Raw genomic sequence first — 112,658 nt, 5'->3', positions numbered from 1 at the left:
CCAGACAATGAGAATGCTTTTAATAATCACTCCCAGAGGTTTGCTGAAGCTACACATATAGTCATAAGGATGGTGGCTGGAATGGAGGTGAGGCTGCCTCTAATTATGCATCCTGTAAAGCAGTGTTTCAAAACTTTTATATCAGAATCACCTGAAAGACTTAATAAAACAGTTTGTGTATGTGTGTGGGATGAGGGAATCCCAAGAGTTTCTCATTCAGGAGGTCTTAGGTCTTGCATTTCTAACAAGTTCCCAGTGGATGCTGTTGCTGAAGGTCTAGGGACCACAGCTGGACAAGCACTGCTTCAAGGTGCCAGGTTTACAGAACTTAATGCGGTTCTCTCACAGACCCCTTACCAACACCTTCATCAGTGGCAGCCCGTAGCTCCTGCATCTCCTCTGTGAAAGCCGGAGGGCAGCTCAGGTCACTTTGCCTGGGAGTGTGTGCCAAGTGATATGATGCTCTCTGTGGCATCACAGTCCAGCTTGCCCTTCTCCTCCAGGTCCCCCATCTACCTTTCCTGCTCCTTCCCAAAGAACCTTGTCTTCAAGAGTTGATTGTCCTGGTGAAAAGGCAGCCTCCTCAGGGTGGGACCCAGATGTGCCTGGGATTCTCTGTTTCTTATTATGGTCTTCATTAACCAGATGGGCAGAATTGTCTTCAGGATGCTACTATTGTCAATGACAGACAATATTGTCAATACCACTCCTGTGGAAGTTGGATGGAAGGTGATGATGCTGTTCCACTGGACATGAGGGGATTCTCAGCTGAGGGCTGTGTGGAGCCTGGGAGGTTCGGGATGAAGGGGACAGGGCCTGCCGCTTGACGACTTAGTTGATGTTTCTTACAGTCTGAAAGACGTGCCTCTGGTGGGTTGTGTCTGGAGATTCTACTTCTTCCAACTACAGTTCCTTGTTCTGTTGCCAAGTTGCTCATGAGCAACAGGTTCAGCAAGGGCTGAAGTGTTTGACATGGTCTATTTGGGAGGTTTTTATTTTTGCTGGGGTCGTATGAAGAATCACCAGGCACTCTACACTCCACATGCTTGTCCTCCAGCTGCATAATTCATAGCTCGCTTGCCGCTGGGCACCTTCAGAAGCCCTTAGAGGCTCGATGAATTTTACAGTAGCAAATTACAAAGGGACTAATGCCAGAAAATATTTTAAGTGGAAGGCCCTTCCAGTCCACAAACCCAAATTCTTTCCTTTCTGATAAAAATGAGATGGCTCTTAAAACTGGCTGAATTTCTGGATTTTGGAGGATAATTATGATTTTGCAGGCCTGAAAGGATTTGTCCGTAGAAACTAAAGCCCTTCTGCTGGGCTGTTATACTAGGACTAGCCCAGCAGTGCACAGTGCCACCTAGTGGTTAGCCTGCATCCGAAAGGTCTTTGTGAAAATCGTGAGACAGCAGGCAGGGGGCTGGACCACACGCAGATAAAAACCCCTGCAGAATGATCTATGATGGCAGTTTTTAACCTTTCTAATCTTATGGCACACACAAACTAATTACTAAATTCTTCAGCACACCAAAATATATATGTTTTGCCAATCTGACAAAAAGTAGGTGTAATTTTGATTGATTCACAATAATAATAATAATAACAACAGTAATTATCCTTTTTGCTCCAAAGTGACTTAAAAAAATCAGGTGCCTATATTTGTATATAAGGATTTCTGGTGCCAAGGATTAACCAATCAAACAAACCTTATTATGCGACTTGACCAATAAGATACAACTCTATTATATGACCTATATATTTATGATTCAAGACACAGCATTCACACTGGATGGCTAGTGTATCGACTGTTGTCACTTTTTTAATTTGACAATCTAAGGGAAAAGAGGTTGTTTCCCCTGACTAAATAGTCAAGTATTGCATGTCTTAAAAATTCTTGTGGCACACCAGTGTGCCGTGGCACACTGGTTGAAAACCACTGATCTATAATAAAGGCCAGTGGTAATTGCTGCACATTTACACCCTCTCTTTTTCTTGAGATCTTGCCTCTCCTAGCTTACAGTTTCCTTTTCTGAACAGGAAGAACAACCAGGTGAACCTGAGGTTCCCTTTCTGTATTGTGTTTCTTTATATGGATCAAAATCCCCTCCTAAAGCTTCTTTGGATACTTCCTGTTTCTCTACCTGCAAGGAAAGAAGAAAATATACAAAAGACTTTGTTTGGAAATGAGGATTTTGCTCTTAGTTAACTAATGCTGTTGGAGAGTTCATCTGGCTGAAGAGTAAGTAGCACATGGACTGCATAATGATGCTTTAAAACAAGCAGTGTGTTTAGGAAACAATATGAGAACATTAATTTTTTTTCCTGCTAATTTCCTCCCCTGAATTGTGAAAACTGTCTTACAGAATACTGAGAAAGTGGAAGGCAGAGCATCGCTTCTGTCATCCAGCACTGTGAGCAGAGTTCCACGTGCTACAGCCTCTGATCCGTGTTGTTTCACGCCTCAGCCAGGTGTTATCTTCTGCAGCTGATGATAAAATATCATTTGCTTGGAAATACAGTCAATCAAGCAAAAGAAGTAAGGCATGAAAGTGCAATTGACCAATCGATTACTTAAAATGGTCCCTCTGTTAGAGTGACCAAGAGTGCCCATTACTCAACAGCATTAGACAGTACCAATATTTTACATTTTTGCCCATATCATGGGCAGTAATGATGACTAGTTGTTTGAGTGTGCATTTCTTGTGTGCATTTTTGCCTTTCTCTCCTCTCCCTCCTTCTCCTTTGGGCAAAGGAGACTTTGTTCTTCTATTCTGAGCTCATCTCAAGGCTGGAGAGCCTGTTAAGAGAAAGAGAGAGAGAGAGAGTGTGTGTGTTTACGGGAAGAACCCTCACCTCAGCTAGGTCTTTGGCAGGGCTTGGTCAGCCCACAGAGTTAAGCTGGATCATCCCAGAGGGTGGAAGACATAGAGCCCTTCTTTAAGGGGATTCCCAGACGCTGGTGGGTTAGAGGGGGGTGACTGTATCTTGGGAGGGGACTGTGGTAGAATGTAAAAAATGGTCATCAATGTATCACATTCTGTATGGCAGCCTTTGGCAATTGACTTGGCTGCTCCTCCTTTCAAGAAGTAGAGTACTTCCCTGAGCCGTGAATCTAGGCTGGGCTCGTGACTTGCTTTGCCCAAAAGAATGCAAAGGAAGTAAAGTGCCGGGACTCTCGTAGTTTCTGCTTTTGCTTCGAGATCCCAGCTGCTCTGTAAACAGGACTATGCCATCCTGCTAGAAATAGAGAATCCAGATGTCTCGACTGATAATTGCAAGAGGCCTTTTTGGATCTTCAAGCTCAGCCACAGTTGACTGTAGCCACAGGAGTGAGCCCAGAGTTTACCATGAGGTACAGAGATGATGTGGCCTCACTTAACTCTGCCCAAATTCCTGGCCCACAGGAGCAGGAGCAGGAGCAGGAGCAGGAGCAGGAGCAGGAGCAGGAGCAGGAGCAGGAGCAGGAGCAGGAGCAATACAGTGGTTGTTCTAAGCCATTACCTATTGGGGTGGTTTGTTTTGCAGCAATTGATAACTGATATGGTAGCCATGTGGCTGCTTGGGCACCCCAGCTTGGTGAACCACAGTAAGGTTAGCTGGCAGGGAATGACATCACCAATGGAGCGGCCCATTCTTGAACAGACCACAGTTGTGTGGACTAGGAGACACGGTACAAGCAGGGAAATGTCTTTGGTGGTGCCTATAAGATCCCTGGGCTCTTGGGGGGAATAGAGGACCTCCCAAAATGATTGAGGGTGAATTTCTATCAACCACAGGAGAGACTGAGGGATTGAATTAGCTTAATTTGACTTAAAAAATGAAGAAATGTAACATTTCTTGCACCTAAGTGTTAAGAAGCAAATCCAAGCACTCTTATGTGAACCTGTTTATACGTAGATTGTTTACATTGAACATGCTCTTTAATTTCTTCCCTTTGCTACTAAACATGGGGAAGTATTTTTTAAGCAGCACTCGCTCCCAAACAGAAGAAACCTATTTAGTCACAGTTCAGTTTCTTCATCTCATTGTTACATGAAGGTTTTGCTTTGTTTTAGGGGTTGTGTGTGTGTACAGTGAGAACGTATATTGAAACTGAAACTTACAACAGCAAACCAGGTCAGGGGAGAGAGGAGGCGCTGGGGAGAACTGTGGTGTTTTCCTTTCCCATCCCCGATTCACTGTGCTTCTGATCTCTGAACACTGAAGCATGGACAGTGGGCTGGCGATTAAGAGGAAACTCATGATAAATTTGCCAGAGTCTTTCCGATTCACTCAATATTCTAACAGAAGGGCAAGAAGAAGCCAGGGAAAGGCAAAAAACAAAACCCAAACAAACAAGCGAACAACAGTCTCCAGAAAGCGGCTGAATTTGGGATAATCAGGAGGCTGACTTCGGGTCATACAGATAAAGGTGGAAGATACGATAAAGAACTGAAAACAGCTACCATATGGGACTAGGAGACTGCAACGGAAAGTTTTACAATGTAATTTGTATTTATTTATTCATCTTTTCCTAGGGAAATGCCATCCATACTCTTCTGATTAGAACAGTGTTATAGAAAGTTTTAGCATCTGGTATGTCTTGTCTCTACTCAGAAATTTTTTCATGAATTTCTTAACCATTCTCTCTCTCACTTCTCAGACTTTGATTCTTCCTTATAGATTTTAAATGTTTTTATTTCATATTACCTGGCACACCATCCACTCAAGCCAGTGAAGGGCGGTACAGCAAGCTCAGAAATAAATCTAGGTGTATATCCTAAGCTCACATGACAATGTTGTTACTTTATTTCAGTGGACATGGCTGGCGTAATTGGCTCTTCATCTGGAAAAAAATAAAGCAGGATGCCCTACTGCATGCTCTATATAAAAATAAACTAAAACGGGACCAAAAGATGCAAAAATTAGAAAAAAGAAAACTTCTGAAGATAGTGTAGGGAAACTATTTGTCAAACTTTGGAGGTAAAGTTTGAGATCATCTTAAGCAAAGAAGAATCCCAAACCATAAACATGGAAAAATAAACTTTAGACAAGAGTCAATAGACAGTGATGACCTGAGGAAATCATTTCCACACAGATTAGAGACCAAGGATTAATATCCTCGGTGTTTGACAAGTTCTTGGCAATTGATAGGGAAAAGACACTCACCCAATAGAAAAAGGGGTAAAGGGTACTGAGGCTGGATTTCCTGGCTGTTCCCCAGGCCCATTCTCGGCCCTCCGCCTGCATCTGTGCCCTGGGAGGTTGGGTAGCATCACCCAGGATTCTTGCTAGAGGGCTTGCCCATTGGCTTTGGCAAATGGGAAGAACCAGCAGGAGGCTGGAGGGCTGAAGGAGAGAAAGTTTGGGATGTTTCCATCTCAACAGCTCCCACAGGACAGCTCTTTTTCCAATGGGTTAGTATTCATTGGGTGTCACTAGTTCCCTATCTTGTCCCTTTAGCCCTGGGGAGGCAGAAACAGCTTTCTCCTGTTTCATCTCTGGCTGCCTCACCAGCTTCTCACCTTTTATTTACTCCCTCAGTCCTGCCCCAGCTCTGGAAGTAGGGCCTTCTTTACAATCCCTTCATTTGAACCATCTAGGATGAATTCTGTTTCCTGCTGAAATCCTAATGGATACAGATGTGAACCATCAATACACAGAAGAGGAAATGCAAATCATCAATGAAGATAACAATACCCTCAACCTCACTTATACCCAGGGAAATTCAAATTTAAGTAACAATGAGGTAGAATTTCTCACCCATTCACATGGGCAGAAAATAAGAGCATTAATGATAATATGGGGAAATGGGGTCTCTCATTCATTGCTGGTGAATGTGTAACATTATTATAGCCTTTTGGAAAAGTAATTTGGCAATACATATACAAATTAAAAATGTACATATCCCCCCGGCCGGTGTGGCTCAGCAGTTGAGTGAGCATTGACTTATGATCCCAGAGATCACAGTTCGATTCCGGTCAGGGCACCTGCCCGGGTTGTGGGCTGGATCCCCAGTAGGGGGCGTGCAGGAGGCAGCAGATCAGTGACTCATCATTAATGTTTCTATCTCTCTCTCTCCCTCTCCCTTCTTCTCTCTGAAATCAATAAAGATATATATTTTTTAAAATGCACATATCCCTTGACTCATTTTGGGCAATTCATCCTACAGAAACAAAAGCTCTAGGAAGCAGGAATCTATGAACAAGAGTGTTTATTGAAGAAAGTTTATGGGTAAAGAAAGATGAACGTAACCTGAATATCCACCGATACAGGAATAGTTGAATACATTATAGGTATATGATGAGATATTAAGCACTTATTAAACCTTATTGGCTCTATATTTGACTTGGAGGGACATTATGAAATAAGGAAATGGAAAAGCATTGCGTATAGTCTGTGTGGCAGAGATTGCTAAACGTCCCCCAAGATCCATACTCCCACTTTTCCTTCCTTTTTTCCGGAAGGACCTCCAAATTTTAACCAGTCACATGACTAGCTAGCTAAAGACTATTTCCAAGTCTCCTTTGCAATTAGCTGTTTGTATGGCTCTAAATTATGGCCAAGGGGGAGACGATTAGAAGTAATCTGTGCATCTTTGAGATTCTGTTCTTACAGGAAAGGAAGGCCCTCCATGCCCCCACCCTTTCCCCTTCTTATTGACTGGAGTATAGGCATGGTGTGAACCACTGTGGAAAAGGTGGTTGAGGGAACCCCAAGGATGGTGGAGCTGCAAGGTGATCTCAGAGAACAGAACCACCTCATCAGTTTTGGGCCACTTGACTCGGGACTGTTATGCAAGAGAGAGGTAAACTTCCAGCTTGTTTAAGCCCATTACAGGAGTAGAATCTGAATCCTAATTCAGAACAATTTTATTTTTGTAACAGAAATAGTGAAACTGTTGCCTGTATGTGTATGTGGAGCTTAGAGAGAAATACGGAAATGTAAAGACCAATCTGTTCACCTTGGTTACCCAGCAGGTGGGTTGGAATGGAATTGCAAGTAATGACCTCTGTGTCCATTGAAGGACATAATATTCTTTCAACTGTGTTCTAGGCAGGCCTTTTATGTGCAAGGAGACTCACTCAAGTTAAGTCAAGTGAAGGGAAATTGAGAATAAGAGTACAGGAAGGCTGCAGAGAATATAAAAACAGGAACCCAAATACAGCTGGGCTCAAGTGAACTGGGAAGCAGTCAGGAACCATGGCTGGTTTCTGCTTCCCTCTGTGGTCTTGTCCACCCTTCTCCCTTCTGTACACCTGCTGTTTGACCCATGGTCCACAAATAGTTGTGCCTTGACTATGTCTTCATTAGTGGTTCTCAAAGTGTGGTCCCCTGAGCCACTAGCATCAAAATGGTCTGGGAGCTTGTTAGAAATGCAGATTCTTGGGTCCCATCCCAGACTTATCAAATCAAAAACTCTGGTGGGGCCTAGCAATTTATATATATATATATATATGTTTTTGTTGATTTTAGAGAGAGAGAAAGGAAGAGGGGGAGAGAGAGAGAGAAACATCAACATGAGAGAGAAACATTAATTAGCTGCCTCCTACATGCATGCTCCCTACTGGGGAACAAGCCCACAACTGGGGCATGTACCCGACAAGGAATGTAACCGGTCCCTTTCAGAGCACAGGACCATGCTCAACCCAACTGATCCACACCAGCTAGGGCACTATCTATATTTTAACAATCTGTATTTTACATGATTTTCATGCACATTAAAGTTATTCCAGTTCTAATACCTACACTCAATTGGCAACAGGTATTGCTTAGTTTAAGAGAGAGAGAGATTCTAATAGGCTCAGATTATCTCTTTTTTAGCAGGTCACACAAATGATAGGCGCCTGGCAGGCTGATGGATTGGGTGAGGTGCCCATCCCTATTCTAACTAGTCTTTGCCAAGGGCTAGACTCACAATTTAACTCTTTCCCTGTTACTGAACATTTAAAAAAGCACCATTTTTCTTTTGCCATTATAAATGTTACTATAATGAATGGCGACACACACATACACACACTCACAGATCTAGAAGAATGCACAACTTCATGGTCTTCTATCATTTCCCACTGCTATTAGTGCCATGAGATTGTACCAGTGCACTAGCATCAAATATTATTTTAAAAATTATGATTAAATTATTTTTGCTTTTTGGCTAATTTAGCAGCATCACTTTAAAAATAAAAAAATAGAGTATGTATTACCTTTTCTTACAAGAAGGAGGGGGAATATGTGGCAAGAGTCGAATAGGCTTGAAGGGTCAGTTTCAGAGAGACACTGCCTGTGTTGTGAGAGGCAAATTTGGGGGAAGCCCAAAAGTAAAGAAAGAGAGGGGTTCATGGAGCGGTGCTGAGCGGGGACAACGGCACAGGTCTTGGGAAGAACACAGGGAAGGGTTGGGAGTCGGGAAAGCTGTGAGTGCTGGGAGATGTCTCCCCACCAGAGCCGCCTAAAAGGGCTGCTTAACAACGTCTGAAGGAACCATGAGACCTGGTAGCTGAGAGGTTATGAAGTCCATTCGAGTATGCTTTCTAGATTTATAACTTGCTTACTTAACAAAAGAAGAAGACTTAGAGGTAGTGTGTTTTTACATGTTTGCTAACATTTTTCCCCTCCTAGAAAAGATATGTGACATGAAGGCCGGGGGGGGGGGGGGAGAATAAATGGAAGATAACTTTAACCTTGTGTAGCTCATGAGCTTATTGGTTTGAGCATTAATTTAGCTCTACACAAGTGGGAGAAGGGGAAACCAGGTCTATTTGCTGAAGCAAGTAAAGGTCCAGAATCCAAGGCAACCGTGTAGGTTAATCTCGCAGTGCCGGCATTCAGAATGCAGTTGCTTTAATTTGCATTTCTGTGATTACTAGCAATTATGAGCCTTTTTATATATGTCTGTTTACTATTCATTCCCCAGTGCAAATTGTCTGGTCATTTTCTTTATCTATTTACCAATGGGTTCTTTTTTCTTTTCTTCTCATATCTAGAATGAGACCTTTCTATTAATCCTCTGTCTTTTTTTAATAAATATTTTAATTTGATGGTATTTTATTTTAATTTTGTTTGTCAAGGTGTACAAATAAAAGAATTATGTTTTTGAATGTCTAGCTTTATATTTTTCTATTGAATATAGAGTTGAGAAAGTTACCAATCCTCTGCAGACCTGGTAAATACTCTATTCTCATTTCCTTTTTATTATATTTAATATGATTTTATTTTGAGCACTTCAATCAGTCTGGAGTATCTTTTTGCAATATGTTGTAAGATATGGATCTATTTTAATTTCCTCCCCAAATTACTGTCTAATTATTCCAACACCATTCATCAAAGAAAGTGTCTTCAACCCAGAGTTTTTAAAAGCTTACAATATCATATAATGAGCTTATATTTAGCTGAGCCTATTTCTGGATTCTCCATTTTTTCACTGCTGTACATTGCTTTTCTTTTTGTGTTCCCTCCTGCTTTTGTTAGATCACCCATCCATTTATAAGAGTAATTATCCAGGGCACAGAGTCCTATTACAATAGTTTGGGTATTTTGGTGGCAAATCTCTAATATATAACAAATATATATAGTAATATATACATCTAACATACAAAATCACTATTTTTTTATTAGTATAAAAGTAATACATGCTCTTTGTAAAGTTTCTCTTTTTTAAAAACTGATTTCAGAGAGAGGAAGAGCGAGGGAGAGACAGAGAGAAACATTAATGATTAGAGTCACTGATCAGCTGGCTCCTATATGCCCCCTGCTGGGGATCCAGCCTGCAATCTGGGCCTGGGCCCTGACCGGGAATCCAACCTCGATCTCCTGGATCTTAGGTTGATGCTCAACGGCTGAGCCACGCCGGCTGGGCCTTTGTAAAGTTTTTATTAACAGTTTATTGAGATATAATTCACACTGCATACAGTTGATCCATTTAAAATGTACAGTTCACTGGCTTACTGTATTCACAGATAAGTGCATTTATCACCACCGTCAATTCTCATTACCCCCCACCCCCTTAAAAAAACACCTCATATTCCTTAGATTTCACTCCCCACTAGCCTTATTTCCCCAACTCTGGGCAACCACTAATCCACTTTATGTCATAAAATTATCTTTTCTGGACTTTTTATATAAATGGAATCATATAATATGTGACTGGCTTCTTTCACTTAGCGTAATGTTTCCAAAGATCATCTATGTTGTAGCACATATCAATATCTCATTTCCTTTTATTGCCAAAAAAATTCCATCATATGGATATACCACATTTTATTTATTTACTTATCAGTTCATGGACATTTGGGTTATTTCCACTTTTTTTTGGTTGTTATGAATAATGCTGCTATGAACATTTGTGTACAGTTTTTGTGTGGATACATCTTTTATTTATCTTGAGTATATACCTAAAAGTAGAGTTGCTGGATCATATTACAAAGTTTTAAAAATATAGAATCATGTAAAAGAAAAGTCACTTATAATGTCCCCACCTTCCCCCACACCCCACGTGAACCAAGTACCTTAATATTTGGTAGTATGTCATTTTTTGGTAGTATGGGTAGCATGCCCATACATAACTCCTTTTCTTCTTTGTTTTACTATTATTATTTTCTTTTCTTCTTTTAAAAATATGTTTTTATTGACTTCAGAGAGAGAAAGGGAGAAAGAGAGAGAGATAGAAACATCAATGATGAGAGAGAATCCTCAATCAGCTGCCTCCTACTGGGGATTGAACTGGCAACCTGGGCATGTGCCCTGACTAGGAATTAAACCATGACCTCCTGGTTCATGGGTCAATGCTCAACCACTGAGCAACACCATCCGGGCTCTTTCCTTTTTAAATTTTTCTTTCTTCCCCTGCTTCTTTAACAAAAATGGGGAAAATCTCAGAACAATCATGTCCCAGGGCAAAGCCTTCCCTGCTGACCATCCATTATTGTGGTCTAATCTCCTTTGATGAGAGGTTTGGCCCAGGGAACACCAGCCCCTCTCTGCACCTCTGTAGGAAATGACCACATGAAGTGAAGTCATTACATGTAGCCGAAGAGACATTCCCGGGCAATGCTTAGTCTTCATCACCACCTTCCACCCCATCCTTCCTAGTGGGGTTAGGGTGGGGAGTGAGGCTTGCAAAACAAAGTTGATATTTATCAAGGAAAATAAAATCATTGCATGTTTCATCCCCATCAATCAGACCTTTTACAGTTATCCTATAAATGCTACCATGGGAATCTGTTACCAACTCTAATGCATTTTAGTTGGCTTTCCTAAATTCTAAGAATACAATGGTATCTCTGACAATCAGCTTCTATTTTTTCTTTCCTCTATTTTCCTTCAATTACTTTGCTTGTTGCACTAGAATGGTTCTCAATTCCATCAGATTTATAACAAAAGTTATGTAACAGCACCTTTACTAATTTGAAATGAAATTCATAGGTAAGATAAACTACTTAGTCTCATAGTTTATAACCATCAGTATTATATCGTAATGTAATGTAAGGAGAGCTAAAAGAAAAGTATTTTATAATAAGGAAGCATTATTTCAATATGTAAATGCTTGGGACACAAATATACTAACAGCCATAATGAAGTTGTCAGAGGCTTCTATCCATGGACATTAACAAGGGGAATGTGACAACTACCAATGTAGACTAATATAGGCGTGTTGTATAGGCTATTCGAGTCTCTACAGGGCTGCTACAGGTAAGATTTTTCTAAATAGTTGACAACTCTTGGTAAAGTTTGGGGAAACAAAGTACTTACAATATTTCTTTAAATTATGTCATTGTTTTATTTCTGGAAAATTTTCAGTATATATTAAATTTTTGCCTCAAAATGCCTTGCGTTTATATGTAAAACAGAGTAGGACATTAGAAAGTTGTGTGGGAAGTGGGGCAATTCTTCCATTACTGGAACTGATCCTTGGATTGCAAACATCTATTATCTTTGGTCCCTATACAATGTTTGCCATTATTATATTCTTGATCACTGTGATAACCAAAGAAGCTTCCACATCCTGCCAGCATGTTCTCTAACATGTATGTATATGTGTCTCTTCTGGGATGTATATACTTCCTTTGCTGAGTTCCAGTGATGACTCTAGAATGAGCCTCCAGTACAATGGTACTTGTAATTGAAACGCTTGTTTTACTATTACATAGGATGTCCACTCTTGGTTTCTGATGGGTAATCTTTATCAGGTCAAGAAAGTTTTCTATTACTAGTTTCTATTCATTTTCTTGTTTGTTTCAGAAATGTGAGTCTTAACATTTATTTAATTCCTCCTTAGGACCTATTGAGATGATCTTGGGGTTATACATTTTTATTAATAGAATGATTTATATTAACAGCTTTTCTAATATTTGTCACATGGTTTTAATGTAAATTACAATAAGTTAAAAAGGTGAAAAGTTTAAACTCCCTGGTTTCACTTCCTTCTCACATTTTTCTTTAATATTCTTACCTACATGTTTTATTTTTTAATCAACTTTTTTGAGGAATATATTGCATACAATGAAATCCGTTTATTTAAAGTACACATTTCAATGAATTTTTTCTATTTTTTTCTTTTCTTTTTGTTTAAAATATTACAGATGTCCTTTTTTCTCCCAATGACCCATTCCACCCCATCCCATCCCCCTCCCCAGTCCCTCTCCTCACCATTGTCAGTGTCCTTGGGGTACACATTTCAATGAATTTTGACTAACTTGTATACCCATGAAATCGCCACCATAGTTTAGACACAGAATATTTTCACCAGTCCTCTTTATGCCCTTTTGTAGTCAGCCCCTCTCCCCCACCTTTTAGCCCAAGCAACTCTGGATCTGCTTTCTGTCACTATAGGCTAAATTGAATTTCTTAGAGTTTCATATAAATGGAATCAAATAGTATGTACTCTGTGCCTGACATCTTTCATTCAGCATATTTTTGAAATTCATTCATGTTTTGTGCGTATCAATCATTTATTTCTTTTTACTTCTGATTAGTATTCCATTAAAAGAAGGTATCACACTTTTTCACCTGATGAACATTTGGTTTGTTTCCAGCTTGAGCTATTATGAACAGAGCTGCTATGAACAATCATGTTGAAGTTATTGTGTGAATGTGGGCTTTTTCATTTATCTAGTTGTGGAATGGCTGGCTCATATGGTATTTAATTAACTTTATAAGAGACTGACAAACCATTTTTCAAAATCATTTGAAATGGTACAGTCCCACTGATAATATTGATTAAAGCCTAATTCTTGCTTTTAAGTAGTTCTCCATCCCCAAGATCAACCCTGGTTTACCTTTCCCCAATCTACCTCTTGCCTTTCTATGGATGAGTGGAGGCCTAAGTTTGAGGGAGGAAGAAGGGAAGGGCAGGAAGGTGTGAGGCTGCCACCCGAGTATGCCAAGTATACCCCCTATGGGGGCATCACCTGGGCAGGGCAATAGCACCCATCTTTTTAGACTATGGGTCAATGCTCCCAAATTCTCACCTCGGGATTTGATTCAGCAAGTGCTGAACAAAGAAAAAGACTAAAAGACCATGGAAAGGGGAAGTGATGGAAAGGGCTCATTGCCATGGAGTGAATGACCTTTGTGCATGCTTTTTGTAGGATGGGAATCCTCAGCCACTTTCTGTTTTCATTATTTGTTAGAGAAATGTGCCTTGGGACTTATCATGATCCTTCCCTCAGCCCTTCACCATAATCCTAGCCAAAGAGGAACCAGAAGTTCTGCTGTCAAAAGGGGAAGACAAGGTGACTGTCCCCAGACAGTAAAAATTTACATGAAATTAATTTGAAGTGAACACAGTCCCATACAGCCGGACTCCCTCTGTCTACAGGATTTGGGTCTCCCTGCTGTTAGACAAGTAGGCCACGGCAGTTGGGTGCCATTATATCATCGAAGTTTTCATGAGGCATCTGTGGGCAACTCTGGGTCCTGTCTTGCTGTCATCCCAGTGTTGCCGAGGAGGACTCCAGCATGTGCCGCCGAGCTCCTGCGGAAGGACTTGTCCAGATGCAGGAAGTGGTATCTGGGAGTGCGGACAGTCCTCAGCTGTCATCTCCTGCAGAGATGGCCTCAGCTGCAGAGAGCTTCCTTGCCTGGGGACATGGCCTTCCCCAGCTGGCATGTAAAACAAAGAGGGTGTAAAGGTCCAGGCCTGTGAGACCAACATGGCACAGGGCAATTCTGAGGGTTCATTTAACTCTGGAGCTCTGACGGGCTTGGCCAAGGCTGTGTAAGCATCTTGACTTCTCCCTCTGCGCACTCCTGCTCCTGCCCTCCCTCCCACGGATGCTGCTTCCAAGAGCACTTCCTAGTAAGCATTCTGCATATGAAAGTCTGTCTCAGAGTCTGCTTTTGGGCGTACACAGCTGAGACTACGATTTAGGAAAAGAAAGCAGGCTATGAATTTGCATGAGACTATTTGTGTAACGAATGAATATATACTTCCAAATGCATAGAAAATTTGTGGAACTGTACAGAAGACACTGTTAACAATAGCTGCCTCCAAAGGACTAGGACTTTTGGGGAGGCAGGGGGTGTTGTTTTATACTCTTTACCATAAGTAGGAATTACTTTTTCTTTTATAATTTACAAAAACCTCTAATCTTAAGGAGAGATCAGATCACAATATAAATAGTTGTCATAGGTACTATTTGTGGAACAAGTCATGCCAGTACTTAAGCATGCATTCTCTAATCCTCACAGCAACGCAGAGAGGTGGGCGTTGTCATAATCATTCCATTTTACAGATGAGGAAGCTGAGCTTCAGAGGTTCCAAATGACTGGTCCACTAGTATCTGTCACCAAGCAGTGGATCTGGAATAGACTCAGGCTCTGGCTCCAAAGTTCAGGCTCTTTCTGAGCTCAGTCAGGGTGCATGTTTTTGTCAGCTCAAATGACACTCTGTTCTGAGTGGAAAGTGTGGTATGGTGCAAGAACAACCACCTGGAAGTTGTGACCAAGCTTCTGATCCTGTTTCTGTCATTAGTGACCTCTGAGTCATTTATTATCTTTGCGCTGCGCTTGTCTCATGTACAAAAATCTGAAAGGCAGTCGGGGTAGAGGCAAGATCCAAAGGCTGTGGGGTTTGACAGAGCTGGATCTGCTAGTTACACTGTGACTTTTAACAAGTTACTTAACTTCTCTGAACCCCAGTTTTCTTTTCTCTGAAGTAGAGAAAATGGACTGTAAGACTCAGGGTTGTTCTGAGAGTTAAATGAGACAATGTAACACCTTTAGAAACTCAAGAAATAATGCCTTCTTCCTTGGGATGTAAGCTTTGGTCTTTGGGGTAAAGAAAAGCTGTTCATAGTTTTAGCATAAGTAGCAACACTCATTTTATGGAAGAAAATATATTTAATATATGTGAAAGGACTGGTTTGGGATTCTTTTATGGATCAGCAGAAGAAAGAAACCATTTTTTTCAAGATCATTGTTTAACCTCCATGAAATCCATCGTGATTTAGGAGGGGGTTGGGCTATACTGGATGAAAGTGGGACAGCAAGCAATTCTACCAGTGAAACGATAAAAATATCAATCCATAGACGTGGGAAGAGTGGTGCTATAGTGGAGTCAATGGTGGCTCCCCAAAAGGTATGTTCATGTCTTGACCCTGGAACCTGTGAAAGTGACCTCATTTGGAAAAAGGGTCTTTGCAGAAGTAATGTCAGAATGAGATTATCCTGGATTATCTTTATAAAACACCCAGAGGAGAGACATGTGAAGAAGAGGACAGGCCATGTAAAGACAGGGACAGAAGTTTGGTTTATGAAGCTAACTAGCAATGCCTGGAATCACCAGAGGCTGGAAGAGGCAAGGAAGGATTCTCCCCCAGGCCTTCAAAGGGAGCAGGGCTCTGCCAGTACTTTCATTCAGACACTGCCCACATCTCGATTTCAGACTTTGGGCCTTCTGAACTGTGAAAAAATAAATTTCTGTTATTTTAAGCCACCACATTTGTGATAATTTGTCATAGCAGCCACAGGAAACTAATACAAGTGCCATGAGACAATTTTAGTGGCAACTCTGGGAAAAGAATGAAAATGAAAAGACATCAAAAAAGGACCCATTGATGAACTATTTAGCATCAGGCAATGGAAATACAGACTTCACGTAGATGAATGCTAATCTTCTGAAAGAAAGTCACACAAAAGGGGAAGTAGGTCAGTAGAACCAATAGGAGTTAAGGGTAGGGAACAAAAGAGGACATGTTGCGTGAAGTGAGAGACACTTGCCATTTCAGATCTTGCACCAATAATGATAAAATGAATTCATCAAATGCTGAGAAATAGGGCAGGGACAGAGAGAGAATGAACATGTTTCTGTTAGAGTAACAAAAAATAAAAAAATATAAAGGAGTTAGTCAAGAGGCAGAAAGGCCTTCCTTTTTTTAAATTAAATTTATTGGGTGACACTGGTTAACAAAAGTATACAGGTTTCAGGTGCACAATTCCACAACCCATCATCTGTACCCTGTAGTGTGTTCACCATCCCAAGTCAAGTCTCTGCCCATCACCATTTATCCCCCTTTATGTTCCTTCTCCTCCCGCATTCCCCCTCCCCACCGGCAATCACCACACTGTGGTCCATGTCCATGAGTTTTTTCTCTTTTTTCTTTCTCTTTTTTTTCTATATCCCTCCACTCCTCTACACCCCAGAAAGGGTTTCCTTTCAAGGAGTCAAAGAATTTTGGGATGTGCTGTCCTCTCAGAGTAAAAGGTTTGAGAGGGACAACTGGCAGGCCTCTACTGACGGCTCCCATGGAGAAATGAAATGCAGCCAAAGAAGAGATGTGAAAACAATGGAAATGTCCAACACCAGAGGACTGGCTAAGGGACAGCACAGTCACATAATAGGACGTAATGCAATTACTAAAGACAAAGCTGTATGTTAATATTCACTGAAATATTCACTCGAAAGACATTCAGGACGCATTAGTAAGTGCAGAAGCAAGAGATAAAACAGTAGGTACAATATGATCCCTTTCCTCATGTCTAAAATGGAGGTGAAGGTAATAGTACCTACCGTGTGGGTGTCATAAGAATTAATTAATATATGCAAAGTGCTTAGTGGACCCTAAAGCATGTAGATGCCACACAGCATCATCACTACTATCATCATCACTGCTCTTAAGCATTCAGGTCCACAGTTTTGACTCCTAGGAGTCAGATGTGCTTTGGAATTCAGAATTTTTCAGATTTTACAAAGGCGTATAATTATGGAAATCCCTCCGTGTCTGAGGTAGCAATTCACAATCAAGCCCCTTAAAATCTCTACAGCGAAACACGAATGTTTCCACTAAGAGGAATAACTAAAGACTTTATCAGTTTGGCTCAGGTTGTGCTGCCAAATAAATTTGCTGCAAACTTAGAAAACAAAAGCAAAAACATAACAACCTTGTGCTTCCGGAGGCTTTTACCCTCTGGACTTGCGGAAGGGAGCCTGTGGCCTTGTGTTCCGCATGGTCATCGGGAAGGCCTAAAAGCCTTGCGCTGTGGCAGAGTGAGTGCAGCCCGAATGAGATTACAGCTAGTTTTTACGTCTGCCTTTTGACTTGGTTATATTTTAATTTTTCTGCAATAAGTATTCATTAATTTTTGTGTCTATAGTTTTCTGAATTTTAATCTATTCAGATAAATTTAACAACATAGGGGGAATGTTGCATTGCTCCAAGGACCTCAAAAGGATCTTTGCACCATGGTCACACTTCTCATTTTTGCCCTAAAGAAAATATTTTTGGGGGTAGAAGGGAACAATGAAGGAGATGGGGTAGGTTTTTCAAGTCCTTTTCTTGTGTTTTTAAGCCAGCTCCAACCAACAGTCAATATCCAGGAAGATCAAGCCCTCTAGAAACTTAATGAGGGCTCACCCTGCCTATTCTTTCCTGATACGTATCTATTAGTTTTATATTAAAAAGTAAAGCAACAATAACAACATCAAAATGGAAAAGAAATAATAAGATTGTGGGGGAAAGTGAGGGAAGCCTGTGTGGACGGCATCAGTGGAACGAAGGAGAAAGGAACAGGTGAGGCAGAGTTTGCTTCTGACCCCCAGCGCCTGCCCGGTGAGGAAGGGAGCGGGATGGGGTTCAGGGGAAGAAGGAGGCAGGCAGAGGGACAGCGAGTGAGAAGCAGAGAAGGGTTGACTGTTTCAGGAGCCAGGAAAGAGCTGTCCTCCAGCAAAGCTGTGGTCAAGTGAAGATGTGAGAGGCGGCTGCCGAGGCTGACTTTGCAGCTCAGGCGGAGGCGCAGGGCCCCAAAGGGGAAGTGTCCATGTCGAAAGGCCAGCAGACGCCCTGCTGAGTGAAACCAGGGGCCCTTTCCTGCTCAGTTCCTTGGGTGCTTGAACAATTTGAGGGGGGAATTTACAAATTCAGGAGGAAATTTCAATGTACGTATGTTTAATTTTCTAGGGGCTGAGAATTTCTTGAATGAAAAACTAGTCATATTAAAAAAGATATGTATATGATTTAAAATAATATATATTATTTCTGCACATTATATGATATTATATTATAATATTGGATTGGCTGATTGTCGAGGGACTTCTGCAGAAGGTTGGTCAGACCTAGATAGGAAAGTGGCCCTAAGCCAATGGCAATCACAGAAGAGGGTGGCAAGGATTTGCAGAAAATCTAAAGAGAAATAAAACTTTTAACTGGTAAGTCATGGTGTGGACTTCAAGGAGATTGAAGGGTAGAAAGTGCCAGATGAGGAGGGCATTTTGTATCCACAAAACTAATGACTCCAAGCTAGTTGACCTAAGCCCTGGTCTCAAAACCCATGCCCGAAAGCTAGTAGAGAGAGGCAAAGAAGCAAAGAGTCTCAGAAGAAGACCCTCCTTCCAGAGAAAGCTCCAGGAGGCAATAGCCCTTTCATAGCTCAAGGAGGACACCCATCTCCCACCCTCCCAAGCAAAGTCTGCAGACCGAACAGGAGAGGAAGCTCATATTTCTTACCCAGTTTATTTAGATATATTCCCTTCCAGGCTCTTTTTCAGTGGATAGATTGATCAATAATATACTTATAATTAGATACATTTATGAATAATAATAGTTAATTATTCATAATAATTTAATAATATATGAATAATGGTTAACTATAGGTTTATTTACTAGGTCTGTATATAAACTGTATATTTATTTAATATATCAATATTTCAGAGTGTTAAGAAAGAAACCCTATTACCTCGAAGCTCTCTCATCACTAAAAGTAAACAAACACTGTCGTTTTCTCAAATTCTGCCTCTTTTGTCCCTCTGTTCCTGACCTTTGGGCATCTATGCATTTATTTGGCCAACATTTTCTGAGCACCTATGATGTGCCAGGTAGTGGGGGTCCAATGGTGCACAAGACACGGTCTGGGCCCCTGGGAGCTCTCTGTATCATAGGGGAGACAGGCAATAGACTCCACCACAGAGTGATGCAAGCTGGAATAGCAAGGAGTGGGGAAGGGGAAATGAGGAGAGGAGATAAGCTGGGGAAGCTGCCCAGAGAGAGGCTCGCTGTCCTGAGTCTTGAGGAAGGGAGGGAGGGAGGCAGTCCCAGTATAGAAGCAAAATGTTCAGAGGTATGAAGTGTAAAAGTGACACAGCAAGGCCCACTCACGGGAACTATAAATATGTTTCCAGCAGAGAGTGGTTGTTGGCGGGGAAGGAGGAGCAGAGAGAGATGCTGAGGAAGAGTAGGAAAGTAGCTTTGGGTGGACGGTGGTTGGGTGACGGTGCCCTACACCAAGATGGAGACTATCAGGACTGGTTTATAGATTTTAGTTTTGGAAATGCTGAGTTTTAAATATCTAGCCAGTAGCTGGAGATATATCTCTGGAACTTATGTGAGAAAAACTGAACTTTATAGTACATATAATTATATACGGTACATAATACTTGATAAGGATGATATATGACTATGTTACTGGTTTACGTATTTACTATATTTTTTATTGTTATTTTTCTACTTATAGAAAAAGATTTTTTGCAAAACAGTATGCCATTTGTGGACCACATCTCTTGATTGTATCATTTTCTCTTGAGCTTTAACTTTGTGTTGTTTTGTACAGTAACATGCTGTACAGATTTGTAGCCTAGGAGCAATAAGCTATACCCTATAGCCTAGGTGTGTAGTGGGTTATACCATCTAGGTTTGTGTATGTGCACTCTATAATGCCTACCTAAGAGCATGTCTTTGCTGTTAAGCAGCAAATGACTGTAATACAAGAAGAACCTAATAAAGAGTCCAGAAACAAATTCAAATGAGGACTTAATATAAATAAAAATAACATTTCATTTAGAAGGGAAAGATGAATTGCTTAATATATAGTGCTGGCAGAACTGACTATCCATCTGGAAGAAAACATGGTTACACTTCTACCCTACATCATATGCAAAAATAAATGCCATTTGGGTTAAAGTCTAAATATGAAATATAAAAATATTAGGTACAAAAGTAAGGAACAATTTATAAAAGTATAAAGTAAAGAAGAACTTCTGAAGCAAAAGATAAAACCTAGATACCCTAAGGGTCACCACCTAAACATAATATGAACATATTTTTGTAGAGCAAAAGATACTATAAACACAGTCAAAAGACAAATGATACACTAAATACTTAAAATGCAGATGACAAAGGATAAATGTTGCTAATGTACCATAGCTCCCACAAACCAATTTTATAAAAGACAAACCAATTAGGATTTGACAAAGCATATCAACAGGCATTTCCAGAAAAAAAGTATAAATCATCAGCAATATGAAAAGATTCTCAATCTCAGTGGTATTCAAGAACATACAAATTAGAACAATAAAGAGTGTAGCATTTTGATCTATTAGATTGGCAAAAATAAAAAAGACTAGTGAGACTATCAATATGGGTGTGAAATATGAATTTATACAGCCCCTCTGGAAAGTATTCTAACATTACATATTTAAGTAAAGGGTTGGGGGAAGAGTAAATGGTTCTAAATGGTGGAAAATTTCTTATATTTTATGAGGAGCAGTAAAACATTAACTCTAAGTAGACTCTAACAAAGTAAGAATATATATTTTAATCCCTAGAACAACCACTAAAACGTAACTCAAAAAGGTATGGCTAAATAGCCAATAAATAAATTAAAATGGAATTCTTAAACATATCCAACTAATGCAAGTGGTCAGGAGAGGAGGAAGGGAAGAGAAACAAAACAAAACAAAACAAAAAAAACCCCAGAGGGTACAAACAACAAATAAATAGTGAAATGGTAGAATTAAACTTGAGCATATTAATAATCACAATAAATGTAAATAGACTAAATACTCCAATTGAAAGGAAGAGATTGTTGTAATTGATAAAGAGAAAGATCTAACTATGTGCTGTCTACCTCGGAGACATAGGTGAAGTATTAAGATACAGATAGATTGAAAGTAAATAAATGGAAAGTTATGTCATGTAAACAGTAAGCACAACAATAATAAAATGGCTGATCAGATAAAGTAAATGTCAAGACAAAGAGACTTACCATAAATAAAATGACAAAATTATTTACAGAGTATTTACCAGAGATAAAAGGCTCATCAGAAAGACATAACAATCTGTGTATAGGCCTAGTAATGCCTAACAACAGAGATTTAAAAACATGAAAGAAAAATGGACAGAATTAAAAGGAGAATTAGAAAATTCTACATTCACAGTTGGAGATTTGTAGATGCATCTCTCAGCAACTGAACTACTTAGCAGTATACCCAACAACTGTAGAATACATATTCTTTTCAAATGCATATTGCACATTCACCAAGATAGATCATAACTGGAACACAAAACAAATCTCAATAAATTTAAAATCTTGCAGAATCTGCATTCTGATCATAATGGAAATCAATAACAAGGTATTTTTAAAAAACAGATATTTGAAGATTAACCCACTTTTAAATAACTCAGGGCTCAAAGAGGAATTAACAGAGTACATTAGAAAATATTTTGAACTAAATTATAATAATAATGCAACATACCAAAATTTGGGAGATGCAGCTAAAGCATCCAATTGGGGAAAAGTTAGAGTTTTAAATGTTTATATTAGAAAAGATGAAAGGAATAAAATCAATCACCAAAGTTTCAACCTTAGGCAGCTAGACAAGAGCAAAGTGAACCCAAAGTACATAGAAGGAAGGAAATAATAAAGAGTCCAAACCAACAAAGTAAAAACAAACAATAGAAAAAATAAAACCAAAAGCAATTTCTTTGGAGAGTTCAATAAAGTTGACAAACATCTACCTAGAACTAGAGACAGAGATGCAAAATTCCTTCATAAAATATTGGTAAATTGGCAAAATATAAAAGGATGAAAAATCATGCTAAGTTGGTCTTATCCTATACATTTCCAAGTTTGGTTTAACCCTCTGGGAGGGTTAAATTGGTCTGTAATTTTCTTATTTGTAATGTGGTAGATTCATGGGAAAGAACTTCAAAGTTAAAGCATCAGATCAAGGAAAGAATTTTCTAAAGTTGATGTTTTTTACTGCTGGGGAGAAAAATAGGTGTTCAGATATAGCTAAAAAACACCAGAGTAGGGATCAGGACCATAATTCTAATCCCGGTCCTGCCCCCAACTCAATGTATGACGTCAGGTAAGTCACTTTGCCCCTCTTGGCCTTAGTTTCCACACGTGTCCACCAACGACCTCTTAGAGTCTTTTCCAACTTTAACATTCTGAGAGTCTATGAAACCAAGTCCTAAAACTTTTTATCACAGCTGCCTAGACTTTCTGCTTCAGCACCTCAGAAGGCAGAAGTAGAAATTGTGCAAGATATGCTTTCATGCACGAATGAAGGCACCATCTGCACGCAACTTGAGGTGCCAAGGACTCAGTGGTGACCCCCCCACTTGAAAGCACACACGTGTCCTCAGGAAGTACTTTTAATTAACTCTCTGAAGTCACCCAATATGCCACTGTACAATGGACAGGCCATGGGCTTTGAGCTCAGACCGAGCTGGGTTTGAATCCTAGTTCCATTGCTGGCTGAATGACCCTGGAAAAATGATCTAACCTCTCTGAGTCTCAGTTTCTTCACCTGTGCAGTGATGATAATACCTATGACTCCGAATTATTGTAAGGATTAACTGAGATACCCTAAGAAAGTTCATAGATCATGGTCGGTGCTCAATAAATGTCAGCTTCCATTCTCATATCAGTAAGAAATTATGTTTGGCTACATATAGCAAAACACACATAATTATGGCTGAGACAAGACAGAGATGTATTTATTTCTCTTTCATGTAAAAGAGTTCAGAGGTGGGAGACCTGATGCTTGTTTGGGGGCTTGTGGTCAGTAGGGAATCAGACTGCCCATCTTTCCGCTCCACTATCTTTAGTGTGTGGCTTTCATTCAGTCACCACATAATCTAAGAGGGCTATTGGATCTCCAGCCATTTTATTCATACTCTAGGCAGGAACAGAGAGAGAGAGAGAGAAAGGGACTGTTCCAGCAAAGAGAGATAAGGTATGTTCCAGCAGAGTTAAGCATCCTATAAAGAACTTTTCTGGATGCCCCAGTCAATGACTTCCATTTACATCTTATCAGCCTCCTCTAAGTTGCAAGAGAGGTTGAGCCGGGTACATTGCTGCCTCCCAATAAAATTGGAATTTTGTTACTCAGAAACACAGGGACAATAGATATTGGATGTGCAACCAGTAATCTCTGCGGCACTCCTTTTTCTTGTTACTAAGGTTACATTTGGATTAAGGAATCATGGAACTAGAACAGGACAGCTGAGTGACTTCTGAGTCACAGTGTATGACAAGAGAGGCAGCTGTTGTGTAACAAATGGGTTTGAATTAAAAATCTAGCTTTGGCTTCACATATCCTCTGGTGAGGATTACAGAAGAAAAAGGAAAAAAAAACACATTAAAAAAATCTAGCTTTGACTTCATAACCAAGTGCCCTTGGGTCCCGTGGGTTAGTTTCCCAGAGCCACGACTTATCTGTGAAAGGGGGTGATAAAGTGCTTACCTCACAGGTTTGACGTGAAGATTCAAGAAAGCTGAATAAGCGACAGCACTGAGTGGAGTTGGCCACATAGTGGATGTCCAACATTTGTTTTTCTGAACTTGGTCCAGGGCCTGGAAATGGGCACTGTCTTTGCCCAACACAGTCTTAGGCAGGGCCCTTGGGCTGTGCAGAACCTTCGTGGGAAGTGGCCCTTTTGGTGAGTAGGGAAGGAGACCTCACTTTTGCAAGAGGGTTAGGCTTCATCTGCAAAGCTGCTTGTTCCCAAAAAGCTACAAATGCCCCCAAATAGCCTGTACTGAGTTTTAATGATTCAGTGGGTTGGGCTGAAATTGCTCTGAGCAGATAGAAAGGGCACCGGTCTTTTTAAATCCAGGGTGTTTCCAAGGCAAAACCAGGCCCCTAGTACCCTGGAACTCCTTTTCTCTCCCCCAGCTGTGATGGGCCACCAGCCTGTCGTCTTCACATCCTGTCTATATGAATGTATGGATTCTCCTTGATCTCCTGATCAGAGCAAGGAACAAGGCCCTCAGATGAAGGTTGTGGGACCTTGGCCAGGTCACTTAACCTGCATATCGGTGTCTTTATCTGTAAAAAGAGCTGGTTGAACTCAATGATTTAAAAACAAACAACTAATGTTTGAACATCTACTGTGTGCTGGCTCCTGTGCTAGGCACTGGACATGCAGTGGTGAGAGAGACATAGCCCTGCCCTCAATATGCTGATGGGACACTGAAGGAAGGTGGGCAGAGGTGGGGATGCTGGGGAGCTCCTAGGGAGGGCCCTTTCCTCATGTTCATGCTTCATGAATGAAAGGTACTTCTGGCAGAGCAGAGGGAACTCAGAGGTGACAGAGAGCGATTGCCCCACCCACCTGCAATGGGAGGTGATGCCAGCGCAGGCCAGTGGTGACTTGTGTGGCTCTTCAGATCACAACAGGGCCTGCTTCAAGTATTTTCCACCTACTCTAGTAGGCAGAAGCAAGAACTCTGGGGCCAGACTATCTGGGTTTAAAACTCAGACCTGCAATTTACTAGCTGTGTGCCTTTGGGCAAATTATTTAATTTTTATATCTGCAAAGTGGGTATACTATTAGTACCTCCCTCATAGGATAGTTAAGAGAATTAAGATGAATTAAGAACATCCACTATGGCATGCTCCTCTACCTCCACATTTTGCCCTAGCAAGTGAGGTCTTGAAAGCCAGATAAAAGGCTCTGGTCCCCAGGCCTGAGAGATTATAAAATAACATCTTGAAGACATATGAAGCAGGGATTTCTTCCCCCTTCCTCACCACTCTCTTCCTTAGAGGACATGTGTTCATCTCTCTGGCCCTTCTTGTTTGCCAAGCCAACAAAACTGTTGGGCAGCAACCAAGTCCAGGTTCTCCATCCTGCCTAGAACCCATCCTTGGACCATTTGGTGCTGGAGGGAATGAGTGCAGAGCCTGCCCCAAGAGCCAGTGTGCAGGGGCAGAGCAGGACCCTTCAGAGGGGCAGCCATTGTCTCCTCCATGTTCTGCAAACCATCAAATGGAGCTGCAGAAACAAAGACCACTTCCCACAACCCAACCCCACCTGTTCTGCAAAAAAATTGGGTGGAATTGCCAGTGTCAGGGACTAGTTATGTCATCTCCCCAAGGGAAGATTGGCTTCTGAGTTCCCTCCTGGTCAAATTCCAGAGGTCAGTGTGGTGCAGCAGTGGGAGTGTTCAGAGCTTGGACAGGTGATTCAGCACCCAGGACCTTACCCGCAACTAGCACACACCCTTTAACAGTTGTAACAAGTATTTGCGTACAATTAATAGAAGTATGCTTTTGGTTCAGAGTTGTCCAGACTCTCTTAGTTAGGAAGCAGAAAAGGGCCTTCACTCCCTAACATCTGGAGCTGAAAGGAGGGTCATGCATTTCGATAGTGGCGTGGGGTACGTGTGATCAGGGGAGATGACCTCAGATAGATGAATACACCCTTAGTAGAAATGACTCTGGGAAGGAATGCAGACCAGCCAGGTCCACAGGCTCTTGAAGAGAGTGAGGGAGGGTGCAGGAGAGGGTAGAGTCTGGAAGACGGCTGCTCGAGCAAGGTTCTCCAAATAGGGCACTGCACAGAGCCCAGGTATTTCTGAGTTGGAATACCCTCTGCACAAATGAGGAAACAGAGGATTTTTGCCCAAGGTCCCAAAGTGGGCTTGGAGAGAAATTAGAAAGCTGAGATAAGAATTTGGGGTCCCTATCTTTCTGTGCAGATCTCTGTCCCTGTCCTGGCTGCTTTCCTCACCACTCACTCCCTCTCTTCATCGTCCAGCAGTCCAGGTTCTGCTGTTCTAGGTTGGACTCTCAGATGTTACTGGTGACCACAGTGACCTGTTATTTTTATATCCAATCTCATTCTTCCCGGCCCCTCACAGTGACCCACCCTGCTGGTGACTTTCTCCTCAAAGGCCTCCTTCCTCGGCTCCCTGGGTTTCCTGGTCTGCCTCTCATCCACCCCCCTGGCTACTCTGCTACCTTTGCACACTCTTCTTTCTTTGGGCCCTGAGCACAGCCCTTCCCCATGGCTCTGCCCTTGAGACCAGGTTCCAGCTCCCTATTCCCTCTCCCCACCCACTCATGCAGCTTTAATTCCAAGGGTGACATCCCAGCCAGGCCCTAGGCCCCATCTCTCAGTGCCTGAAAAGTCCCTCTATCCTTCTGTCTCAAACCTAAGGATTCTCTGGTCATACTAATTCATTCTCTCATTCAAATACCTTCCGAGCATATTCTCTGTGTCAGAGCTGGCACCAAGTGTTAGAGGTTCTACGGTGAAAAAGGCAGGCTTGGATCCTGCCTCCAAGGGGCTTAGGGTTGAATGGAGGAGACACAAATTTAAATATGTAATTGCACAGAAATATCTATGTAATTTTTACTAAAGAACAGTACAGGGCTGTGACAGTGCATGATGTGTGTGTGTGTGTGTGTGTGTGTCTGTCTGTCTGTCTAACCTGATCTGGAGGGTAGAGAAGTCCTGAACACAGGGGATAGGTAGGTGTAAGCTGTAGTGAGTAGCAAGCTCATCTCCTCTTTTGAAATTCCAGGCCTGTGGAAGGCAGAGTAATGCCCTCCTCCCAATTCTGAAGATGTCCATGTCCTAACCCCTAGAACCTATGAGTATGTTATATTACATGACAAAAGAGAATTAAGGTTATAGATGGCATTAAAATTGCTAGTCAGCTGGCCTTAAAATAAGGAGAATTTCCTGAATCCTCTGGGTGGGATCAATGTAATCGCTAGAATCCTTAAAAGTGGAAGAGGGAGGCAGAGGAGAGAGTCAAAGAGACATCTGATGTCCCAGAAGCAGGGGCAGAGAGATGTTACGTTGCTGGCTCTGAAGCTGGAGGAGGCCATGAGCCAATGCTTGTAGCCTCTAGAAGCTGAAAAAGACAAGGAAGTGGATTCTCTTTGGAGCCTCCAGAAAGGTCTCCAACCCTGCAGACCCTTGCTTTTAGCGCAGTGCCATTCATGTTGGGCTTCTGAAACACAGAACAGTAAGATAATAAATTTGTGTTCTTTTAGGCCACTACGTTTGCGGTAATGTGTTATGGCAGCAACAGAAAACAAATTCTCGGCCTCAACCTTGGCATTCCCATTCCTAAATCCATTTCATTTTCCCCCACTTGGCCTAACCCTATCTTTTCCTCATCGCTGCTCTCTGGGTCCATCCTCTGGACCCTACATTGTTGAGGATCCAAGCGGACAGACCAATTCCAGGAGCGGGCAAAGGGGGGAGGACAGGAGGCTGGCAGGTGAGGGCAGGAGGTAAGGGGCAGCTCTAGCGCTGGACTCAGGCCCCGAAGGAACCTCGGGAGCGTCTTCTCTCCGCGGGAGTCTGAGCAAGACACAGTATTTGGCTAGTTTCTTCCGCTCTAACATGAAGACAGGGACGGGTGCAACCTCAAGCTACGTGTTTCATGCATTCATCATATGAGATGATCATTAATGTTCACGTGCCGTCAGGAGGCCAGGTCCAAGGAGTTACTGACAGGTCACTGGCGGGCAGTCAAGGGCAACGCCACGCACCCAGGGCCAGGTGCCTCTTCCCCTCCCTGCCCCTCCTCTTTCCCGCAGGGGCAGCGGCTCCGGAAGAAAGCCCCGGGGCGCGGGGAGCTGGCTCGGCCAGCTGCGCTCCCAACCCTCCCCAGCCCTCCCGCCCCCGCCCGGCCGCGGGGTCGGCAGGCAGGCCCACCTTCCTCCTCCCGCCCCCTCCACCCCAGGCTGTCTTCTGGCGGAGCTGCGACCGGGAGGGTTTCACGCGCCCTGGGCGCACGTGGCGCGAAGCCCCCAGCCTCTCCGCTGCCCTAGCGACGGGGGCAGCCGAGGCCGCGCGGCGACCCCCTGGAGGCGGACGGGGGCTCTCACTTCCCCTCCGCAACCGCCGGGCGGGCGCAGGTGCGGCGGGCCGAGCCCCGCAGGCGCGGGCGGGGCGAGCCTGTGGACCCGCCCCCGCGGGGAGTCCAGGCCGCCCGAGGGAGGAAGCGGCAGAGCCGCGGCTGGTGCCGAGCCGAGCCGAGCCGAGCCGGCGCCCCCTCCGGCCCCGCGCCCAGGGACGCCGCCGGCCAGGCTCGGGCGCCAGCCCCGGGCACGAGCGCGGGCCCACGCACGCAGCAGGCCGGGCATGCGAGCTGCGCCCCGCGGCATGGCAGCCTCAGGTGCGTAGGCAGGCGGCCGGCCACTCCGGGAGCCCCCCGCCGGCGCGCCCCTCCTCTCTCCCGCGCTCGCCCGCGCCCCGCACTTCTCGGAGCGCCGTCCCGCTCCCACTCTGTCCGGCCTCTTCGGTGCGGGAATCTGTGTTCTTTCTGTTCTTTTCCCCAGTTCTCTGTCGCATTCTTCGCACCCCGACTTTCCAGCTTTCCCCTTCCCAGCCAGCTGCGCGATTCCCCGCAGGTCCTGCCTGACCCTCTTCTGTCCCCGTCTTCTGAGTCCTTAAACCCTCCGTCACTAGCCCTCGGAGCTTCGGACTGTGGTTCCCCCTGTTCTTCCAACTCCGCGAACCTGGAGTCCCCAGTTGAACGCAGGCAGAAAGGCAACTTGTCTGCGCCGGCGAAACGCTCCTAGCACCGATAGGGGGCGCTCAGACAGTCCTAAGCTGGCACGGGGAGATTTGACGTGGCCCTTGGGCCACCTTCCTGAGCTGATTTCCTCTACTCATCCTCGGCTTTGTTCTTCCTCTGGAATTTCGATAGGAATCTAGGAATACCATTCCTTTAGCTTTAACTTTTCCTATGCCCTTTGCAGAACTTTGGAGCTTGGGGGAGAGGTGGAGGCCATTGGGTATCTATCCATCCATTCATCAGGAGGCTGATTAATCTTTGGGTTTCCTTTTTGGTTCATGGGGTGTGTACATTTGGCAAGTCACTCACTGACTGAGATTTAGGATGAACCATATAATAATGATGATAGTAGAGACAGCTAATGAGCACTTACTAAGCACGTTGAGGGGGAACGTGCACCTAAATATGTTCTCAGTGTTGCCCAGGACAGCCTGGTCTCTGCTCTTGAGGAATTTATCTTCTTGGGAAGAAAAGTGTCAGTAAAGAAAGAATTACTAGATGAGAATATTACAGTTGCCATGTTTGCAAATGTGTTTACTTGTGTTTTCCCTGCCCATCTTATGATGTTTTAGTAGCGATAACATGTGAAAACAGGATGTAAAAGCCCCTTGAAAAATAAAATCTAGTTGGCCGGGAGAAAGTACTGTTCTTGGAGGATGTGGACAGATGCTAGACCCCCTGAGGTCCAGCATTCTAATGGCATTTTGGAAGCAGGGGTAGAAAAGGCCAATGGTGACAGTTCTTTTAGATTTGTTGATATAGGCTTCCTATTTAAGGGGAGTGGAAAGGTAGCTAGCCTTAGCCTTCTGGCTCCACAGCAGGGCTCTGAAGGTTAGAGGGAGCTGTATTGTGAAAAGAAACTCCTGGTAATAGTAGGTTCATAGTCCACACATTCCATTTGAAACTTGAAGCAGAGTTATCCAGAGGGAATTCATTCATACAACAAATACTTATTGCATGCCCGCTGTTTGTAGACACTGTTCTAGGTGTCAGGTATATATTCAGTAAACGAAACTGACATAAGCGATGTCCCCATGCAGTTTATGGAGTAGTGGGGGAAAGCAAGTGATGTATTTAATAAGGAAAATACTCGATATGAGAAGTGCATGGAAAAACTAAATAGAGAGGGGAAAGGGGGGTTAGAGTTATAATTTTAAATGAACAGCCAAATTAGGCCTCATGGAGAAAGGGACATTTGAGCAAAGACCTGAAGTGTGTGTGTCTGGGGACATTTGGGGGAAGAGTGCTCCAGGTAGAAAACAGTAAATGGGTGTATGTGGTACATTTAAGGAGCAGGTGGTCAGAGTAGATGGGTGACTGGGGAGAAGTAGGAGATGGGGTGAGTGAAGTTCCCATCCCCTTCTGTGGCTGGCAGCAGGCCCTGGGCTGCTAGGCCCGGGGAACAGAAATGGGGCGGGGTGGGGCGGGGCGGGGGTTGGGCAGAAGAGGCCCAGGAAGCCTTCCTCTGGTGTCCTGTGTGCACCATTCAGGTGAGTGTGGCTGAGGGGCTAGAGAGTCTGCTCCCATTCAGACGAGAGCCCAAACCCAGTGGCCAGACTGGGGGCTGATGGCCCCTGCAGTGGCTTCCCAAGGCGTCTGTAATGGTTAGAAGTGTCAGCATCCTCTGCGGTGAGACACCACTCCAGGTGCTGCAAATAGAAGTTGGGTGTCTAGGCCCCTGGGGCTGCCTGAGGTCTGGAGATACAGTGACCCATGGTGGCAGGTCCCAGTGGTGAGAGTATCTCTTGCCAAGATGCTGTAGACTCTGGAGTCATCCAGGCCACCTCCATGTGGTCTTCTTCCTCTCCCCTCCTTGTTCTCCTTCCTCTCCCCTTTTTCCTCTCCTTCTCCTTCCTCTCCCCTCCTTCTTCTCCCCCTCCTTCTTTTATAGCTTTATTGAGATATAATTCACATATAATACAATCACCATTTGAAGTGTACAGTTCAGTGGTTTTTAGTATCTTCACACATATGTACAACTATCACCACAGTCAATTTCATCACCTCAAAAAGAAACTTCCTCTGTTTCAGCTCTCACCCCCTTATTCCCTCCTCTCCACCCCTAAGTTCTACTTTCTGTCTCCGCAGATTTCCCTACTCTGGACATATAAATGGGATCATGTAGTATGTAGTCTTTTGTGGCTGGCTTCTTTCATGTAGCAGAGCAATTCAAGGTTCACCCAGTACCAGGCATCATCAGTACCTCGTTTCTTTATGGCTGAACTATGTAGTCTCCTTAAATTCCCTTCTAGTGAAGGGTAATCATTAGTCTTTTGTTTTTGAAAGTCATATTTTTTTTGTTGAAATCAAGAAAAATCATGGCTCCCAGTCCTTGAAAGAACTTGAGAAGCAAAATAAAATGGAGTGGAATCCTCCTATCCTGGAATATTCTCTAGGCCTTTGATAGCATCTCTTGTATTTGCACATGAGACAGAGGAGAGGGAGGCCATAAGTAGCTTTGTCAAGTGGCCAAGTATGGTTGGTAAAGATGGCTGGTGAAGACTTAGAATTGTTTTCTCTATGTGTCAGCCTCACACCTTTGAAGAAAGCTCTCATTCCTCTTCCTGCCCCCGCTCTCCAAGGCTTCTCTCATCTCCAGATCCTTCTACCATCCTTGTACTTACAGGAAAATAAGGCTTGAAGGGACCTTTAATTTTTCATGATTTTAACTTCCATCTGATCCTTGAGGTCCTTGGTACTCCTAACAAGTCTCTAAACTTGAAATCTTCAGAGTCTGGAAACTCCTCACATGAACTGTTTCCAGATCTCTCCCCATCCTGATCACCTTCCCTGTCACAGCCCTTTTCAGTATGGTGCAGATTCAGACATGGGGCTCGAGGACAGCTGAGTCGTACAGATTAAAGAAATGGTCTGGGCTGGGTAGTTTGAGAAGCACTTCCTCTTTGTTTCTTCTCAGGTGGATTCTGAATCTTTCAAAGGAACCTCTCTTTCAGTCACCATGTTTCTTACCATCACTGTCACTCCCTGCTTTACTGTTACCCCTTCCTTTTTCCTTCTATAGCCAACCCGTTCTTTCAGCTCTAGAGAGACCCTTCCTCTTTTCAGTCTAGCATTTATGAACTCCATGTTGGTTCATACATTTCATTTCTTTTAATAGAAACCAACCAAAAGTGAAAGAATTGATTGGGCACATGACTTACGGTTCAAGAAAGGGAATTATTCTTGAAGAAAGAGGTGCTCCCTATAGGAGAGAGTTGCTAACGAAGCATTTGTCCTTTGTCATTGCTTAGCATGTTATGGAGGGACTTAAACTTTCACTTTGGACTTCTTTTTTTTCACAACTTCCCCAGCTTTCAGTTTCAGCAGCAGAGCAAAATCCAGAAGGATGATAGATTTCGTTGTCCTCATTTACATTGAGACAAAATTTGCTTAGATTTAGTATATTGGTCTGAAGTCACACTACAAGGTGGTGACCAAAGAGGTTGTGATATTAACTGGTCTGAGGCAGTAACCACTTCCTTCTCAAGTACTTTTGCTCAAAAGGGGGGGTCAAATTTAACACTAGCACCCCTGGAATGAGATGTTTTAAATATTTTTTCCATATAGAAGCGGCTAATCCCATAAGTGCTTTTTATTTCAATTGTATATTTAAAGTTTTATTTTAGACATTTTAGATTTATAGAAAAACAGTGAAGACAGAGAGTTGCCAGGTACTCCACACTCAGTTCCCACTGTTGTTAACGTTGAAACTTTCCTTGATGACTAGAGGTCCTTAATGATCAACAGGTTCTGTGATGTCTGTTAACAGGGAAGCAGGGAGTGGTGAGGCAGGACCCAGGGGGAACTAAGTCCTTACTCCCTCAGTGGCCTAGAACTGGTCAATCTTAAAAATGCTGTTTTGCTTTTGGGTCAGTGTCTCCTCATAAAAGTGGCATAAATGGCTCATCACCACATAGGGCAGTGTATTCACTGCTTTCCTGCTAAGTCAATCAGTGCTCCAAGAGCCACACTGCCTTTTTTTGAAAAAATTGATTTGAGAGAGAGAGAAACATCGATTTGTTGTTCTACTTATTTATGCATTCATTGGTTGTTTCTTGTATGTGCTCTGACTGGGGATCGAACTCGCAACCTTGGCGTATCCGGATGATGCTTTAGGCCCACACTGTCTTCTAAAGGGTACTTCTTACACTCTAGGAAATCTCTTCGTCCCTTTTCTTCACTTCCTTGCTATCACTTGTCAACCCATCGAGGACATTGCCAGTGGCTTCTTCATCCCTCCTTAACCCCTTTAGTCCTGGCTCTGTGACTAATTACTGAATGTGAATTTAAGCAATTCCCTTCATCTTCACAACTGAAGTTTATTATTTTTTTAATTCATAAATGAGACATTTTGGGCAAGTGATCCCTCTAAGCCCCCCCCCTTTTATCCTCACCTGAGGAAATGCGGGTTTTTTTTTTAGGGAGAGGGACAGAGATAGACAGAGACAGAGACAGAGACACAGATCCGTTACCTCTCTTGTATGCGTCCCAACTGGGGACTGAACCTGAAACCTTTTGGTGCATGGTACGATGCTCCAACCAGCTGAGTCACACCGGCCAGGGCCCTCAAAGCCCTTTTAAACTTAATATTTCTCTGAGGTTTTTTTATTCTGTTTCTGGCATTTATGCTTTATTAGAGAAAGAAGAAAGCCTGTGTCACAGACCAGGTGTGGTGAGGGACACCTTACACAATAGGGGTATTGTGTAGGTCAAAGCATTAATTCAACCATGGTTACTGTTCACATTAAGGCACTGCTTATAATAATGTGAGGGTAATGACACCAGGTACCAATTATTGAGGGTTTATTACATGCCAAACACTATGTGTAGCACTTTACATGAACTACTAAATTAATTCTCACTGATAAATATTGTCGTTATATTTCCATTTGCAGACAAGTAAATGGAGGTTTAGAATATTGAAGTAACTTGCCCAAGGTTGCACAGTTAATACTTTGCAGAGCCAAGACACTAACTCTGGCCGCCTGATTTCAGACCTGTGCTTGTCACCGCTGTATTTGGGCAATAGCCAGGTGGGCCAAACTGTCTGAACTCAAATTCTAACTCTGCTACTGGGGATCTTGGGTAAGTTACTTAACCTGCCATCCCTGTTTTATCATCTTTAAAATGGGGCTAATCGTGGCACCTACCTTAGAAGGTCGCTATGGTGATTAAATGACTTTACTAGGCGGTGTGCTTGGAAGAGCATCTGGAGGTAGTGAGCTCTATATAAATGTTTGCTGTTATCATCATCATCATCTTCATCTATATTGTACCAGCCATGGGGGGCAAGGCTGTGCTAGCAGAAGCAACAATAGCTAGTGCAAATATCTGAAGTGGCACTGTATGTTTGGGCAAAGACAGGGAGTCTGGTATATTTGTACCACCAACTGTAAGTGGGGAAAGAGGCCCGGCAGGTATGCTGGAGGCAGGCCGTGAAGGACTGTGGGTGCCCGGCTCCTGCCCGGATGGTGCATCTGGCAGGCCATGGGAGCCTTCAAAGGAGTAGGCGTGTTAACATACGTCTGTGCTTCGTTCTTGCTCAGGGGTGTTCCGAGGGTGTGACATTCTCCTCATCTACAGCCCGGACGCTGAGGAATGGTGCCAGTACCTCCAGGACCTCTTCCTGTCCAGTCGGCAGGTCCGCAGCCAGAAGACGCTGACTTACCGGCTGGGCCCCCAGGCCTCGTTCTCGGCCGAGGACCTGACCTTCTTCCTGAGCACGCGCTGCATCGTGGTGCTGCTGTCCGCAGAGCTGGTGCAGCACCTCAGCCGGCCGGCGCAGCGGCCCCTGCTGCAGAGGGCCTTCCACCCCCCGCACCGCATGGTCCGGCTGCTCTGCGGGGTGCAGGACAGCAAGGACTTCCTGGACTTCTTCCCAGACTGGGCGCACTGGCAGGAGCTCACCTGTGACGACGAGCCCGAGACGTACGTGGCGGCTGTGAGGAAGGCCATTTCCGAAGGTAAGGGGCTCTTCTGAAGTAAAGGTGAGCAGGCCCTAGAAAAGTGACCAACTTTCCCCCGGCCGGGTGGCTCGGTCGGTTGGAGCATTGTCCTGTACACTGAAAACGTTGCGGTTTGATTCCTGGTAGGGTATGTACAGGAGGCAGCAGATCAGTGTTTCTCTCTCTCTCCCTCTCCCTCTCCTTCTCTCTCTCTCTCTCTCAAATCAATAAAACATGTCCTCAGGTGAGGATTTAAAAAAAAAGACTAACCCAGGCCCTTAGGCATTCCGGGTGAGACATTGTCACATCGACACTAGTCATTTATATTACAAAATGAACCTGGACCTCGCTATAGTAAAAGCCCCAGTTATATTTATTGGTGTAAAGCAGCCTATTCCTGGGATGGGACAGGATAGGTCTTGTGAACTGCAGGAGAGGAAAACACCACTTTCCTTGCTGTCCTGCACCCCGCAGAGCAGGGTTTTGTGTTAGGACGAAAGGCTTTCTAGAATTTTCTACACCTTGAAAGGTGCAGGACATAGGTTTCAGCGTAGTAGAGGGCAGTGGGGGTGTGAGGAACAAGACTGCCAACTGTCCTGCTTGCAAACCATTTCCATTTTACCATCACATGACTGTAAGCTTTTTGGTGAAAAGGTGTCACTTTTGGATCACATATTTATAGAGAAACACCCCTCTATTTCCCGCCAGCCTAGCTTCTGATTTTTGCCATTTCTCCTTTTAAAGAGGAAAAATTCCGATCCTCTCTGCCAGGGCTAATGCCTTTAGTGGCCGCAGGAAGTATGACATACACGCTGATGAACAGTAACGGAAGATGTGCTCTTGGATGCGTACATGTCACAGCTTTTCTTCCTCTTTCTGTTTTCTGTTTTTGCTTCACTGTGGGCCATGAGTAGGCTATGTGTTTTCTTCTGTTCTCTTGCCATTTAAGATCTTATATACCTGGTGCCAGCAAAGAAGCCTGGAAAATTACGGAGTGATGTAACTATGTTCAATTATCCCTGGTGGCACTTGGGCATTAATCTGGTTCATTCACCCCTGTCTCATGTAATGAACAGAGTCAAGAATTCACAAATGTTTAGTCACCTTAAAAAGCTACTATAGCTTCCTAGATGCCTTTATATAAGAAATAGGCTGCTTTAAACCAATGAATACGAGCAGGTCATGGAATACAGTGGGATCCCAGCTCCTTTTGTAATATAAATGACTAGTGTTAGTCTAAAGATCTCACCTGCCATGCTTGGGACCCAGATTAGTAATTTTTCCCGTGTTTGCTTCTTTTTCCTTCAGAAGGACACGATGATAGAAAAAGTGCACAATTTATACTTGCTTGGCCGCACTTCATTACATTGAGGGAGTTGTGATCTGCCTGAATTTACAAAGAGCTGAGACACAACTGGTTGTTTCTGTGGATTAGTTTATGTCACTGCAACGGTTCATTATGATCTTGTGGGCTGGCCACTGGGACCCACCCACCAGTCATTCAGAGCTCCATGGATGAATTGTCACTGTACTGGCACCTCGTGCTGTGTGCTCTAACAGATTTTTCTTTAAAACATTACAGTGGTATTATTTTTAAAAAGAGATGGCAAAAGGGATTTTTAAAATATTGTTTGGAGTGTTCACTTTGGCAGCACATATACTAAAATATTGTTTGGATGTATCCCATGTTTAGATGCCTGGATAAATGGATCGCCTAAGATACATTTTTACTAACAAGTCTGGCTTGAGCCTTTAGGTCTGCTATGAGCCTTTAGTTTCAAGTGCTTCAGAAAGAATGAAGTGTTTCACAGTGGTGTTTCTGTTCTGAGAGCGAATAGCCTTTCATCAGAAAGATTATTTTAATGGGAGATTAAAATAAGCTGCTTAGTGGAAAATCGCTGCAGGTCAGAATCAGTGGATACGTAGGAACGAATGGAATCCTAGGAAAGAGAGGAGGAGGGAGGATGGCTCATGGCTTCAGTACAGCTTTCTTGTCTGGTATTAGATCTGTGAATTTGGGGGCTTGAGCTCTCTGTGTGTAACAGGATGGCTTGGATTTGCTTTTGGGGTATCCATAGCCATTGCCCTCGGTCGGCCCAGTTATGTGTTATAGCTCTGATTTTTATGCTAGACAAGCTTTCTGAACAAGCTTAAAACTCAGAGTCTGGCAGTGTAGCAAAAAGACCTTTGAACTGCAGTAGGGACACTCCATTGCCTGACTCTGCTGCTAACTAGGTGCCCAGTATTGGGCAAGCCACTTAGCTTCTTTGGGTTTCACTTTCCTTCTCTGTAAGAGGCGGAATTAGACTTGAGCTAAGACACTTTCCAGGGCTAGTAGTCTACAACTCTCCTGGGCCAGCCAGAGATTCTCAAATATTTTCTAAGCACCACCTTCTTGCCCTATTTCGTACCTGCTTTGACTCCCAGGAAGCTTCAGGCTAAAAGAATATTTAAGGACAGTACTATCCTGACACTGGGTGTCTGGTATAATTGTGTCCTTGGTTACATTCTCTATAACTTGTGATAGTTTATTTCAGTGCTCCTCTTGTACCCATGAGGTTTTCCTAAGTTAATTAAAAAAAAAGGAAAAAATAAAAATTTTATACACCCCATTATTATAAGCTGCCCCAGGCCTATGAGAAAGAAATACATGAAACTAGTTTCTTTGACTTTGCACATGTTTTAAAAAAAACTCCCAGTGGGAAATATCATGAAAACTTGATAATGGGAATAAACTAATGGTGGGGACAATAATCATGGGGTTACTGATTGTAGGGCTTTTGAAAGCTATGGGGAGACAAATTTCAGGAAAACTTAGAATCAGTTAGAGCATGCAAAGATGGAGTGGGTGGGCTTTGGAGGTGGTGAAGCTCCCAGAATATTTATATATTTTTTCTTAACTTTGAGATACTTTGTGAAAAAACATGACTATTTAATAAGATACTCACTGGGACCATTTAAAATTTAAAATAAGGCTTCAAGATCAAAAGCTTTAGAGAGTAGAGCTGGTAATGGAGGTAATTATTCCAGAAACTTAGGTTAAATATAGTTATAGGTCATCGATTATACTTTCTCTTGCTGCTGTGTTATCTAAATAAGTGTTTCTCAAACTCGACTGTGTTCAGGAGGCCCTGAGGATCTTGAACTATGTATATTCTGACTCTGTAGGTCTGGGTGGGGCCCAAGATTCTGCATTTCTAACGAACAACCAGGTGATGCTGCTGCTGCTGGGCAGGGGTCCACAATGAACAAGCGTCTAAGCCACCCTTCCTTTGTGAGGTCAGTGGTCACGTACCTGTGTTGTGCATGGACCTTTTTCTCACTTTTTTGAAAATGGAGGTACCATCCCATCAGGGTGACTCTTGGACACCCATCAGTTTTGGTATAAAATTAGGCCAGTGTTGGTGCTTAGGCCCACAGATTTCAGTGTAGAGCTCCTGGGTTCTCTTCCTGTGCCCCTACTCGCAGATTCCATGGGTTGGCTCTGGCAACTTTTAATCTCTTAGCTTTCCAGATGTAAGTAAGTGGTCCTGATATTGGAGTGGGGGTATACATTCAGGGGGTATACATTCATCATGATCCTTACAGCCTCTTCATTTAATAGGCCTGTAGATCATAACTACTATTTCACTAACAAATGTTTTAGAGGTTTTATTTTCCACCGCCCCCCTCCAAATTTATCAGCTACCTTAAAATTGAGCAGATGTTTTAATTAGAGACTTCTGTGTGTTGGAGCAGACAGTTTATTTCTCGAGATCTTCATCTGTGAAACGGTGGGTTGGACCAGATGATTTGGAAGGTTGCTTCCAGCCCCCAGTGCTATAATATATCATTATAACTTTCTTAAGCAATACCCAGAAGCTTTCATTGATCTGTAGGGACATATATCCAGTGCGTAGAAGACTGTGCTATTGTTCTGAAATTTTTTGACTTGTTGGGTGATTGTTTTAAAAGAAGGAAGTGAGAAAAACCCAGTTACAGCACAGAAATTATTTCCTCTTTACTGGAACTCTATTCTTTGCTGCAAATTGCACTGGAATACAAAAATAGATTCTGTTAGCCTTTGTGGGAAAGGACTTGGTGGGTGATATTGAGTTTTATTTCAAAAGTTCTCATTGTGTGTGTGCGCGCGCACATCTATGTCTATGTTTATGTTTGTGTATGTTGAGGGGAAGGGAAGCACTAAACTTAATTCTTTTAATATTATTCAGTATTACACTAAAGACCTTGTCTGCTTCTTTATATGAATTATTTTCTCTTTGCCTCCCCCATCCTTCCTCATACCCTTTGTGCTTCAGAAATTCTGATGCTACCCCAAATCATAATGCATTTTGCCTTATGTTTCTATGGGGAAAATTTAGAGGAATATGCCCATATCTGGCCTTCCTCTATTGATATTAATGTTCTAATCTGAATGTTAAACTGGAGTTTAAAAGAAAAACAATTGAGATATTTAAAAATGCTTTTAGGCAATCCATGGATTCCAAAATCTTTCCCTAAATTTAAAAAGGAACATTTTTTTTCTGAAATAAAGTCATATATGTTCATCATAATGTTTTAAAAAAGAAAAAGATACCTTTAGGTTATTTCCGTTTTTTTCTTTTATAAATAATGTTGCAGTAAATCCTCATGCAGCTTTGTGCCTAAATCTTTGTGAATCTGTGTTGATTTCCTTCCAACCATATTTCTGTAGCCTCCCAGACACAGGATTGCCCACCTGCTCTGTGCATCTCCCCACCCTCCCCATATGACCTGAATCCATGGCCCCCCTTCCTACGGTTTTTTGTTGTTGCAGTTTACTTCATTTTTCCTTTCCCTTTATGCCTAAGTCAATTATGCACATTTACTGTATTTCTTGCATAGATTCTCATATGGAGAACAGCCCTGCACCCATCTTTCCCTTCACAGAGATAGCTACTAATGAGTTAAATGCTCTTATGATAGTTACTATGAGTAATACATTGAGCACTGCATGTGCATTTATTCCCCCCACAACCCCGGATGGGCAGATGGTTTTACCACCATTCCACAGAAGAGGAAACTGAGGTTCAGAGAGGTTAAATGACTCGTGTAAAGGCTGGGAGCAGTTCACTTTGGAACCTAGCACTCAGACTCTAGAATGCTCTCCGCTTGGCCTTGCTTTCCTCTAAGTCTCCTCTCCCCATTCTCCTCTGCCTCATGGAGACAAGAAGAATGAAGAAACCTCATGGAAGAGGAAGGATTAGGGACAATAAAGCTTCTTTAGACCACAGGTTCCCAAGTCAGGCTGGGCATTGGCATTGCTCTGCGCTTTGTTTAAACTGTAGGTGCCTGGGCCCTACCCCAGACCTACTGAACCAGAATCTCAGGGGGTTGGCCCCGGGAATATGAATTTCAGAAAGCCTCCACAGTTGGTTCTGCTGCAAAGCCATGTCCTAGACTCTGCTCTGTGCCAGCTGTCCCGCCCTTGGAGCTCTGGCTGGACGAGGCAGCAGCAGCTCAGGCCCTGTGGACTGTTAGGATGCAGGTCACGGGGCGCTGGTCCCAAGGTTTCAGAGCCTGGCCATGCTGCAACTTTCTTCCACGTCACAGGCAGCAGCCCTTAAAGAGGGGAAGAGTCAGACCCTCACAGCAAAGGGGAAGTCACTTCACCTCCCTGCTCTCCTTGGTGCGGTGGCCTCGCTGATGGTAAGTCATTGACTTCTGAGGCTTCTGTGGTGCCCTGCAGAGACCAAGGCAAGAGCTTGACTCTGGGCCTCTTGAAATGGATCATTTTTGTTCTGCTGTTCTCTAGCCTCAGGGCTGTGCGTTGTTGGGTCTGCTTTTTCTCGGCTGTGGGTTACTCTGCAGTTGGCTCCTCAAGGCTCCCTGCTGCTGAAGGATGCTTGCTTCATACAGTCTTCCCTTTTGAAATGATCTTTGATTTGGGGAAGAAGATGCTCAATGAGATGGTGAAATCAGTTCCTGTGTCACTAAAAAACTACAGTCTGTCCAAGTGTCCTTTGAGTTTCCCTTGCCAGGTACCCTGATCGCCTTGTAAAATAAGATACCTCCACTCTCCTAGCTGTGCCTGAAACAGTTAACAAGGATGAATGCCCATGACAGACTTTTGTGCCCATGGAACTTTGCCGCTGAGGCCCGAGAGTCCCCCCGAATTATCAATTTCTCACAAGGCTGTGAGCCCCAGGAGGTGTAGTGAAATTGGCCACCCAGAGACAACCTTCTCCTCCCAGTTTGTTAATCTTTCTGTGGTCCTTCAAAGAAAGTATCTTCAAGTCCCTTTGTCGACTGTGGTTGGTGAGATGCAGTGAAAAGGGGTGACGAATGCTGAAGTTTCCATTAGTGTAAGAGTCTCAAGTTTGCACCTGTCCTGATCTAAATTTTCTTGCAGGTGCCGGAATGGAAATATCAGCTATAGGAATTTAATTGGTTAGTTTCTTACCCTGTTGTTTCAGTATTTTCCGCATTTGGGTTCTCCTGGGACTGTTGCTAGACGAGAATACTGGAACTTCGGAGGGACCCGACTGACATCTGTTTTCCCATTTCAAAGCCCTTTTATAGACATTATTTCATTTGGTCTACGCAATTTTCCTAAAAGGCAGATATTATCTCCAATTTAAAGATGAGGAAAATAAGGCCCAGCCAGGTTCAATGACTTGTCCAAGGTCACATAGCTGCTTTTACATAGAATCAGGGCCAGGGCCATGTCCCCCTGCCTTGCAGTTCGAGGCCTAGTTATTGCCTCATCTAGACACCACAGCCTTTCATCTGGTACATATTTATTGGGCATTCACTGTTCTTAAGGCCCTGTGCTAGGTGCTGGGGTAGATAGAAGAAAGACAGATATAGTCATTGCTGTAATAGTATCTATAGTCCAGACCAGTGCTTTCTAAAAAATGTATAATGTGAGCCACAGATGAACTTGAAAGTTTTCTAGTAGCCACAGTAAAAACGAGAAAGATAAAAAGAAGCAGGTGTATTAATTTTAAAATTATGGTTTACCTAACCCAATATATCTAAAATATTCTCATTTCAACATATAATCAATATAAAAATTATTAATGAAACATTTTACATCCTTTAAAAATATTAAGTCTTTGAAATCTGGTATATATTTTACATTTAGAGAACACATTCAAATGTTCAATAGTCACGCGTGGCCAGGGGCTACCAGACTAGACAGTGTGGATCAAGAAGGATGCTTACTTTTCAGAGAATTGGGACCATATCAGTTGATATATTAAATGGCATGTGTAAAAATATGCCTATCCTGGTTTCTTCATTCATTCGTTTATTTGGCAGTCAGTCATTCAGAAAGTACCGAATGGGCACCTGCCAGGTGCTGGCCTGTATACAATACCTCTCTATCTTCTTCTTGCCTTTTCTCACTAATCTCTTCTTTTCTTGCTTTTCAGCCCTGTTCTTCCCCTTTCTTTGTCCCTTTCTATATTTTGTCATCTATTTAGCTATGTTCCCAAGGTCCAGAAATACAGTATCAGTTAAGACAAATTAGCTTTGATTAACAGCAGGGTTTCTGTCCTTGAAGTACCAGTTTATCATTTGAACTAGTGGGACTGAGCTCCTGGCAACCTATACGAAGACAGTCAACCCAGGGTGCACAGAACACACACACACACACACAACTTTTTAAAATTGTGTGTGTGTGTGACTTTTTTCCTGAAAGGGTACACAAGAAATTGTTGATATTGGTCGCTTTCGTGTGAATGAAGGACATTTTGAACTTTTTGGTTTAGACATTTCTCCACTGTTTTAATTTTTCTGCTGTGTTCATGTGTTACTTTCGGTTAGGAGTTTTAAGAGAAAAATGAAAGCATCATGGGGATTTTATGGATTTAGAGGAAGGAGTTGGGCTTGCACCCAGCTAATCCAAACAGGACAAGCTTCAGGCTGAGTTCGTTGGGTAAGCTCCTCGGCCTTTGTCTCGGCATAATCAGGCTCTCTTCTGGGTAAGGGGAAGCGACGTGGTGTTGGTGTGTGTTACTGCTGTAATGTCCACACCCTGGCTGGGTGTGCGCTAATGACTGCAAAGAGGGGACACCTATGTATCTTTGAGACATTTTTACTCTTGTCAAGTCAGACTTGATTCTTCTTAGGTTAGTACAATCTTTACGACAAAAAGTAAGAGAACATGGGTGTATATTTCACGGACTCTGACACTAACTGATTTTGTCACCTTGGGCAAGTCACTTTGCTGCCCTGGATCTGTTTTTATTCTTTATAAAATGCTGGGGAACCAAAGAATTTATATGCATATATGCACAACCCAAGGACATGGACAATGGTGGAGAGAGGGACTGGGGAGGGGGGAGAGACGGGGTGGAACTGGTCATTGGGAAGAAAAAGGGACATCTGTAATATTTTAAACAAAAATAAAATTAAAAAAATAAATAAATAAAATAAAATGCTGGGGAGAGCGCAAGTTAACATCTCAAACCTTTACGGCCATGAAGTTCCTAACATAGCTTACCTTGTGTTGCTGGGTCTCAGTCTGATAGTTTTCAAAATCCCATCAAGATATAGTGTATTATTTCAGCTAATAAGTTTATGTTTCACAACAGAATTTTAAACAAGACCTTACATGACATAATAATAGCTTTCTGTTTATGGACATTAGCTCAAGTTCAGTCTTAGGAGAATATAACATGGTGCCATCATCTGTGAGAGAATGAAAGAGTGCATGTATTTAACTTTTTACATATACTGTTTGTATGGTCTACGTGTAGATTTATGAATGTGGGTTCATAGGACGGTAACGGGGATGGGGAAATGGAGGCAGATATGCATGACAAAGTAGGTCTGTTAACTTCCCTATTATTACAGGATGTTTTGACAGCTTTAGTTTTTTCCAGTGCCATTCACATGACTGAGAATATGTCTGAGATGGCCAAAGAAATAGGATGATTTATGCTGTAAATGACTGTTTATCTGCCCGTTAGAGAAATGATTGAAACCACAGGAGGCTTGTCATATGGACTTATGAGCAATAAATTTCCTAATTAAGCCAGTTTGGTAAAATTGAGACACAAACACTGGTCAGTTGGTTTTCCAAGACACAGAAAAATGAACAAAATCAATAATTGAAAAAATAGTCTTTTTTTGTGGGGAAAAAACATTTAAAAACTATTTAATTTTCACTGTGTTTATGTTTTTAAAGAAAATATTGGTCTTGCCCTGGATGGGTAACTCAGTTGGTAAGAGTGTTGTCCTGATACACCAAGGTTGCAGGTTTGATCCCTGGTCAGGGCAACATACAAGAAGCAGCCAATGAATGCATAAATAAGTGGAACAATAAATCTCTCTCTCTTCTTCTTTCTCAAATCAATAAAATAAAATAAAACAAAACAAAACGCTGGTCTCTACTGGTAGTATTTATGTGTGGCAGGTGCCTAGTAAATGGTGGATAAGTGGATGACTAGATGGGTGGATACCTCCATGGATTGTTGTCCATTTTCCTTACACTTGAGCCCATTTTGAATGTCCCAGTTGGAGAAACAGATATTTTCCCCATGAACATACTTCTTAGGGGCCTGTGCTGCTGGTACCATTTGGATCGTTAGCTGTTTCCATGGAGCAGGTTTGTCTTGTGGTCACATAGTCAGGATGTGACTAAACAGAAACTCTTCAAGTTAATTCAGAGCAAGACAAGGTCTATAGAGTGCATCTTTTTTACTGTCTGCATGCTTAAAATATACCAGATAGGACAGCCTGTCCCACAAAAGAATCAGGTATGCCATACAGAAGCTAGTGAACAATTGGACTTGTTAGCTCCATGTGGGGCATGTGAGTCTATTATATTGGGAGCAGAGGTTAAACTGAGTGTGTCCTTTTTGAAGGAGAGCATTGAACTGAAGAAATCTGTACAGAGGAGACCTCCAGAATTGGCTCAGTGGGTTCAGGAATTCCTTGGTACCTTTTTTCTCTGGGTCTATGCCTTCTGCATGTGTGTATCTTCCCTATGACTCCTACAAGGTTAGATCCATAGTAGGTCCTTATTTAAAAGAATGCTGGCCGAACGTGCGTCTTTTGTCCGTGAAATTGCCAGTTTCACACACAGGCCGCTGGCTCTCTCTCTAGCATCTGATAACACAGGAAGTAGAGGGGCCGCTGATGATGAAATGAAAATGCTCTACTTTTAAATTGGACTAAAATAGGCTTCCTTTTACATATGCAGCTAATGTTGGAGGCTGTGGCTATAGTTAAAGCTTGCAGATTAGAAAATATTAGTGTTAGCTGTTGACTCTTTTTTTTTCCGAGCTTGTGAAATGTGGGGAAACATTTCTGTGGCAGGATGTGGCATTTAGTATTCCAAATGGAATCAACCTGTTACTCCGAAAAGATTCCCCCTTTCATTTTAAAAAACTTTCTGAATATCATTTCTCGAAGCCTTGCTGTGTTGCCAGAGAAGGTCTCTGACTGTGAGTATGGATTTTTGTGTTAAATGTTTTTCAGGAAAAACGGAATGCTGAGATAATCATACAGTAATTTGGCAGCCTAAATGTTTATGTTTCTTTTGTAGTAACTTAGAATTCAGAGTTCCATAGGTTATAGAAATCCTTCAATATCCCTCTTGCTATGGTGAAGGGTGTTCATCTGATTAAAATTTGCCTGTTCTCTGAAAACAGAGACAGGAGCCACTAGTCAACAAGGTGGAAATACAGAATATTAACATTTGAAAAGCAAACTTTGGGATCATCTCGCCCAACCCCTTTAGTTTAAAATCAACAAAGTGGGACCAGAGGGGTTAGAGGACTTGTCCAGTGTTATACAGTTGGTGGCAGAGATGAGACTAATTTATGTTTATATTCAACAAACGTTTATTGAGCTTATGGAGTGCCTGCCATGGGGGTGGCCCCCTGCAAGGTCCTGGGAAGACTTGATAAAAAAGTCACATTCAATTCCTGTTTCTGCAGAATTTGTGTCCTAGAGGGAGGGGGCCCATAAACAGCCAGTTGTCCCATTAATTACTTAATGCCAGGAGTGTCCAATGTTATGAAACAGAAGTTAGGGACCTTTCTTTGAATAATAAAAGGGACTTGAGATATCCTGAGGGCCCCTTTCATAGTTCCTTCCAGCGATTCTTAAGGAAAGAATGAGTTGCCTGAACACCCATCTTGGAAAAGAGAAGAAAAGGCGTGGCTTGTAGTTATGGCAAATGTTATGCACATGGTTATCTAATGGTAACATAGAGCCCAACTTAACCCTGGCTTTCGGGCAGGGCAGTCATTTTCTCAGAGTAGTGATTTGGACTGTCTAAAATTTTAGAGTAGGTTTATCCAAGCATTTAATTTTAAAATGAACATTTTTCTTTTTTCCTTAAGTTTGTAGACAGCAGTGATGTAGAGGTGTGTATATTATATGTTACCCTAATTTAAAAGTTTCACATTCTAGTTCATCCAAGTGTGTGGTGGTTAGAAGGATGGGCTAAAGATAAGTTGAAAATTAATAAGGATCAATAAAAATCCTGCTCAGAATTTTTAAAATTATCAAACTGTTGTACAAGAACAGGATGAAGGGATATCTTTTAAGAGCAGCATTTGTAAGAAGGTCTGGTAGATTTCGTTGAAGACAAATTAAACATGGTCAATAGAGCAATGTCACTTCTAAAAAAAAGTAAATGCACATGAAGGTTTATGAACAGAAGTATTGGTGTCAGATAAGAGGCTCCTCTCCTACCCTTCACTGGTCAGCTTACATGGAGAAGTGTTCACCATTTCAATGGGAGGCACGTACAGATATCCACCCACTCATCCGTTTATCTACTCATCCACTTACTTATTTTTATTTATTGTCCCTTTAATAGAATGTAAGCCTCAGGTGGTGATTTGTTTCACTGCTGTATCCCCAGTGCCTAGAACAGAGCTCCACACATAGTTGACCTTCAGTAAATTGCTGAATGACTGAATGGAGTGAATGGAGGAATTTCAAATTTTGTCAGATAATAAACGATTGAAGGGAATAAGCTTGTTGTGGAGAAAAGAAGTTTCACTGGAACCATGGAAACTGTCTTCAGAGTGTTGAAGAAGGAATCCCTAAAGTCTCTTCCACCCCAGAGGCAGTGCAAAATAAAAACGTGGACATTGTTGCATTTTTACTATTTTCCTTCAAGTTCCATCATTTGTAGAATGTTTATAGTGCTGAATGCTGTGCTAACCATTTTATAGTGATGATCTCATTCAATCTTAACCTATAAGAGAAACACTGTTATTATCTCTGTTTTGCAGATGAGGCAAAGAAACAGTAGGTTACTTTCCCAATGGCTCATGGGAACATCAAGTTTCCTCCCAAGTATCTAATCTTAATCACTGTATTCAGTGGCTTCACAAAAATTATTTGTTTCCAGTCTCATTTGCACAATGTCTCTATCAGGTATTCTCAAAATGTGATCCTCTCAGTACCTCCATCAGAACCATATATTTTTGGTTTTGATGAAGAACCAAATATTGTGAACCTCGTATTTTTGTAAATATTCATGAATGTTCCCTATGAATATTTGAACTCCACCTTTTTTTTTCTTTTCAATATTTATGTCCCTGGGCTCTCCCATTTACTTAATGAGCCAGACTGTCTGGTAGAATAAACTGAGTATATGCATTTTTTAACAAGTACCCTGGGTGCTTCTGATGGGCACTGAACTTTTAGAACTGGTTTAGTGCTTTCATGGGAAGGTTGGAGGGAATATCAGATCCTAAAAAGTCTCTTATTTAGCTAAGCAGCTTAGACTGCTCTGAAGGCTGTGGGGAGACATTGAAGGGCTGAAAGTCAGGGTCAACATGATCAGAGTTGATTTTTAATAAGTTCAATCTGGTGGCTATGTGGACAGGCTTGAGGCTGGAGATTGGGCAGGAGGCTATTTGCATCTTCCAAGGGAGAGGTGATGTGGGCCTGAGCTCAACAGAGGCGGTGAGAGCAGAGAGGAGGGCCCACTCTGGAGAGATGAAAAGCAAGCAGGGTCAGCAGGACTTGGTGCTAGATTGTGGGGTGGAGACAGAGGACATAGCCTAGTGAATGAGTGCAGTCTGTAAGAATGGGACTGGCATGTATATTGAATTCAGAAAATAAGAAAGCACTTTCAACAGGGCAGTCAATTGAAAACTTCATAGAGGAGACGGCACTGAAGTAGAGGGTTGGATTTAAGAGGCATTGGTGAGAATGGGAGGGAATGACATCCCAGGATGAGGGAACACCATGGACAAGGCAGAGGGGTAGGAAACCACAGAATGCATTTGAATTGGGGCTAAGAAGTGGTTGGGGAGGGAGAGTGGGGGAAAAATTATAAAGCTCAACTTGAGTTAGTGGGATAAAGACCTTCATTGGGATGAAGAACTTTTCCCCAATGAGTACTAGACTCAGCAGAGTGATCACTTTGTAAGTTATATAAATGCCTAGTAACTAAGTTGTACACCTGAAACTAATGTCAACTGTAATTGAAAATTAAAAAAAAATTTTTTTAAAGAGTTTTGCTCTTCTTATCTCAGAGGGCTTTTTGTTGGTTGGGGCAGCAATATAACCAAAATGACTTTTGGAGAGAATCATTCAGCCCAGTGACAGGGCTGACCCCAGTTTTTGAGGCAGTCCTTTCTCCAATGTCATTTGGACATAGAGCTATATGCATACAGATCCTACTTAAGTGAGAAATGGAATTCATATTGCGTAGATTTTCTGATCAGATGTTACTATAAATTTCCATAGGCTAGTGCATTTTGTGGAGATAGCATCGAGTGCTAAGTTCCTCTGACATATCCTTGCTGTGATTCTTATCACCAGCACCCCTTTACTATCAGTAGTTATGCACCTTAGCGACCTTAGAAAGTGTGTTCGCACAGGCCTCATCTCATCTGCGGTGTGGGTGGGGAGTGATGGTGGGCTGGAACAACAAAGGCTCTGACGCTCAGCATTGCCTGTTGAATAAACAGTGGAAATCCCAAGGGGTGTTTGGGTGGTGAGAAGTTGTTCCTAAATCTGCAATAGCCTGTTGGCACATAAATGTACAGAGTGGTGATCAGGGCATTGAAGAATTCTGGCCAAGCAGCCATGCCATGCTGGGGGGTGGGGGCTGGGGTTGATGAATAGCCTGAAAGCTATGGGTGCTTTTCTGGACACTGAAATGCCATTATGGTCCTAAGAAGCTGGGGAGAAGCCCTGTCTTTTTTGTCTCTAGCCTTGACCCTGCTGCCCAAGTCCTTCTTCTCTAGATTCTAATATCCATGGTTTCTCCTCTCTCTGGAGTCCTATGGAACTCATTTGCTGGACATCCAGAGGAAACAGGCTTTCAGCTAATCATTTCCTGAATTTTGGGTTGGTTCCCCAGCTAGAGTGTAAATCCCTTAGGAGGAGGGCCATGCACTGTCATTCCATAGGGTTCTCCATTGTGCCTAGGAACAGTGTGGGTACACAGAGATTTTAGTAAATGCTATTTGCTTGGTTGGCTGTTTGAATGAAGTCTTGGAGCACAAATATTATAGTTACTTTTCTACTGAAGCAGCTTTATAACAGAGTGATAAAATTACTCTCTCGGTAGGATCACAGCCATTATCTGTCACAATTGTGCGTTGACTGCCTACATCTTGAGTAGTTGAGAAAAAAAATGCTTTCAGAACACTCGTGATCTAAATAAGGAATCCAATGCAGTTTCATATTTGCTTCAGGGGAGCCTGCTGCCCTCCCATTAATATATATCTATTAAACACCCACTCAGTGAATTTAGTGAGGACTTGGTGCTATATTAGATGCTGCAGAGGCATTACCAATTCTGTAGAAAACAGAGGCCCTGCACTCAGGAATCCTTGTGAGCTAAGCTAGCATGTGGGTATTGTTCTGTTAATGGCCAGTTTCAGCATCTGGGATTTATCTCCCATGGGGGAGATAGGAGCATGTTTCAGCCTTACCATTTTCCCCAATGCCTCCCTGTGCTTTCAGAACTGGCTCCCTGGTTCCCTACTGCTGCACCAGGTCAGCACTTGAGCCTGGAAAAGGGAGGTAAAAGGGCCCTGGATATGAAGGAAATTGGTTGGCCAAGGCAGGAAGTCTAAGATTTGGAGTCAGGTGGGCCAAGGTGCTAGCCTGGCTTTGGTAACCAGTTCTGGGTTTGGGGGCAAGTCTCTCCAAGACTCTGTTTCATTATCTCTAAAATGAAGTGAAAATGCCCTCACCCAGGCTCATCTCTGCTCTTTGTCAGCATCTGTCTGTGGAGTTAATTCTCTCCTTTCTGTTCTCATGACCACTGTTTTGGTTGTAAGCCCTGATAATTCCTTGTCACAGAAACTGTATCTTTTATTTTATGGTAATCTTTTATTTTTCAAGTTTTATAAATCTCTTAAAATTATAAGAGCAATACATGCTTATTATAAAAGTTTTTCTAACCAGAGGTCTGTGAAGGAAAGAGTATAAATATTTGTTTGCTTCCTCAAATCTTTATTTTCTTCCATAAAGGTTAATTACCATAAACAGTTGGGTGTGTATCTCTCCAGACCATTTTAATGAATTTATAAAACACACGCTCAGGCGTTTTTTCACTATAAATAGAGTCATTGTATTCATATTATTCTGCAACTTGATTTTTTCAATTGATCTTTTTCTGTGAACTTATAACATATACACATGGAAATTTTTTTATAGATCAAAATCTACCTTTTATTACGTAGCTTGCTTTTTATCTTAGCTCGTCAACACCTATCTTCTAATTTGTCTTCTTGTTTTCATCTCATACCTCTCCAGCCCTTCCACCACCAATCTGCCAGAATGATTTTTCTAAAACCCAAATGGGGAACCATTGACCATAGGATAGTTCAAAGCTCTCTACCATCAGAACCCTGCTGACTTCTGCAATTTTATTGGAGTATTTCTTAGATTTAAAAAAAATTTTTTTTAGAAGCAGAAGATTTTTGTTCTCTGAACAAAACCTATGTACATCCTCAATGTATTAAACATGGAACTCCTGGGGTTCACGTATACATATGTGGGGGCCTCTAGACCTCAGTGGGCTCAGGCACCCTCTCCATCACCCAGGTCCCGTTCTCCATCCTCTTGCATTTTCTGTCTTAGGGCATGTTGGTCCTTCTAGAGATCAGTCGAAAAGTCAGAGATATAACAAACCCTCTCAATTCCTCTTTATTCCTTATGGGCCTGCAACCCAATACTTTTATTTAAAAAGCCATTGGAAGCTTTTTGTTAACCTTCCTTCCTGGAGAAAAATGAATTTCAGAAGTTTTTGTTGACATGTCTTGAATGATTCTCAGATGCCCTCTCTCAGACATGGAGATTTGGAGAGCTCGTTCTTGTCACTTTTCGGTCCTTTTTCATGGTGAACACATGAGGCATTCTCCTATTGTTGACCCTTTCTCCCTGCTCTGGAGTTATTATTTTTCTATCTCATGACCCAAAGACAGTGAGGTCCTTGAGAAATGAAGCAAGAAGACTAATTAGAGGACAGCTGTCCACGAGCTAAAATAGAAAGCAAGCTGCAAAACAAAACATATCCAGCTGGGTCGTCGTGACCTAGCTCACTGCCTGGCACATAGTCAATGCTCAATAAACTTTTCCTCCCTGGAATGCATGTCAGGTAGGACAATTCCCTATGCAACGATCACAAGGAGATGCAGTTATTCCCATTGCAAGAGACACGAGGCCCATCATTTGTTGTCAATCTAGCTTTGGAAGTGGCACCAGGGACCAGAGGCAGGTGAGGATGGTCAGAATCCTTTCTTGCTGAACTACAACCCGGCTGCCTTTACTCTGACCTTCATGGACCTGAACAGAATTGCTCTCTCATTGCTAAATTCATACTAGTGATACGTTTGTGCATCTTGAGTTCGATGACCACTGGAGTGACCACCCAAAACCCATGCTGGGATTGTTTTAGATTCTATATTGATCATCTACGAAACTCTGAAAAAATCAAGACATAAAAAAACTTGCAAGCTGAATTTTGTGGCTTTTGTGGATATATTTATTTATATTTTTCAAAAGAAGTAAGTCTACAGCTCTAAGAAACTAAAAATGACATTCTTTGCTTCCTTTGACCACAAAAGCCACACATCTGCATCACTACCAAGAGGCTGTGTTGGGGAGTACAATCTTCCTACTGATCTTTAAAAAGCAAAAACAAAGAAAATCTAAGAACTCCAGTGTTGGTTGCATGCATTTACTGGTGAGACTCTTCATCTCTTATAAAAGGACTTGAATCTTATCCTTAGTTTGTCTTGTTATTTGGCAACATGACATACTTGTTAGAGAGTGTCACCTCAAATGCTCTGATCTTTGATTTCTGTGATCATATTTACATTTTCTATATTTTATGCCTCTTGGTGCATTTTTTTTCTAATATGGAATCTGGTTGGCTTGTATCTTTTTCAGACATTTGGAAGTTACCCATTATGCCTTAAATTTTCCCAGTTGTGCCTCAAAAGTTTTTCCTAAGATTGCTTGCGTAAGTTCATTGGCCTTTGGATGCATTGGGATTTTCTTTTTGATTATTGCTACACACTCTCCCAAGTAACTCCGTAGCATGCATTTCCCCATTAATTCCCCCTCCAGCATGGCCCGGGCTCCCCTTCCCATGGTCTGGAGTAGTGGGACATATTGTAGAGCGCAGCTTGACTGCTCCCAGATCAGACTTCTTTGATGGATCAAGGCATCTGTTTTCACTGAGCTTGGATTTGGCCTCAGCAGTGGTCTCGCCCCATTCCACTGGTGTTGGGGTTTGAGATAAAACCAGCTTCCCCTTTCTGGTCTAGCACTTTCCCCACATATGTTATTTCACTTAATATATAAGATTTTTCACTTCTAGGCATATAAGATATTTTTGGCAACTATTTGGAAATATCCCTCTGTCTGCCAACCCACCCAACCCCTGCCACCCACCCTTGCTTATTAGCTATGTCAGTGGTCTCGAATGGAAAAGAATGACTGAGAACCTTAAAGAGCTGTCTTTCATTGCTTTTTACAACACCTGATTGTTAGGAGCATTTGGGGGAGACTTCTTTCTCATTTTGGGTAAAATTCAGCCATAAGTCTTAAGTGGCAGAGTTACACTGAGAACAAGTCAGGACATTTCCAGAAATCTCTATTTGAGTGTCCTCTGGTGAGATCTACTAGGTCTTAATGATAAAAGTGAACTATTAGCTATCAGTCTAGTTTCTGGTGTTCAGACAGGGACAGGCTTCATTCATCTCCTGTGTATATAGATGCAACCTTGAGTGTTCATTCAGTGAAAATGCATTAAAATTTCTCTGACATTTTGGTATAAGTTATCTGCCATACCATGTAATTATAAAAGTAAAGATCTTGAGGTCTTGGATGAAGTCTCCCTCATCCTTGGGAGATGCAGCTCTCAGCATGTGGTAGCATCGAGAGCTCAACAAATATTTGACAAATGACTAGATGAATGATTAGAGTATTGCTACACTATTATTTGGCTTTAAATAAACAAGATCAAATTATTTGGCTTATGGAAAACGACTTCATTTCATTGTCTCAATTTTCAGTACAACTGAATTGTCCAGTTTCCGGGACCGCAAGTAGCAAGGGCATGAGTAATGAGATGAGTACAGGAGTAATGAGATGAATTCAAATTCTAATTTTGAAATTAGAATATTATGCCTTAGCTTGGGGCTGTTATCTTGGTGCACCTTTTAAGAGATGGTTGTTGAACTTTTGAGGGAAGCCTTGTTTTTATTTTAAATATATCTTTAGTGATTTCAGAGAGAGGAAGGGAGAGGGAGAGAGAGATAGAAACATCAATGATGAGTCATTGATCGGCTGCCTCCTGCACGCCCCCCGCTGGGGATCAAGCCCCAACTGGGGCAGGTCCCCTGACCTGGAATCCAACTGTGATCTCCTGGATCTTAGGTCGAAGCTCAACCGCTGAGCCACTCCTGGCCGGCGAGAAGCATTGTTTCGATTTTAACAATTTCTAGCACAGAGCCGTGTCCTTGAGACTTCAGCAATGTATGGCCACCAGCGGAGGGAGAAAGCGTACGGTGCTAAGTGTCTAGAAACCACTTCAAATGTCTGTTTTTAGAACCTTATTACATTCTGTTTAAATGTAGTTTTCCAAAATAGATTTTTAATGGTTATCTTCTGAATAGCTTGGCTTTTCAACTAAAGAGAAAAGCAGCTTTAAAAAAAAAGTAGATTATGTCAGAGGGGAAGAAGTTGTATCTAATTCTTTATGATGGTTGCTATGGTGATGATTGAATGTAAATTTCAGTTTCTATAAAACCCTGCTAAGGGTTTGATTAGAGACCAGAGGCAAGGCTTGGTGTCAGTTGGTGAAGTGACTAAAAAGCATCTATTAATGAGGCAAAAAAAAAAAAAAAGGGATAGTGACCAAGGCAATACAAATTAGGGCAGGGAAGGAAAAACAGTGCTTCTCTTCTCCTGTGACAATTTTTTCTCTGAGGACATTGAAGATGAGAGAACTTCCTCCAGAGGAGGCAGGTCTTGCCAAGGTGAACTCCCATGTGCGGTGTCGTTGGCTGTAGGTGGGCATTCGGTGTGGGAATGGAGATTTCAAGCATTTGATGTAGGAGCTGGGCTGAGTGACCTTTGCAGACCCTCCGACCACAGTGTCCCATCTTTTGCACGCTTGTTCAGATCAGCAAGAAGGAAAAACCAACCAGCCAACCCTGGCGGGGGGCGGAGGGGCACCCTGTCACCCTAAAGCTTCCGGCATTAGAATCCTAAATGCACCTGGAGAGCAGACTTCTGCCTCTTAAATTAAGCAATTTAATCTAAGAAGAAACAGTTAAGGATCAGTGAGTAACTGAGCTAACTGGAACAGGTGTTTGTTTATGTAAATCCAGCTCTTTAGTGCTACCTACTTAATTCTTTAGTATTTATGTATAGTTGCTTTAATAGTACCCCCGTATGTTTATTTATTATTTATATTTGTGTGTGTATATTTTTAAAAGAGGAGAAGATTGAGAAAGCACACCGATTGCTTTCCATTCATCATGTCTATAGAAATATGGCTCTTCAAGTCCAGGCAGAGTGCCAAGTCAGCACTGCCCACCTGGCTAATTGCAGACCAAAGTAATGAAGACGGGCTCAGCCAATCTATGCTATGAACATTCGGGATAATTATCAGTGTCTCAGTTTCAGTTGCCGCTACCCATGTCCTAAGTGAAACTGGGAATTGAATTTGATAACCTTCTAGCTCTTTTCCCTTCAACCTTTTCCATTATGATTCACTGCTCAGCAACCTCCTGATTCTGCACCTTCATGTCCAAAGTCACCCACTCTGACTGTGGAAACACCCTGACAGAGACCTCTTTTTGCTCAACTAGAAATGCCCCAGTTCCCAGAATGACCTTTCTCTTCAACACTTTCCCAAATTTAGTCTAAATCCCCTTTCCAAAGAGTCTAATCTCAGCATAGCACAAGAAGGCAATTGGGTTAATGGTTATTTCTTAATGGTTGTCCTTAACGGATTGTCTAATGGAGTGAAAGAGACTCTGGTCTCAGATTTCCCATCCAGCTTTTCTCTAACTCTCAGGCAAATACAAAAGTCAGATTTCAAATTTGTTTGGACTGAATTATGTCCACCCCCCACCCCCCAATTCATATGTTGAAGTCCTAATCCTTAGTACTTCACAATATGACTGTATTTGGAGATAAGGTCTTTTAAGAGGTAACTAAGGTGAAAGTCAGGTCATTAGGTTAAGTCCTAATCCAATATGACTAATGTCCTTATAAGAAGAGATTAGGACCTCTATGTGTGTGCACAGAGGAAAGACCATTTGAAGACACAGCAAGAAGGCAACCAGCCATCTGCAAGGCAAGGAAAGAGGCCTCGTAAGTAACCAAACCTGTCAGCATCTTGGTCTTGGACTTCTAGCCTCCAGAACTATGATAAAATAGATTGCTGTTGTTTAAGTCATTGAATCTGTGTTATTTTGTTATGGCAGCCCTAGCAAACTAATACAGATTTATAGATAGATAACATTTGTAGGTGGCTGGGTAGTTATTACACTGAGTGGCAGAAGCATTATTCAGAATTATTTTGATCTAGTTCAATTTGGATGATCCTAAGTTCTGCTCCTAGGTCCGTACAAGCAATTCAACTAGCATAGCATCACAGAAATCCCATGGCATTAACTTGTGAAAATGAACTGCAGGTTATACATGACTACTTCATTGATAAGAAACCAAAGAACGATGTTGCCACTGAAAGCTATTACAGTGTTAAGCTACATTAATAAAAATATAGCTGCCTAGTCTTGGAATATTGTAATTTCACTGTATTCTACCAAGTATGGTGTTTCATTCTGGGTGCCACCTTTTTAGGAGGAAACTGACCAACTAGAATATGTCCACAGACAGATACTAGGGAGTTGGAAACATGTTGTATGAGCCATTCTGTGGAAAGGGTTGTGGCTGTGTTCTGAGTTGTGGGGTAAGGGAGAACTGTGTTTGAGGTAGAGGCTCCTGGGAGGCAGGAGTGCTAGACGTCATGGTGGAAGCTCCAACATCCTCTCCACCTGGATGATTAGTGGAGTCAGTGAATGCATGATCCCGCTGGTGACGGTTATTGTGCATGTGATGTAAGCTGGAACAGACAGAATGAAGGGAAGAGTTTATATTCCTTGCTTGGGGATATATTTCTCTTTTTTCTCTGGACCTTGTTGTGTCTAAAGAGAACCTACAGGTTACTACTATCAGTCTGAGAATGAAACTCATTCCAAAGATGATAGAACTGAGCAGCAGTTTTCAACCTTACTCATCTCATGGCACACATAAAATAATTACTGATGTTCTGTGGCACACCAAAAAAACAAACAAACACATTTTTTGCCAATCTGACAAAAAATAGGTATAATTTTGATTGATTTACACACAAAAAATAATAGTACTAATTACCTACCCTTTTTGCTCCAAAATGACTTTTTAAAAAATCAGGTGCTATACTTGTATATAAGGATTTCTGGTACCAAGAATTAACCAATCAGACACAACCTTATCATGGGAGGTGACCAATAAGATGCAACTCTATTATATGACCTATAGATTTATGATTCAAGACATGGCATTCATAGCAGATGGCTATTGTTGTGTTGACTGTTGTCATTTTTTTTCTTTGACAGTCTAAGAAAAAAGAGGCCAGTGCCTCTGACTTAATAGTCAGGTATTGCATGTTTTAAAAATTCTTGCAGCACACTGGTTGAAAATTGCTGTAATAGAGAAATGGAAAGAACCTGGGGCCTTAATGATGTCATTGAGCCCTTATATTAGCCAACCCCCGAATCCACCTAATTGCTGTACTTCCTGTTCCAAGAAATAAATGTCCTTAGTGTTGAAGGCATTTTAAGTTGGGGTTTCCTTTATTTGCAGAAGAACGATTTTAACAGATTCTGCAGGGTTAGCTAAAGATTAAAGATGAGCTCTCACAGATAATTCTGAACACCCAACAGTGGAGTAGACCCTTTCAAGGAGGGAGCTTTTCTTACTGTGAGTGTTCAAATGGAGGTTGACTATGATTTTTAAAAATCCTTTATTGAGTAGAATTTTGCTTTAACTGATTCTTAAGTGTCTTTTAAGCCCTGATGACCTAACAGTCAAAAATAATTCCTTCTAAGGTGTTAGTGACCATGAAGCTGAACCTTTCCCCGGGGTATTTGCATTGTCCCCCACGTAGTAACTCCACTGAAGCTTTTATTAGAAGAATGTGGAGGTGGGGGAGGTTTCTGTGCATGAGAGCCTTCCAGGTGCTCTCTGCCAGCTTCATACCAGTGAGCCACTCTCCTCTCCCCCAGAGGGGTCTGTACCTGGCATACCCGCCTTTGGAAGGTTGCTGAACCCTGACCAAAGGGGAAATCAACCATATTGTGACTGCTGGATTTGAAAAACACAACATACAAAGGGACTGCAATATTAAGGAAAGGAAAAGTGCAACTGAACAGGGTATTAGTGGGAGGGGCATATGCTGAGGGGAGTGGCAGGCAGGTAGACAAAGGGTTGCAACGATGACAGGGGAGCAGTTTCCAACCTGCCTGAACTCTTGCTCCCTTTTGACAAATGGCCCCTTCCATGGTTCCTATGATAAAAATAATAGTGTAAAATAATTTTAAATACAAAATTATATCAGAATATTGACTAAGCTTTAAAAGCTACACAGTTTCTCCATTATAATTCATCACTCTGGCAGGACATTTGCAAACATTCCCACCTTCCCTGTGAGAAGATGCGAATCGCTGCAATAGATTTTTCTTGATTCCGATCCCAATGTTGATTAGGTTTCTAGTGGTTCGTGTAATTAATATAAAATAACAGTGAAGATGATATTTTGCCCTCACGCTCTGGATTCTGAACCAGAAAGTGTGTTCTCACGCTGCGTATCTCATACTACACATAACCAGATTGGGCTTGTGGGGGAGAAATGTTCACAGAAGGTCAAAGGGCTGCATTTTTGTGTTTAGTGGGGTGTCACTCACAGTGTGGCAGGGCTGGACAGGGCCTCCAAAATCAAATTGTATTGTCCAGCCCTGCCACATGTGGCTCAGCAGTTGAGTGTTGACCTAGGATCCAGGAGATGGCAAAGCCTTACACTTGACCCAGCCCAAGAAGGTCCTCAATGAAGAGTCATTCTCAGGACAGTCTCAGGAACAGGATGGATGCAGAAGGGTATGGTTAGGAAGTAGGAGGACCTGAGGAGCCAGGGCCCCTGGAAGAACTATCTACATGTGCACCATCACACCTACACCACTAATTATACCTACATGGGTGAAGGAGACTCAGAAAGTGCAGATGTGACTTGTCTTTGGTGGTCAAAACAATGAAAGTTCTAAACGGTATTTTTTTATATTTCCCAAGTTTTCCACAATCTATATTATTTGGCTATTAAAGAAAATTACTCATTAAAAAAAAAAAAATTCCTGGTTGGGGCACATGCCTGGGTTGCGTGCTGGATCCCCAGTTGGGGGTGTGTAGGAGGCAGCCGATCAATGACTCTCATTATTGATGTTTCTCTCCCTCTCCCTTCCTCTCTCTGATATCAATAAAGATATATTTTTAAAAAAACAATTGTATTGTCCACTGTGTGTTAACACAGAGGAGGACAACTGAGAACAGAGAAGTGACTCACCTGGGGTCAAGTAGTTAATGGAGCTTTGACCTGAGAAGGTAGGAGTGTGAGAATGCTTAGGTTTTACTTCAGGGTATCATTTTTTAAAGAATTTTGATTTGTAGGGGAACGACATCTGATTGATTTTTTTAAATTACTGAGAGGGATAAATGCAAAAATAGGCAAAGGTGATGTCAAGAGGCTGATTACTTGTAAGTATTTTTGTATGTAAATGGGGCAGAAGGAGACCCGACCAGTGTTTGTCTCTGGCGATGGGAAATCTCTGTCCCACACACGGGGCATGTCTGGCGTCAGGATGGCCCAGCGCTTCTATAGCTCTGGCTGGGAAGCCTGGTGGAGAAAAGTCGCATTCAGAGGTGGGCTCAGTGTTCATGTTGGAGGCTGATAAGCAAGTGGCCAGCCTGTTTCTGCTTTGTGGCTTTACTTCCACTTCAGAGAGTGACCTTCTTGTCTCTCAGATGTGAAGGCCCAATTCAGCTTGGTTGGGAGGGTTCACCCAGTTCCTGTATTTTCTGTCTTCTGCTTCCTCCCCTAGGCTGCAACAAAGCAGCTGGCGGGTTGGATTCCAGAGCCAACACAGAAACTTAAAATTCCCCAGTAAAGTCCCTTTAAAGTCTCCCTCAAGTGGAGACTGTCATTGTAGAAGTACAGTTTGATCAAGCTTTCTTACACTGTTAATTATTAAACAAAATCAATATTTTTTTAGTTTAATTTTTACTCTTTTCATTTATTAAAAACTGAAGGTCATTTCTTCAAAGACAAACTAAACAAAACAAAAAAAACCCCCAGAAATCCTAATGTGTGTTTTTGGTGACTCTCTGGGAAGTGGGGGTTGCAGAAATGGCCTCTGAGGTGACAGAGGAAGAGGTAACAGTGTGGTTTCCAGTTTGTCTGGGGACTCCTTCCCTTTCCTTGTAGGTTCTTAGTTGTCACTGCCATCAAGGCACAAAGGTCAGCAAGGTTGGGAGAGGCCTGAGCCAGCTGACCTGAGGCCATGAAAGCCATAACTGCCTCAGGTCATAGCCAGGGTAAGAAGGGGACAACGCTGTGATTCCAGATATACAGGTCAGAAACCAGCAGTAGCCAGGCAATGGCCACTACCAGAATGTTGGCCAAGGTTTAAAAAAAAATTAAGGCCACAGAGACAAAAGCAAGGAGAATTCCAAAACAGGTGCTCAGAACATGTGCAGCGTAGCGAAGAGCCAGCGATGGTCCTCTTTCTGAGGGAGGGTGGCCCGGCCTCGCTTTCCTTGAAGGGCAGACAGTTGCCAGGGTCCGGGCCCAGGACTCCGCAGACAAACAGCAGCACATGGCGGAAAGGAGAGGGCCTTGTGGCTGTAGATGGATTCGGACACAATACAACCCACCTTGGCCTCCCCTCCAGGAAATAGCCCAACCAGGAAAGCCCCTGTGACCTTTAATTTGTAGACAAACTGGTTTTGTTGTTTGAATTGTGATATTGCCAAACCATGGTTCTAAGCTTATGTTCCATGTCCTTGGGGGTAGATTTATAAAACTCAAATGCACGTGAGCAACAGCAGGGGCTGCTCTCATGTTGTGATTGCTAATAGAAGTCCTTCATTATTAGTAACAATAATGGTCAGGGATATGGCAACTGCCTTTCAGGGAGCACTTACTGTGGGTCAGAGTGTTTGATAACAATTCTGAGAGGTTGGAATAATAATTTCCATTTCACAAATACGTAAAAATGAGGCTTTGAGAGGTTGAGTAACTTGCCTAAGGTAACCAGCTAGTAAGAGCCGAGATCTAACCTACATGGTCTGTACCCCAAATCCTATGCTGTTAAGGACTACACTGTATACGGCAGCCATGAGAATGCACCTGGCCAACCTCTAGCTGCTGGGAGTAGAATTGACCAAGGGCCACAGGGCTGTGCTCTGAAACCATCATAGCATTTAACCAAGGCCTCACTGCCCACAGGCTGCTGATGACTGAGCACTGCAGGGACACTATAGCAGTCCGGATTCTGGAAGACATGGATCTCCCAGTGGTCAGCTTCAGCTCGAGGATTCCCTGACATACTTGCCGAACTTTCCTTGGACAGCTCGGCGGTCTAGGACCTTTCCACCCATTCTTCCTTCCCCCCCTTCTTCATTTAGACGCAGACCATCTGATGGGTCTCCCAGCCTCCCTCCCCATTTCTGCCTCACCCACTTTCCCTAATAAAATCCTTGCATGTTTAGTCCCGTTTTAACATTTGCTTCTCAGAAGATCTGGACCAACACAGTGCACCATGGCAAATGTTCAGGGCAGCTGAGTTCAGCCTGCTAGCATGAGTTGGGAAGTTACTTTCCTGTTTCTCTCCAGATTCCACACTAAAAGCCTCAAGGCATGAAGCCTTGCTGTGGTCCTCCCTGTGTTGTACTTTCTCCTCTATTAGTCACTTAGGTGGTTGGTCTCATCCATCGATTCATCTATTCATGCAAAGAGCATTTATTGACTTCTTACTATGTCTTAGGCTCTGGGGATCCAAAGATGAATGTCAGGGAATCTGCCCTCAGGGAAATCACAGTCTGGTGGAAGAACAATTTGGTCAACAGTTGTTATTGCTAATGACTCTTCTATGCTTCTTCTCTGCCTGGTGCTCTTTTAAGCATTTTATAAGAATCAACTCATTTTATACTTACAACTATTGTATGAGGTAAGTGGTTTTATAATCTCCATTTGCACATGGGGAAACTGAAGTGCTAGTATGTGGCAGATAGAAACTAGCAGAGTTGGGGTTTGAATGCAGGCGGAGCCCTTGAGCTTACAGCTCTGCTGCACTGCCCCTTGCCATGGACACTGCCTGTTCTAAGAGAGTGTGACGGTGCCCAGGGAGTGCAGGCTTCCACTGCAACAGAAACTCTGAGCCCAAAGCAACTTGGTTCTCACTTTAAGAATCCTCATTGGCTGCCACAGTGAGAACACTTTTGCTGGGTCATCAGGTGGGTGCAGAACGCCTATTATGTTGTGGTAAATCAGGGCTCGCTGCTCCTACATGGAGGCGGATGGGTCTCAGCTGTTTCCTTGTCTCCTTGGTTGCCTGGAGCATCCCTGGGCCACCTTATACTCATTTCCTGGGCCCATTTGATTGTCTAGGTCTGGACTACGGAATGCAGAGGTATGCATCTGCCCCTTTCTACACGGAAAATCATTTCATAGGAACTCTCCATTTGGTAAATGAGTAATAACAAAAATAACAAACACTTAACTTTGTCTAGTACTTTTCAGTTTTCAAAGGGCTTCTATGTGTTTATCACTTACTCCCAACAAACTTGCTGCAGGCCAGGAAGGTATAAATATTCTCATTTTATTATTTTATTTTAAATATATTTTTATTGATTTCAGACAGAGGAAGGGAGAGGGAGAGAGAGATAGAAACATCAATGATGAAAGAAAGGCATTGATCGGCTGCCTCCTGCACGCCCCCAGCTGGGGATCAAGCCCACAACCCAGGCATGAGCCCTGACCGGGAATCGAACCTTGATCTCCTGGGTCATAGGTTGATGCTCAACTGCTGAGCCATGCCAGCTGGGTTAAATAGTCTCATTTTAAAGGAGAGAAAAACTGGAGCTTAGAAAAGTCATGATTACCCAGTAAATGGTAAAGGTGGGACTTGAGTTCAGGCCTTCTGTGGCCTCGCTGACAGCACTGTCCCAGAACCCATCATCAGTAGCTACATTTCTGTTGCTAGGAAATATTATACAATGTCTTTAGAGCGTTGCTCAGGTTTTAATTACCGGTGGCAATCAGCAGTGTGGGGTTAAAGGAGTTTTCATTTTGGCCCATACTTGTTTAAGCAAAATTTGGGGTGCCATCTTATTGTTTTGTATTTCTTTAAGCTGACCACCCAGGAGGATCATGCCCCCACCCCAACTTGGCCATACTGTGAAGCCAGACAGTCTTTCAGGGTGAGGAGTGAGAGAAAGTTACCCTTCCTAGAAATGGAAAGTGAAACTGACCAGTCCGGTTTCATGGTTTCAGCTGGTTAGAATGCCAAGGGTCAGCAAAATTGGGGGCAGAAAAACCCTCTCGGCCTTTCCTGGAAGTTTGAAGGTTGAGTAGTAGAGAGACAAAAGGAAAGGAATTTTCTTCACAATTTCGTAAGCTTAGTTCTATCAAGAGTTGCCTTTGACCTCTCAAGTCCTTACTTGGGTGAAAATAAACTGCATTTTCATGGCTTTCCCCAAATAAAGCCCATTTGTCTGTCCTGACACCAGTAAACCAAGACCTCAGTGTCTGTTTAGATTAGAATTGATTCCTGAACCAGGAAACCAAGAAGAGGTTGTTTAAAGACTAGTTATTAATGGACTCGTTACAAGTCTGTGCCATGCCATTTGAACGAAATTTACATAGAGAGAGGAAGCACATTTATAAGCGTCGGAAAGAGATGAAGAAAGAGGAAGCCTTCGCCAGGGCTGTGGTATCTGCAGCTTTATTAGCAACACTGGGGTTTCCTGAACGGCGAAACAGGGGCCTGCAGGCCTCCGGCCCTGAGAGTCTTAGTGGAGTGCTTCCTCCCCAGGAGTGGCCTTGGGGGTGCAGGTATGGACAGTGCTTCTTAAGGATCCTGACAAACTTGGCCAATGAAGCTGTGCTTGGTTAGAGCAGTCCCGGAGATGCTGGGTCCGAGAAAGAGAAGGGTTTCTGTGGAACCCATTTCCCATGGTAGGGCAAGCAGATTTTCCCGCAATCCTTCTCAGATTTATCCCAGAGACTGGTTGAGGGAACTTCTGTCTGTGGCCAGGAAATTGCCCACCCAAGGAGAAGCATTTCTCCATTGGAGTCATGTTTCCTTGGATCAGCTCTTCGTTCAGTCTGGGAACTGGCTATAAGATGGGAACCTTGAGTTCTAAATGTGGTGCTATCATTAAACCAGCAGCTAATGACATAGGGCTCATCAGGTCACGTCCCGAGCCCCTAGTTTTCCCTGTATAAATGGAGATAGTCACATCTGTCACATGTGCCTGGGGACACTGAAAGGAACAAATGAGAACAAGTTAAAAAGCTCTGAGATACTGGGTGGTGAGAGAGCTCCCAGGAACCCTTGGCTTCTTGGATGTGGGTGGAGTAAATTGGCTCTAGTACTCAGGAAAGTTTCTTGAAGGTTGAAGTTGGGAGAGGGTTAGAGGGCTCCAGTCCCATCTGGGAGGGTGGGAGGTGTGCAGGCAGATTTGATCATTGTGGACAACCGCATGTTGGTTGTCAAGGCAGCCTCAGTGTGGGGCTATTTTTATTCAGGGAGGGTGAGTTGGGGTGGGGAAGGGAAGAACCATCATCCTTTGCTTTAAAACAAAACAAAACTAACACTTTGACTAGTTTACTTAGAGCAACTAGGTGGGGGCTGGATAAAGGTCTTAGAGGCCTGAGGTCTGCTCTCCTCCTGCCTTTTTCCCATATCCTGAACCTTAAGTGCCTGAGGAAGGTCATGGGAATTACCTGGTGAATAGAGGAAAATTAGCTCCTTGTGTACGTGAGCTAGAAAAGACTAGGGTAGATCCCCGATCCAGAACCCTCTACCCAGCGCTGCAAGCCCACCGATGTGTAGTGCAGCCCAGCAGCCTCAGGAATCTGTAGCCGGCACAGTACATCTGGATGGCAAAGCAGGTTGGATGTGACAGGTGAGCCAGCCTGTGCTGGGAAAGGAAGACGGCACGACCCTGTGGGAGGAGTAGACTCAATTTGTCTCCTCCCTTCTATTTCTTTCTTCTTGTTTCCAGGGAGGCAGAGTGGCTGCCATGAGTTTCTTTAAAGCCTGACTTGGGGATATGTTCAGAGGACTCTGCCTTATCTTTCTGGCAATATGAGGATGATGATGATGAAGGTGACAAGGACAATGATCATTGTCACTTTAATGAACTCACACTAATGCCACTAAATAACCGTCGCCGTCTCCCTTCCTGGCTTTAGTGCCTGTAAGAATATGGAGGGTAAGAGTCTGGCATTCTATTGACCCTCTTAACATCCTGACTGATGCCTGTGTGTGACTCTGGGGGTAGGTGGTGACTTGCAGGTTGGGTGTACTTGTCACTGTGTTGGGAGCCTTTTGAATGAAAGCGCTTAGTTGGACGGGAAATTCAATACCCATTAACCAAGGTGGGTGAACAAGGGGGAAGAAAGACCCATGGGTGATGACTAAAATGAAAATGAAAAAGCGGTCTTGATGTTTGCCAGGAAACTGGGGGGAGGTGGGGGTTATTGAAACTCAAGATCTGAGTCCCACTTTTGCCAGCCTCTCACCTCCCCCCTCGGTCCCACATGCTTTTACAGTGGAGCAAAACCTTTTCTTTTGGATCTGTGCATTTGGAATTTGGAGACAAGGTCAGGTCTGAGGTCTCCCTTCGTGCTTTCTAAGGACACATTGATTTTCTTAGCTACTAGCTGGTGTAAACACGTTACATAGTAGGAGAAATGCTTAATCTGCTTCAGAATCATTTTTCTAAGCATTTTGTGAACCATGCTTGTCTACACTTTCAGACATCAGGTTAATTATAGCATCTTAATTGCTCAAGAAAGCACTTAGAGCAGGGTGTTGGCTTGGTAACACTTTGTTAGTCACAAGTTTATGTTATTTTAGATATTCAAAGGCACTGCTTGCTCAGGGTGTGATGGGTGGTAGTCAGCTGCTCCCCTCCTCAATTCTGACCCAGATTTATAGAAGAGCTGAAGTATTCTGGTTGTGTCTCTGGAATTATTTCAAAATTCTTCAACCTTTAAAAAATAAAACTATATTTTATATATATATATATATATATGTATATGTATATAGATATAGATATAGATATGTGTGTGTGTGTGTAAATCCTCACCTGAGAATATGTTTTTATTGATTTTAGAGAGAGAGGGAGGGAGATGTGAGGGGAAAACGTTGATTGGTTGCCTCCTGTATGCACCCTGATGGGGAACTGAACCCACAACCTAACTATGTGCCCTGACTGGGAATCAAACTCACAACTTTTTGGTGCACGGGATGACACTCCAACCAGCTAATCCACCCGGCCAGGTTAGATCTATATTTTATAGAATTCCCTTTCTCATGAATACTTTGTTGACAGGTCTTCAATATACCGTCCAACTCCTGGACTGGTATTCAGGGTCCTCTTTGACACCAAGGCTCCCCTACTCCTCTCACCTCCCACCCCAGGATAGAAGGTGCCCCCGCTTTGCTTCCTATAGCCCAAGCATATCATTTGCTCTCAGGCCTCTGTGCCCTTAATCATACCTTTACCTCTGCCAGCAAAGTCTTTCCGACCCCTTTGTCAGCATTCTCTGTGCCTTTCAAGATCCTACTTGTTACTTTTGGGGGATGTCCTTCCTTCTTTGGTTTTTCTGGTGGCCATAAACTGCGTTTTGTAAATACCTGCTTATTTTCCATAATGTTTTGTTTTAAAGTTATTCCTGTTCTTATTTGTTTTTGGAAGTTAGAAAGAAGCTGATTCTCTCTTGTGTGGTCCCCCCAAATTAGTGAGGACAGAAATTCTCACCCTAACAAGTCTTGGGGAGACCTAAGATAGGCCTTGAATATTTGATATTCATTGATAGGCAATAAATATTTGTTGAAGGAATAAAGAAATGAATTTTGAGTTATTTTATTATTTTAAATGGAAAATAGACCTTTTCACAGAATGGTAACCTCAGTGCCCAAAAGCTACGTGACCTAATTGAAGTACATTAACTTGTCTTCTTTACCCTTCAGGAAGTCTTTCTCAATTTCTCGAAACTTCTATGCCAACACTTTTCTCAACACTTAGAAGCATAACTCCCTTCATAAGGAGTGATATTTATGGTCTCATCACACAAGTTAGTGCTTGCCGGGAAGGCATCACACGGCTCTCAGTTTTTTTAAGAGGGAACATGGCCCCTTTCTTTCGTGGACCCCAATTCATTTCTGCTTTCTTCTGAGCAATCTTGATTCTTCACTCTTGAATTTCCAGCCACACTGGAAATTCTGGACACAAAGTGATGATCTCCTCCTTCTTCGTTCCAGCCCAGAGACACACGCTTCCCTGTTTGGCCCCAATGAACATTTCTGTGTCATTCCACTTTTGGCTAGGTGGGTGGAAAATTCTGAGTTCTTGGTTGAAATTTATCTCCTTAATTTCCTTCTCTGTTCACTTCCTTTTTCCTTAGCATCCAAACTGAGAGAAAATAAATCAACATGTTACAGGCTTTCTCCCCTCCCTTCCCACCTTCACTTTGCCTTATTTTAAAAATCACTAATAAGCTTAGTTTATCGAAATGGAGCAGTATAGCATAATCCAGCTTTTCTCAAACTTCAGTCATATGAGAATCATCAACATGGTTTTTAGTTTATTTTTTTAAACAGCTTTATTGAAATATAATTTTATGCCATGTAATTCACCCATTTAAAGTACACAATTCATTGGATTTGGGGGTATATTACATTGTCAGTTTTTTTAAATTGTGGCAAAATATATATAACTTAATATTTACCATTTTAACCAATTTTAAGTCTACAACTCAGCAGCATTACTTAAATTTACAGTCTTGTGCAACGATCACCGCTAATTATTTCTGGAACTTTCCATTGTACTATTTACAATATTTTCTTTAAGTCAATTTTTTTTTATTTAATTTAAGTAAACTTAATTTAAGAGGAAACTTTGCCACTATAAATGAAAAACCAGTGTCTCTTGATATAAAAAGAAGGTAACTATAAAAATAAAACAGTGAAAACCAGTGTATTAAATTCTACTAGATACTCATGGCTACAGAAGCCTACGGACTTATGGCCTGTTCTCTCTGTGGTGCAAAGGGAGATATGGGTGTTAAAGAGGAGTTAAGGGCATCCTCTTACCAAATGGAGCCTTATTGATATGGTGGGATTAGAAGAAATGAAAGGGGACTGCCTTCTCACACTGTGACTCAGTTGTCACTGAATGTCTGCTGTGCACTTTAGAATCACGTCCTGTACCACCAGGGTGCATGGCTCACAGTGTGGGAAACGCTGCCAGAGTGCGTGAGAGCAGGGATTTGGGGGTGAAATTTCCATACAACATGTACTGTATGACTTGGAAAACTTACTTAAATTTCTGTGCCATAGTCTTCTCATCTGTGAAATGGGTGGAATTACCAGTCTCTTAGTTGTGATAAAATGGAATCATATATGTTAAGGATTTTGTATGGTTCCTGGGATATAGTAAATGCTCAACAAATGGCCATGTGGTCATTTTAAAGAATGATCCTTGTTTATACTTCTCCCAAAGCTTAGCATTACCTTAGAAGAGAAGTAGCTTGTGTACTCTGAAAAAAAAAAACCCTCTCCAAAATCAGCACATGCCATTCTCTTGCCTCCTTACTCTGCTCCTCACGCAGGCTGTCAAAAAATCAGTCCCAGCTGAGTGCCAGACAATGTGCGGGACAGAGGCAGTGAGCACTGTAATCTGAAAAGTTAATTGGAAAGTAAGAGTGTTGCGCTGGGTGAGAGGCCCCTCAAGCACACAGGACCCTAGCCGAACCAGTTGGCATTCAGTGTCTCTTGCCTTAAACCCCATCGTTGGAATGTGCCTGTTGGCCCTGGTGGCAGGTCACAGTATACCTAACCAAGGTGGCATTGCTCAGAACAAGGCAGCACCACCAGGCGTTGGTAAGTGGAAACCCACATCATGTCTCATGAGCTGCAATCACAACCCCAGACCAAGAATAGTAAGTGACTCTGCTTCCTGCCCTGGACCACATCCACCGAGGAGGCAGAGCATAGACACCTGGGCGAGTGCCTGCTCTGCCCCTTGCTTGCTTGCTGCGTGACCTTAGCCAGGTTACTTCAACCCTTCAGGCACAGTGTTTCCATCTATAAAATGGGAGTGGGCTATTGATTTCTGTCTCATAGAGTGATTGTGAAGATTAAATGAAATTAAGACTATTAAACAGTCATCATGATATTCAATAAATGGTAACTTTTATTGTTATCATTATTAGTAATAATAGGACATCTCTTACCAGCCCTCTTACCTAGTATGCCGCTTCATGTGGCTTGTTGTGAATCCAAGAGCATATATATACTCATTTTATTTAAAATTCATAGTTGTTTTAGATAAAATAATGTATAGACTCCCTTGTAGAGGAAAAATAAATGATGAACCTTTAGTTGTTGACAGATTATTATGACGTTGTTTAATATGTATAAACATATTCAACTTCTGTGCTGACTGTTCTTCCCCAACTCTGAAAGCAAAACAATGAAGGAGACACAAACACAGGTGTGAAATGAAAGGCACCTGACTACAGCTGTGTCACAGACGACGCTGGCTGATCGGTGCAGCGTCTCGAATGCGGCTCGAGGCTGTGGTGCTCACAGATTCTGCCAGGTGGGGGGCTATATTTTGGGACTTGGCTCTCCTCCCACATTTCTCTATATGAAGTATTGTGTGGGGAAATCTGTATTCGCTTGTCACAAATGCCTCATCTGCATATCGTCCTACCCCCCTCTTCTTTCCCCATTAGTCTCTGCATTCAGCGTAGCGTGACCTTAGCTGCAAAAAGATCGCACGCACACACACACACACGCAGGCCCCACAGTCCTGTTGCAGGACCCAGTTATAACGTGGTCATCCAGATAAGCTGGAATATCTGTGCATTTGCATCCCATTTTAAAAGCATTATTCTCTAAATGAAAAGCCCAAGCACGGATTCTCAAAAGGACTATATCTGAGGACTTTGGGCCAGTTTGAGAAATATTGATTCACATCCTTCCTAGATCCCAAAGTATTTGAAGCAAGTTCCAACATGAAACAAAATATGAAAAAGAGAAATAGGCAAGACCGAGGACCTTTGTCTTGAGAGCATAGTAGCAGTTAAGAACCAAAATTGTCGCTGAGCTACCTGGCGGCAAGGGCAAAAGGTGAAACACACCATCATGCTAGCTTGTTCTTATTGTCTAAGAGAAAGCAGGCAAGTTCTCTGAAGAGACAAACTTTTCCTGCCACTGAATTCTAGGAGTATTTGCCACTAGGGTCCTTTATAGATGAGACTTTGGGGAGCCGAATGCATAAACAAAGTATTTTTCTATAATTTCTCCACAGTATCTCTAGATCTCACTAAAACTGAGGATATATTGTTAAATTTTAAAGCAATGAGGCGACTATTGGTGCCTTAATAATACTGGACACTGGGAAGGATCCTTGGGGTTTTCAGAGTGCCTTTACTCAAACATTTGATTTTAGAGCCTTAGGACAGCAAAGGTGGTATTGTCTTCAAGGTGGTGAAGATACAAGTTTAAATAAGAAAGTTTGGGGCCATCTCACTCTGTCAGGTGGGTTTTAGTAGTGCTTATGTCTGGGTTGGCATTTCCTTCAGAAGAAACTTTGAATCTGCTGAACTGGTTGGACTCCGGCCCAGTCTGAAGTGCGCCATGGGAGGCTGACGTGGCTGGGAGGATCAGAAGGGATGGGGTTGTCAATCAGTGCCGCCAGGGTCACCCAGTGGAGAGGGTGGCATCCTGCCTGGCTCCCGGAAATGAATTAGCTTCTGGGAGCTATCCAAGAGGACTTAAAGAATAGACCTGCTGCAAGGAATTGTTTCCACGGCCCATCTGAGCTCTGGGGAATAGCTGCCAAGTGCTGCACTATTAGGGTCAATCTCATTTGTGCCAAGCTGGTGAAATAATTAGCCAACACTCAGTTGCTACTTTTCTTCTCACCCCACCCCCATTACCAAGGTGCTTTCTTTCTCACTGTGGAAAATATGAAAATACATGAAAGGTTGGAAGGAAGGAAGAAAATAGGGAGGGAGGGAAGGGCCATGCACAATCCAACGACAGTCAGCCTTTGCAGAGGGATGTTAGCACTGAGCGAGGGGAGTCAGGACTGGAAAGGAGAGGAGAGATAGGAGGATGGCTCCGATGCCTACTGAAAAACACTGTCACCCTCCTCGGAACTCCCAGGGCCCTCAGACTATCTCTTAGCACTAAATTCTGCTTGGATTCCTGTTGCACAAATAAGATCAGAGACCTGGACTCACTCAGCCAGGCCTTCTGCAATCATGCATCTTGGGGGAAAACATGGAGGGGGAGGAGCAGCAGGATCGTGTGCCTCAGTGCCCATCACACTCTGGGGGTGTGAGTAGACATCTGTCAACTCGTAAGTCAGGCTCTAGCCCCTCCCCCGGCTTGAGCAGGTCTTGGGGGTCCTTGCCTAGGACCTTGCCCCAGCTCTGCTCCCTCACCTCAGCCTTCAGGATTGTGTGAACATAGCCTCTCCGCCAGCATGAACTGGGGTCTAGGGTGCAAGCCTGTGATTACAGCTTCCTGTGGGGACATATCCACCAACCACCCAGCATTCTACCAGGACTGATCACCAACCATGAGCCGTGCAGGGAGAAGCCAGCTCCTTCCCTTGGGTGGCCACCCTATAGGAGTCAGCCAAGCTAACCCTGACCTCTCACCCAGCCACCCTTTTAGATTGTGGGCTCTATGAAGGCAAGATTGATGTCTAACTCATCCTCATGTCCTCTCAGTGCCTAACATATTTGGCTGGCTGTGTAAGTGGTTTAGGAATGCAGACGGCAAACCCTAAAAAAGGGCGCTGAACCTTCCCTCTCCTCTTAACCACTCATGACCATTTATCTCTCCTTGAGGATCTGATTCAATCTTTGAACTATCTCCAGAAAAGTATAGGCAAACACGCACACACACACACACACACGGAGAACCTTGCATATAGGTAGCCTGTCAATGGATGGACCCTGGCTAAGAGCCCCTGCCTTAGAATTCTGGCAGGTTCCATTTACATATCTCAACACCATCTCAGGCATGTCACAACCCACATATCTACATACTCTTACTCACCTGCTCTGAATCTGTGCATGCTCTAATCTTTCCACAGTAGAGGTGTCGGCTGTGGTTCTGATCTGGAACCTGGTTACACTGATGTAAGATTTGTTGAAAATGATTGCTTTTCGCTGTTGCTCTGGAGGGGCAGCCATGACCCTGAGGAATCATGGCTTCCTGGACAGCACAGGTTTTACTTGATGTTCAAAGGATGACCTTTAAGTGGATAGTCCATTCTTGAGCCCACCTGAGAAGAAGGAACCTCCTTTCCTCACAACCACCAAAGCCAGCCTTGCGAGAGGTCCTGAGGTAAGGCTTCCGGAAGCCTATTGGTTGAAACTGGACTTGCCAGCCTCAGACAGCAGCCTGCCTCGGACTTTCCTCTCCCCACCAGCATCCTCTTGCTGTCACTTTACCCTGTGGCCTACGTGGTGGTTGGCTTTTCCCCATTAGGTCCTCTTTCACGATTTCCCGAGTCACTCCCTTCAGCTTGTATTTGTTTAACATTCAGAATCATTTCCTATTTAGTAATGTTTGGGGCTTTCATGGTGTGGAAGGTACCATCAGTTCTCCTTCCTTCTGTCCCATTCAACATTGTTCTCTGTTCTATAGATTCTGGCTGTGACTCAGTCACCGACACTGAGACCGAGGACGAGAAGTTCCTGCCCTACTCAAAGCAGCAGAGCCTGCCGCTGGAAACTTCACCCGGGAACCTGATGGTGGTGCAGCCAGACCGCATTCGCTGTGGGGTAGGCACTCCTGGGGCCGGTGGATTGATGTCAGAATATGGGTTTCAGGCTTCCCAACGGATGCATTTGTTAGAGTAAAGGGAGTGGGGTTCTCCTGTTGCACCTCAGGGTAATCCCAGCCTTCCTGTGGGGTTTCCCTGTACAGTAGCTGCCCTGGGAACCCCAGTACCTGGGCTTTGGGCACACCTCACTCCTCTAAATCAAAGAGAGAAGAGACCAGAAATGTTTGTGCCATCAATCTAAGACTTTTAGTTCATGAATCCAAAACTTAGAACATGTGAGAGGCTAGAAGACATGAGCATTATAAGACACTTAAGCCCCTCGTGGAGTTAGAGGCCCAGCTCTGTTCCTGCTGGCATCAGCTTAGTGCCGGGAGAAAGACCTGAGGCATTCTGAGAGTTTACTTCTCCATCTACTGGCCGTTGACATGGCCCAAATGAGTGCCATGGAGCTCGATAGCTTAAACTTGCTGGCAAACACTGTTTGCTAAAGGGATAACATTAATGCCTCTGCATAATGTATCATTTTCAGGGGTGGAACGTAAGTTAATAAGCGACTTGCATGTGAGGGCCACTGATAGGCCACTGTCATTTGAGGGCCACTGATGGGCCACTGTCATTTGAAGTCTACTGTAGTATTGATAGTTTTTCATGATCTTTCCTTTCCTGATGAGCAATGTGTGATATTAGTTCAGAGCAGCAAAACGCTTCCCTGTGGATACAAGCCCTTTGCTAAGTTTGCCACTGTGGGCTCCTTGAGATGAGAGGGCGGGAGAGCTGTGGCTATGGGAAGTACCAGTTTCCTTGACCTGTGAGTGGTTTTCCATGTAGTCTGAGGTCACAAGGCAAGGATTCCCTACATGAGGGTTGCAAACTGCTGCTTTGGGCTGGATTGAACCCAAACATGTTTGTTTTGGTCTGCTCAGTGTTTTAAATTCTAGGCATGAGAATCTGTGCTTCCAGCTTTCTTTGCATTAGAATCTGGTAATACCAGACCTGAGATGACTGGCTGGGCTGAGCATGCATCTCCCAGTTTGCTCCATACTTCTTCCTGCCTCTCATCCTGAGATCAGGCTGGTGGGTGCCTGTTGTTGGGGGGGGCTTGGAACTAAAGAATGATACCCTTTGCATGCCTCCTTGATTCTCCAGGTTTTCGTTCCCCTCCCATCCTGGCTCCCACTAACCCAGGATAAGTACTCCTTGTTGCCTACTCTAGATCTCTGGGTCCTGGGGCAGCGGGGCTGGGGTTGGGTCCTGACTATCAATAGAGGAGACACACTGGTTCTCTCTGGCTCCCCACACTCCCTGGGAGGAGGAGCTGGTGGGACAGGGCTGGGCCTTTAGCAGGAGTCAGGTTAACTACCAACACATTCACACTCAGCCTCAGCAGCCCCCAGGAGCCAGGACCACACCTCTCTGTCACCTGTTGTGAAATCACAGCCTTTGTCATGAAGGGCACTGTGAGGACTTCCTAGCATAATTTTAGGATGAACATTTGGGGATTAGCTTTGACCAGAAATATCTCCTTTTCACTTTTTTGGGGAGATCTGTCCTTACGAATTCAACGTCTTGGAGGAACATTCCCCAGCACAGTAAAACAAGATCATTCCATTTGGCAGGCTCAGCAAGAGAGCTTAAAGCAAAGCAAAATAACTATTCAGGTTGCTTGATGCCTTTGGAAAATTAACCTTCCAGTAAGTTATTTTTGTCCTTCCAGTTGCAGAACAAGAAGGCTTCTCTAGGCTAGTGCCACTCATACTGTGAGGTGCATGAGCCACCCGGGGCCTTGGTAAAATACAGACGCTGGTTTAGTGGGTCCAGGTAGGGCCTGAGCATCAGCATTTCAGACAAGCTTCCAGGGGAAGCCAATGCTGCTGGTCCCTTCGCCTCATTTTGGGCAGCCAGGCTAGTCTAGAACAGTGCTTTTCCAACTGTCTGTGGTGAAGAATTTTTTTTTAATTTTGTTTTTAAATTTTTATTTCTGCCACGGACCGATGCTTTTATCAAATACAATAAAAAAAAAAAGAGATGCTATAAAAATGAAATCATAAGACATATCAAATATAAGCCTCAAATATAGGTTTAACAGATATAAGATTACTCCATCAAATTGTTATAAAGATTTGTCAATGTTCACTCTTGGTTTTTGTAACTTGTATTGTTGGGTGGGACCTGCAGCAAACAGTGGCTGCCCAGCCCTGGACTGCAGACCCCACCCTGTTCTAGAACAGCCTTCCTAGATAAGGCTGGGGCTTGGGGAGCTGGGAGACCCTCTGGCTCTGCACTCTAGTAGGGGACCCAGGAGGGACAGGGGATGATGACTGGTGTCCCATTCCAGGCAGAAACCACTGTCTACGTCATCGTGAGATGTAAGTTGGATGAGAGAGTGGCGACGGAAGCAGAGTTTTCTCCCGAGGATTCTCCCTCCATACGGGTGGAAGGCAGGCTGGAGAATGAATACACCGTTTCCGTGAAGGCCCCCGGTAGGTAGCCCCGTGCACCCCAGAGACGGGGCGTCACCGAGGGAGAGGCTTTCCTTTTCTTGTCCTGTCTTTACTCAGCAGCTGTGCCAGTGTTAACCAGGATTTGGATTTGGTTGGCATTTTCTATTTAAAGGAAAAGGAGTGGCAGAAACATCTATGTGTGATGGGGAAAGAAATGGCTATATTAAATTTTTTTCTCATCGTAAAGTTAATATATTAAACTTTTTGGAAATTAGAGAAAAGTCGGGAAAAAAGTCATTTCGAGCCTTTATTCACCATTGTTTAAATCATAGTTGTTTCAATAGTATCTGTTACCTGATGTTCTGTTTCTTTTTATGTAATCCTATATTTATTCTCTCTCCATTCCTTTACCCCCATGCTATTACATGGATTTTGTAACTTTACATGTTATAACACATTTTTCTGCTACGAAATTAATGTGTGCTCAATACAGAAAAGCTGAAGAAGAGAGTAACCATAAAGGAAAGCAAATAGGAAACGACCCATATGCCCACCCCAAAGGAAATCACTGGTTTCTCTATTTTCCCACATCTGTGTACATGGCCTCATCCTGCCTCATAGCTCACTTTCATTACCTAGGAAATACCTCTGAGTGTTTTCTCACATTAATAAATATTCTTTTACAACATTATGCTTAATGGTTATGAGGTAATCCTTTGTATAGATGCACCATAACTTATAAAACCTGTTTATTGTGTTGGACTTATTTCTTATAACCATAATTTTTAAAGCTACATCATACTCAGTTGAAAAGAAGTCTCATCTTTTAATTTTTCATTTCCTCATTGTTGCATATTTATGTAATTTCTGATTTCTTATGGTCTTCTTATTGTTTTAAATGATGATATATTGAGCATCTTTATGCTAGCTGGTGTCTTTTTCCCCTTTTGTATTTAGGATTATTTCCTCCAGATGGAATCCCTGAAACAATGGGTATTTTTAAGGATCGTGGAAAATACTGCTTTCTGAAATATTGCTACTATCAAGTTTATTTTGCTATACCATCACCAACACTAGGCATTATCATTTTAAATATTTTTGCTAATTTGATGTGTTTTTTAAAGTGGCCCATGGTTTTCATTTGCATTTCTTTGATTACTTGTGAGGTTGAGTATTTTTCCATGTTCTCTACTTGCCGCATTTCCTCTTTTGTGAATCGAATCTTTGTGGTTGGGGTATTTTTAATTTTTTCTTTTCCCCTCAAAACCCCTTCCTGTGATGCAGAAGAGAGCACGCCAGGAGAGCTCATAGTAATGACAGCACAGCAGTGACTCAATTCTACTGGCCAGATATGGCGAAAGTGTGGAGTTTGGCCTGCCAGGACCCCTCCCACATTCTGGCAACCACTGGCCTCTGTATAGAGTGCTTTAAATTCAACTCTTCTTCCTGTTTATTGCAGCACTGGGCCTATAGTACTAAACAAAACATGAAAATCATTCAAAAATTGAATTTCAGACCCAGTGAGAATAATTCCCCTGACCCAGAGCCCTGTCTTGTGCTGGTCTGTTTATCTCTTTCTACCCCTGCCCTCACTTCCCTACCCCCAGTTCACCTCCAAGGTCTTTCTTCCAGCCCCCAATTAATTCCTTCACCGTTAAGATGAATACATAAACGCTTTCCCCTGGACACTTGTTCTTCCTGGGCACTTTTATAGTATCTTTTCTTCTGTTCAGCCCTTTCATCTGGGAATGTTTCTCTGAAGATATACTCTGGGGATTTAGTGGTGTGCGAGGCTGCTATCAGCTATTACACTGACATGGAAGAAATTGGGAATTTATTGTCCAATGCTGCAAATCCTGTGGAATTCATGTGTCAGGTAAGGATGTTGAAAGGAAACCTGAGTTTTCCAGACATGTGATTTCTGGACATGCTCATGGTTTATCAACCTTGAATCTGCTGGGTGGGAGACAGCTTGACCTAAAATCTGACTGTCTTCCCTTTTGTATTCAGGCCTTTAAAATTGTGCCCTACAACACAGAGACCCTTGATAAACTGCTCACCGAGTCCCTGAAGAATAACATCCCTGCAACTGGACTGCACCTCTTTGGAATCAACCAGCTGGAAGAAGAAGATGTGATGACAAGTAAGTCAACAGCCAGACCTCAGGAAACCACCCGTGGGTTGATTCCAGTTTGCTGGTTCAGCACCCAGTTAACCCATACATCCTGCTGCTTCCTGCTCTCCCCCTTCTTTTGAGAAGGGTTCATTCCTCACTGGCTAGCCAGGGATTCTGCTACATTGTAAATCTGAATACCTTTCCCCCTTACTAAAAACCCTTTGTAAAGCCCAAACTCCTTAGCCTGTTTGCAGAGTCCTTCCCAAAGGCTCCTACTCATCCTCTGCACTCTCTCCCTTGGATTCTGCGCTCTGCTCTGCTAAAAGTATGAATTCCTTTCACCTAATGAAAAGTCTGCCCTGCTTCTTGCCACCTTGACTCCTGGGAATACAGTTCTTCCTGCCTGTCTTGGTTGCCATTTACCTGGCTCACTTCTCTTTGCCTCCCTGTAGCTGCTTAGGTTGCACTTTCTCAGGAAGACCTTGAGCCTTCAGTAGGTTCCATCTACGTGCTGTGGGCTCCCCTAGCATGTTGGGTATCCACCGTCCTAGAGCTCCTCGCCTGCATCTGTCCTCTTCAATAGCTCAGTGAGGGCCGGGACTGAGCCTGGGTGGCTCAGTGTAGGCTCAAAACAAGTATTTGTTTAACAAGGGAGGAGCAGCCTTGGCTGAGCATGTGACATGGCAGGAGCTAGAGAACCACTTGCATGGGGAGGGTGCCTGGCATGCTGGGCAGGATGCCTGTTATGGTGCTTCTGGGGGCACCACTCTTCCTTCGTGCCGTAGCTGCACTGCACATGGGACCTGCGCCCTGGTTACCCTCTGCCTGTGCTCCATCCTTCCATAGCCCAAGAGAACCTAGGATGAGGTTATATCACCTTCACATTCGTCTCCTGGGGGCAATCTCCTGTTGCCTCTCCCCATTTTCCTGCTGTGGAATGTTCTTGCATCACTTCCAGCAGGAGTTAATATTCTCTATTCTTAAACTTGGGGCTCAGGAAGGAGTATGTCATAGCCTGACAATATGAGATCCTGAGGACATTTACAGATCCTTCATCCCAAGGATTATATCCTGGTGAACAGGAAGCTAGGTTTGTCTTATTAAACACAAGACACACACACACACATATATAACATATATATTAAAAACATATATATGTACACACACAGAGACATATATATGTTTTTATAGATACATATGTATATTTATCTATCTTTATGTGTATATATATATATTACTGTTAGGTTTAGAAATAAACTTTTATGAAAACAAGACAAAAAAAGAATTGTCCCCAAGCTCTACAACAAACATGTCTGTTTTCTTGGTTGAATTTAACCTGCTGTATTCAGATATTACACCAGGTAGAGGAGGTCATGGGGATCCAGTGACTCTCAGCAGTATTTTGTTTCTCGTGAATCAGAGGTTAATGTATATCCCAGGGTTCACATGCATTCATGCAAACATTCAAAACCTGTTTTAAACAAGGACCTTACTGAACACTGCATATTAATCCTCCCACGCCCCTTTAAGATTGCCTGAAAATATTTTCTGGTTCAAAACTAAGGCCCAGGGAAACACTAAGCAACATGCTCAGGATTACTTGACATACTTCATGAAATTGGGAATAAGAGCTGTGAAGATGGACTTCTTTCTTTTAATCAGCACAAAACAATTGCTTTAATATAGCCTGAAATGTGCAGAGAAGGTCAAAGCATGACTCCTGTTTTACTTTGTGCTGCTATTTAAGCCTTTAGAAAGCACATTTTGAATTAGTATAATTTCTCAGGATTCTCCAACCCTTTTAGAGGAAGAAGGTAGGATATTAATGATTAGATTTGCTAATTAATTAGTGTATTTCTTCTGTCATCTGAGGGCATAATTTTCAATGATGCCCTGAAGGAAGCTGTAAGATGTTACGTCAGTCAACCAAGAAGTAATGATTGAGTGCCTGCTGGATGCCATGCTAGGCATGCCAGCTTCATCTCCCAGAACAAGAGTGCCCTCTGCCTGCATTGTTATCTGCCCATTCAGTTTCCTTGACATTTTTTCAGATCAGAGGGATGAAGAGCTGCCCACCTTGCTGCATTTCGCTGCGAAGTATGGACTGAAGAACCTCACTGCTTTGTTGCTCACCTGCCCGGGAGCCCTACAAGCATACAGTGTGGCCAACAAGCACGGCCACTACCCCAACACCATCGCCGAGAAACACGGCTTCAGGGACCTGCGGCAGTTCATCGATGAGTATGTGGTAGGTCAAGGCGGGAGAGGTTCCAGGATTGAAAATGCACTGTGTGGTCCTAAGGCTGCCTGTCCACCGGAGACGTCATCACATTTCATCTCTAGCATGTCCTCGTGTGCCTCATCTGGGAGGGCCAGTATGTGTGGGCTTAAGAAACAAGCCCTGGAGCCCTGGCTGGTGTGGCTCGGTTGGCTGGAGAGTCATCCCATACACCAGAAGGTCACGGGTTCGATCCCCAGTCGGGGTGCATACCTAGGTTGTGGGTTCAATTCCTCACCCAGTTGGGGTGTGTGCGGGGGCAACCGACCGATGTTTCTCTCTCTCTCTCTCAAAAAATCAATGAACATGTCCTGGGGTGAAGATTAAAAAAGAAACGAAATGAACCCTGGAGTCACATGCACCTGGGTCCAAGTTCCCACACTAACACTTGTCAGTCATGTGACTTTGGGCAATCCATGTGTCCTCTCAGTTTCCTAATATGCGGAAGGAAGATAATTATAGCTCTACCCATTAGGTTCTTTTGAGGATAAAAGTAAACAGTGTAGGTAAGGTACTGAGGCCCACTTTTAAAGAATTCAAAGAAATGCTTATGGAATGAATCTGCTGAAGGCTGGATGCTGATTCCTCTTCCCCAGTCACCTCCCCACCCACTTCCAAGGCACCCGGGGGGCCGCTCCCAGCTGCCGCGCCCACCACCAGGCCCAGGTGAACTGTACTAGGATTGGTTCCTTCCCTAGCGTAGAACACTGTGAAGCTCTGCGCCTGAGGTTTTGGGGGCCCAGCTGTGAGGTCCCACCTTCTGCGGACAGCCTGTGTCTTCCTGAGTCTCTGCCTGTCGTAGGTAGATATGCCCAGTTCATCTGCCCACCAGGTTTTGGACCCTCAGACCCTACTTCTTCATGACTTCTGCGTCCGTCCTTCTTTGAGTGTAATCTCTCCCCTTGGCTAGACTTTAGTCCATGCCCCAGTATTGCTTCCATTGTCTTGGAGGCAACTGCTCATCCTGACTCTACCCTTTTCTGGTTTTCCTCCATCTTCACGATTCACAGTGGGGATGTGAGGGCATCTCAGCCTCTTGAATGGGGCTGTGACCTCAAAAGGAATAGTAAATGCAATCCTGTCTTACTTGCTACCTCCAGAACAGGAGTGAGCCTGACACCGCCCCAGAAACTTAACTCTCTGCTCCGTACCTGACAGTCTACAAGGCAGTGACTCACGGTTGCATATAGAGGGGTCTTCCCAAAGTTTGGGGTGATTAAGTATATTGAATGAATAGAATAGCCTGAGTGCCTGGTCTGGGCATCGTTGACATAAATGAGGCTAAAGGTGCTCACAGCCTGGGAGTGTTTACTCAGCTTTACTTTGAAGTCACAAATGTATAAAATGCAGTGTTTCATTTCCATGCCAACAGTTCTTATTAAGGACAATATTGGGTTCATAGTGATCACTGCTATCTATTGAATTTATTTGATTGGCAAGTGCATGATCTCATTTAATCTTCACCACAATCTTTTGAAGTTGACAGAATTGTTATCTCCCTTTAACAGTCAAGGAGAAGGTCTTAGAAAGGCAGAGTAACTGTGCCTATAGTCACACACTAGTAAGGGTGGAGGTAGGATTTGAACCTGGTTTGCTGCAAAAACTGGGGCTTGCTGTTCTACCTACTGTGTGTCACAGGGAGGCTTAATGATGCATTTCCAGGTTGCACTGAAGTTAGTCGGGCTCACATTTCTCATATCATCTTTGTTCTCTGACTGTAATCCCCTTCAACCAATGCATCTTTAGCATTGCTGCCAAAACATTGTCCCTACGTGTTGTTTATGATCTCTAAGAACTGCCCCATTTCCTCTTTCCGCCACATCAAAACCAAATGCCAGATCTTGAGTCTCCAGCACTTCACAGCTGCCACCTGGTCCACTCCTTGGGTCTCATCAGGAAACCACCAGGGAGTGTCTATAGCAGATTAGCTCTCTTGGGACAGTGATGATGGAAATGCATATTTCTGTGGGTTGATGCTGAAATAAGGATTGTGAAACACCGAAGTTTCTTATCAGGAAAAGTTGTGCAGAGGTTTCACAGAAGCCAGCTCTCCAGCTTCACAATCACTTGGGGACAGAGTGACAGAGGGCAGCCCGTCTGACTTCAGGGCACTTCATCCAAGACCATCTCTCCTCCTGGGCACACAGGATATAAAGCCAGAGGGCACTTTGGAGAAGGGCGCTGTCAGGGCTCTGGAGCAGCCTGCTGGAAGGAACAGGGACGAGTGAATGAGGTGCCCCAAGGACTCTGACTACACTTAAGGGCAAGCACACCTTAGCTGCAGCCCCGTTTATCCCATTTGAATTCCCATGTGGCTAGTCAGTAAGGGTCACACCCTTGAGTGTCATTTGTTCCCTTTTGAGGAACTGCTAGGAGGTAAGGGAAAGGTCAGACCTAGGCTTGCAGGCCCTGTGTCAGGTAAGGCGTTGGATTTTTCTGAACTTTGGTTTTCTCATCTGTGAACTAGGGAATGTTATATCTCTCTCAGGAAGTAGGAGAAAGAATGATATATGATGTCTAGTCAAATACAGCCAGTGAGCATCGTACCTACACATAGTAGATGCTCAGGAGAAAGTTGTCAATTTGTATCGTCTTGGTCATTGGACATTTAACGAATGTCCGTTGCTTGCATGACTCTGTGCTTAGTGCTGGGGGAAGAGACAAAGATTCAAACACAAAACAAACAACAAAATAAATTGTAGCCTGGCTTCAAGGAGCTTTCAGTCGGGTGGGAAACAGAGATGCACGCACAGTGGCCACAAGCCCACTCGGGGTGCTCAGTTGCCCTTGCGTCCCCTGTTCTCTCTCAGGAAACTGTGGACATGCTGAAGAGTCACATTAAAGAGGAGCTGATGCAAGGGGAGGAGGCTGACGATGTGTACGAGTCCATGGCCCACCTTTCCACAGACCTGCTCATGAAGTGCTCCCTCCACCCGGGCTGTGACGAGGAGCTGTACGAGTCCATGGCTGCCCTCGCTCCAGATGCCACTGAAGACCTCTGTGAGTAGCGCAGCCCGGGGCTGCTTCCATGTTTCCGCTGACAGATGGCCTTCTTCATTCTGGCCGATGGGGGGAAGTCCCTGCCTACTGCCACCTTACCCCAGAGAGATGAAGATCCTGTTCTGTGCAAAGTTAGAGCTGTCCTCAGGGGTTGAGACAAGCGGAATCCTTCTCCACACTTCCTCAGCTGTGACTGCTGTGTGACTGGAAAGTTTAAGCAAGGGCCTGATGAAGGCATTGCCTTGTGATCCGAGAAGCTAAATCAGCAGCTTTCAACACCGTCAGTCCCCACGGGCCCTTTTTACAGCAATTTGCAATGGATGCCCCCTTTACTACCCTGATAAGAGTTTCATATATAATGTAACCTACCAACATATGAAATTTTTAGAAATCAAGTATACACCCTAAATGAAATATGAAGGAGAACTATAAATATAAACTAGAACTCATAAAGAAGGAGAGGAAATTCTCAGGCGTGCCTCACATGAGGACGTAACGAAATAGATACAGGCCCTGTGCTCAGAATCACTGCCAGTGTCCTGGCCTCACGTGCTGACCGGCACGTGTCTATTGCATTGCGGACTTGGAGACCGCCAGCAGCATTGCTATCAGAACCTGAATTTTCCTAAATGGTGAATGATTCTTCACACTCTCCTTTTCATTTTCATAACAATTGAACTCCTGGAAAATTCAGTGCATATGAAAACCATGTAAAAACACAAGTTGTGTTTATATACAGAGTAGTTTGGTTTTAGGGCTCAGAAAATTATAAGCAGATTTTTTATTGATTTTTTTATTGGATTAATGTATAATAAACTTATCTTCAAAATATCATATCTCCAGGACATGATCTTTCTTATAAGTTACTTAACAAATTTTGCCTGTTTTTGTTTACATTAGTTGTTTTCTTCCAATAGTAAAAGTAATACATTCTCACAAAAACTTGAAACAAAATAGAATATATAACAGAATTGTTATTAAAAGTCCATATGACTCTACCCAACCAACCAATACAGCACTAGTAATTAGTTTGGTGGGTATATTTGTCCATATTTTTTCCTTGTGCCTTCTGATATTAAATAGAAAATATAAATATAAACAGATATGTACAAACACACACATATGTATAAATATGTATCATAGGCAGTTTTTTAACCTATCTGTTTGTCTGGGGAAGTATTTAAAAGCCATGAGGGATATGAAACACTTCCTGTGCAGGGCTGTCCTGCACATTGCAGGGTGTCTAGTGTCTTTCTCCCATGTTCTGCTAAATGCCAGTAGTGTCCCACTATCATGGTGACAACCGAAAACACTCTCACAGATTTTCCAAACCCCCTCTAGAGGGCACTGCCACTCTCCTTGAGAACCACTGGTCTAGGAAATGTTGATTCCAGTGCACACACCGGGGTTGAAGCAGGAGGACCATGCCGTCGGCCCTCTAAGAGCCTTCTTAATATGTTACCCCAGGTGCTATCCAATGCTAAGCACTCTGAAACTCTGCCTAAGACTTAGCTCTCCTTCCCTCTGGTCTATGTAATAGATTTAAGAAAGATAAGACAAAATATCCATCAACATGCCCAGCTCTATTGATGAAGGGTTTTCTGGAATGGGCGAGATTGAGCATTGCCAACGTGCAGCCTGAGAAGACAGTAGGGCCCTGGGCCCACAGGGAGGTGGGCCTGGCTTTCCCATCCATGAATGGAAAAGCAAGAACCAAGAGGGTACTTTGGAACAGGAGGTGTGGGTGTCTAATGGGGCCAGAGGCAGACCCTGACAGTAGCAGCACCCTTGACTCTGCAAACCCAGTGCCTGGAAGGTGTAGTCCAGTGGTTGTTAGGTGCTTGCCAGTTAGGTTGACTGATCCTCTGAAGGAGGGAGGAGAAAGCGGGAAAGAGCAGTAGAAGCTCCCTTTAACCACCTACCTGGGAGGACTGGGAGGACTGGGAGGATTGATGGGCACTCTTCCCGAAAGAGCCGTGAGCTGGCCGGGAGGTGAAGAGAGAGGGTGCCATCCCCACCTTCCAAATCCTTTATCTCACCAAGTCTTCAAAGCAACCGTCCAAGGATGTTTTTATTGACCTATCCTTCACACATGAGGAAACCGATGCACAGAGAGGTTACACACCTTTCCCAAAGTCTCATAGCTAATAGGTGATAGAGCCCAGATTTGAACCCCAGTCTCTCTGTCCCTGGGACTGTATTCTTTATTCTGTGCCAGAAATTTCCATCTAACACGACAAATTTTAGTCCTGTTTTCTTTCAGAAAAACCATGTAGCCACTGCAGCCCTGCTTGTTCTTTCCGCGGCCCAGACATTAGCTCACGTAGCCTCTGGCGTCCCCTGCCCTTGCACATCCATCCACCCCCATGTACCCAACAAGCATTTCTGGAGCATCTACTATGTTTCAGCGACTTGCTTCACCTGGTTGATGAGGAGGCAAGGGGGGCTAGGACACAGTCCTTTTCAATCTTGGACAGAAAGCCCTTCACAAAAGAACATTTGGGAAGCCAGAGACCATGCCTCATCACTCTGCCCTGTGTCCTTACACAGGCATGTGAGGCACGTGAACAAGAATCCCCACTTTACTGGCAGTTTAGTGTGGACATAGAGCCTTGACACCTCTTATCCCCCTCGGTGCTCCTCCATGTGACATTGTCCCCCTGCCCCCCGAGTGAGTGGAAAGCTGTGGGGAATGCTGAGGGTAGCCTCCCGTTACTCCTCGTGGTGGAAACAGTGAGCCCCTCCAGCACTTCCCAAGGCAGCGGAGTGCCACAGAGCTAGCCTGGTTTGTGGCCAATTGGCCACTTGTAAAGTCACCTGGGGTCAGGGCGATTCTGGTTGCCATAGAACTAGAGTGAGGCCACCCATGGGCAGGCTGCAGAATTTGGTGGCTTTGGGGTGGGGACGGGAAGCCCACTGTATTTTTCATTTGCCTGATCATATAAATTCTAGATTTTCTGATTCTCGGCATGACTTGGTTTGTGCTCTGTCTCTGTGGTTTAACCTTGAAAATGACCATTCACCCACTGGCCCAGCACCTGGAGAGGAACCATCCATTTTACTACCAGTGACTCTCTAGGGGAGAAGGTAGTTCAGTTCATACATAAGGAGGACAAACTGATAAATCTAAGATCCATATTTTCAACACGATCTGGCACATTAATATCTCAAAACAGCTGCCGGCTGTCAAGTCAACCGACAGTTTTTAATCTGTTATCTCACCTGACTGTCCTTGGACTTGGAGGATAAAATTATCCTCATTTTACAGGGGAGAAAATGAAGGCTTCAAGATTTAGTAACTTACTTAAGTCCTATTGAAGGAGAACTGACTCAGGAATCTGGGTCTGCAGATTCCCAGGGGAACCTGTCCTGTCCTTCTAGGGTCTGCACTTGCCAGCTTTGGGGCAGACACTTAGGAGCTGTTTATCTAAATAGCTGAGTTTATCAGTGCCACCTTTGTTAGCATTCAACCCTAGGGGCTGAAAATAAAAATTAAGGAATATAGTGTTCACTCATTTATTTACTCACTTGCTCTCAGGACAAACGTGGAGGTCAGGCTTTTAGGTCATCTCCTTTGGAGGTCATTTAACTGTGTTGGGACAAATCTGCCTCTTCTGACTTGAGTTTTGGAAAAGGGAGAGCAATGAAGCCCTCTTCTCCAAAGGGGGCCCAAAACAACCGCTAAGTAGGAAGATTGTCAGGGAAACCCACAATGTTGAATGGAGGGGGCTGGGGAGCAAGGTGGGGTTCTAGCACTGAGATGTTATGATTCCACTCCAGTCTTTCCTTCCCCTTGAACTTGCGTGGGTGCATGCACGTGCGCATGCACACATACAAACACACACACATACAAGCCTACATGCATACATGCACAACCCTCTCCCACTCAGGGTCTTTAGTTTAGATATGCTGCCACCAGGTGGCAACTACAAGTCTCTGTTATCAAACCTTCCACTTTGCTCCCAATTCTCTTGAGAATTTTTTGTTCAAGATCCCACAGATTTAAACCATCAACGTCCTCACCTTACTGTATAAGAAATAAATGTCTTTATTAAGGTCAAGCTTATGCAAACACTACATAATAATCAAGGCACACCTCTCAAGGTGTTTTCACTACCTCCTGATCTTTTTCACATTTAGTTCTTTTGCCCCTGTCCTTGCCTTCAGAGAATGGTGCAGTGGTCCTGGTGGCCCTCAGACTTAGGTAACACATTTTGTGCAGAAAGTTTCACCCAATGACTGGTCACTTCCCTGAGGCTCTGGGTACTGAGGCTTCGGGAGCCATTTCTGGGAGGCCCTTGTCCAGCTGTTTGCAAGGTAATCTGCTTGTAGATTTAGCTCCGCTTAAATATCTCGGAAGCATGTTTTTCTTCCAAAGGAGAAAGGAGCAAAAGGTGAAATGCGTAATATCTCGCTACTGTACACTCACAGGAGTCACTCTAATCCATCCCACAGACGACTGTCCTGCTGCATGCGACTCCTGCCTTGAACTTGCTTTTGCACCCCTGCTGCCTCCGCCCAGGTCTGCGGCTCAAGTTTGTGTGTGGCAGAGAGCTCACTTAGCCCTTAGCAACCCCCTTGGTAACTGGCGTCTTTGTAACAGATCATCTCCAGCGTTTTCTTTTTATACCTGAGCTCTCTGATTACAGCCCCTCTCTGTGAGCTGGGTCCCTTTCAAGCTGGGTCCCCTTCAAGCTGGGGCCTTGCAGCCCAGCCATGCCAGGTCTGAGCCCAGCTGAAGGAGCATTTGAAAGCAAAATTGTTGTTACTGATTTGCTTCTGGAACATGCCGCCTTCCCTGTCTCTACCCTTTTATCTCAGAAGTTTTCTTTCCTGTTGCTGCTGAGGCTCTGCCATCCTCCTGCTTCCCGTCTTGGGAAGGCTCTGGCTGGTAGAGCCAAGAAATGTTTTAGGGGCAGTGGAGCTGGATGCAAGGCATGAGGTCTTACCAGCAAGGAACTCATTCTGTTCTTGTCCTGTCCAGGGCCGACACTGACCCAGCGGAGCAAAGAGAGGCTCAGGGCACCTCCTGACTTCTATTGCTTTTTATGCTCCAAACGTACAAAGAATTGTGTTGGGGACATAGGCATATAGTGAAATCTACTGGACTGAATGTTTTAAAGTTAATATGATAAAATCCCCACCACCGGCAGTGAACCTGCTCCCCTCTGGACCCGCACATGCTCCCCATGGGGCACTGCATGCAGACCACTGTGCACTGTGCTCATGTACACTTTCCTCTGGTTACCGCTCCTCCCTCAGTTAGGAGGATGCATTATCCACAGTGCTGTACACAATAGGTGCTCAATTATTTCTTGAATTTGAGAGTACCAGAAAATAAGAAGCAATCCTAGATTCTGTGGTGTGGAGTAGTTTGTAGACATTCCAGTGCAGACTTCACTTTCCCGATAGGTGGTAGTGAGACATCTGTTAGATGTCCCTGAGTGTGGGACATCTCAGGGTGGTACTAACCCCTTGGCTGCTCCAGGCAGCCTTCTGTTTCATGTCTCTGTACATTGGCTTGTGCTGCTCCTGCTGTCTGAGTTGCCTTTCTCTTTTCTCAGCTTGGGAGATGCCCGGATTCCTTCACAAAGCCCAGTCACCTCCGTATCACGTATTCATTAGTTTGTGCATTCACACATTCACGCATTCAGCAATGTCTGCGGAACCCCTCATGTGTTTAAGTCCTACTCCAACTCCTGCCCCCCGTCTCTCTCTTTTTCTTTCTGTATGTCTGCGACTCTCTCCCTCTCTCTTCGTCTCCTTCCCATTACTTTTCCACTCGGGTATGGGAAGGTTGGACTTTCTCAATGACCTGGTAAATCAAAGTGTCCATTCCACCCAGGGACCAATCAGGTTTCAGGTTACCTTCAAAGGAGTGATCATGCTACGCTGCGCCTGCCTCTGAGGCTCTTTTTTAGCTACAAAAATACTTACTGAAAAAATTCTTTTGGCCTGGTTTCAGGGTTTGAGAGCCTTTCCAGAAGAATAGTCTCTCAGTATCTGACATGTTGCTGTATTATGTACCCAGATTAGGTTTTATATTAAATTAACCACACATAATCTGGATGGAGTTTCTACTGCCGCTAAGTAATCTAGATTTTTGTCCCATGAGGAGTATCACATGGACTTCTGTGCAAATTCATCGTTGCTCTGGACTGATTCCCTAATTAAATGCCTGCTGGGCTCTCTCTCATCTGTTCAAGTTTCTTTCTTCCCAGGAAAAGGTTCTTTCTCATTGACTCCTTTAGTAAAGTACAGTGTAACTCTGCAGCTGCCTCCCCCCAGAAAAGACTGTGGCCCAGAGTCTCCTTGTTGTTGTTTTTTCTCTCCTCTGAATTGAAAGAACTTTGCACTTTCTCTTTAGACCAGCAGGCTTCAGCGCATTTCAGTTTATTTTTAACTTATAAGTGGTGAAGGTTAAGCACTTGGAATCTAAAGTACAAACCCTAAGCACCCAGGAATGCAGGGATTTATTGTTCTGCTTCCAATTACAAAATATCCTTTGTCCCTGCACTTCTAGAATTTTCTGTGTTTCAGTCACTCACGTGTTACTCACTGTATGCCTGGGTTGTATGTATACATGGGGTTGTCAAATTTAGAGTTTGAGAGGGTATTCTTGTTCATTAACTCCAATGACTAGGTACTTTTTCTTTTCTTTATTATTACAAAGATAGTATCTGCTACTACTGTACTAGGACTTACTGCCTGAGAGAGGGGCAATAGTGTTTTAAAATAATTTCATGTGCCAATGTCAGTTAGCTGGTATGGAGTGCCTGGGGAGCTGTGTTGAGAAGAATTCTGAGGCCAGGAACAATGCTAATTGATCAGTAACGTTTGCCTTGAGTATAGAGTAGAGACCTGGAGGCCAACATATGTATTTGCTGTTCCTGGTCTAATTAGAAGATATTTATGTTCAATTCAGTATAAAAAGAATAATTTTATTTAAAATGTAAATGGCAAGAAAATAACTTTTAAGTAACTTTATTTAAGGCAGTGCACATCCAGAGACTCAACAAAGGCCAATCCCTGTATCAGGCCAGGGTGGCTGAGTCTTGTGTGGACATGATGGTCTTTCTTGAGTCGAGTGTGTCCTACTCCCAGGCTGACTGTGCTGATATTTGGTCCCATCTGTGTTACATAAGCAGAGTAATGTCCCCGAATCTGTGAATATGCTAAATTACATGGCAAAGGGGAATTAAAGTTGCAGGTGGACTTAAGCTTGCTAACCAGCTGGCCTTAAGATAAAGGGAAAATCCTGGATTATCAGGGTGGGTCCAGGATAATCACAGGGTCCTTAAAAGTGGAAGAAGTCAGAGATGGTACCATGAACAGGACACAGTTCAGCTCACCTTTCTGCCCAACATTGCTGGCTTTGAAGCTGGAGGATGAGGGCCTGGTGCCAAGGAAGGAAGGCAGCCACTGGAAACTGGAAAGGTAAAGGAGACAGATGCTCCCCTAGAGCTGCTGGAAAGGAAGGTAGTCATGTCAAGCCTAGAGTGTAGCCCAGTGAGACCATTTCAGACTTCTGAGCTACAGGACTGTAAGATAATACATTTTTGTTGTTGTTTTGAGCCACTAAGCTTGTGGTAATTTGTTATGTCAGCAAGAATCCAATACACTGTCTAGGTTACCTCAATCTAATGATAACAGTTACCACTAATATCTAGTGCCTGGCACTGTTGATAAGCATTTTATAAGCATTGTCTCAATTGGCACATACAGTCTTTCTATGAGGTGAGCACTGTTATTTATCCCTACTTTACAGATGGAGATGTAGAAGCTCAGTGATATCAAGTAACTTGCCCAAGATGCAGAGCTAGTAAGGGTCAGAGGTAGGGCTTGGAACTCGGTCTCCAGGATACCAAAGGCCACGCCTCATTCACAACCCTCAGGCCCTTTCCTGGACCACAGGACTCAAAAGGCATTTGTGTTTGAAAGAGTGGGCTTAATTTTAAAATATATAACCATGGCATTGTATATACCAGCAAAAAAAAAAAAAAAAAAAAAGGAATTTGGAACAACAAAGAGTAGATAAAGTGTGGTTTCTTAAAACAATGGAACATTATGCAACAGTTGGAAAGGATGTATTAGAGCCCCTTCTGTCAACATAGTACCACCTCAAAATCATAATAATACCATCTCAAAAACATAACAAGAACTCAATTTTAGGTCACCCATGTAATTGGTTATTTATAAGGTGGAATCACATTGACCTTTGGCTTTCGCTGTTAAGTATAAACCCACAGAGACCAAAACTGTGTATGAAAACCATTCAATTATCACAGCAGACTCTACTCAAACCCGAGTAACCAACAGTGCCCTATGACTCTATGACTCTGAAGTATGGGTTTGGGGAGTAAAATTTCAGCCTTGTGTTACAAGTAGAGCTTTGATGTTATTAAGAGGTTGTATTCACCATGTCATATCACGCAATTACTGGGGACTTACTTGCTTAAGCAAAATATGTAGTTTGAAGTTGAATAATATACTTGGAGAAAAAATGGTTTGAATTTCATTATTATACACAGATATACTGTTTCCTTACTACTTTGATCTTTGGGGACCAATTAAATACATCCGGTGAATTTGTAGAGGAATTCTATGCAATTCTTTATGTCATGTTTCCCAAGAATGCCAATTACCAGATCATATACTCTTCAGCTTCAAACTGCATTCGTACCTCTGAGTTCTGTGGTTCAGGAAAGGGCCTGTGGGTTGTGAATGCTGCTCTGCTTTGTACCCCACACTTAGTCTGTATTCGTACTGAATAGATAGGTGGGTGGGCGGGTGTCTATGATGGATGGAAGGATAGATGGATTAATGAATTCTTGAATCTCTTAGTTCAAGATCTCTTGACTTGTGAAACCTTGTATATCCATCTGAAAAGTCTCCTTGCTTGTGTGGAAGAACAACTTATAACCTCTCGGTCTCCTCTTCCTTCTAGATGTCGAAATGCTTCAGGCCAGTACATCTAACCCAATCTCTGGCGAGGGCTTCTCTCGGGCCACTAAGGACTCTATGATCCGCAAGTTTTTAGAAGGTCAGTTGCAGCTGAAAGCAAAAGAGAGAAAGAGGAACACATGTAAGACATTGCCTGGTTCCGTCTGAAGGTTGTTCCACTTAAGGAATGGGCTGCCATGTACATGGCCCATGAGTGATTGAAGACACTCTCTCCCCACGAGCTCCCTCATCAGCCTGTTATAGGAAGGCCAGAAGTTGCCACCACTGCAGTCATTCATTTAGATAAACAAGTCGCCTTCAGCAAGACCTTTTTTTAAATGCACATGTTTATTCTTATTTAAACAAAATTCACTAAGTACCTACTATGAGCAAAGCACTATTGTGGATATTGGGCTGGGGGACACAAATAAAAATAAGATGATTAGCATTTCCAGAGACTTTACTTTCCAGAGACTGGGAGAATATAGGGGAATATACGCTATTATTAAGTTGAGGCTGTATTGCATAGTGGTTAAGAACACAGTCTCGATTCCTCCTTCAGTTAGCTGGAAAACCTTGAACAAGTTGCTCAACTCCTCTGGGTCTCAGTTTCCCCAGTTGCAAAATGAGATGAATGCTGTACAATGAGTTATTGTACATTAGGCCTCAGAGCAGGGCCAGACATAGAACAGGTAATAAAGGTTTATTACTGTTGGTGTTGCTCTTCTTCTTATCATTATTGAAGGTGTCAAGGATGGAAGGCATTACATTATATGAGTAATTCCTTAATTCTGTTCAGTCATTTATAATTTATGGTGGGGTCTATTGATCAAATAGGTGTAGAAAGCAGGGTGCTAAGAGCATAGGACTCAGGATGGAAAAAGTAGTTTTGACAGTGAAGAGCAAAGGGAAGTTGTAAGCAGTAGTAGACAAATCACAGGGAAGCCCAGAGCAGTTTCCCCGCAGCTCAGAAGATGTAATGAAAAATTCCTAATAAATACTAGACTAGAAATCCCATAGAGAGAAGATCCAAGCTTTATTTATCCCTGTATCTCCAGCAGACATTTAATAAAGATTTGATGGCTGAATGGTGCTAGGGAGAGGAAAGCACCTACTATGCGTATATACTGAACTGGATGTTTTCCCTTTATTATCTCATTTTGTCCTCACAGTACTCCTGCGAGTAGTTCTCGGGGAAATCAGGCTCAGAGAGGTTATATAACATGTTCAAGGTCACACAGCTCTTATGTATGAGGGGCGGATGGTACACGGGTCTGCTGAGATTCCCAAAGCCAGTGGACATTGTGTTTGGTTCTGAGCACAGAGCTTTTCAGTCTGTCACTAGGAATGAGGCAGAGAAAATCTGAGGGCTGTGGGACTCCAGGGACAGAAGGTGGGAGACAAGCTTCAGTCCTAAATCTTCTGGTTGATGGGGAGCACAGTGACTGCAAAGGTTGCCAGAGAAACAATTGAGTGTGTTGGTTAAGAGCACAAGCTCTGGAACCAGCTTTCCTGGGCCCTGATCTGGCTCTAAGTGATTCTGAGCAAGTTATTTAAATCCCTAAGGCCCCAGTTTCTTTATTTGCAAAATGAGAATAGTGATTGTAGTCACTCCACAGCGTTATTATACAATCAAAGGAAATAATGTGGGTAATACACTTGGAGCAGCGCTGGGCACAGAGGAAGGCCTCGGGAGGGGTTTGCTATAGTTATTTCGATGCTGAAGATGAAGCTGCTGGAGCTGTTGGTGGCGAGGCCTCCCGGCCACCCTCAGTGCTACCCAGGCTTAGGGGCTGGTTCCAAGTGTCCTTGGGCTTTGGGGCTGTACTCCCTTTTCCCTGCTTCTAATGGGGCGAATAACTGAATCTCAGCAGTAAAACTGAGATGATAGAGCCTAAAGCTCACTTCCTTTTGCGGCATTGATGGGGGCAAATGAAGGTGACAGCAGCGTTTTCTCAGCTGCTTTGCGTGAGGTTCTCGGCCACGCTTTCAGTCACCGTTTACTATGTTTCTAGGCAACAACGTGGGAATGGCCAGTTTGGAGAAGGAGCTGTACCATCACGATCCAGATGATGTTTATCACACAGTAGAAGATGATGAGGCCTTTTCTGTGGACCTGGCCAGCAGGCCCCCGGTCCCAGTACCCAGGCCAGAGGCCAGTGCTTCTGGTGCGCACCAGCTGCCCGACAATGAACCGTACATTTCGAAAGGCAAGTGTGGCAGGGAATGATGCCTAGGGGGGTCAAGCCTCTTGCTTAAGATCATATGGCTCATAAGTGACAGAGCCGGGATTTGAATCCAGGGAGTGTCGTGCAGAGCCCACGGAGCCCTAACCACTATGCAGATCTACCAGTAGGTGGACATTGGTCACTCCTCAGTTTTCCCTATTAGCCTTTATGGGACTGCCCCTCATGAGTAACTTCTTTTAAATTCCTTTGGAGCTCTGGACACATTGTACTCATTCCACCACTCCAAGTTCTGTCTATGGCACTTGCTGACATGTCAAGTATCACTTCCTTTGATTTTCAAGCTCCAAGGTGTTATATGCTAGCTTCAGGCATTCAGGGATCCAGCGTACATCCTTCACGCCACCCTTCTCTCTAATGATCTGGCCTTGTCCTTCAGGGTTTGAGACCTTGTCTGTTGGTCTGCCTTCAGTTCCTAATCCCTGCAGCTTCTGCTCATTAGTTGCTCCTCTGAGAGTTTCAGTTTACAGAACTGCATACAGTGGTCCAAGGCATGAGATTGTTATGATTATTAATTTTGTATAAGGTTTTGGTAATTTTTTGTAAATGTATTAGATAATTTAAAGCCTTTTAAAAAGAGATCTGATTTAGCTTTTACCTAGAATACTGTTTATCTCACAGTTTTTGCAGAAAAAAGTCAAGAACGGCCTGGGAATTTCTATGTTTCCTCAGAGAGCATCAGGAAAGGTAAGCCAGTGGTCCTTGGCTTCCTTTTGTCTGACCTGGACTTCCAGGTGGTAGAAGTGTTCATGTTTCAGTGACTTCCAGGTGTCACAGTGACTCCTTAGTTAACATTGATAAACAGGGAGGTCCTGGAGATACCTTGGGTGGAGCTGTCTGAGAACCCTGTACTGATGGGAAAGGAAGAGGAGAAGAGATTGAGGTGCCCATGCCCACGAATATTGCACAAATTGATCATACTAAGGATATTAATACTCTAGAAAGTATCTGTCACAGCAGGCAAAGGTACTATCTGAGCATTGAGATCAATCTCAACAGGATGAAAGTGGGGGTCCAGCATCTTTACCCAATGATATAGTCCTACCATGCTACTTACTTTATCTATCCTTGCTAAACTGTACATTAATTCAACTCTTATTTAAGAGACATTTTGCTTGCCATTGGGTAACATTCTTCTTTTTTTTTCAAAAGACTTTTTAAAGATGTTTGTGGAGATAGGTGCTCTTTTCTTCCTGGTTAATTTCCTTGTGCTAAACACAGGCATTCAGCGTTATCCCATTGACGATTCTTTAGAAAAGGAGTGATGATACCATCTAAGCATGGGAAGGCATCCCTAAGGACTTTGATTGTAGATGGGAATTGGTTGGTTTGTACATTGTGTCTTCTCCCCACACTTCATCTCCCAGTACAATTAAAGACAGCCTTCAAGAGGGCAGACCTGGGAGAAAGGCATGTGAGTGTGTGTAGACAGATGAGTGAATAGTTGGGAAGACTGATAGATGAACTTCTTTGAGGTTTTTTTAATACCTACTAGGGAAGCCATTTCTCTTTTTCTTTCTTGCCATCTCCCTGAGTCACAATGCCCAAATTGGGTCCTGCTGGAGACATGTAGAATCAAGGATAACCCCACATGAACTGAGCAGTAAAATGTCAAGTTGTCTTCCCATGTTCCAGGGGCCCCATCACCTTTGCAAATAGCTCATTCCCTTTACAACTTAGTGGAGTGACAGCCTGGGGAGATAGAGGAGTTGACTTCATATTTCACTCGAATCTCCAAAGCAGAAAACTATGAAGTTGTGATGTGAAGGAGAGGTTGGCACAACCCAACGAGAGCTAGTTGGGACCCAGCACCTAATTTACACCTGGTGATGTTGGACCTGGGTCATGATTCCATTGGTATCCCTGTTTCCTTGGGCATTTCATGCTCATGGGTCCACCATCCTTGTGCTCCATGCTGCTCAGCGGCAGGGGGGAAGGGGACAGCTGGGAGTGTGGGAGAAGCATCCTGGCTAGATTTTCCTGTAGATTCTCTTCTGGGAGTCGATTTTAGTCTAAAGCAGTGGTTCTCAACTGGGGGTGCTTTCTCCTCCCCCACACACCCAGGACATCTGGCAATGTCTGGGACATTTTTGGTTGTCGCAGCTGAGGAAGGGGGAACTATTGGCATCTAATAGGTGGAGGCCAGGGATGGTGCTAAACATCCTGCAGTGCACAAGACAGGCCCCCAACAACAAAGAATTATCCAGTCCAAAATGTCCATAGTGCCTGGGTTGAGAGATGCTGGTCTAAAGGCCTCTCAGTAATTCAGGCTTGAGAGATTTTATTCACTCATCAGCAGATTTCAGACCTCCCTAAAATGTTGTGGCCTTGTCTACTTTAGCGTAATAGGCTTTGAAATTATTAGCTGCTTCCCTCTCTTCCCATATCATCTGTCCCGCTTGCTAGGTTCCACATGTAATTGTTCTTTTGAGACTCGTCCTCTGGAGCCTGTGACCAGCCTTGTTAACCCTGCTCATGCGGTCGACTCCCCCAGTGGGGGAGCTGTGGAGCTGAGTTTTGCCATCCTTTCCAGAGCCTCCTGTCAGACCGTGGAGAGACAGGCCCCAGTCAAGTATATACGACCCTTTCGCTGGGATGAAAACGCCAGGCCAGCGGCAGCTTATTACTCTCCAGGAGCAGGTGAAGCTGGGCATCGTCAACGTGGACGAAGCTGTGCTCCACTTCAAAGAGTGGCAGCTCAACCAGAAGAGGCGGTCTGAATCCTTTCGCTTCCAGCAGGTAACTGGCTCCGGGAGGAATTGGTTTCATGACTGTTTCTCCTAGACGGGAGTGGAGGGCTCGGTCCACAGCTGTCTTTTGTATGGCTGTAACTGAGCCCCTGTGGCTGGGCCTGTGAACGTTTTTTTGAGCGTCATCAAGAGTCAGTGCATATGTGTAGCTGTCACCTGTAGTCTGTAACCACCACAGCTCCCTGGCTGAGAGTTGGGTGGCGTTTCTGGTTGTCTCGAGGCTAGAGAACAGGAACAAAGACCCAATTGTAGATCCCAATTCTGTGGATGCTGCTTGCCTCCCCACGTGGCCCTACGCTTTTGTTTTCCAGCTTTTTTTCTTTTCAGAGTCCCTCTCTCTACTCTTAGTGGCAATACTCCCACTGAACTAACACACTTTATTTATTTATTTATTTTAAATATATCTTTATTGATTTCAGAGAGAGGAGAAGAGAGGGAGAGAGAGAGATAGAAACATCAATGATGAGAGAGCCATTGATCGGCCACCTCCTGCACACCCCCGACTGGGGATAGAGCCCACAACCCGGGCACGTGCCCTGACCGGGAATCGAACCCTGATCGCCTGGATCCTAGGTTGATGCTCTACTGACCGGGCTATCACACTTTAGAACTCAAAGAGAATTTGGAAAGCTCTCAAGAAATACGATTAAATGAATAAAACAAGTCATAGATATAAAACCACCCAAGTTAAAACATACACACACACAACTTCTAGTGTTTCCCTATTGCTTCCCGGACCAAGCTCGGTCTCTCAGGTACAGTTACAGCCCAACGCACCTTTGCGGTCTGGCCTCTCTCATGTGAACCTTCTATGTGTCTGGATTTAGTCCCTGGAATGCTCAGACTCTTCACTTCCAGGTGGTTGTTGTTTACTGACTAGAATAGCAACACATTTCCACCCTCACCGGTCTGTTCAAAGTTTATTGAATGGCTCTAATAGACCACACTTCAGGATTACAGAAAGATACAGGACCTGGTCTTGCCCTTCAAGAGTACACAGTGCCTCTGAAGAGTGCACGCACGTGTGGGCATGTACACACACACACACACACACACACACACACAGAAAGAGAGAGTCAGAGAGAGAGAGAGGCAGTCACTAAGGACTGGAGCAGTGTGGGGAGGCTTTAGGGAGAAGGTGAGCCTTGATCCAGGCCTGCAACAGATTTATGGAGAGCAATCGATGTCCTTCAAGGTCAGGGGAATTGTGTGAGAACATAATCTCTGAGGCAGAAATGTGCATGGAGTGTTTGTGAGCAGGTAACAGACCGGCTTGGCTAAGGGGCATACAAGGAGGATGGTGGTGGGTTATAAGTCTGGGAAGGAGCTGGGAACCAGGGGGAGGGGAGACACTTTGTTGTAGACAAGGTGTCTCTCTATTCTCTTCAGGTACTTGGATTTCTCTGGGGGCGAATTGCAAATGCACTCAGCCTCATTTGCATGTTGGAAATGTTATTGCAATGCGATGTGTCTTACAAACAGCATAAAATCAGAAAGAAAGTCTGATGCCTAGAGGATATAATTCTGACGCATACTTTAAAACAATTTTTTCCCCAGGAAAATCTTAAACGGCTAAGAGATAGCATCACTCGAAGACAGAGAGAGAAGCAAAAATCAGGAAAGCAGGCAGGTATGTGACTTCCTGGGGGTGAGGGACTTTGCTGTAATCTGCTGTCCTTGACTCTCCTTTCTGCTGGGGCCTGAGCGGGCAGACTGCTTGCCCATCTCCTCTCACCCTGTTTACATGTCTCCGTCCCCCACTAGACTGAAGTCCTTTTGAGCAACGGCTTTGTCTTGTTAATTCTAGATGTCTAGTACCTGTAACATAAGGCATGTCAGTCAGCAAGTAAATGAGTGGATGGCTTGAACTCTTGCATCCTTCTACCCTCCCACTCAAAGAGGATGGTAATGCCTTCTCCCCAGGCGCCAACTCTCCCCTGCATTCAGGAAGATATGTTTTTTTGAGCAGAGAAAGGAGAAAACCCCTTTTGCGTAGTATCTGCTTTGATTCAAGCAGGGAATTGTGTCGTCGGTGTCCACACCACACACTGCTTCAGAAGCCCTGGATCCAAGCGTAGCAGGGCTCCTGTTGCGTGTCGTGGGGGTCCAGCTGCAGGGCCATGAATTCTGGTTGTGCACACTGAGGACCAGTTCCTTCTGTTCTCCTTCACCCATCCCCCCCAGGTGCTACCCATGTGGTACCACCACCCCTGCAAGGCGTGGGCATTTGCTTCCACGGCATAGTCCCACCGAGAACCTGTGGCATGGTAGGTCTCTATGGGTTACCATGGCCAGCCTTATACCAAGAGGAGCTGGCTAAAAAAAAAAAGACTCTCAGGGACTCTCAGATTTTGAATGGATCCTCATTACATAAAGAGTTAAGTTTGTGTATAAGTTCCATAGTCGGTTTTCAGCTGCCATCAACAGCCTGACTTTCCATGAACCTGGTCAGGCTGGTAACACCCCAGTCTTCAAACAGGACATCTTCCTGCCACAAACCCCTTGCTCAAGCCTGTCCCTTCTCACCTGTATGAAAATTACTGGGCTGCAAAACCCAGCCTGGCAGCCCTTCATGGTGAAGCCTTCCTGGACCGCTCCAGACCACTGTGTTCCTTCCTCGCTTGAACATCTATAGAATTACTACCTTTCCATTCATCTGATACTGCCTCTGATTACTGCTACGTCATTCCTTCATTCAAACCATCAGCAATTCCAGAGCTCAACTTAAATCCGCTCATTTCTGACCATCTCCCACGTCATAGCTGCAGCCAAATTGCCATCACCTTTTCCTGGACTAATGCAGGAGCTTCTTCCATCGTCTCCCCATGTCCATGCTTACTCTTCTACAGTTAATTCTACAAGCTGCAGCCAAAGACCTTGTAAAAACAAATAATCAGATTGTACCACTCCCTTGCTCAAAATTCGCCAGGGGCTCTTGTCCCACCCAGAGGAAAATCATACTCCCTCACTGTGGCCTCCAAGGTCCTACAGGATCTGCCCCCTAAACTCATCCCCCATTTCCCCCCCATTGTGCTCTCTAGTTGCAATGGACTCCTGTTAGATGCTCTTTCAAGCCAGGAGCGTTCTCCCAGGGCCTTTGCACTTGCTGTCCCCTCTTTACCTCTTTTCCCACATCTTCACTCGCTGGCTCTTTTCACCCAGCGCTTGGCCATAGACACACCCAGAACACAAATATTGATTGCCTTCTCCTCAGAGAAGCCTTCTCTGCCATTCTCCCCAGAACAGCTGCCACCACTCACTTCCGGGCCACTGCTTACCCTCTCTTTTCACACATCACAGACTGGAATGATCCTGTGTTCCTGTTCTCATGCTTATCCCCCCCCACCCCACCCCCACCACATCTGTTGCAAGTTCTGTAAGGGTAAGAACTTGTCGTTTTTTCTTGGCTGAAAAAACGTATGTGTAGCACAGTACATTGCTGGGGCTCGAGAAAACTTTGTTGGAATGGTTGATTTCAGTAAAACGTTTGGTGACATCATTGATTCCACAAATACTTGTTGAGCACCAGGCACCCTGCCAAATACAGAGACCCATAGGACGCAATCTTCACCATCTAGTAGCTTATGAATTAGTCTTTTATTTGCGTAGGTCTGGTTCTCCCAGCTAGAGCCTGTCCCACAGTACCTAGTGCAGTGTTTTGTATATAATACTAGCCTTGTGAATGTTAATGATTTTGGCTATTTGTGAGAAGAAGGGTAAGGAGGTTGTACCCATGGCAGAAGGTCAGCGAGGTCATCCCTAAATGTCTGCTTGAGTGACTGGATTTTAAATGTGCGCTGCCACTAGTTAAGTTCACGCTTGTCTCTCTTCCTGGTTTAGAGGCGGAGAAGGGAGAAAAGGCAGAGAATCTGGTTCAAGATCTGCAAGCCATCCTTGGATCGGACAATAGGCTCTAGGTAGTAAAAGGAGTGAGGCGCTTTTTAAAACTAGAGCACTTGAGCTCAAAGAAGGAGCCCTGATTAAATGAAACATTCAAGCGTTTAAATATAGGCATCATCAAGAAAGCTGCAGTTTGGTGGTGCATGTGGTGATGCTGAGGAGTAAGAGAGCTGGGGCGTTTAGACTCCAGCGCCTGTGTCTTTGGTTGAGGCCTGCTGGGGGAGGGGCGCTTGTAATCTGGCTGCCAGAGGAAGCTCAGCAGCTGGAAGTTGGACCCTGTACTGGACGGTATGGCTCAAGGGCTTCAGAGCACCTGTCTTAGAGAAGGCATTATTTATAGTTGAGTAAATATGATCTATTAGTTATCTCCATAAAACTCGATTATATATATATATATAGTGACATACTAACTGGTAATTGGCTGTCCTGGGGATTTTCACACTGAGGTGCCCCATGCTTATGGGGGTCGGGGGTTGGGACTGGGGGTGGTTTGGGAGATGCGGGAGCAGATTAGGATTGGGACAGGGTTTGGGGCCACTTACTCTGCTTCAACCATCACATCTCCTTTAAAAAATTTGTTTTCTACACTGAGCTTCTGTTTTCACTAGAGGATTCCGCTTCACAAAAAACAAAAAGCACTTGAAAACCGTTGGCACAGGATAGCATTGATCTATAGGAGAATGAGGGCTGATGGATGACATTTCTGCTTAAAGGACTTTTTCCAGAAATGGAACCCACTCTAGACACAGGGACTGCCTCTCTTCATTTAGAGGCCTCATTTGCCTTAGAAAAGAAAAACAACGGTTCTTTTTCTTTAATTTGGGTTAACACCCCAAGGATGATTAAAAAGTAGGAATCTGTTCGTAATAACTTTTTTCAGCTCTAGGGAGTAGTTTTGCTTTTATTGGGATGGTGCAGAGCGTTGATGGTGTAGGAAAGCAGAGCAGGGCTGGCGTGGCTCCTGACTCATTGAACGCCCTGGCTACACAGAGAAGGCAATCAATATTTGTGTTCTGGGTGTGTCTATGGCCAGTCCCAGGCAGGACCGAGAGCAGCAGGCTAGGTCCCAGGAAACCTGAGTCCTGATCCCCGCTTTGTCACTGAATCACTTTATAATCCAGGACAATTCCTTGAACCACGCTGTGCCTCAGTTTCCTCACCCATGGTTGTTACACCTGACTTATTTACTTCATGGAGAATTAGTGACGTTCAAAGGAGGTGTAAAAACACATGTGAACGCACTTTGGGGAAAGTCCTACTTGATCTAGTAGTGATAACTAGTATTTCTGGCATTGTCCCTTTGTTCAAGGACTCTGGGGATTTTGTGGACATTCAGACTGGCTCTGCTTGATTTTTTTGAACTTTTGACTCCTTTTTTCCCTATGTATTTTACTTTTCTTCCTCCTAGAACTGATTGAGAGAGAATATTGCCTCATTGAAGTGAGCGAAGCAAACAGGAACCTCCCTTTAAAAGGTTGTTGTTAAAAAAAACATGCGAGGTCAAAGCTGGGAGGCAAAAAAGCACGACAGGTGTTCGGACTCTAAGAGCCCATGACTCCCACCATGCGCGGGTACACCCTGCTGGCCTCTGCCCATGGGGTTCCAAGCGTGGATGGGTGCTTCCACCGGTCAGTTGTAACCAAGAGCCGGGGGACATGAAGAAGGCCTGTGCTACTCAGAGACCTGGAAAGCTGGTTCAGTACTAGACCATATACCACACTTGGAACTGGAGTCTCTAGAATGAGGAGAGCCTGTGCCTACACAAACCAACAATGCACCTTTTTTTTTTTTTATCCTTACTCAAGGATATGTTTTATTTTTAGAGAACAGACAAGGGAGGGAGAGAGGGAGAGAGAGAGAGACATTGAAGTGAGAGAGAAACAATGATGGGTTGCCTTCACCGGGGATGGAACCTGCAACCTTTTGGTGTATGGGATGGTGCTCCGACCAATTGAGCCACCAGCCAGGGCCAACAATGCACCTTTTTAATGTCTGCGCAGAATGTTTACCACACACTTGGTCTACCCTGTCTTTGCACCAGCTCTTTCATACTATTCTAGCCTATCCATGTACCTTACCTTTATTGGCAGACTTCTGGTTTTGGCAAGCAGAGCCACCTCTCTCCCTGGACACCCTGAACTTCCTGCTATACCCATGCCATAGAAAGGGGGGTGGAGGAGGAAGTGGTACCTCGAAGATAAGGGCCCATGTACACTAGAGCTTATGCCTCTTCCCAGGGACCCTGCCTCAGGGCAGCTCACCTGGCTTTCACACTTCCCTGGGGAGGAAGCTAGTGCGCCACCCACAGATATTTTATTCTGCTCATATAGCAGGAGTTGTTTTCTGGGCATAGAACTCAGGGGTGGAAATCTAGGGAGGAATAAAGACCAACCACTGGGCAGTGCTAAGCCAATAAAGAGATCAGGTCAACGCTTTGCAGGGCAAATTAATCTGTCTTTCTGAATCTGTGGGGTCTAAAACCACCCAACAGTCTTGCAAGTCAGAAAAATCTTTCACATGCTTCGTGGACCTCCTTTCATGACTCTCTGGGCCGTTGTTGTCAGCTGTGGACCTGCCACCCATCAGCCATCATTTAGCAAGGGATTGAGAGGCAGTGTGAGAAGTGGTGAAGAGACTGGACTTTGGAGCCTGGTTCAAAGCCCAGCTGTCCCACTTACCAGCTGTGTAATGGGGCATGCTACCTCACTTCTCTGTGCCTTAGTTTCTGTTAGGAATGATGACAGTAATATTTACTTCATGGTGCTGGGGGGTTGCAAGGAGCTAAAAATATGGTTGCTCTTAGAATTCTGCCTGATGTACAGGATAATCTGCTATTAGGATCAATGATGTTTGCCCCCTCCTCCTGCCCTCCCTTCTCTTCCAGGCACCCTCCAGGTTCACGTGAGGGAGGCAGGTGGAGAGAGAGCAGACAAGCAGTTTGATAAATGGCAATCTAGTGCCTGAAGCTTACCCTTTCTCCTCTAATTCCAGCCTTGGAGATCACCGTCCCAATTCGGCACTCACAGCTCCTGCCCAGCAAAGTGGAGGTTGGAGTCTATGAGAGTGGCCCCAGGAAAAGTGTCTTCCCCCCAAGGACGGAGCTGAGACGAGGAGACTGGAAGACAGACAGCACCTCCAGCACAGCAAGTGAGCAGGCTGACCGGTGGGGGTGGGATGGGGGAGAAGGTGCCTTCCCAGCTGCCTCCAGCTGCCTGGCACCTGTGAGCCTTGGAAACATGCTCGGTTATGAGCGCAGCACATCTCCATTGGAGCCTGATTTGGTTTTGGGAGGTGCAAGAAATGGGGGACATTTAACCTGTGAGTTTCACCTTTTTTTCAGGGACAAAAGATTCATTACACGCATATCCCCTAAAGCCAGGTTGCATGATAATCATTACTCTATCCCTTTTATAAATAGAAAAACCTAGTAATAATACTAGTTAACATTGAGCATTTACATGCTCTCTTCCAGAGATTTCTGATTTGATTATTACAATGACTCTGTGGGAGGAGACTGGAGGCTAAGTGCCTTCCTTGCCCTTGGTCAAATAGCTGATAAGTGGAAGAGCTGGGACTTGAACTCAGGCAGACTGGAGCCGGGGCCAAGGCTTGAACCTTTCTTCTTTTTGTTTCCTCAGCTGTGTTAAGGAGGAGAAAGGGCACAAAGTCAGAAACATTAGAAAGTAATGGACTCAAATTTGAGAATTCCAACAATATAGGTTGAAGCTTTAATCAGGAAATGTCTTCCTTTAGGCTTGAAGGCTTGAATAGGAGTCTGATTGCAGCAGACAATACGCGCTGATGTGCAGGCAGGAGCCGGGGACTTTGTTTCTGTATCCAAGGCGGTGTTAGCCGACTTCACCACCCGAGTAGATTGAGTTTCCTTTCTTTCATATTGTAGTGTTATCAAAACAGCTAGGAGTGCCATAAAAGAGCAAGAGACAAGCTAAATTTCAGAACTCATGTTCCTTAAATGTCAGGCACTGGATGTTGGAACAGGAATGTCATCGGACCCAAGGGTTCTTAATCTTTTCTGCATCACAAACCCCTTGGAGGATCTGGTACATGCTCTGGATGCACTTTTCTGAAAAAATAAAAAAATAAAAAAATGCACATGCACATGTGTGTACACAGGCAGGTGGGTATGCGTGCGCGCGCACACACACACACACACACTCTTTTGCTCATTGGTGGTTTTGGGTCAAGAACCTCTGAACTTTTGCCCGAGGCCACATAGCCAGTGAGTGGCAACATGGGAGTGAAATCCAGCTCCTCTCAGGGAACATTCCTGCCACTGTTACCTGTCAAAACAGACCAAAGCATATCACATGACCACATGGGAAGCCTGAACTGGACAAAGGAGAAAACTTCCCCAGATCCATAGAGGGAGCATGCCAGAAGGACAAGGCCCAATGTGCAAGTGCTCATTGAGCAAGGACGGAGAGTGAGGATGGCCCAGCTCGGATACACCCCTGCCTCTTAACCCTCAAAGTCACCCCTGAAAACAGCACCATTTTTATTAGAGTATAGCTGTCATCTCTTGGGAACCACAGAAGAACAGTTGTGGGTTAACTGGTTATAACTAAAATTTTAAGCTCCAGAATATTAATATTCTGTTTGAGAGAACAAAATTTCATTATTGTTGACCTTTTTCTAGATTGTCTGATCCAAGTTTCTTAAGGGTTACATATTTGGTCATTTTTTTCTTTCATTCCTCCACCAAATATTGAGGACCACCCTGTGTGTACTGGAAACATAAAGATGAAGAAGAAATGGTTCTGTCTTCAGGGTGCTTTGTATTTTGTTCTGTGTCAAACTGCCTGGCCCTTTATTAGAAGGTGTATATACATGTGTGATACATGTACACGTTTGATATAATTTCTAAGTAGAAAACTTCAGCAACAAAATTTGTTTGCAGCTTTTAGAAATAGCCCTGCAAAGTGAGAAATAGAGCATCTTTGCCTCCCTGTCTGTCAAATCAGAGCACTAATACCAGAGAGAATTTTCACAGGGGTTAAATGACCATGGTTTTTTGTTTGTTTGGTTTTTTACTCTTCACCCAAGGATATACTTTTTTTTCATTGCTTTTCAGAAAGAGCAGAAGGGAGAGAGAGAGAGAAACATCAATGTGAGAGAAACACATTGATTGGTTGCCTCCTGCACATGCCCTGACCCGGGCCAGGGATCAAACCTGCAGCTGAGGTACCTGCCCTTGGTCAGAATTGAACCTGGGACCCTTCAGTCCGAGGGCCTACGTCCTAACTGCTGAGCCAAACCCACCAGGGCTAAATGACTGTTTTTAAAGCACATAATGTGGGATGCCCTCTGTAAATGGCAGCTGTAAAGCAAAATACGTAATAAAAAGGTGAACCATTTTGTTTTATACTGAAAGAAAAGCTGACCTTATTAAAATGGCATAAAACGGCAGCATTGTGAAGACTCCCAGATTCACAGCTTGTGTATTGTTTCTGTTGGTAAAAATAAGTCAGTGCTAGAGCTGTGCATTGTATTTTAGCCTGAGAGAATCTAAGGTCCTGCTGATTTTGTTTGTACCCTTCAGGCAGTGCAAGTAACCGATCCAGCACCCGGAGCCTCCTCAGCGTGAGCAGCGGGATGGAGGGGGACAATGAGGTGAGAGCCGGGACACCCGCTCCCATCTGTCCTGTCCTAGGGGTCATTTCGCTGCAAGAAATAGAAATCCAGGTGAAAGAAGCCAGACACAAAGGGTCACGTATTGTAGGATTCCATGTATAAGAAATGTCCTGAATAGGTAGATCCATGGAGACAAAACGCAAATTGGTGGTTGCCAGGGGCTGGAGGGAGGGGGAAACGAGGGGAAACAGCTCAACGGGTACAGTGTTTCCTTTTGGGGTGACAACAATGATTTGGGACTAGTTAGAGGTAGGTAGTGGTTGCATGATATTGTGAATGTACTAAATGCCACTGAGCTGCTGGCTTTATAGTTAAATTTATGTTATGGGAATTTCATCTCAATAAAAGGAGGAAAGAAGGAAGGAGGGGAGGGAGAGAGGGAGGGATAGAAACCCACTCAGGCTAGTTAAGCCAAAGGGGCATCTATGAGAGGAGCTGGAGAGTCTCAGGGAATCTGGCACAGGGATCACAGTTTGGGGCCCGGATCAGGAGTGGCAAGACATGCCAGAGCCCGTGCAACCTGCGTGTGTTTCTCTGGGCCACAAGCTCTTTCGTCTCTGCTTCGCTGTGCATCTCTGCTCTCTTTTCTCAAAGCTTCCTGGCCTTTTCTGCCTCCGCATGTATAGTGGCGAACAGTCCCCTGGGAGCCACAAGGCCTCCCAGCAGAGAGTAGCTGGCTGCCTTAGGTTGAGGCCCAGTTTGGCTATGGTTGTATCCTGATCCAGGGACCAGGGGCTGGGGCGAGTGGGAGGGGTCATAAGGAGGGGATCACCCAGGAGACTCCCTGAGAAAGGGGCGGGCCACCCCTCCAGTGCACAGGCTGTTTTACCCTGTGACTGAAGACCACTCACGATTCCATTGTCCCCCAAAGGAACTTTTGTTTAAAAATAAAATTTCTCCAGCTCTATCTGGTTATATAGTGCAGTGTTTTTAAAACTCCAATATGACCTAAGAATGACCTGAGAGCTTGTTGAAGTGCAGGTTCTGATTGAGTAGGTCTGAGAAGGAACCTGAGATCCTGCAGGTGACGCTGACCTTGATGGCCCACAGGCTGTGCTTTGAGTAACAAGGACCATTAATGATAACGTGGGCCTGATTGTCTTCTTAGCAGCTCCAGGAGTCAATGGAAGGCTGCCCTGATTTTGCTGGGTTGATGATCAGTTTGTGAACAGCCTTCAGCCAGAGCCTGAGGAGGGCTGAGGGGTATTTGGGATAGCGGTGGTGTCCATCTAATGCTGGTTGCTTAATGTAATTTTCTCCTTTCCTTCTCATGTGTTTTGCTGTAGGATAATGAAGTCCCTGAAGTTACCAGAAGTCGGAGTCCAGGCCCCCCACAAGTGGACGGAATACCCCCTGCCCTGCCCATTGAGAGACCCCCCAGGGTGCCACCCCGAGCTGCCTCACACAGGTAACAATGAAGCTAATAGGAAAGATTTTCCTCACTCTCTGAATTCCAGGGGAGAGTAGGATTTGGGGACATCTAAGATGATGACCCTTTGTTTCTGGTTTAATAGCCTTTACTCCCATGGTTCTGAGATGCCTATAATTACAAATCCATTTCCCTGAGATGAGACTTCCAAAGCTTAGCTGGGGTTGTTCCTCAGAATGACATTTAGAGATGGTTTGTTTGAAACCCACCCCAGCTGCAGCGTGGGGCAGCAGAGAGAAGAGGGGCCAGGAGGGAATCATGATGATCTTTGTGGTGGAAGATAAATGTAAGGTTCATGGGCATACATAGGAAAAAGATCTAAGAATAGATCTTGAATATAGTCACAAAATTATTAGCTTTACCTCTTGAGTGCCTACTCTAAACCAGAAACTGTGCTACCCACTTTCCAAGAGTCATTTCCAAGCCTCACAAAATACTCCAGTGTAGGTATCATTACTCCTGTTTGACAGGCTTAGAGAAGTTTAACTTGTCCTTCAGACATCTGCTATATGTTCCCATAGGTTATGACTCCCCTGGTCAAAACACTCAGTACAGTTTATCGATTTTCCCTATTGTCTGTCTCATCCATTACATTCTCAGCACCTTGAGGATGGGATACATGCCCATTTTACTTGCTGTTATTTCATCCCAAATCCAGGAGTAGATGGAAAATAAATGTTTATCTACTACAGAAAGGAAGGAAGGGAGGGAGGGAGGCAGGGAGGGAGGCAGGGAGGCAGGGAGGCAGGGAGGCAGGGAGGCAGGGAGGCAGGGAGGCAGGGAGGGAGGGAGAAGTGTATCATCGACTGTTCTCTGGCTTTCTCCTGTGAGCCCACAATTCATAGGGCAGACTGGGGAGAAGGAAAGAGACTGTCCATTTGTTTTCTCTGGATAAAGAGACAACCACATAAAACCATCTACTCCCAGGGGCCACAGCAGGACCTCCTGAGGATATCTGTGGTTATTCTTTCCTACTTCTGCCTCCCTCTCTTGTTCCTGAGACAGCCCCTCTTTTTCCATTTCCTTGACCTATACAAAACTTGCATTCAAGAGACATTTAGTAAATATTTACTCATTGATTCATTTAATCCTCAAGTACGCAACTCCAGGGTAACACAGTTCAGTTACAGTACCTGACAAAGCTCTCTTTCTTGACTTACTGAGTCGCTTCCAAGAGAATGAATATTGGGTTTGCAGCACACATGTGGAAATACCATCTGCAGTCGGTGAACCTGTCTGTAGATAGACTCACCCAAGTCTGTCTGGAGTGTCATTTAGGACTGTTCAATAACCATCCAGAATAACACGGAGGGGGGCTTCTGGGAAAGCAAACTTGGAGTTGGAATGTCACACTTTGTGATCCCACGAGGAAGTAGTTGTGATAAGCAGACCAGAAATTCTCAATTCCTTCTCAAGGGACCTTCCTACTACAGTGTGTCTCCTGTGTGGCTGCATATTTGAATCACTGGTGTTTTAAAATATAGGTTTTATCATTATTCAGGTATGGCAAGGTTAGCAGATCGGGAGATGACTGCCAATGAAAAGACAGTTTGTTATACTCTTTGATCCCAAGAGGAGGGGACACACGGGGAAGCACCATGTTTAGTCAGGAGGAGGGGGAGGGGAAAACATGGGCAAGAACCTTTGTTGTGGTTTCCACAGGAAGGAACAAGTGAGGCAGGGTCAACAGATTTAGAATTGACTAGTTTGAATAATTTCAGAGGGTCTGGAGCAAAGGGGCGGGCTCTAGTCGTTTGGTACCTGGCACTGAGGTGGTTAGGGCAGGTGGATAGTACCCTGGCATCCGCCCCCCTCTGGCTCTGGATTGGTTGGTTTGCATATGAAAGGTGTGCTCAGTGGCAAGCCGTTTGCTATCCCTAGGAATTAGTTTACCCTTCGAGGGGCAGCCTCTTCAGGCCTGAATCTGCAAAGTTTCAGATGTGAAAGCATCAGAAAACAGAAGACTTGGTTAATACAACTGGTTGGGGGAGAGAGACTATTTAAAAAGTTGAGATGCTTGAGCCCAATCCTCTCGAGATAGTGATGGAATGGGTCTGGGATAGAGCCTGGGGACTGGCATTTTTCAAAGCTCGACTAATTCTAATGTGCAGTGAGGACTGTGAGCCACAGTGAGCATGTATGTCACGCACAGGTCCCTATGTGCGGCTAGTTTCATTAATTAAGGATCATGTCCTTTGTATAGTAGACCAAATTTGCAACAAATCATGGATGCCTAAGAACTGGTCAATCAATTTCATTTTAAAATAGTTGCTGTCTTTCTTTTGTAAAAATTATGCAGTAATTACAAAACTTAAATACTCTTCCATCTCAAATAAAAATAACTATTATAATTATACACATAACATAGTAGCTTATAAGAATGATTCCAATAAATATCACAGTGCCTTTTCTTTTTTTAAAATTTGAATTTATTGGAGTGACACTGGTTAATAAAACTACCCAGGTTTCAGGTGCACAATTCTATAATACATCGTCTGTATACTGTTCTGGTGTGTGTTCATCACCCAAAGTCTCCTTTCATCACTGTTTATCACCCCTTAACCCTCTCTACCTCCTGCAACCCCCTTCCCCTCTGGTAATCACCAAACTGTTACAGTGCTTTTTCAAGTTGGAGAGCCAAATACTTTCTCATTCACGGTGTTTGACGTGGGAGAGCCTGTTCACATAATGATCTGCAAGGTCATGCTTTCGCTTTATCTTTCATTTCAGGCCCCCGACCAGGGAGATCTTCCATCCGCCTCCACCTGTTCCACGCAGAGGTCGTTGATTCCACGTCCTAAAACCTGCCTACTCCAGGACTTTGAGACTAGCAGTTTTCAGCCTAATTATGCCTTCATGTTGCATTTTCTGGGGTGACTGCTGGCGTTAAGACCCACTCTCACTGCTGATACTGTTGTGGCCCTGCTGGTTTGGGCTTTCCTTGAAGAAGATACTCTTAAGGCACGAAGGAGTGAAAAGCTAAGGACTTCAGTCACCATCGCCAAGTGTATTGATCCATATACTCGTTTTCCAAAAGAATGAAGACTTAATTGGGATACTCACCTCTAACTTAACATGTCAGAAGCCTGATTGGTTAGAAATGTACTTTACAGTGACTTTACTGAAATGCACTCATGTTAGGCCTTACTTATTTGTTAGTCCAGATAATTTCTACAGGTGGTTATGATTTAGTACTTACAGTATTCAAGTAAGGAGACATATCCTAATTTTTAAATGATTCTTTAACTTTTCTGTTGAACAGGCCAGCACTGTTCCTTCATCAAATATTAAACCTGTGAGCGGATACCCAACTACGTAAATAACAAAGTATGAAGACAGAGAGACTGTGAACAGGAGGTTGGTGTTTCAGTCAAATTCAGGAGGGTGTTTAAATGCCAGGGCTGGTCACGTACAATAGTACGTAAAAGCCTTAGAGAGGGATTAGTCCTAACTCCCCTTATATACAGAAGTCAAATCTGAGGTTCCACAGAAGTCGGTTGTTAGAGGAAGAGGCAGTTCAGAATCTGGGCCTGCTGATTCCAGGTCACCACACTTTCCATCTCCAAAGAGCCAAGCCCTTTCCCTCAAGAAATGCCCAGATGTAGAAATTCCATCAGTGACTGACTATTGGCCTTCTAGAAGTTTCCTTCTTCCATGATCTCCCTGGTATGGAACTACCATGTATTTTTTCCCCCACCTTGGGCATTAATACTTCAGTATACTTTCAAAACAGCGATGCTGCCAAGGAACATCTATACATGGTTGGAACCAGAAGCTTGGGATGCCAGGGACCCCATTTATTGCTCTGCAGTTTTTATATGTCTTAGTTCTGGCCATAAAGAGAGAGGAGGGTCCTTCACATTTTTCTCTGCTATGGGGTCTGCTAAGAGGAAGGAAGAATGTAAAACAGGAATAGTTATCTGTTTCCTTACACACTGATTATAACCGCTGGGCTTGGGAAATCTGTGCAGAGAATATAGAGCCTAAAGTATGTCATTAATTTTGAGCCTTGACCCATAAATCTACCTTCAAAACACAGGTCCTTAATTTGATGTTTAAACACATAATAAACTTAGTATTGGTCCTATTTCTTTAAAAATATATTAGAAATCTTGCGGTTTTCCAGGAAATTATTCATCTCACACAAGTGTATAAAAGCCACACTATTAATCATCACTTAAGTACAGTTTCATTGGGTTCTTTTCTAATGATTAAAGATTCTTTTTCAATCTCATTCCTTAGTCCGGTGAACAAGGAGCGTGATACTGAAGTTAATAGTTTCTGAGATCTTGGTGTTATGGGTTTTTTTCTGACATAAAGTACACTATTGGCCATGGCCATCGAGAGAGTGTTTGTGCACCTGGCCAGGTGGCTCAGTTGGCTGGAGCGTTGTCCTGTACACAGAAGGGGTTTGGGTTCGATTCCCAGTCAGGGCACATACCGAGGCTGCAGGTTAGATCCCTGGTCCGGGTGTCTGTGGGAGGCAACTGATCAATATTTCTCTCACACTGATATTTCTCTCTCTCTTTCTCTCACTCTAAAATCAATTAAAACCATATCCTCAGATAAGGGATTAAAGAGAGAGAGAGAGAGACAGTTTGTGCAAATTACCTACCACAATGCCTGGCACATAGTAGCCACTCTGCAATGGCCCCTGTACTCTTCTTGTCACTTATTTGGGTAGTAATGTGTGATAAACGGAGAAGACATTATAATGTTGGTATGGTTGTCCTTCTTGTTATTTATAGACAGTCTCCATATTCAGCACACTTGATAAAAGCTACACTTTTAAAATATTCAATACTTCTAATCCTTGTTTGGATGTCAGATTTATATTTTTGTACATTCTGATTGATAAGCATTTAGATCAATAACATGGTGAAACCTACTGCCAGTCAATAATGTTAGCATCTTTGTATGCACATCATTGTTTGTGCAATATTGGAATATCTTACTGCATTTTATTCTTATGTGAAATTAAGTGGAAAACATAAAATCGAAAGTGCTGATGAGAAACCTGGGTGTCATTAATGTGATACACTTGAGACATGCATGGAGGTGATCAGGAGTGTCAAGTCAGAATTGGCAAGTCTTAAACCCTCACTAGGTGTTCATTGAACATCCAAAATGATTGGTCTTGTGTAAAAGTAATAGAAGAAAGTGAAAAAAAATTGGATGAAACACTGGTGCTGTGTTATCAAAGAATGTCTCTAATGATGATGTTAAAAAAAATTGTCATTTTCTAGATACAGAACCACCCATTATAACATAAATTTATTCAACTTCCACATACCCAATTTTTGTACACATTTT

The 112,658-nt window shown here is 43.7% G+C and overlaps 1 protein-coding gene across 2 annotated transcripts; it reads left to right on the top strand.

The window, feature by feature from the left end:
- The first annotated feature begins 28,536 nt into the window (after positions 1-28,536).
- PIK3AP1 (phosphoinositide-3-kinase adaptor protein 1) lies at positions 28,537-112,358 on the top strand. Of its 2 annotated transcripts, XM_081158861.1 has the most exons (17): positions 28,537-28,623; positions 34,572-34,988; positions 72,452-72,588; positions 74,926-75,070; positions 76,765-76,907; positions 77,042-77,174; positions 79,199-79,395; positions 82,236-82,425; positions 91,373-91,468; positions 93,384-93,578; positions 94,236-94,301; positions 96,148-96,353; positions 97,922-97,994; positions 103,256-103,411; positions 105,825-105,895; positions 107,203-107,324; positions 110,076-112,358. In XM_081158861.1, exons 1-17 carry the CDS (start codon positions 28,590-28,592, stop codon positions 110,131-110,133), a joined length of 2,439 nt encoding a protein of 812 aa, XP_081014987.1. In that variant the 5' UTR covers positions 28,537-28,589; the 3' UTR covers positions 110,134-112,358. The 2 variants fall into 2 exon arrangements, with proteins under 2 accessions (XP_081014987.1, XP_081014988.1); XM_081158862.1 differs by lacking the exon at positions 91,373-91,468.
- The last annotated feature ends 300 nt before the right edge of the window (positions 112,359-112,658 follow it).

This window comes from Miniopterus schreibersii (genome assembly GCF_964146895.1).
Source record: "Miniopterus schreibersii genome assembly, chromosome: 14".
Classification (NCBI taxonomy): domain Eukaryota; kingdom Metazoa; phylum Chordata; class Mammalia; order Chiroptera; family Miniopteridae; genus Miniopterus; species Miniopterus schreibersii.
Note: the sequence above shows the minus strand (reverse complement) of the source record. Positions and strands in the feature narration are given on the sequence as shown.

Excerpts from the sequence above, each read along its gene's own strand:
- PIK3AP1 (XM_081158861.1), top strand. The coding sequence starts at position 28,590 with ATGCGAGCTGCGCCCCGCGGCATGGCAGCCTCAG. Across the intron at positions 97,995-103,255 it reads AAAATCAGGAAAGCAGGCAG|CCTTGGAGATCACCGTCCCA; the intron begins GTATGTGACTTC and ends CTCTAATTCCAG. Across the intron at positions 107,325-110,075 it reads CCCCGAGCTGCCTCACACAG|GCCCCCGACCAGGGAGATCT; the intron begins GTAACAATGAAG and ends CTTTCATTTCAG.